The following is a 144,179-nucleotide window of genomic DNA, read 5'->3' as shown; positions in this document are numbered from 1 at the left end:
TCTGTCTGTCTGTCTGTCTGTCAGCGTCGATATCTAGTATAATAGTTAGTCCCTTTCAATTAATAGACACTCACTTCTAAATATGAACATACATACATGCATTCATAGTATATATAGTTCATTTTCTGAGTGTTCCGTTCAAAGATATCGGGTTCCAAATAAGAATTACAATTGCATGACAATTATTTTCAAGGATAGGAGGGTATGACGTCACGAATTTCGAGAATGACCACTCGAGGGCAGGTCAAAATGGGCAATATGTCGTTATACATGCGCTTTGTTATTTTCCTTTATAATGTTACTATAGCATAAGAACGTATACTCCTACTTCTGAAATTACAAAAAACTACAAACGCCCGGAGGGGGACCACTCCCCTCCTAGACCTACCCCCCCCCCTCCTCGGCTACTCCGCTCCCTTGTTGCAGTAGTTTCCATCTATTGTATTGTTTTACCTAATTTTAGAACTGACTATATAAAAATACCGAACACATTCAGTAAATGACTATTCAAACATTGTATAAATAATGCAGGGAGATGATGATTGTCTCACGGTAATCAGAGTTGTTCTTCAATTCTGATGTACTGTAGACGATTGCTAATTCCTGTATTATCCCGCCATCTATATGCTTGTCATGAGTACAGAGAATGGTAGGTGCAGATGCAATCGTATCAGTAAACGCTTCCTAGTTATAATTGTAAAGTGGAATCGTCGATTTGTTTACTTAGTAAATTGGTGGGGGTTTTCATCGTAAATGTAACATTTGAAACATTATCTTTGTAATTTTTTCATTTAATGCTTATTCTTTCGGTAAATTGTACTGGATGAACCTCCTTGCCCACCCTCATCATTTACTAGAACTAATCAATACCATTTTATATTAGACAGTTATCAATAGAAATACACAGTTGATAAACATCCAACACACAAACACATATTGAGTTCGCTAGGAAATAACCCTTGAGAGTGGGTAAGTAGTAAACTCAGTATTTGACCCCCCCCCCCCCCCCCCCCCCCCGTCAAGATTTTTCATTCAAATATTTACAGATTACAAAGGGGGCAATATATCGATAAAGTAGCAACGAATACGAGTGGATTAGCTTCTAGACGGCACATCTTGACAAGATCGTTGTTCAGTATCCTGATTTATTTACGGTATTAGCAATAAATCAGCTAACCCTGGTTAAAATGGCTTGATTCAATGGAAGGTAACACAAACCAGGAAAATTACTCTGATTAGAACACAATGACATGATTGAAGACTGTATTATTACCACAAATACACTAGGCAGTTTAATCTGTAACATTCTACACTGCTGGCAACTGTAGATGATGAGCGATCGTAAACATATTTTGTCTACAAAGGAAATTGGATCATGATTGATTATCCTTCTGAGTGCGCACACATATATAGAAAGTTGACTTTCTGCTCCTGGTTTTGACTCACGTCAAGAATGTCCGGCCTAGACATAGAAATATTGATGGCTTTATTACTACACACTTTCTCTAAACAGAAAGTTCAGTAATCTTATATCAGTGCTAGATAAATGCAACGTAACTGAATAGAGAAGCCTCAACATATAAGGGAGCCTTCAGTATTTTCAGGAGGGGGGACCGGAGATATCGGGGGGTGGGTCACATTTTACAAACCTGTTCTGGAGGGGGGTGGGTCATATTTTGCATTATAATGTTTGAGGGAGGGTCACCTTTTACAATCCAAATTGAAGATTCAATCATTGTCAATTAATTATGTGTGTTTTGAGATGTAACAGTGAGATGAACATGCAACATTTATTTTTACGAGTACTTTACATGCCAAAGTACAAAAACAAAATACATATATTGTAAGAAAATTGTTTAATAAAACGATGCAGTTTGGTGAATGTACCATCTCACCTTATCACTCACAGTGTCCGTGAATGTTGTTGTTAGAATATGATGGTGATGGTAGCAATGATGATGATGATGATGATGATGATGATGATGATGGTGGTGGTGGTGTTGGTGATGATGATGATGTTGATGATGGTGATGATGATGATGATGATGATGATGATGATGATGATGATGATGATGACGACGATATCAGGGAACTTTTATAAGTGACGAGATCATGCAGAGTATACACAACATAGAAATCACGTTTTAGATACTAAATAGATTGTGTATGATTATAAGAGAAAGGCAACTAGCCAGTCTTTTACTGTTTGTCACTTTATCTGTACAAATATTGCTTTCTAATACAGAGCCAAAAAATCATTTAATTTCTAAGTATACATATAATGGGAATATTGATTAAAGTTTAGTATGTTTAATTGTCGTGGGGAGGGGAGGGTCATGTTTTACAAAATGGGACAAAGGGGAGGGTCACTTTTTACGAATGGAGAATGGGGGAGGGTCATGTTTACTTAATAGACCGTGTGTGATTTCCTCCGGCCCTCCTCCTCCTGTAAATACTGAAGGCTCCCTAAATCCAGACTCGATCCAGTAATTTACAAATCAGGAGCGAGCATGTCCCTGTGGCTAGACAAAGTGACGGTCACAAGCAAGAACAACCCTAAAAGTAACTCTTGCTACAATTGCACAAGTTGGAAATACAACAAGTATTGCAAAAACGGTGACAAGGCCAACTTAGTGAGCTTTCAATCGCTGAAACTGCCACATGCTCAGTGGTTAAACTTACATTGCCTTTGCATTTAAAGACATTGGGGTTCCACAGAGCGTCATTGCACAACACATAGTGGATTCCAATGGTTGAAGAACAGAAACTTGGCTCAGACTGGTAGGTTTACTAGTATATAGTGACTGTTACATGAATCCTATCTTTGAACTATCCATGTTGATGTTGTGACAATGTCGTTAAAATTCTATTATACTTCCGGGTGTACTTGAATGACAGACAGTTTTACAGCAATGCTAAGGAAGCTTCAATGTGAACCCTTCGAAAATGGGCGAAAGTGCTCCTGGCTAACGATGGCGTATAAAGCACTAAATGGAAAAGTAGAATTACCAACAGAACAATGCTTTAAACGTACAACACAATCAACCAGGCGATCTAATTCACACACGTTCCATAGAACACCAGCAAAACAAATACATACAAATACTCATAATATCCCCGCACCGTAAATGACTGGAATAATCTCGCAAATGGCATTTTCTGCTCTGCATCTACTGAAGTATTCAAAGAACAAGTATCAGAACACATAAACTGTTTTCACCATTACTAGTGATTTCCACACACGTACATATTCGCAAACCGGTGTGATACTTATTAGTATTACCGAGTAAATAGAAACAACAGAAACAGAAACAGAAAGCCCATGCATTGAAAACCACTCACTTGGGCAAACACACTCTTGGTGTAAATGTAACTAAATTTAAAAGTCAAGGATAACAAGTCAGGTGAGACGTCCAACTGATATCTGACTGTAATGGTGTTACTTGTAAAGTAGTCATAAATACGATACCTGGGGAATTACCATTAAGTAGATTACCGCCAATTCAAATACATATACGTTAACATGGTCGAAATGCTTAAAGTAACTCTGGCATCAGCTCTTGAGACAAACTCAAATGCAATCGCCCTAGCTAGTACGTACGCTGCTTTTGCGATAATATCTCAATCAACATGCCCCACCAAAAGACAGCAAACATCACGTTCAGACCGTACACACAATGTACAACATCGTATTCCCATCAACATTGTGTCTTAGAACATAAAGAGGTCATAGTGAATTCAATATTAACTTGAATAGGTTGGCTTAAAGAGAAATGTAAGGAGTACCATCTTTTCATTACATGGGAAGATCTAAATCAAGTACACGATCAAGAATTTGTTTGTGGACCTGACTCTTAAGGAGGGCATTACACCACAAACCCTCCATATCACAATCCCTGATTCCTATTTTAATAAGTAAAATAAAAACATCAGTAACGTTTACTATAAGTATGGAACAATATTAATAATGCATTCGAAATTAAGACATAATCATAATCATAATCCAAATCCAAATCCAAATCCATACAATTCTAATTCTGATTATACTCCTTTACTTTTCGTTATCTAGGTCACTCCTTACGTTCAACTACGTATTTCCGAATCCACAGCAAGTCAGCCTGGTAAACGTTCTCTCTAAACAGCCTGCGACCTTAGTAATTTACATTTATTTCTGTAGTCATGCCTTATAATTACTCTCTGCAACCCATAACGATAATTCAGAAAATTATGAAAAAAAACCCACAACAATTGTTTCCGGTCAGGGCACGCATCACTTAAATATACCCTTGCGTCCGTCTTTTTTTCGTGTTTGTCCAGCCCATGCCGTCTGCAGATTTGGGGGAAACACAAAAATAACTTCTGTGTAAAATATATAAAATATTAATAAATATAAATGGAAATGCTTAAGTTTATAGAATGTTACTACTGTTCACTAAATGTGTTCATTCTTTTGTTCGGACCACTTTCTTTCTACATTTTCAATGCAACGATTTGGAGATATAGTACTTTATATGCAAATTGTGTCGCGCGATCAATAAACTAAAGCCCAGATGGTGCCTGTCTGGGGGAAATATGTGATAACAATCAGAGTTAATTATAGAAGACTTTTGTGACACGGCAATACCTGCACTCCTCCAGGGTCCAGTGGGATCGTCCATTCGGTAGAGTAATCATATAATTGAACGTTTAGCAGAGAATAGCGTTCCATATTCTCATTCAGGAAGGCAAACTATTACAAAAATGTAGCCAACATTTGGTCAAATTAAAGGTTGCCAGATCTGTGACGGACGCATGATGATTGTGGTATTTTTTGTGTGAAAAGATTGAATGCAAATTGTCAGGGCATGTCATAGATTTGGTTTATCACACGCATTCACTCAGAGGATGGACATAGGGATGGCAGTCATTCCTGTACATCAACCCCCCCCCCCCCAACCTTCTGACTTCGTCCATGTGAGGAGGTACTGAAATGGCACAACTTTTCCTCGACAAGCTGTTTGCATTTTGAAGTAATATATTTGTTTCGAAAGCATAAGTAAGTTTCGCATTCGGACAAGCTGCCTTGCACACGAAGCGATCGCCTCTTCCCATTTCTTGTTAGGTTCGTTGTTAGCATATCACTTAATTGTGTCTTCGAAGGCAAGTATGAGTATAACAAGTCAACTAAGTCATAACAGATTAATACAGACTGGTAGATAGATAGATAGATAGATAGATAGATAGATAGATAGATAGATAGATAGATAGATAGATAGATAGATAAAGTCAGAGAGAAAAATAGATTATCAACGAGACACCGCCCACTGTAGAGAGGATAAACCTGGCAAAAATAGACACTCTATACAAAAAAAAACGATTTGTCATGTTTTCGAGCGTGGTGTTTGCGTGCCACTTGATATCTTTACTTGTGGCAGAATTTCACTTAAAATGTTCACTTATTCAAAAATGTATCCAGGGATACGATTAAAAGCTGAATCAAAAGTGCAGTCACCCCATGCAACAGTACACATCGCTGAGCTAATACCAAATTCTGTGAAACTAAACCCTTTGTCAGGACTCGATACTCCATCACCTAGACTCCTGCCCACTTCATTCTGAGTACCGTTCAAGCAAGTTACAACATCGGTGATGCTCACACACGTTAGTATTTTATAAGTTGCAATCCATTCTTCCGTAATGTAAAACTTCCTCAAAATAACGGTTGTATTCCTGTAATATGATGTCCGTCAATCCTCCCTATTAAAATGCCAATTTAATTTCTATATAACAAACTAAATATACATAAATAACTGTTAGCAAGCCCATTTGTGGCGTACGAGCACAGGCTCATGGAAATTAAACCAATATATTGCCATGTAAACGTAATTATGTCAAGCTTGTCTTATCTGATCAGAGTTTGATAAATACAGTGAGCTGGATATGTGTTCCTAGTGTGATGCAGTTCGGACAGGTGCCTATACTATAGGTGTCAGACTATGTAGTTTGTGTATGTTGTCATTGCAAATAGTCATTACGGGGCATGGAATTACTTTTAATGTGACTTAATTGACTGCTTATTGAAAATGATATAGTCGTAATAATAATAACAAAACAATATTACTTTAGAGTACACAAGATACCAGAGCTTAGACATGTAGTACACATGGTGAGGTATATTCCATGGACAAAAGACAACGCAAAACTAGAACATTGACATTGACATTGCTTATGTTAGCAACTAAAATCTATACCATTATTAGCACAAGTGTATTATTGAACGTCCTTGGACGGAAACATCACTACACGTCTGCAAAAGATACTTCATGAAATTTTAGTTTAATTGAGATGCACTTCAAAAGTAGATGTAAGAGCGCTTGACTCTTTGATCCCGCAGCAATGTTTCATGTCTGACGTCACGATGAAATGATGTCCAAAAGAATGTATACTCTATTAACGACGGTACCTCAATACAACATTTCAGGATGTAGTTATGGTTTCGAAACGAAATATGAATAACCTTGCTTATTCTCCGATCTCAGTTATCAATAGCAAAACTATAATCTTCCTTATTATAAATCGAACATTTGCGTAGAAAGCATTTAATATGCAGTGTAATGGGCTCTCTAATTATTATGCCTTTCTTGATTGTCATACGGGACTGGACAGTTTCTTCCTCGGGGGTGGGGATGGCGTTGGATTGGTAAGGGAGTCGCCCTGTTTTTGAAATTAGAAGTAGGGGGTCATCTTATTGTCAATCTGTTGGATAGGGGGTTCATTAGATGGAATAATCCATTTCTACCTTGTCTGGACTGTGGTATTTCTTGTTGTCCCTGTTTCTTACAAATATTCTAAACTCATTTAAAACTTACATTAACTTTAGCTTTTCCAAGTAATGAAATATCACCTTAAAGGTTGTGAATAACCTAAAACATTGCCTTAATATAGCGTAAAAACTCCAGATTTGCTGGGGAGACTCCTCCTCACCCCAAGATGTGGCGCCTACATTCATTCATTCACCAATCAGATGCCCTTGAACCTTTATACTGTCATAATGATATTACACTTTTCTTAAATTGTTATATTTCAATCCTATACATGAGACGAATTGCTATTTTTCGATGATACGGTCTTTTAAAGATGTGAAATTATTGATAGGATAGTCTAAAAATTGCCTTAAAAGACTTCAGAGCTTCTAGGGGGAGAACCTAGAACCCCCTCCCCATCCACATACACACAAACGCATACAAGAGGTGGAAATATCACAGTCTTCTCAATATCACAGTCTTCACAAGCTTCTCCCCTTCCTTTTACTGTCAAGATGCTATTAAATTTACATTTCATTTAAAAAATTCAAAACTCTGTAGTTGCTAATTGCATGTTGATGCTGTCTTTTAAAGCTTGGAAATTATTGCCTGAAAGGGTCTGAATAGTCTAAAAATGAGCTATAAGAATAACAACTTTGAGCTTCTACTGCACCCCCCCCCCCTTCCCATGAAAGGTGCACATATTTACATCTCAAACTACCTTTTACTAATAAACTCCTTTTTGAATATCTGTACCCCGCGTAGTCTCTAATTTAGTTTATAACACATCTCATGCATTTGTTGCGTTGTGATTCGTCAATACGAGGTCACGTGGTATTACTCATTTTAATGCTGTTACACGCGGAATGACATCCCTGGGCAACAGTTTTTGAACTATTGCCCTACTCTTCCTCGAAGAGGCAATAGTTTGAAAGCTCTTGTCCTGTGACGTCGTTGCGCATGCGCTCAATTGTATCTCACGGCAGACGACATATGGCTTCCTCAGTAATGAGTTGCGGACCTTCTCCAGAAGAAAATTCAAGATTCTTTTAATTGTCTGAAGAAGAACTTGCCGCCCTTGTTTCAGAGAAGTACTCAGAACGTACAAAAACTATTTAGAGCACAATTGATATTTTTAGAGAAATATTTGGTTGCAGTTGGGACTATCCTTTTTATGTCTAGCAAAACCCAATGGAGTTGTGTAAGCTGCTATGTAATTTCTATGCAGGAGTACAATATACTGACAATAGCGAACTGTATGCAAAGAAGTCAATGATTTCTATCAGATACGGACTTCAAATATATACATATGATGTGTCATATGTCAATTTTTTAATGATGATGTTTTTAATGATATGGGTGATGATGTGTTATAAAACACAATCATGTTGACTGGCCTTATTCGGGCAATATATATATTAGCTATGTCTGTTGAGTGACCAACATATACTGACACCTGACCCAGCCAAGCTCTAAATAGCCAGATTCAACTTGGGCCAGCCAACCTGTTTTAGAGTTGCCCCATTTAATCACTGTGAGAAACCGTAGTATATGGAGCTTACAAGTTGTCTGACATTTTTTGTCCTATAACATAGAGAAAGGTCAATGACTGTGAGAGATTTTGAAGTAAACACCTTAGTGTTCATTCATTTGGCAGAATGTCGTATGTATTGAAATAATGTATTTTGAGGAAATGTGTTACAATTCTTCTGTAATCTCTAATTTGAAAATAATGGAAAAGTACATCAGTCGAAATCTTTCGCCATTATCATTTCCGCAAATGTGGTTAATACGTTTCCCCTGATGTGTGTCTCCTTACGCAATACATCATGTTTTCAGGCTTTCGTTACTGTCACTAGATGAATGGAAATTGGGCCTGCCGTCATGGCAACTTCCCGCACCCATTCAATACTTAATTTGCCATAATCTTAATACAACGTAATATAACATGAATTCGCACTTTTCTAGACAAATTTCCAATTTAGTCCATTAAGGCTTACTTTCTCCAACAAAAATAATTTGTAACGGTCTTATCTGGAAGTCCTTATTCCTGGCCTCTTTAAGTTAAGTGGGGTTGGTAAGCTATGAAGAACAGTTCTTTTATTTGGATAGTTGAAAAGAAAACGGAGAAATTTAGCTGAACTAATGCGTAGTCAAAGTAATTATAGTCTTTTAAATTTCTTCTGAAAGAGGTATAAAGAATTCTAACCGAAGGAAAAACGATACAGTGATTTCACACAATTGGGTGTCGGCGCATATAATGTCGCAGTAATTGGATCGATTGGGAACAGATAGATCGTCATTCAGAATCGTTCATATGAAAACGTATCGAAATTAACATCGTACATGAGTGGTGAAGTTTAGTAAAATTGAGTTTTCCGCGCTAGGCTACTCCTTAAGAGCTTTAAATCTTGATCTTATTCGAAATGTTTGACGGAAATGCTCAATGAAGAATGAAATATTTTTTTCAGTCTCGTATTTCTAAATAGTGTCCAAGGAAGCAATTTGTCATAAGCTCTGACGTAGCTGTTTGTGACAGCTCTGTTTTCAGCAAGGAGTAGAGGTCCAGTGGGAATAGAACTGATTGAAGTTTGACAGACATGGGAGGTATAACTCGAGAAATACATCATGACAGTATCGGTTGGGGGTCAGAGTGTCAATAGAGTGATTTTATCCAGTGTCAAAGAGTCACGATTGGCATCTCTGTAATTGACATGTTTCTTAGCCGGTGAATTAGCCAGTAATGACATCCTGCTTGATGTATCACTCGTCTGGGGGAAATGAAAATACCATTGTATCCGATTCGTTAGTTATCCACTGTAATTCGAACTGATATGCCTATATATATGTGGTTACTGGAAATTTCATATCTCTGCAATTATGTATATTGTTTTTCTTCCCTTCGTTGCTTTTTTGATTTACTTTGGCATATGTCACGTTCTCTCCCGAGTATTTAATTTGAGAAGCAGAGATGGCCATATAAGCCGTTGTAACTTGAGGGTTACAACAGATATAATCGCGATAATCTGACCGGATTGAAAGTTGGACAAGTAAACGAAGCTGAGCGTATATCGTATTATCTGTCAATAGTTGTAACATTACACCGGAATACTGTTTGGGTGGATTATTATAAAATATTCAGGATTTTGGGAATTTTTTTAATCCATAAGGAAAAAATATCTATAACGCAAAGCATCAAGACAACTCTACTTTGTTTCTGAAACGCCACCCCTTATACACATTTCAATCGATCCGTACTTGGGTTTAGGGTGGATGGAATTCGCACTTGAATGTTAATGATATATGAATGAACTCTCCCTACACAAGAATAAATAATTATACTTCATGCATCAAGTGGACCAACGTGTAAAATATAGCATCCATTCTTCATCAGATGCTCGAAGGAAAAATAACATAGCATTCTTCAAAGCTGGACATTAATTTATATCGGATATATCCGATCTATATAGTAAATGCAATTCTTTTTCAACCGTGTGTCTAAAATGTTTAAGTGTGGTTATTCCTATAAATACGATTCTCAAAGTCACCCACTCTTGCTATTGCTTTTTCGAGGAAAGCAAGTCATTGGAGTACTTTATAACTTGCTTTCTTTTTAAATTGTATATAAAACTTACGAATTCAATAGCAAATGGTTTCTAGCAACCAACTCCAAGTTACTGGCAGAATAAATATTAAAATTATAGTATTCGCGCAGTGTTTTCAAATCAATTGATAGACACGTGTTTGGCTTCGACGCTTTTTATTTATTTTTTTCCGGGAACAATAATAAACGATGTTTCCTAAGTTTGGCAACTTTATAAGTAAAAGATAAACACTACTTGCTAAATTGTCGATAATTGACAATTATTCAAGAGATGAAAGGTAATCCATAATAGCCTAGCAATAACGGTGTTAAATTAGAAACGTTGTACATCGCAAGGAAAAGTCAATATTGGTGAACATACCTCCATATAGAAAGGTTCAGAGATGTATTGATTTTACCTTTTTTTCTTACTTGCTTGTATTACCAATCCGATTTTTCAATGTCTCAAGGCTGTTAAGATATGAAATATGAATCGATTAAGACATTTCATTCTGATTATAAACATAGGAACAAAGGAACAAAATGAAAAGTCTGGTCTACTTTTTTGATTTTTATATTTCATCTGACTTGGTCCAATGGGGAATATTTTTCATCTTAAATTTTGAAAATGCACATTAATACTATGTATTGCATAATACGCTTTGTAGCGCCCATTTTCTTCACTCATCATTTCAGCCATAATCTTTAATATCTTGTCCATCAATAATAGAAATTGTCATGTACACTTCACAAATAGAATAGATGGCAGATGACCAAGACATTTTTTCAATATTTTGATGCGACTGGTCTTACTGCCTTTTTAACCGCCGTTTTACAAACCAGCAAACTTTAACAACCTGTGACGCCGGGGAATATTGCGTTGATGATGATGATGATGGTGATGATGGTGGTGGTGGTGGTCATGTTTATTTATAATGCACATTTTCTCCTTGGAGCTCAAAAGCGCTCACAATTATTACACCTGGCACAGATCAATGGCAGCACAATGGCTCTTTACGCTTCCTCGGGAACATACAACATTCAACATGGCGGGTTTGCAAGTTCCCTATTTGAGATCTGGTCAGATAGAGGTTGCAATGTGAATGCCTCTTTTAGCGCATCGGATTGAAGCATTCACATTGCAACCTCTATTTGACCAGATCTCCAATAGGGAACTTGCAAACCCGCCATGTTGAATGTTGCATCATGGGAAATGTGATGATAAATGCTAATGATTTGGTATTGTAAACAATACTGTTACATTGTTTGTAACCACAAATAATAAATTCATAGTTAACCTGACTATTGTGGGAGGTTTTTTATCAGTAGCTCCAGATTAGGTATTACAATAACCACAGATAATCCCATAGTCCTTTGTGTCTGAGCATGCTCAGTATGGATTGCAAGTTCCTTATTACACAGCTGGGTTGACCGAGGCACGATCGGGGTTCATATCTTGCCCAGACACTTTAACCATTCAGAAACAAACAGCAGTGACAGGGCTCGAACCTGCAACCTGCCCATTTGCCTATCATGACTCCACTTGATCATGGTTATATTCCGTTGTTTTATTTTGGGATTTCTAGATCTATCAAACAGTACATTGACTTTAGACTGAATTAAATTGGCAAGTATTATTTGTTCTTCTATGTAAATGCACTCTTCATTCAATAATGATTGCAGAACATGTAATATAATCCAAATTTTGACCATTTTCCCTCAGGAAGCTTTCTTTCAACTTCTCCATTTGTCTGCAGGGTATCAGAATATCATTTTCTTCTTTTCCGTTGGCGAAAATAGTAAATATAGCTTCTAGTAAACGACCCAATCAACCTTTAGGGATGAGGGTTCTCATTATGCTTAATCAAATGCAGACGAATTGCTCTGGGCAGCATTTTAAAAGTGATAGATTGAATAAACGTTGGTTGTTTTTCAATGAATTTTCTTCATATCATTACTCCGAAGTAGATACGTAGATTCTAAATTCACAACGTGAGCGTGGTTTTTGCTTTTTTACAACAAATATTGTGAATTTATCACTGTTCCTTCATACAGAATTGCTATTTCAAATTCGATATGAACTACAATTTAGTTAAAAATTTTAGGAAGGTTTATATTAGGGATGAAAGTCTGTGTGTGTCTGTTTCTGTCTCTGTCTGTAGCACTATTTTCCCCAAAACGGCTGGCTCAATTCAAACGAAATTTGGTGCACGTGTTCTGTAGGGTAATGGCAAGAACCTATTTGGTAAACATACCATGAATATTAATGAGCAGTTTATTTAATTAATGGTTTTCGGTAATTAGGCTATATCTTATGAATGCAAGCTTCAAATTTAATATAATTTGGTACATACATTTGCCATACCAAAGCCAATCTACCCTTAAAATATTATAGATGTAGTTTTTATTTTTAATAAGTTATTTGCATATTTTTCGTAATTAGATCTGTAAAACTCTAGCTACCGTGGGGCCTACACAAATCTCTATAAACGCTTCACATTACATACTGTGTTGGCTGTAAGATCTAGATCGCATCGGTGGGCAATGATGCTGAAGAATTTGCCCACATAAATTCATACGATCTCTTCACTATTTCATGCTAAATCAAAATTGAATTTCTTTTTGTACTTTGTTGATAGTGTTTATACTCCCACGTGTTTCTGTTTGCCATGAAAGCATGCATGGGAAGATCATCTGTCAAACCAGATCAGCTTCAACTTCCGGGTCAAATTACCATTCTTTTAACCGAGAAGTCTGGAACACAAAGTCTGCAATTTTTTTACTATGGTCATTTAAAGCACATAAGAACTGATCTCTTTTCTGAAATTTGAGATGTCAGTTGAGGTTTACGTTTTTACAGTATAATGGTGGATTATACTGAACATTTAATTTGGTGAGTTGAAAATACGCCAAACCTTTACAGATGAAGCGGATATGTACAATGTGTTAGCCTGAGTTCCGAAGCTAAGTTTTATTTATTGATGTAGTAACTAATGGATATACAATATCATGTCTGGTAGCGCAGAAGTTTTTCATTTCGGCAAGGCGTGAAGGAACAACTATCTAAAGGTTTGCCCTTATGGAAGGCTTTCAGTTTACATCAATTAATGTTTGCTATAAGCGCCAATTCTGGCATTAACGGAAAATGTTCGCGCAAACTTGTGTCTCCTTTTAGTATACTTGATTACTGCTATGAACCTTAATATGATTTTGGGCGATAAAATAGCTCCTTGGTAACTTATTCAAATCTGGACACTAGGAAGTGGACCCTAGAAGGACACCAGAAATGACTTGTCTTTGTCTTGACTGTAGAGTCATTCCTAAAGCCTCACTCTGAGTAGTATCACCTTAAAAAGTGGACACGAGGGGGGCAGTTTCATCAGACCAATATGGCAAAATACATTTCAAAAATGAATATTCTACAGAAATTACATAGTGATATCTTTTTTCTTACGAAAACGCTTAATAATGTAAGCAATTAACTATTAGAAGTTATAACAATGGCTGGCTGGCTGGCCCTCTTCTATAAACCTGCATGGGAAGTACAGATTGTTGTGTTGTTGTTGTTGGTAAAACTACTTTTCTAGCTATGAGCTAGGTACTAGCGTATTGGTTATATATACTCCAGCTCTATTGCGTCCCAGAGTACGGAAAATATGTCAACACATTGCTAGTACATGAGTAGATATCTGCTATCAACATACGAATAGTAACTATCAAATATGTGTTGTAAATAAGGAAATAACCTCATTGTGGGGATAAAACCGGGAATGTATGTGCTCGGCTTATACGTTCCTCCTGTGATCAGAGCCTGCAGTTGGTTTATGGGATTAATTTAATGTTGTATGTTACACAATACATTGTATATAAAAACATTCCTCCATCAATAGGTCAACACTATTATTGAGATCGCTAATAGTAGACAATGGCATTAAGCATTAGCAAACTGAGATATGCATTTGCTGGGCAGGATCAACTGCTGCTGTAAGTAAATGTTTTTATCTTAATGAGAAAACAATGATTGAGTCACTATTAACAGACGTTCTAATCACAAGTTACGATCTAGTTTGGTATATCGGATATTGATACTTTTAATCAATTCCTGTAATGATCCACTTTCTCAATTTCAAAGCCCTTGTTGGGGAACTACACATAATTCAGGACTGCAGACCCATTCCATCCTTCTAAAAACACCTCTTAACTTGAAGCGACTTATCCTTCTGTTCCGAGCAGCTCACGTACCACTTATTTTTCGCTGGTCAACAATAAAACATTGATAGAACATTGATATTCATGTTACAACTGAATATGCATATATTACAGATCATACAGGGTGGTTACTAAAGGTGATTATCCATTTATTCACAAACCTCAAGTTATTAAACACGTTTGTTTTTACTCATTTACAAAGTCAGTTTGGTGCTGGAGTGGTGAAGTGGTGATGTATATATGATTGATCCGATTGTTAGATTGACTACTAACATGCCATTAAAGTTGAATGGTACATGAAGCTTTGTTGGACTAATGCATGGACATCTAATAACAATGTCAAGTTTGCCATGTGACTGATTGAAAAGTAAGAATTGATGAATAAATGGCGATTACCATTGTTGCAATTATTGAGTTTAAAGGTATATTGTAATGATATTTTTGTCCACTCAGAAAAGTTACTAATTTATTAAATGTTTTGATGGGATGGGGATGTGCCTAAGTACTAGACTGCCATTAACACATTCTGCTCGATGAATCTTTATATTCGATATAAAGTGAGGATAACTGAAACTAGTATTAATTACAATCAATGAAAGCAATACACACATCATATGGCAAGTTCATGAATTTTAGATGATAAGTTCCCATCTCTTGTAAGACTGTCACAGAAAATTGGCACAGTGATTTAACGTGTGTGGTTCCTTTTTATTAAGTAAAACATTCATTTTCATGGACTATATATGGACTGTTTTTGCGTTTTAAATTAAAGCGATCGTTGTGGTTGAAAAAGGCATTCCCCAGAGAGAACCGTCATATAAGTGAATCGTATTGCGAGGACAACGTCACAATCAGCATGTAAATATATCAGCATAAGATTTTTGGTTCCACTTAATAACTTGGCTTTATTCCAATTAGTTGACTTATTGGGATGATAAGATTGATTTGGTTTTCAGAGAAGGTTTTCATGTTTACATTATAATACGCAATGTTTAAAAAAGATAGATAGAAACTAGTTTTCCATAATATTTTAATATGCAAAGCCTGTGGCTTTTGAGACCGATGTATGTTATGAGCACACATGGTCCACAGTTTTAACAAATAAAGCGCGACAGTTAGTCGCCAAAGCAGCAGGTAACTGGAAACAAGCAATTTATACTGTGAACAGGAAAATTGCAGAGTTGATTTTTCGAAATGTCACACTAAATTAAACGTTGTTTGCGTTTGTCATTCACGTGAAGACAATTTTTATCGATGTCTCACAATCCACACACGAATATAATCATGTTAAGAACATGGGACCATCTGAAAAATAATGCGCTTATATCTAGTACCATTATGAAACAAACGGCTGCCAACACAACACTCCTTTAACATATTCAACTTTGTGATGTGGCTGTTCTCTGGTTGACAATGCCACTACGGCATGCAAACCAGTAACCAGATCGTTGCTATATCTTTAAAATATCACTTGGGAAATCATAACACACGAAATGACATAACATACAAATGCTTATTTATGTAGTAATTCTTCATCTGCGTTTTAATCAAAATAGGTTTTTTGTGTGCTGTTTTGTTAATCCTTAATTGACTTTATTAGCCCAAAGCAGTTTTAAGTAAATTGCATCAGGACACTCATTCCAGTCGCACGACCCTTGTACAATGTAAAAATCAATTGGGCATACTATTCCAAGTCACTACTACACCACACTGTGTGGATATTAACTATGACACAATTCACAAAAACTTTACTTCGACACTTGCTTCGTTTTAGCTCCAACAGCATCAATGCCATCTTTGGATTGACTACTTCGTACCAATTATTCGTGCATATTATGCAAAGGAAAGCATCTACTTCAACAATTTGCACTATAACACCCTCCTATTTTCACAGACAGGATAATGCGGCGATATAATTATTGATCATATGCCTTACTGGGGAAGCTGACACGATTTTCTCATTTTCATTTGTCTCACAATACACATTAGCATGAGAAATGCGATATTTGAAGACACATGAAAGGATTTATGACTTCGTCTTACATAATTATGATATTTTCAAGTGCATTTAAACAGTTATTCAACGGAACATGATTTCATTTCTTGGATTTAAACTACATGAAACTTTACTTAATCTACATTTTCAAAAGGAATTGAATATTAAGATCGTCGTTGTAACTAAAATGGCTTCTGAACGGCAACAATATAAAACTCCTTAAATATTTCGCCGCGAAGGGTTGAAAACGTACTGTTCTGGTGGGTATACCATGCAATGAAGACGTTTACCGTTTAATTTCACTCTTGAATTCAAAGACACACACACACACACACACATATATATATATATATATATATATATATATATATATATATAATATATATATATAATATAACATACATATCCACATATATTATATATAACATACATATTGAGACAAAACGTTGTAATATCTGTTTTACTGAGAAACTATGAATAATCAATGCTGAAAAGAGTTGCTGCTGAACAAAAAATCTGAATTAGTTTCATGTCGCCATGAAGGTAAATATTCCCTCTCCAACTATAAAAGTACACCTTCGTGAGGAATACTTTAGTTCTACCATCTTGTTACGCAATATATACACAAACATTTATGTGTACATATTGACGTGTACATCGACCTTGACAGTCCCAATTTTATCAGTCGCCTGATGATCGCTGAGGAAGCGTGAAACTCTGAGTAACGACTTATAACATCCTTATTCTTTTGAATTAAGTATATGTATATATAATGAAAACGTACAATTGGCATTGCTTTGATTTTTTTTTATAATTAACACTATTTGCATTTATCCTTGTGTAGGTTAGTATGTATGCCTTCACTTTGGGTTTACTTTGATTGGGTATGAAGACAATGGAAAAGGTACACGTGTATCTGTGTTGCTCGGGATTGTACTAATAATGTGTAGTTACGTATACATTCCAATCAGTGGGAATTTTGTGATAGCTTTCATTTGGTCCATAGAAACTCTTGAGACTCATTGCCAGCGTATTCATAGAAAGCCTCGAGCAACTGAAATAACGAACCAAGTACATAGCATTTTGATCAACTGGTGGGTGTTACAGTTGGTTGCCTCGTCAATTAGAAGATAACAAGTGTGCATGGAAGTTTATTAACCCGATATGTGAAGGAGGATTGCCCTCGGCAAGGATGATTACTACACACTGAACTTGACATCTGTTGGTTCCGTGCCAGAGACGGCAAATGATGCTATGTCTTTTCGTCTAAATTTGAGAGAGAGAGAGAGAGAGAGAGAGAGAGAGAGAGAGAGAGAGAGAGAGAGAGAGAGAGAGAGAGAGAGAGAGAGAGAGAGAGAGAGAGAGAGAGAGAGAGAGAGAGAGTCCAAATGATGTTGCCTTGGTGCTTCACTCATGTGACATTACTCATTTCAGTACTTCAAATGCAAAAGAAACAATTATATAGGAGCTGTGCAGTATGGATATAGATGTATAGATGTAAACAAGTTATCATGTTTATTATCAGTTGGAAAGCAAACACTTTAAGCCATTAAAATCACCAAGTCCATGTACAATGTTTATAACAGGTAGGGAGTCAGTTTGTAAACGAACTATATATAAAATATCCTTTTTTAATGTGGTTGGGCAAGGGATTCTGCTGTGTGTGGTGTGTATGCTATTGTTAGTCTTGAGTAGAATTGTGTCTATATCTGTGTCGAAAACATCATGTCCCACGACTTAAACACCCAACCAACATCATTACTACTGTAATAGTACTAGAGTAAAACCTCGTCGTCTTAGGTGATTTAGCAAACAATCTGAGAGACAACTGGAAGATCTTACGATAATACAAGCTAAATCGACTACATATCATTCGCACCGGGTAGAGCAACACCCTCCCACCCCCCACCCCCACCCCCACACACACATATAACAACAACAACAACAACAACAACAACAACAACAACAACAACAACTGCTTCTGCAGATACTATCCCTCAGAACAATTAGGCCGAGCTACCCAACCGGCCACACCACAGTTGCTCCAAGACAGTCCTTAGGTAAATTCCCTTAGAAAATATCCATGAGCTAAACAAACAGTTTAGTTACCCCAAGACATTTCATTGTCATCTGTGTACACGATTTTCCCTGACTTACATTTTAAATAATTACATTTTATTTTTCAAAGGAGTCAACGTATACGTAACCAAATGACTATCTACCTTGCTTATGTAGATTCTGTCACCACTTTTCTCCGAATACAACATGTTGATTTCAGAATAAGTATGTGAATGGCATGTTACCATTATGCAGATGTTTGAAATTCTTTGGATTTGTTGTTTTATATGCCATGGCCATTGTTAACTTAGATGAAATAGACAAATATTTGATGTACGATCAGTTTACTTTGGTGTTAATTTGTGATCAGTATGGTTGACCGCAATGTGGAGGGGAGGGGACGTTTGAGAAATACTTCCTCTGTGGCCCTTATTCCTGTTATTTATATTTATTATTAACCCAAATTCTAAAAGTGAAAGGTTTCATTTAGTTCTCTCATTTTCCGACAACGTATACATTCCATGCTTGTTTTGAGCTTTAAAAGGCGATTTACCCTAACTGAGAAAATTGTTATTAATTTATTAATTTATTGACGTTGATAGCCAAGAGGTATACCGATTTTTTTTATTATGTGTACACCTACATCATTCTTGAAATAAAATCAAACATTTCTCAAGTTTTGATTGATCTTAAGTTTTCTCGTCCAGGGACTGCAATTTCTTGCCACTTTGTCGGTGTATTCTACTTGACATTTTACGCTGATTTCAATGCATATTTATGCCCCGATGTATACCTCTTTGATGTCATATCTATGTACATTATAACTGAAAGAATCGAAGAGGCTAAAAACATTCCTGGAAGGAGAAACGTGAACCTAAACCTAAACCTTTTCAGCACAACTTGACATTTAAGGTACAAGGTATTACCGCTGGGTGTTTTGTTCTCGTTTTTGGCGCCAAACGTTATAGTCCTTTTGACTCTCATATTCCTTATCTGTAACAAGTATATTTTTCATAGCAAATCGATATAACTTGCAGAATCAATACTGGTAATTGGTCTCATATATATTTCCCCTACTTTTATCAACCCTTTGATCTTCCGACTATCTTCTAACTTTGATAGCAAGGCAAATTGGGGGGGGGGGTCAATCGTTAAATGGAAAGAGAATACCTAAATGAACAAATTAATAAATCAATATTTGATGAGTGTATGGAAAAGAAATATACATGTAATGTAAGGATCAAAGGGGATGACATTACTGATGTATTTTAACCATATGAAAAATTCAAACTGAGATACATCCACGTACAAATTCGGTCAGCCACTAAATGTTTAATATTTCATGAAGATGCTGTGCTGTATGTCAAGGGCATATCCTTAACATGGTAAAATGTCAACGGTATGAAGGAAAGATGTAAAACTAGGCGATATTTGTTTCAGTTAGAAATACAATAATCGTAAATATGATTATAAAAAGACAATAAGGAATTCGTTCAGGATATCATAAATACTATTTTGATAAATTTCCTATTAAAAAATACATGACAGACAGACAGACAGGCAGACTGAGACAGACAGACTGATAGATAGACAGAATATATGTTGTTTGTTTTGTAAACAAGGATAAAAGATTGATATCTAGAATCTAGTATTACGTATCTTTTCATTTCCAATTTTAGAAGGGCCTAACCGGTTAGGTTGAAACTGATAAACTATACCAACAAGATCAGCCAACAGTGGACACCTTCAAATTCCGAAAGTACACCACAGTATTTGCTAACTGAAGTCTATATACGCTGCTGTGACACATTGGAACGCCTTCCCCAATTGCCTTAAAGAATACACATAAACGACATACCCTCAAGACAAAACTAAGATCATATTGTTTACACAATTGACTTGTGTTCTATTCTCTGTTTTTTTCTTTTCTGTTTTTGATGTGTGTACACTGTTAGTGTAATCCCTGGTTATTGTTTCATTTATTAGTCAGGATCATGGACTAGATTAGTCCCTAATGGACTATATCCATGGTCCTCATCAGAAACATACGAACAGTCACATATTGAAACATTTATTGTGGGTTCTGTATTAGTAGATATTGTATATATTTAATTGTTTTTTTGTTATGTTCTCATTTTCTAGTGAAAATAAAGTTCAATATCATTCTTAAGCTTTATCGAAAGTGACCTCAAGACATCGCATTGGCAAAGGTTTCACTTCTGGCATTGTAAACAAACGGCAACAAATCTTAGTCGTTGCCACCATTAACCAACTACATCTAACCCTACGTATATTAAATTATGCTTGCATAATTATTTTTAAAATCTATGTATTTACAAATTTTACATTTTTCTACACAATGAAAACATGATACCTGCAACTGCTTCTTCTGACCATTTTATTACAGGACTATATACATGATACTTTTGGCATGGCCTCAAATACGAACATCCGGATATTTGCTGGGCAATAGAAACATATTTTTGTAATTATGTTGTCCATGGATAAGATCCGATCGCGAATAAAGGTAGTATATCCTCTCAACCACGATTTATAAACGCTGTTCTCAAAATTTGGTAATCTCACTGCATGTACATCAAATGCAAATGTCAATATACACTTCAAATGATACAAATGTCTGGCATTTCATTAAAACTGTACAACAACAACAACCCCCCCCCCCCCAATATAGGCCATGATGCCCTTCGGATCGATGTGTTATTTGCCCTCCTTACATGGGAGAGATTACAATCTGATCCTCTGGCACAAAAACCCAAACTGGGGTAGTGATATAAGATGACTTCGAGAATGACCTTACATTATTCCTCAAAATAAAATGTATTCGTTTAGAAGATAAAGCAATCTCTTTAACGTTTTCCTTCTTCTGAGTATTAGTACTAGTACACGTTCTGATGAAAATCGATAAAAAATACAACTCTAAATTCATAGGTTTTCTATGCTTCCTGTTTTGGAAATTTATCAATATCCAACGACATCTGCTAAACGTTAACATCTTCAAATGACGTCAGAATCTCATTCGGACCGCCTAGGGAAAGCGAAATTGTACAAATACCTATGACAAGATAGACAAGGTCACGTCGACAGGCACTCATCTATTGGCTTGTTCGTTCTTTTTCTTGATGAAGTCCTTTGGGTTTTTAATCAACCTCCTTAACCCTCGTATTGCACGTTTGCTTGTGAAAAAAACACCCACGTTCAAACATGTCAGCAGTTGTGAAACGATCTCATGAGTTCAAGTTTTTACGCTACTTTCATACTTACGATGGGAACTAGTTGAATAGGAACAAAAGCGTTGTCTGGTTCAATTTCTCTTTACTAATATAATAATATTGCTACATTTTGTCGTCCGGTTCACTATCTGCCATGTCGCAAATCTTACCAGTATTGCTACACCTTCTTTATATCAGCTATCATTCTCGACGTATTGTCGCCAAATCTTACACAATGTAACCACATTATAACAACATATACTTTTTTTGAGGCACATCAAAGGATTACAAATGTAACACTTGCACTCAACTTTTATCGTGCAAGACGATAACATATACTATTTTGAATTAATGATAATTAGAGTTTTGTAGAGCCAGACGACTAGATTTGGTTACTTCTCAACATACAACATGTCCCTTTATGAATACACGTTGACAGTTTTCGAAGATGTTTTTTTCCACAGCAAACATTTTTTCTTAATGTTCGGAACACATTGGCCATATTGAACACTAAGCCAACTTGTAAGGAAAAAGATAAGGCGAAGGTGTAAACAAGTGCAACAATGTTTCATGCATGCCCACAAGTAAATAGGTAGATAGATATGTTACTTGCGTGTCTAAATTTCCCCATCTTCAAGAATAACATGTTTGTCAACCACTATAAATCATCTACCACACAAACTGAGTAAAGCATAGGTTCAGATATCACAAATCGTTCACCATTCTCATCAATCTTCGGCATATCTCGATGAAATACGAGACAACTATAATCCCGAAGACTTGAAAAAACAGAGGTGTCTCATTCATTTGAATTAGTTTGTTTTGGAACATTCTGCGCAGAGTACTTCATTTGTAGTGAGTGAAGAATTACTTTCCATATGCTCCCGACAAGAGATAAGAAGGTACTGTGACATATAAAAAAGAATCAGAAGATTACACTTCATAGACAATGTGCTAAATTACCAACAAAGGAAAATTGTGTCGGCAACTATCAAAAGACAGAACTCACAAAGGACGGCGCGATGATTGTTAAAACTTTACAGATTCTCAACGTAGAGAGCCTACTCATTTCATTACGTAAACTCATATCTCCAAGGGGCAAGGAGAAAAAATATTATTTATTTTGTTGAAACACATGTATGCATCCGGTATGAGTTAAACACCTTATTGTAGACGTGCCGACTTAATTTACCATGTCGCCAGGTTGTCTTCGAATGCGGCTTTTGTCTGACTTTACATGCATAGCACGATGATAAGAAATGGGAAGTAAATGCCTTCATTGTCGACTTTCTCCATTATGTTTCCAGTCTCAGCGATAATTTATATATATATATATATGGTGAGATTCACCCGCAGTCAGCTATTCTCTCTCACAATAATGTTATGTTTACTTATATGTGTAAAGAAATGTAACTTTTCATAACATTTTCACCCATTTTATTTGGCTTTGACCCATTTTGAACTTTCGGACACCATGTCGCGATTGATTGAATCCAGACTGAAACAAAATACTGTCAACTTGAATAGGCTTGGTTTATCCCTGGCGCCAACCCAACGACAACTGTCCTGTTTTCGCATACATTTATCTAGCACAAAAATGTAACCAGATAGTCCCAAGCATACAATGCGTTCTACAATACGTTTCAGACGATTTATCCGATGTTGACGCACGACAGTACTTTTTTTTACACGCTAATGCCCAGGAGTATAATCTTTACAATGATTTGATATACATTTACGACGAGTATCACGTATGTGTCATCGTGGCTTCAGGGTGTCCCTTCTTCGTCACTTCATTCTACACGCACGGTAAAATATATCATACAGCCACGTAACACATAACAAAACTAGATGAAATATAACAACGTAGTATGACTTTGGTCACTTGGAGCTCAATGTTCAAAATCTATTATATTCAGGGCTCGAAATAATGGCCTTTTACTTGCCCCAGGCAAGTGATTTGAAGGCTTGGGCAAGTTGTTTTGAAAAGTAGTACTTGTCCCAAGGGGCAAGGAGAATATGATTATTGATCAGGGATGTTTTTTGCCTGTGTTCATGCTGTACTTATCAGACTTTGGATACATTGTACAACCAAGGTGCCAACAAGTCTGTAGAATCATAACATTGTAACAATATTGAGAAGACGTCTTTCTTGACTGACCACTTTTCAAAACAATCTGGACCAGCTGTCCTTGACATACTTTGTTTACTCTAATCAAGAAAACATACCTGGAATGACCAGTGACTCATTGAATATTGTTCAACAATAGTAAATTACAGCATGATTTTTCAGGTTTTGGGTGTTTGAATCAACTGCAATGTTTGTGGGAGAAAAATAGTCGGTGTGGATGAGGAAGGAAAGAAAATATATTGACATGGTGCAAAAGGAAATACTTAGAAAGGGTTTTTATGTGTTGAAATAAATGTTCATTTTTTTTATATTGATAGCTTATGAAAGTGCTGAAAAACTTGTGATTATTTTAACAACTACTTTTTACAGGTGAACAAAAAATTTTCTTATGCTATATAGTATGAATATTAATTAGGCCATATTATCTCGGACTCCTGTTTTTAAAAAAAAAAACACTTTATTGTGGAGAGAACTTTTCAGTACCCACAGAAATTTTCAAAGAGACATTTTTTGATAATAAACAAAAGAAAGACCAATCTATCACAACAGTGCATTTGTAAGCCACAAAAAAATACCCCACTATTTGGAATGGGCAAGCACTTTTGATTTGGGCAAGTACTTTTTGTTTTCTACTTGCCCAGTGGACAAGCGAAATTTTTTCATTATTTCGACCCCTGATATTGCATGTCCCTTATTATTATATATATTGCTCAATAGCCAAATTGTCACGTCGTAACTATATGATACTGTTACATTTCATCTCAATGGAACTGTGTACAATATGGCCTTTGCTACATAAATAATGAAAGTACAAATATGAAAGTATTTTTTTTAGAATTGAAAACATTCTTGTATTGGTTGCTTGCAGTTGTAGTCGTGATTGAATGGTGGACTTTGTTGCAATATGACGCCATGAATACGGTCCTCTAGTGTCCCCTGTCTTCTTACATTCTCACATCACTGCTTCAACAACCCAGCAACAACAAAAACCAAACATGTATTCTGTGGCGTTCTTAATTGTTTGGGAAAGCAGACGACACTAAGGGAACGTTCCCACAATGCACCATATGCAAATTGTAAGAATGACGTGTTCGAATATTGCACTTCCGGTTTTAGGGTCATTTGTTCTGCAAGATTGAGTCTTGCGTTCCTGTCATGTTTCCTCTTGGCTGCCTTGAGGACTTAAAACCAGTTTTTAATGTAATAGATGGTTTATCTAACTACAAAGAAATCATTGCAAGTCATGGTAAGATAAAGGAAAATAACATAAAATGTAGCATTGTACTAATATACATGTATGAATGTATGACTACGTTTGTGTAAACTCCATTTGAGATAAAGTAACTCGTTTTATACATGATTGCTTATACCTATGATTTTAAGGAGAAGTAGAAAAATCATTTTTGGCGACAGGTATATTAATTGCACCGTTCATTATTACATAGACTGGTTTGCCTCTTTTAGATATGTCTATACATAATTTTTTTCATGTCATACGAATATTTCCTTCACTGCACGGTGACCAACCGTAGAAAAACATCCATGCGGTATCTTTATGTAATGGCTTTGAGCACTGAAAATGAAAAACCTCGTTTTCTCGACAACATGATTGTTTATCTGGGTTAATCCTATCAGACGCAGGGGAAACAGTTACTCTGGTCAATCGTATTGGCTTACTCGAGGGGAAATGTATTCAATATTGCAAAATGAAAGAAAAAAAACATCGCTCCTGCCTGATGGGAGATATTCTCTTTCATCACAAGGCACGGGAAGCTAGCATGTGATGTAGAATCATTTGTGATTTTTGGGAAGCATATAGAATGATGGCGTGGCGTCTTCTGATTATTCACCGTTTACTGAAACTCTTTACAGGAAACATTACAATTTCGTTTATTTTTAATGATCAAACATTTTAAATAAAGGCCACATTCAAACAATAAATATCAATACAAACTGAGGTAAGTAACCTTTGTCCAGTTGCAGTTAGTGTAATAAACTGTGATGGGTGATGAATGCAAACAGATCTATAAACTATCCCATCAACAGTGGTGTGCGAAGCTCAAACAACCCAGCACAAGTTAACGTATATAGTATATATCTGGTTGCGCCCAGCCAGTGTGGTTTATTATTTACACATATGAGTTATCTAAGTTTTTTATGTTACTTGAAATTTGATGTTTTCAAACATTATTGAACCTGAACGCGATTATAACTTCCACTGTACGCATATGACTGTCAGACAATGCGAAATATTTTTCACCGACAAAATGATCACGCTTTTAAAGAAATTGTGTCCTAATATGCAAGCCTCTGGTAATGTAACCAATTGGATTTGGCAACTAATATGCCTAGATATGCTATTATAAAAGTGGCTACACAAAGAGTTATGGACACTCTGTAATCAGGTAGATGCCCAGCCGACAACTGGTTTACAGTATGGCGCGCGCGTGGGAGATCTGCATGTGGAATTATCCAGAAACCCTGACCTCTCCGAAATTGCTTGCAAGCAGAATATCTAGACTTGAAATGTATGTATGTGAAAGAATGCATTTCTTAAATGTGAACATCGGCCACTTTCATCTGTATTTTCAAGTCCGCTCTTCATCAGCACATGACAAAGAAATGTTAATTAGTTAAGGTCGGACCTTGTGTTGTGAGTAGTATAATTTGTCAGTATTTTCAAAGTATGTACCCTATTGCTGTAGCGTTAGCATTCTCTTCCTAAAATGGCGTTTGGCTGTATTAAACAGGGTACTGAATTTGATTCTATCGGACCAGTTCAGAATTAAACCTGTGACAACTTTTGTGGGTGCTCTTTCTCATTCCTCCAGTGCTTGTTGTACCCGCTGTGACTCTATCTATCCAGTAATTCCTGAGGCTTAGACTTTCCTGTCAGGGAGAGAGATATGAATAATGCCTGTTTATAGTTTCTGCATCTTGTGATTTGTTCTTTTGTCGGAATCTACTTATTGAAACCTTGGAACTCTTCTTCGAGTCATTACAGTTCTTGCATTTCTATTAGGTTTAGTTTTTTGGAATTCCTCTCCGAATGAATCCATAAAGGTCATATCTAACGACATGACAAGTTCTATCAATTCGCGAAGCTGATTCATAAGCAGGAGCGGAACGAAACGTTGACCGTAATATCTGGTGTGCCCTTATCGTAATTGAGATACATTGGTTATTTAAACCCGTATTATACTGTGAACGTCATGTACAGCTTATAACCCATCAATGGTGTCTTTCTTATTTTATAGACGATTTGCATCAATATTGTCATGATCAGCTAACGCCGAGATAGTAGTGATGCTTATACTCCGATGTTTAAAGAAGGTGGTGGAAGCGAACAAGGAGGGGAGGGGGAGAGAGAGAGAGGTGGTGGTGGTGGTGGACGAGCGGGTGGGGAGGTGGTGGAGGAGAGGAAAAGAAAGATGAGGAGAAGGTGGAGGGGCGGAAAAGGAGGTGGATGAGATGAGGGATGATGAGGGTGAGGGTGCGGAAAGGAGGAAGAAAGGCATGCATAGTTTCTTCGTTAACTTCAATGGTGGTTGTGTCAGTAACATCGTGCCTGATAAAGTCTGTGTTTAGTATTCCAATATATTTGAAACTGAACAAACGAATAAGTTTAGATATATATGTCTACTTTTTGTCGTTTAATTTGTTGCTTTTTGCTTTACCAATTGCAAAATAAGCATACACAAAATGTATAGGTCGCAGATTTGTCTTTTACTGATAAGATGTGGCGCCTTTTGTCAGAAATATGTATAGATAAACAAAAATCACGACATGCTGAAGGATGCTCACCTTTAACATTTTCTTTCAACCGTGAGCTTTTCCGGCGCCATCGGATGGCAGCGGGGGATAAGCACACCAGTTTACCATGGAGCCCTTTGCGGTAAATTGCTACTGTTCAACTACTAAATTGAATTGTTAAAGTCGATATTATTCTCATCATTATAACAAATCCAATTGCATGCGCACCGTCAGCACAATACGTGTTTTATTGAAAATATATCTTCCAGTAAATAATATACCACAGGTATCAAGTCTGGTCTTATTCATGCTTTATTGTTTAATTAGCGGGGGGGGGGCGGTCAAGGTTCTGTTATCAGTGAATGGTATCATTTTTAAAGATCAAGTTGAAATAGACAATACAAGAGAATGGTTGAAACATCTTCATTCACTTCGTTGTAGGTTTTTTTCCCCAAAAGACACCATTTATTGATTCATATCCTCATATCCAAGTTATTGCATATATTTACTGATGAAAGAGTATAGTGTATATAGTATATATATATATATATATATATATATATATATATATACATATATATATATATATATATATACATATATATATATATATATATATATATATATATATATATATATATATATATATATATATATATATATATATATATATATATACGCAAATGTGATTGTGTGAATGAATGTGTGGTGTGGTGTGTATACTGTGTTCTATGTTATATATGTATACAAATATCACATAAAGTGCACGGTTTCTGTTTGTACTGTTAACAATATGCATTCATGTTTCGTTGACAATTTACAACAGGTTTTGTTCTCATGCGATGTGACATTTAAAGTAGTGAATAAAACTGACTTATCTGAAAGTACCCATTTTGTTCAATTTCCTCACAAGTTAACGCACGAACGAAAAACGAGCACTACATAAATGTAATCTTCCCTGGCAGATCTTGTTTTTTCCCATGTTCTATAGTATAATTCACTTCTTGTTACAGATTGACTGATCGAAAAACAATCCGCAACGAAAACCAATTTCAACAATCTAATGTGAGCAGGATTGTTTACAGAAGGCATCGAGTTCGTCATATTAACTACTATCTCTGTTCGTTAGAGGATATCACCGTAAAATAGTCTCTCAAGAAGTCATTCGAGTTGAAATGAATGTTCTGAGCACTTTAACTGGAAAACGCACTGCAGAATTAGATATTACTCGGAATCGGATCCGACTATCAACAGTTTCTTATCGTCATATCACAACGTTGCCAAGTAGCTTCGTTGATAAATACTATATTATAGATGGTATACGTATCAACGTAAAGACAAACGAGGGCGAGAATCGGAATTTGTCTCAGTCTCAAGGTTTGCCTTCTGTGGCACCACCAATAGTATCCTTGTTTGCCAATGAATCGTCTACATGTCAGTGCACTATTTGTCCCTTTTTTGTTAAAAATGCCCGGGGCACCCGAGATAGCATTTTTCTCTCTCATCGAAACCCATGCTCGTGTTCATGAACAAGCAATCGTGTGTCACCAGTGGCGTGGCGACAATTTTCGAAGGTAACTTAGGTGTCATGAAAATACAGCAACTGAGAGAGATAGAGAGAGAGAGAGAGAGAGAGAGAGAGAGAGAGAGAGAGAGAGAGAGAGAGAGAGAGAGAGAGAGAGAGAGAGAGAGAGAGAGAGAGAGAGAGAGAGAGAGAGAGAGAGAGAGAGAGAGAGAGAGAGAGAGAGAGGATATGCAAATACAGCGAGACTGGGACAGGTAGAGGCAAACTGATGACGACTATCAGAGATAGAGACGGAGACGGGAAAACAGACATGGAGAGAGTAATTAGGTACTGCGATGGAATCAGGCAAGTAGGCAGTGAATGACTTTTATTAAAACAGACTCGGACAGAAAAGGAGGAAACAAAGGAGACGTCTCTGGAGATTCCATTGTCAACTGATCCTATTTATCTGGCTGCTGATTTCAAATTTTTAAGACTGTACTTGGCTGCTTATTCGAAAGTCCTGCTATCTTTCAGCTACTCCATACGTCTGATATGAAGCATAAGATACTTCCAATAATACAAAATGGGAACATGATAATCTATAGTCTGCCCCCCCCTCCACCTTCCCCATTCGATGTCGCTATCTACTCTTACAAAATTACAATCATGCTAAATACTGTCGCAAAATCAAACATAACTATAACAAACACCTCTTTTAGTAGTGCTCTTTTTTTAAACAGTCTTCCTTCACAAATGAGGTCAGTTCCAGCTATCTTTCGTTATCTTTAGGTACAGCAACTTAGTATGCAAGGTTCTAGGCAAGTTTATTTCAAAGGTTAAAGCCTCAGCCCGTGACACATAATTACTCAAGGAAGCATGAGGTAGTACAAGACACGAGAAAAGATACAAGACAAGAAAACATTGATTGGCCGTATATAGTTTCCATAACAACATCAACACGTCTTTTAAAAGATTAAATAAAAATATTATAAACAATTTGTAAATCTATACGTTCGTTTTTAGTTGGTAATTAAGCAAAGCATGAACATTACATAGAATCTTTTGAGGACTTCATTCTGTTCTTTGACTTCGGCCAAATAAAAACGCTGTGTTTCCAATAACCCACCCGACCCTAGCTATAATAGTTTAAGCAGCATTTGTTTAAAAATTCTTTGTCTTCTTGACCTTCATACACGTCTGTTTTTCTTTCCCCAACGATGTCTGTTAATATTTCATCAAACTATCACAGAAGGGGTAATTCTGACCGACATTTTGTTTTGGGTTTTTTTGGGTCAATATTCTTCAAAAATAAAAAATAAATTAAAAAGATTAAATAAATAATTTCATCAACACACACACACACACAAAGTCGACCATTCTTCTGTCCAGGACCAACTTTTTATATATCTCTGCCGGACTAGACTGTAAGGCTGACATCAATTTTTAAATTTATTTTTGCCGTCCTTAATATTTTGCGGAACAGCGCCCTCTCTGGCAAGAATAAGCAAGTGTCTGGACTGTCGACGTCATCTACAGTCATGGCGGCGATGACGGCAATTGTTCACGAACAGAGAATTTCTTTCATGACGGACGTTTATTCAAGTAGGGGGGGGGGCGAGAACATGCCAATTGTATAGATAAGCCGGGAAGGGGCTTGTTACCAGGAATCCAATAAAAAGGAAGACAGAGAGGAGGGAAAGGAGAGGCCCGGTAAAGACAAGTCATTGAGAATGACATAGTCCCCGCTATAATTGGGTTTTAAGGAATTATCACTACTCTGATCACGCAACAACATTTGTGAACCTAAAACAAACAGACTTAGATATGTTGTGTGTGCTTGTTGGACATTGAATATGCCTCCAACAATAAAGGATTGGTTGGGTATGGGGGATCATATCACGATGAAAATGGAGTCTGAGTTATGGCTTTGGACATGGAAAATTCACAAACAAAATGGCTGCCAGGCAGCCATATTGGATCGTATCACGACGAAAATGGATATACACATGTATGTCATAGAACGCTGTCCTAATACCAACTTTGAATAAGATCTGTTCAAGCATGTCTTAGTTATGGCTTTGGACATGGAAAATTCACAAACAAAATGGCTGCCAGGCAGCCATATTGGATCGTATCACGACGAAAATGGATATGCACATGTATGTCATAGAACACTGTCCTAATACCAACTTTGAATGAGATCTATTTAAGCATGTCTGAGTTATGGCTTTGGACATGAAAATTCGCAAACAAAATGGCTGCCAGGCAGCCACATTGGATCGTATCACGACGAAAATGGATATGCACATGTATGTCATAGAACACTGTGCTAATACCAACTTTGAATGAGATCTGTTTAAGCATGTCTGCGTTATAGCTTTGGAAATGGAAAATTCACAAACAAAATGGCTGCCAGGCAGCCATATTGGATCGTATCATGACGAAAATGGATATGCACATGTATGTCATAGAACACTGTCCTAATACCAACTTTGAATGAGATCTGTTCAAGCATGTCTGAGTTATGACTTTGGACATGAAAATTCGCAAACAAAATGGCTATCAGGCAGCCATATTGGATCGTATCACAATGAAAATGGATATGCACATGTATGTCATAGAACACTGTCCTAATACCAACTTTGAATGAGAACTGTTACAGCATGTCTGAGTTATGGCTTTTGACAGGGAAAATTCGCAAACAAAATGGTTGCTAGGCGGCCATATTGGATCGTATCATAAAACAAATTGACGTGCATATGTATGCCATAGCATGTTGCCCCTGTACCAAGTTTGAAAAAAATCGGTCCAGGCATCTCCAAGAAACGGCTGTGGACGGACGGACGGACGCACGCACGCACGGACGGACGGACGGACGCACGGACAGACGGAACCCAATCCATAAGTCCCCGTTCCGGACTTCGTCCGCGGGGACTAAAAAATGAAGCAGATGATTTTTTTGTGTTTTCCATTTTTTGTTGATAGACCAACCGATCCATTGTTGCTATGTGAAAGTAATGAGAAATATTAAAAAAATAGGATCACCCTAAAATGCGTCGTGTGGTTCAGCCCTATTCAGTCTCCTCTTCTCGGTGTGATGGCTGATGGGCACGGCACTACACGTCGTATCTTACGGACTACGTACTGCTAGACAACTGTCTTTCAAAACCCCTATTATTAATTCTAAACCGACATTTAGAAGAACAAGCCACAACTTTGAAAAGATATTCTCTAACAGGAAAGAACATTATTAGTAAGTAAATGAAGACAGCGGGAAAAAAACAGACGGCGACTTAGCGACAACTGAATAGACAGCCAGTAGACATCAAAAGGAAATGTATTTGACTTTTCGTTCCGAAAAGCACGCATGCAGTGTCTCCACTATTGAACAAAAAAACCCACAACACATTGTAAATGGTACACTTCTTTCAATATTAACAACTTATAAATTACATGTGTTTCAGATAACGTTAGCTACATACAGTCTACATATACTTCTGTACGGAAAGGTGTTCCTTGATAACCTTGATATACAGCATTCTTTAAGTGCTACTAGGTGATAACATATAAATAAGACTGATATTGTAATATTCCCCCCAAAAAATGAAGATTTGACAAACTGTACAGTTCAATCTTATCTTAATGTTCCAGTCAAGTGATGTGACTGTCATTTGCACAGCTTCCTGGTGCATTAACAGTGGTTATCAGCGACAAAGAAAGGGGCGACTCGAGTGGTTTCCTGTGTTCGGCACTGTTTGAAAGTGAAACGATGCTTTACAAGAGACCGTAATCTGGGAATATCCCCCAATTAGCTATATAGGGACTTCACTCAATGATGGCAATCGTTTTGTATATAGTCACATTAACTTACAGACTTACATCGCTGAACACGAAGCCAAGGTAATACAGCTGACAAGTCTTTCCGTGTATCATTCATCCGGGACCTACTCAAAAGATTCAACTTAAAAATATTTCGTGGGGTTTTGTTATCTAGTCATTTTAGAATCACGTGTTGAATACATATTATCATTGAAACTTCCGGTCTAAAATTAAGATGAAACATGTCCAAATTGTACACAAATTCTAAAAAATTTGTCATCCTAACTCTCAGCTGTTAAGTGCGTCGGTAACAAATAAGTTGAAATCATTATTACAACTGGCGAGTAATTAAAGCGGCACAAGCTCAGGCTGAGTTTGTAAACTTTTCTCCCAATTTTATTATAATGTTCATGTCATTGCTTGTCTTCTATGACATTATAAGTGCATTCTGGCATTGTTAAAATAGTTAATTGCATACGTACTTATAATAAAATACATCTTTGGATCGTTAAATTTTTTTTATCTTAATACCATGTTTGAGTTCAGTCAATTGCAAGTGGTGGCTAAATGTGCTTCGTTAGTAGAATAAAATTACAGGAAACAAACATTATTTACGCACCAAAAAACTTATAAACTCTGTTTGTGTCCCTTTTAATGAGAATCGGTGGGTGTACACCCGCCTTCGTGTATACGGTGTAGCTACGATTAAGTAGCTGCTAAAGATAAGCTGCAGACATCAATGATTAAAATATATAATGAAGCCATGGTTGGTCGTAAAAGTTAAATGGAACGAGGGAGTGATATTAGGCCAAGGTCTGTATTTACGCAGTACTGCTCATCAAGGTGATCAAGGCTAGTATTTTTGATGGATATTTATCTTCTTTACCTGGGGTATTATTAGCTAAGATGCAACGTAAGTACAGACTACACAGGAGTTTTTACATCCATGGAATGCATTAGTTACAGTAGCAGATTTATTCACCAGAGGCATATATCTCAGTACTGCATGCGTACTAATACTACTATACATATTTAAACAGACGTGGTTGCATGTAGTTTGAAAGTATGCTGACGCTGGTCTGCGATGACATAGGGGATCATTTTGAATTGAACGATACAAGTCTGTCATTAATGAAACGGAAAGTAAGAAATTAAAGGATATGCCTCCTCCAGTGTTCAGCCTATAGCTACGCAGGCATAAGAATGGCTGAATGGGAACATACAGAGTTGTGTTGGAATGTATATCACATCGGCGACATTCAATCTAGTATGTGTCTAGACCCCTATTCATCTTTTTTTATACCATAAAGTACAGATTTCTATGATTAAGCCGAAAGGCTAAAAATGACATATGACGTAGGTTTTTTTCTCCCGGGTTTTAAGATCAAATTGTAACATCGAAAGCACGAATGTGTATCTAACTTTCAATCGGCAATTACACGAGTCTGTCTATCTCTCATGTATGCTAGTGCTACAACAACTGAAGTCTATTATCTTCTGTTCTGGTTTATAGTCAGGGTCGCAGGTGGTTCCTCAGCGCGTGAGGCATATATACTAGCTTAGGGGTAAACCGTTTTGATTTCGGAAGAGGACCTGGAGGATTGGAACTCAACAACAATTTCTTCTTTCTTTCAACCACCATGACAAGCAATTTGGGTTTTTTTGGGGGGTTTTTTGCCAAGTAAAAATGTATGCCTTAAATTTGACGTTCGAAACGTCGTGTCGGTCTTGTAACTTTTTTATTTTTAATATTGGATTTCCCCTCCCGTCCCTAAACATTTTTCAAAATTTAAGGACTAAAAGAGTGCTATCTTGTGTTATTTTAACATGTCAAGGTGATAAAAATACCTTTTCCTGATCACAATTGAAATTTGAATTCAGAAAACTAACATCTAGAAAAATCCTCAAAGTGTATTTCTGCATATGCCATACCTTTTAAAAAATGTTTATCATTATGAAATATTACAGAATTCATTCAAGGTACTAAGTCAGGTCAGTATTCTTAGCAATTTGCTGGTAGTGTTTCAGTTTGTTTCGGCATTTGCCAACAGTTTGTAGAAACCTTTGACAAGAATCTGTAAAAGCGTAGTCTAGTTCCTGACTACCGTGTCCTGATTTTACACTACGTTATCTTCAGACATTACGTAGAGTAAAATCGGAACACGGTCGTCAGGAACTAGACTATTGCCGCCGTGGCGGCGCCAGAAACACATACACCTGGGAATTTGAAATTTGTAGCTACTTTCTGCACTTGCAGTACAACAATTATTTTTTTAGCTCATACGCTGGAAACAATGTTTGTCTTGAGTTGGTCGGCAACAATCAAATGGTGTACCGTATACCCCTTTACCGTTCTAAACTTGCGTCATTTGAGCCATATACTTCCTATAGTGCATATCCGGTGTTTCAGCACCTTGCATATACATCATACCTAAATCATAACGAGTAGGGTTTATACTCCCGTATGCACTACTTATACCCCTCCGTCCTTGCCACATGAAAAGACAAAATAGCTGGGCATGTAGGTAACGGTAGTAAAAATTACACCGCGAGAAAATAATTATTTGGAAAATACGCAATGTCTTGAAGGTAGTAGAGTCGGCAACCTAGAGAGAAGCATGTTTTTTTTAAAGTAATTACGTCGCCACGGGTGGAAGCACACAGCCTATTGCCAAACCATCTTAACTCACAAAATTATACTTAATTGTATTGATTTTATCATGCCATAGGAAAACAGTGAGACCAGATTTCAATTGGGCAAAGTAAAATACAAATTGATTTGATTTATGTGTAGTAATTCAATAACGTTGTTCGCTATGACCTTTAGTCATAAACTATTACAACACAGAACTCCTATATCTGTTTAACTGAATAAAAACACTGTTCTATATAATATGTGTGTTTGTAAAGATTTAAAGAGATCGATGTTTCGATACACGTTAGAACGTGTACGCGCACGGGAGCATTATCTTACACGTAAGTATGGCCTTTACCATTACTTTTTCATCGTTTAGCAACTATGTGTCGGTTGGTCGATTTACAATGTAAAAGAAAAGTTTTAAAAAATCATCTTCTTCATGTTTCTCTGCCTCTCCTTTTCCTCCTCCTATCTTTTTTTATACAATTCCTCTTAACAGGCCCTTTCCCAGCTTCTCTACACAATTGGCATGAAAACCTCCCACTTGGATAACTTCCGTAAGCGTTGCCGCCGCCGCCATGACTGTATATGACGTCAATAGTCGATACTTGATCATTCTTGTCAGAGATGGCGCTGTTCCGCAAAAAGTTAGAGGAGGGCGAATTTTTTTTTTTTTTTTTTGATGTCGGTTGATGTCGGAGCTGAAAATTTTTGTCGACCGGGTATTGAGAAACAGAACAATAATAGGGTCACCCGAGTGGTGAGTACAAAGTTGTGTTTAGCTATATTACGTTCAGAACATAAACTTGAAAAACAATGGAATTTGCATGAGCGTTGGCATTTTGTGTCCAGAAGGCCACAATTGAGTTTGTTTTTCAAACTTGTCATTTTGCCTGCAAGTACCCAAATAAAAACCCAGCGATTAGTTTACTTCTTACTTAATCTCTAACAACAAACCCTTAAGTCTCAAATATATTACAACCGTTACAGGATGAGCATGCAGTTTTGATGAGATGAAGATGATCAAGTTGTTAACCGAGACTGGCTACAAGCTTTGATAGGTTTCGTGTTATGATGAACATAATAAACCTGACATCTCGTCTAATTCAAACTTCACGCTGATCCTGTGAAGGCTGTACAGTGAAACATTTATCAATTCTCGTGAACGGTGATAGCAACTAGTGGGGTGTACTTCGTGATGTATTCATGTGATTGTACATGGCGCTACGTTGGAAATGTATATATAATTAATATGGGTACATCAATACCTCAGTTAGCATATCTATCAGGTGAAAATTCCAAAATGTCAATAGTGTTCATGTACGTATTCTTCACTCTTTCTACAATATTGCCACAAACTAGTACATCTATTGTGGCAGAAAATTATGTCTTATACATGTACGCAATTGAAAGCATGTCGGCATATCCAGTATACGCCAGATTTAGTCATGGGTAATGGGTTTATGGCTATTTAAGAGACACACACAAACACACACACACACACACACACACATATATATATATATATATATATATATATATATATATATATATATATATATATATATATATATATATATATATATATATATATATTATGTGTGTGTATTTTATGTCTTCATATATTTGTTTTGTTTACAGTCGAGCTTTGTTGAGTTTACCTGTATATATATATATTCGATGGGATATATATTATGTGTGTGTATGTTATGTCTTCATATATTTGTTTACAGTCGAGCTTTGTTGAGTTTACCTGTATTTGTTTTATAACATATTTATTATAACTAAGCACCATACTGTTCATTACGCTAAAATTACGTGGCGATAAAATGGTAACGTTACTGTAGTGTGCAATAATGGCATAGAGCTAGCTGACGTTGATGGTCTAGTCTGGTCTTGTCTATATGTCAATGGAATAATATGCTCCTGATGAAAAATCATAAACGGAATAAACTCAGTTGAATGTTTCTTGGCACACGTCACAAGTATCAATTTACTTTATGAAACAGGAAAATTATGCGCAGAAGCAAAACTATGGATAGCATTCATATGCGTAATTGTGGTGAAGCAGCGAAGGTATACAACATGACTTCTTTGTCGGTGTCTGTATTTTCCAACCTATATTACAAGATACTTATCCTTAGGACATGTCTGCAAAAAAAGGTAATATTAGTTTCAGTGCAAAGCAATCAACATGTAGAAAATCCCACTGTTTAAGTGCAAATTGACTCTCTAATCTCTAGATTAGAAGCGAGATAAGATACGCAGAGTCACTATTCTCGTTGTACTTGCATCGAACTCTTGCCTGAGCAACGTCATCATCACGCACACCGTTGAGGGCGTCGTATACGCTGATGGGGTCATGTCATACGTAGCCGCTTCGAATGCATGTTGATCAGATTGAATGATTTTATCCACGGAAGTGTTCAATTTCAATCAGGATAAACTTAATGGGGATTCAAAGTCAACTTCGATGGGATAATATGTCATTCATTATTGGAACGATAGTTAAACCTGCAACATAAAAAGCTAATTCCTATAGGCTATATAGCAGCAACCAGAGTATGTCACGTTTATTTTTATGCCCAGTTAGTTTCCGGAACCATTAATTTCGAATGTTAGCCTAAAGAAGTCTATTTAGCGAGAAACACAGTACAGGGATATTTTACAGCGTTGGTTTGTCAAACTAGGAATACTAAAATGGTCGACTTGACAAATTCCTACTTTCAATAAAAGTTATGTGACCATTAGGGGGTCTTGGCAAATAAAAGATATCAATGTATTCTTTTCCAGCTGCTGGTTCATGTATTTGTCTGGAGGGGGATATGACGTATGCACTTGTATAGAGTAACCTTTATCATGATTTAGTTTTGGGTTGCCTACGAGTATGTGTATTACTCTTAAAAGAAAACAACAACTGATGTAAAAGGCATGTTTTAATACAGTAACTCCACCTCAGTACAGTTTCAAAAAAAATGTGACATTTTTTGACGAAACCAGCCCATGTCCATTTCCTTGCTAATGTAACATAGTTTTTGACGAAAACCTATTAAGACGAATTATCTTGAAAGATCTACTGTAACCATGGAAACGATGACGTATTAAATAATTGAACGTTGTCAATCGACTCAAATGTTGTATCTGAATCAATTACTCGCCATATTGCCTTGTCAGCCTGGAGGGGTGAATAGTGGTCCGATTCGAATTCAATTACCAGAAGTGTTGCATGGATGGGCTAGGCTTGTTGTTCAACCTTTGTTTTTTCTCCTATTTGAAAGGATTTTCCAACCGTCCAATATAAGCCTAATTGGACTTTGAATATCAAATCACGCCATTTATATAACTTTGTATGAAACAGCGGATTAGACTATAAAAAGACATGGTATGGAAATAGAATGAGTGCCAGTCTAAGACCGACGAAAGGAAATTACAATGAATACATCATCAGCCAAGCATCCATTACTATTTCGATACAATCTTTATTATCTCTATTAACGTTGTGTCTTTCATTTTGATGGAGATATGCCACGGGGTATTTAGTTCTTACAAGGTTCTGAGCCATAACTATATATCGATGGCAGCTCGCCCGCTGGCATTTTTTGCTTTATTCAAAAACAGAAGAAATTAGTTTAAATGTAATTTCGCTAGGAAGATTTTAAGAAGCTGATTGCGAGATGTCCGTTGCACTATCTCGTATGCTACACATACATACATACATACATACATACATACATACATACATACATACATACATACATACATACATACATTTATATATACATACATACATACATACATACATACATACATACATACATACATACATACATACATACATGCATGCATGCATGCATGCATACATACATACATACATACATACATACATACATACATACATTTATATATACATACATACATGTATACATACATACATACATACATACATACATACATACATACATACATACATGCATGCATGCATGCATGCATGCATGCATGCATACACACACACACACACACATATACATACATACATACATACATACATACATACATACGTACATACATACATACATACATACATACATACATACATACATACATACATACATACATACACCCATACATACATGTGATATGCATGCATAGGGGTGTGTTTATTCGAGAGGGAAATTGAGTCTCTGTATATATTGAATATGTCAGCAATATAACACAACTTACTTTGTTCACAAGTATTAAACCTGCAAAAGTTAAAAATGCGATACTATGTATCATCTTACTACAGTAACTGTAACTGAAAAAGATAAACCAAATCTGGGAACTGATGGCATTATAAGCAGGTGTCTCATCCCCTTGTAGATTCTAAAAGTAATTATTTAACTTTCACATATCTTCTAACAAATATTGACTAGTTCCCGTGGGAGACTAGCCAAAATGTTCTTTCATCATGAATTGTGCTCTAAATTGCAACAATCCCCCCACGTGAATTGTTCGAGTCTGAGAAAGGAGAGTGTTTATCTTCGGTCCAACAGTATTATCATCTCCGTAGTATAGTAACCATGTTTACTAAATACACCCCCTGTGAATAATTCAAGAGAATAGTTGAGGTCGCTACATCAAATCTTTTATATAAGTGATACGCATACACATTACATGTATATAATGTAACGTTTACGATTCACACTGGAGAAATTGTACTACGGGATGAACATAATTGAGGAAATTGCCATGTTTAGGCCATGAATAGTTTAGTAGCGTCCATTATATTATGACCGATCCCCAGTCTTCAAGGATTCATTAAAAAAAAGTGTTAAGATTTTTCGTGAATGGCGGCGTGTCACCCAATGATTATTGTTGCAGCGTTACATGTAAAATACAGTAATAGAACTGGGGCATATGTATGAATAAGGTATGGGGTATTAAAGAAAGACATCGTAAAATCGCCAACTTTAATCCTGGCCCAAGTGATATCCGACTAACCTAAATAAATAAATAAATAAATAAATAAATAAACAGGTTGCAACAAGTAAATGGCATTTCATTTTACTTTTATAAACCTGTTCGGTGACATCTTTACACCTTTTAAAAAATTTGCGCACGATAGTGAATATACTGAATCGAAGATGGCAGATGTCTTTCAAATAAGAATTCTGTGAGAAGTGCCAAGCGCTAATATCGTTTCATAAAAAGTAATCATTTGGATAATTTCCACATAACCAATAAATTACTTGAAATACATGAAGACATTGTATCGAACACTGCCCCTTCACTATACGAGACGAACTTAAAGAACGTCAACGTCGTCTTGGAAATATTTGAAGCCATTTCATCAAAATGCGGAAACAAAAATGAATAAAATATACAATGTATTTCAGATATCCAGCATATGTTTACAAAGATTATTATCAAGTTAAGGATCTGGGGTGTTTTTTTACTTACAACCACCCTCCCTCGAGTGTAGTAACAAGCTGTGAACGCATCGTCCCTGTATGAAATAGGCAATTTTATAGACCTCATGCCACACAGATCAATCCCACACTGAACTCTTTATTGAATGGCTTGTGTGCATCAACACTGGTTAAACTGACCACGTGACACACTATAGTCTAAAGGGAAATGTTTAATGGCCTGTGAATGACGTTTGAATGTACCATTAAAGAGATAAGGATAGGATCGTGAGGACTAGACACTGAAAATGTGGACAGTTAGGAGAGACTGATTTTTATCTTAGCTGTATTTCTGTATGCTTTAGGGACACATGAAAGTCACTTTCATCAATTCTACATCGCGCGAACAATCTTAAACAGAGCTCTGAAAAAATTAACATATCTGACTTATTAAGAGACATGATGTACGTAAACAGGGCGATGCATTCTGGGAAACAAACACAGTTAGTAGCTGAAGGCATCTTTAATACTAGGGCAGGCCTAAACAATGGTGAGGCTATTGTTGTGTGTGTGTGTGTGTGTGTGTGTGTGTGTGTGTTTAAAAAATATTTTACTATCAGAAAGTGTTATGTACAGATAGCAAAGGAAAATACTAGTAAAAGGGTTACATCAATCTCATCACTTTTTCAAAACTTTCCATAACATCGCGTTTACTTCCTAGTAGCTTCTTTTCAATGTTTATTCTTAATAAGAATTTATACCTAGGAACACTACTTCCTGATATCCAGTATTTGACATTTGTGGGTACTCTACTTACCCAGTAAAATTAAAAGCTGGACAGGCGGGCTTACAATCTATTTTGTCTGTGATACTTTCGAGAGAATCTGTAAAAATAAAGTTCTGAGCAAAAATTCCAACATCATCTTGGCAAATATAGCATTGCTAATCAAAGTCCCGACACCTTAAATCGATTCTCCAGGGTACAAATTTGTGTTCTAAGAGAGTTGACCATCAAGCAAACCGGACAAGTGAGGCTATTGTTTCTAGTGTACAGAAGGACTCTGCGATATATATGTGTGTGTGTGTGTGTGTGTGTGTGTGTCAACTCTCTAGTATATTCTAGTTCCTGTACGACGCGTTTTGGGATTACTACCATCATCTCCACTCATGTATAGCATGTATAGGGAAAGTCCTTATTCTAACACAGAAATCTGTGCTACCCCCGCTGGGCGAAGGGTAAACAACGCATGTCAGTAGTAGTCCATCACAAACTGGTTAATTCCATTAGGCAATTGCTCATTAAACCGAACGCTACCAGAGTTTCCAGTCCAGTGAAACTTAAATCATCTTGGGAACGCGATAACAACATCACATTTATATGAATACAGTCGGGGGGTAGCACAGATTTCTGTCTTAGAATAGGGACTTCGGAATTCTCTACTATGTGAGTGGATGTGATGGTAGTAATCGTTACGCGTTGTATAGGAACTAGACTACGTACTGTAGGTACCCATAGGTCGTTACCTTTGTCGCACGTCAGTGAGTGGTTTAGTAAATGTTCACCCTCAAAACCCAAAATTAGCCAGACTCTATTTTTGGTACTTGTTTCCCCAACTTTTGAACTGGTGAATCATTTTGTGGAGAATACGAGGTTATTTATATTTTATTCCCCAATATATTTCTTTGTTCAGCCGAGGAAAATACGATTGGCGTAAGGCGTCTTTGGGAGTCACTACCAGGGTTTTTATTTCAAAAATAAAGACAACTGAAAAGATAAAATGAAATAAAATAAAATCTCGACCTACCTACCCTTTTTTTCTTTGCAATTTGAGAATTTACAAAGCTGAGAGAAAACAGTTGATAGGTTAATCGACGAGAAGGTAGCTGCAGAGCTTATTTTAGTATTATTACTATGTATGAAAATTACAATGTACCATGTTAACCCACGTCGTACACGGTTCACTTAAGGTCAGCAAAAAAAAAACATGACTCGTGATGCGCGCGCAGGTGTCTATCGCCTCCCTTAGCAACGGTGAACCTTCGCGTCTTCGTGGACATACTCTGTACAGGTTAGCTAAAGATCGGTGTCGCGCAGCACCGGTGTACTTGATCCCCCTGGCACCGTGTCAGCTTTAACGGTGACGGTACATTAGGCGAAAGGTGATTACCACAAGAACAATTGAACGGTGAGTGTTAATTTCATTGACAGGCAGAGTAAAAAAAATGCTATAAAAACACAAATACAGCTACTACCCGGAAGGAAATGTTTACAGAACGACAGTGAAAGGGACACGAGTTGTTGAACAAATTATGTACTTTGAAATGAACAACTCTGAGTTGAAAATTATCCTACACAACCGTCATGTTCGTTTCGTGTACTTTGTTCTCACACACAGTCAACTCTTAACGTATTTCAAAACAAACACGTTCGGGTTCATGTAGCAATGCGCTCTAAATTGTTGTTCATTTCACACGTTAGATGTTCGCGCGGTCTTTCTCGAGTCGTTGATCCTCCTGCTGCATATGCCAGTGTAGTGACTTTGTATATTTACGCCCCTCCAGTAACTGGGATTACCGACTACCTACAATTAATGTCTGTCACAATCAAACTGAAAAGAACGATCGATCTAAAAGGCGTTTGTTTTCTTCGCCCTTCGAATGAATCTCGTAAAGCGTTTAACGAAGTATTGTACTAAGTACAAAAAACATTGCCGTAAGCAGAACACAAAGACACGCACACAATACTGGTAGTAATTTTTAAAAAAAAAAAGGGGGGGGTATTTTTCCACCACGAGATGACATCAGCAATCGGAATGCGTTCGGACGAAAATGCGATTAGTCGTATTGAAATGATCTACAGACTGTAGTGCAAATTAACAGAATGGGTCTACAAACATTCAAAGAGCTGAGATAGTCAGACGAATTCTAAATAGGCTTCGGAACGCTTCATTGAGTCTATCGACCAATGTATTCATTTGTTGTAATCAGCAAATAAGGATGCGTTTGCGTGTATCTCCACGCTGTTTTTACGTCACATATTAACATTCGCAAACACCTAATAAGCTCAGAGCGTTTCCAGCACATAAATAATTATGGTCATTTCTAGAGGCATTGAAAGCCACACAGATACTGATTTGCAAAGGCATAAAGACCTATCAATATATTTCACATTATACTGTTTATCAATGGAACTATAGTGGAGGTCACACCATTGGGACACAGTGACATTGAGATTAATGGCTACTGTGCACAATAGGATCCTACAGTGAATAGATTTCGAATCCAACCTAGTAACCCTAAACACACATTGATGGAATTAGAAATACAACGATCAAGCCACAACGCGTACGTAAACCTCACGGTTGCCAACATGACAGCCCAGTTAAACTGACTTCTAAATTACTATAAATGGTGGCAGTAGTGAATAAGGTTAGGTCGACAGCTAATAATTCAGTTCATACCAAATACAAATGTACGGTAAGGGCTGACGAATACTGACAGCGTTGCCGGGTTGCCCCGTGACAACGGTAAACACTGGAGGGGTTGACGTGCATGCCAAAGTTTGCATCCGCATTAAAATGAAACAAGCAAGTTAGCGAGTTCGTGAGAACATAGTTTTTTATCTTCTGATCATACATCATGCCCTAGATAACTAACTGAACACAATGCTCTAGTAAGAAAATAATTGTAACTGTACACCAAAATATCGAAGAGTTTGGTTACAGCATTTAATAAGGGAGGGCGTCTATCTGGTAGTAAAGCTATTAAACTTCTATCGCCGTGGGTATAGTACACAGGGGCACGTATTATTCCTCAGATTGCCGTTTTCTTAAGAAAATGTAGTATGAATCCTGCTGCTACAAGTGTATCAATCTCTATACTACTAGTAGAAAGAACTGGGGGTTTTTTCCTTACAGGTAGGAATATATAATCAAAAGGTTGTTATATTTAGCCTGTAGACCAGGAAAATAACAATCTATGAAATATTACACGCCCCTATGGTATAGTACTGGGTGGAGTAAAATGAAAATTTTGTAAACCAACTGTCTGAAGTATCTACTACAGCAGTCAGCCGGCCACCACTAGGAAATTGGCACTAAATGTTTTATGTTGAAATACAGAAGACATAGACATAATAAAGACACTTGAAGTTTTGAAGAAAATTAGACAATTATCTTCAAGTGTTAAAACAATTTGTGCCAACTTCGTGGACAGGCGGAAAAGGTACGGGGAGGTGGAAGAAACAAATATGCAGAAGCACACAGGATAACATTTTATAACAAAAACCCCACAAACAATGGTTCTTTAAACATGTAGATGACTAAACCTAGCACAGGTATCAGACAGTGTAAATCAAATTTGTGTCACACGTGTATACCAACGGAGTTCACTGTTGGCAAAGTTATGATAGCCAAGTACCCTTGAGATGTACCTGTCATATTATATGTTAATAAATGTTCCTGTATACGTCGATATGAAACACAAGTTAAGCATGCTTATCACTTTATCGAATTTTAAAATGTGTTGGCGTTCATCCCCGGGGGACAGTACGTGTTGACGTGTTTAAATTTGCTAAACAACTGAGGTAACAAATTAATCAAATCTCCTATCCCCATATGACTGCTTTTTGTTCTCTACGTCAGTCATGCGGGTCAGAGTTCATATTCTTGGCATAGCTTTATGACTTTTCACACGAGTATTTCAGCGAACGGAACTTTGACAAACTTTACGACGACCAATATTAAGGTTGTGACGGTCATGGTGAAAGTTTTCGAGTTCACAGCATCGATGGCGAGCCAAGCAAGTTTAGAGTTCAATCAGAGCAAAACATTTGAAATTAAATTTAAATCACCTCTACCGAAATACCTTGAAGCAAGTCACACTCATTTCTCTCTCTCTCCCTCTCTCTCCCCTCCCCCCCCCTCCCTCCCTCCCTCCCTCCCCCTCTCTCTCTCTCTCTCTCTCTCTCTCTCTCTCTCTCTCTCTCTCTCTCTCTCTCTCTCTCTCTCTCTCTCTCTCTCTCTCTCTCTCTCTCTCTGTTGTACAATTCAAAGAGCTTTTAACGAATGGCCCTAGTCCCCATGGCAACCACATCGCTTGGTGACGTATTCTGCCGGAAATTGGACATGCATCGTTTAATCTTCGACTATTTAGAATGAAAGGTACATTTGCAGCATTCAATTTTTGACAGTCCACAATGTAAATCGCTGTAATAATCATTTAAACGAATTGCTTCAGCACGGAAACTGTTAAACATCAATAGAAACATAGTTGTTGCAGATGTCAACCATCACAGATTAATATGTATATGTACGTGCAGGATCTATACGTGCATGTATTAAGTATGGCTTTATCTGCATTCTGCATACATTATCTTAATTAACATAATTGTGAAAATGTTTTCGAAGAAATTCGCCAGTTTTGCTGCTCAATCTCGTATCATCCATAAAAGTACAACGACGGCGTATTGTTCCAACAAATCAAACCCCAGATCACTATAGAAATGAGTTTTCCAGTCACGTGGTCTGATCATCAAGCCATGCAAACGCGCATGTCGTCCAGTAGCTTGTATTATTCATGCACACATTAAAATGTGTATTTTATGCATACTTTTTGAAATGCAGTCAGCGCTTACAAGCCTGAGACTTTCTGCCCACCAATTGTCCAGAGACAAATAAGGCTTACCATGTAAAAATTGAAGAATTCTAACAGGGTGACGTTCTGTTCAGTTTGTCCTAAAGTTTGTATAGCGCCCGTAAATTAAGTAGTCGTAAAACTTTACCTGGTCCATGCGTCACACACAAACATACACGTCTGTTCTATTCCGTCATACGGACACGCACGCCGAAAATTTATTCAGGAACTGACGATTGTTGAATACCTTTATTTACACACCTAGTTGTTACGAGTTACACCGTTGGTGCCTATTGTTATATGATATCTCATTTCTCACGAACCGATATATTTAGTCAACAAAAAGTTGATGACCCTAGCGACAATAATGAGTAAGTTATATGCTTGGCAACAAGTGTAACCTTGTTATAATTTGAAAACTGTATGTTTACAAGTCTTTCAGCCGACAGGAGAACACTTTTAATCGTTCAACCATTCTCCCTTTCACAGTCATTCAGGTGTTAATTTACTCGTACGATCACAATACTTTTGTCCATAATAGGTACAAGCGGAGTTTATGAGCAATTTCGAGTGAAATTACTTACATAATTACACTACATTCGTATAACGTTACAGTTTAATCTTCAAATGGTTAACATATTGGATAAAAGTGCTTCAATAAGCATAATATATAGCACTGTCTGGTACCTTTACTCTACAGCAGATATCACACCCTAAAACGTACACATACATATTACACTTCATTGTATATATCAAGTGATATGTACATATAGTCATATTACACACACACACACACACACACGCACACACACACACACACATACACACACACACACACACACAAAGAACACACCATTCCAACGACCAATGAAAACTTACTTGCATTCAGGTCTTGCGGGGTTTAGCATATAAATCAACGACCATGTTCTGTGGACTTTAGTCACTGTTTAGAACAGTATGATCGCTATACTTACAACTAATGACATAACTAATATTTTGTCATTAACTTCGCTTAATGCATTATATTTTCAAGGTTCGCCGTTCTAATGTGACGTTATGGCGGACGATGAACAACAGGCCGTTGTGGAAAGTAAAGAAGTAGAAGATGGTGACAAAGAACCACAAGAGGGAGAGGAAGAGGAGAAAGATGACCCGCCTTACAAGCAAGTCGCCGACTTCGGATGGAGCGACGACGGCCCCGAGGACGCTCGTCTGATAACACCTTGTGGAATAGCCTTGTCGAGTAAAGGTGACGTGTTTGTCGCCGATTTCGGTGCTGCGAATGTGAAAGTGTACAACAAAGATGGTGAATTTCAACAGGCCATCTCGTATACAAGTGAGCAGTTTGAAAATTTCTACCCGGGAGACGTTGCCGTTGGCCCGGACGACGAATTTATCTATGTAATCGGAGCAGGCAACTTTGATGACTGGGACAACAACGCCATCATCAAGTTCAACTACTCAGGTGAACCACAGAAAGAAATCGTCCATGACAAACTGAAAGGTGCAATCAGCATTGCGGTCAACAATCGCGGTTATATCAACGTTATCGACAGATCCAAGAGAAGATTGGTTGTATTCGACCACGATGGCAAATATGTCAAAGCCATCGGTGGCAGGGGTTGCGAGCTGGGCAAATTCAACACACCTATGTACGTGCGTTTCACGAAGCGAGATTTCTGCATCGTGAGTGACCTGGCCAGTCGTATCCAGGTTTTCGACCCTGATGGTTCAGTCACTCGCCTGTTCCAGACGGTCACCGGTCCGACAGGGATATGTGTCGATGACGACGACCACATCATTGCCGGAGGGGCCGGAATCCACGTGTTGTCCCTGAAGGGCGACGTTATCGGCTGCATTGGAGATCGCCACAACGGTCCCAACACCAGAGGTGTTGCTGCGGCCAAAATCGACGGTATCCCGCACGTATTTGCTGTATGTTGTAAATGCAGTCTACCCGAAGGCTCGAAGTCCTACGTGGCTGTCTACCAGTACGATGCCGATAAATTGAAAGAAATGCCGCGAAAATCAGAACTAATTAGCCGTGAATCGAGTTGGAACAAGCTAATGGACAACGAAAACTGAGGTACTGATATAGAGAAGTGCCTCCCAAAGATCCATGTGTGTGATTTGTAAGACGAAACATTCAGTAATTTGAGGTCAACAAGGGAGTACTGTTATATTTTAACCATCGATCGATATTTGGACCGAATGCTACAATGGCAATCCGTGATGAGAACACTTTACATGGACTGAACAACAGAACATTTCTCGAGTAGACTTGTACAAACTTTTGAAGGAGGTAAAGGTTTTGCCGGGGAAACAAACAGATATGGTAATTTGTAATGTAGGTAATGTGGTAGATGCTTGTCGCGACTTTATTAGATTCAATTGCAGGGGTGGGGACATGGCATGGCATGGGGTGATTTCAATACAACGATGCTGCGACGGGTTGCGGGGGGGGGGGGGGTCCAGGTCCAAACTTTTATTTTATGACCAATCCTACATTGAAGTTTATGTTGACTGCAATCTCAAAGTTTAATATGTTATTACAGGTAGTTTTTTCGAACTCTCATTACACATATCAAAATAACATCGATTCTCGTTTCCCACCGTTGGGTTAATTGAATTTAAATCAATACAGTTGAATTAAACACGGTTTTACCGTATCTGAACCATTTTACCATGAACACTAATCTGCTCTGATATGAGATAACGTGCACTACCGTGAACACAATTCATAATATGTGCACTCGTTGGGTACGGGTGGACAAAGAAACGAATAGGGCAGACGACTGGGTTAAATTGTAGGGGTTTTTTGTTTTTAATTTGTAAATCACACTTAAAGTGCATACGTTTGTTTTGTGTTTTTTTCCCACAAGATACACACCATTCAAAGAACATTTAGTATTTTTCTTACAAAGTAAAGTTTTAGAGAAAAAAAACTAAATTGAATTTATCCTATTTTGTTTTTGTCATTTTCTACAAATCTCTCCAAAAAGATAGCGTTGACGAAGTATAGTACAATCTTGTCATTTTGGTCAAGAATCAACACAGCAGCTTAGGGGCGAGATCACATAGTTTAATGTAGGATGGAAAGCTAAATTATTTTAGTTAGGCCTCAACAACTCCCCACCCCCCGCCAAATTGAACAAAATCGAAAATGTTTGAGACAGCAGTCAATCTCAAATCAGTATGTAGTAGTGTGTAGTGTTAATACAAGGCAAGAATGTAGTAGTATATAGTGCTATGAATACAAGGTCAGTATGTAGTAATGTGTAGTGCTATGAATACAAAGCCAGTATGTAGTAGTATGCAGTGATATGAATACAAGGCCAGTCTGAGTATGTAGTGAGGAAATTGTTCTTTTTGGTGACACTTTACTGTATTTTAGTGCCATGCATTTACTGTGGCAAAAATCCTTCCATTTCTCAATTTCACATTTTTTTTTAGAAATTGTTGTACTTTGGTATACAAAAGAGATCCATTGAAAGTAAAATCATTTTTTTTGTAGGATGAGAACTAAAATGGCTCAAAACCCCCACCCCAAAAGTAACAGAATTAAGTTTTTTTATCCAACATTGAACTAAGTTGATCTCGCCCCTTTTAACACATTTATACCAGTTCTATATAATTAAAATCGGGTTACTCTACGCACCTTTTGTAGCAAACCTTTAATGTATTTTTCACTTGGTCTGTAACCCTTTGACATTAACGACATAACAATTGCCACCAAGCATCTCATTTCCAACTGTGGCATAAAAGCAAATTTACACTATATAATGCAATGTACACTTTACAAATCATCACCAATGAGAAGGGAATGTGTTTTACGTGACTGCGACAATGCGAAAGTTAATTCATGTGTATTTTAACTCACTTCTCTATTTTATACTCTGGTAAATACAACATTTAATAAAAACAAGATTCTGGCTGACACGTCTTTATTTTCACATTCACTGGAGCGAGGTTACACTACACACTAGGGCTATTTACTAAAGTATGACCCTCATTGTACTTTGTTATAGATAGACAGACAACAAAACGTTCATTTTGTTCATCAGAGGCATTGTAAGACATCTGTAGTATAAAATGTATTGCAAATTGTATGGAAAAACCGTTGAGAACAAACAAAACCTCGTTTTGATTCACCAACATTCTTACTAATGATATTGCTACATTTTATTGTGGTGTTTGACAAACATATATATTCCAACATTGTCAAATCTCTAAAATATCACGCTCTCGATAAAAACCATTTTGATTTAATATATTGTACCATATCTTGCATACAGCTACAAAAAAAATACGGTCATCCACAGGTGATTCAATACTATTTAGGTTGTACGATATTACCAAGTAAGTTATTTTCATCTAACACTTGCTTTAATTCAAATGTTTTCTTCTACTTTGGAAACAGCCTTCTAAATCTCAAGAGTCAATTTGATTTCCCTCTTTTGTAATCATGTTTTGGAACAAAGTATACAATTCCACTTTGATAGATGATGAATTGAAATTGGCAAACTGAATGTGTAGTCCAGCTGCTAGACCCTCGGGCAATTCTCCTAACTTTATAAGTGTCCAGCGCAGATCCGAGCTACAAGACTAACGTATGTGCAGGTAGTGATTCAAATACAACCCGAACTGTATACCATTAAAACGTTTTCACGTTTTAATCAAACGTAGGCAATTTTCATAAAATGCACACGACTATCTGTTAATGGTTAGAGATAAACAAGCTACATGTAATATGGTAATATCTACAGTGACAGACTACAGTTAATTTTTTTTTTACCAAAGACAACCTGATCGGCAATCTTTTTTGTGGATGAAAGGTGATTCATTTTGTAATTAGTCATTTGATACATTAGAATCATGTATGTGTACTTTCCATATGACAAAATGTAATTGAATGTCATACCAATGTGTCTAAACTATCTTCCTTGCTTAATACAGAAGTATAATTTGACACTGAGGATTGTAAAAAACCAATTTCCATGTCTGCTCCCAAATCTGTTTATTATAACAAATCCTCCATAAGTTGTGGCTTAGTAAGTCACGATTCTGATTGAGCTAGGGGTAGCTTTGTGTCTCCCAGATTATTATAATGTTCTTGTCGGTTTTTTTTGTATTCAACTTTTGTACCATACAGGAAACGCTTAATGGCTATGTTGTATTTATCAGTTTTAGAATACAAATCAACAAAGGTTACCCCTTGTATTATAAAATATCTGGGTGAGTTTTGTGTAAATTTCTCGCTTCAACAGAGTGACATGAATAAGACCAGTAGGGGCTGTAAAATATCTTATTCATTAGCAAGTCAGTTATCAGCCAAATATGGCTTTACACATAAAATGAGATTCCACCATAAGACACATTTTCACGCAGTGACCCCTGACCTCTGACCTGACCCCCAGATGTAGCAAAGGTTAATTCAATGGTATATATACAACTGTATTCTGTATAATAAAAATTACATTTTTATTGTAAGCAGAACAAAATCAGCAAGTTGCCAAAAAGAAAAAATATGAAAATGCATTTCAAAATGCTCAGCGGTAGTGGCTTTTGTAGCTCCAAGCCATTACAAAACATAGTATACAGATACGCCTACTTTTTTGTTAACTTTACTGTGACACCATACAAAATTGAAATAGTATAACACATTTGAAAACGTGCAATGAGACCGTATGGTGTGATAGAAGAGAACGCCCTCAGCTTAGATTAAAATCATTGTGGCATCATATATTATTAATATCAAAAGATATCAATATTATATGCATGCTATCAGTTATGAAATATTAATTGATTACACAGACAATTTTCTGATCTAATAAACCTGGAGACATTGCAGAGGACAACTACAAACATCATAGATATTTCGCCATACAATTGCACTGATGATAACACAACTCACAAACAGTAGATCAGTGCACAAGCTGATATGGTGGTGCATTAATATTTTGTATATGAATATTCACCCGTAGTCATTCAATACAATGTATTACAAGACATACACATATATCATTTTGCAAACAATGTTTTGAGCTGCTAACTGTCTGATGTTGTTGCAACAGACATAGATACAGGCATCATAAAACATTGATGAACTACCCGGTGCGTGTACTAAATGTAACAGACACTACTGCACTTGGCCACTGAGTGATAAGATTTATGTTTACAAACAGCAGATTTATTAGAACTCTAACTAAATGATTGGTAAACCCTCAATATTACTACAGGTTTCTTGCCAAATATTGAACATATCATAAACTTGTGCTGGCAAAAATTAAGAATTTATAAGGTCTCATTATCACAGTAAATCACATATTTCTATGATAAATATAGAGTTCTCTCGTATTCATAAATAAAATACTCCCTGCATCCATATTTCAAAACAGTCTTCAATCTATACAAATAGAGAGATAGCTTCTCTCACTGACACATTCCAAAAGACGGATGCATGTCTTTTTTTTACCCTTGTATTGTTTACTGACCGACACCTTTGCTTGTGGCCATATTGACTTGCTGGTCATAGAAGTCATTGAAGTTGAGTCTCAGAAGGAAGTCATCTAAGTGGGGTTGGTATCCACGGCTGACCAGTTTGGTAACAACTAGAAAACAGAAGAAAATATACATTATTGACCTCATAATGCACATTTGATAAAAGTTTTGTGAGGCAGAAGCAACAGATGTACAGTATGATGATGGCAAATCAGTTATTGGGAAGATACCACAGACACAAAGTAAAACTATTGATGCATGACAATGATATAAACTATAATCAAACACACTCACAATAGAGTGAAGTCTCTGATAGCAAATTGCAGTCAACCTCACGATTCATTGTTTACACTAGCTTGATGATAGGATAACATTATGACTATAACCAAGACACCAACTTGTGTAAACTACCATGTTAAACAACAATATATTTAGTTTGTCTCTATCTTAATTAGTCGATAGCGTGCTTTCCATAGTAGTAATATAAATGGCCGATATGAACTTGCTATGGTAGAGTTTGGTAACAGGTGAAGGAATATAAAAGTGATACAACAACTCTCTAAATTCATATTAATTAAATGTATGAAAAGGAACAAACGATATAAACAAGCTACTATGGTCATAGTACATTTGGGTACCTATTTAACTAGGTTCACTGTACAGCGTGACATTGTCTGACAGGTTCTAAGGATGTTAAAGTGAACAGTTCAAGGGAGATTTCCATTAATGCTATTGTGAAATAATTTCTCCATGCTTAACTATCTTCAACCAATTTTGCTTCTCATTTCTGATGAAATAACTTTTACGACAAATCTTTTGTTTGTAATTCACAGTGTACATAAAACACAAAAATATTATTTTGCTAAGCAACAGAGACTTGAAAAGATTTGACTTCTACGGATACAAATATTGCAGTCCTGGCATGAAAAATTTCCCTGCGCAATGGAAATTTGCAAAAGAATGTGTTAGGGTAATGTCAGAATCTGGCACTGCAGTTTGAGGTTGAATACATGACACTCATTGACACACAAGTGTTATTCAGTCTCACACAACTTTCCAATGGTAAACATACATACAAGTCTGGGTTTTTTTTAGAAAAATCCATGGCAAAAATATGTCAACCTTTCGAACTATTTCTCTTTGCAAATACAGACTAATGGGGAATTTTAACATGTAAACAATTTCATTTGGCTGATATATCTTTTTATTCCCATCCGTGCGTGAAACAACTTTAAACTCAGCATGCCAAAGGGTGTATTGACACAAAGGATTTCATTTAGGACATTGTGAGCATTATATGATGAATGGATGTTTTACAAAAGGCGAAGAGATTACAACATATGTTCCTACTGCTTTGCAAATTCTGAGTTGCCAGAGTTACTATTGTAAATGATCACTGTTTATCTCTGTCAACTTTGTAACGGTAAGTGTACAAGAAAGACTAATCAAGTCCTGCCATTCTCCATATCAATCAAACACCTATACAGACTTTATGCACACACTGGAGTTATCTTTCATATGCTGATAGGGATGCTTTTAATGTCTATGTGTACTTCTGGATGTTGAAATTTGCTCCAATTTGATGTATGGATTCACTCTGAGGCATTTGCTGTGTTTGTTCTACACCGTCATATTTCTCCTATGGGGAATCTTCTTCCCCAGTCTCTCTTTGATCGCAATGATGGCAAATTATTCTACAATCTTCACCAGGAAAAACATTGATTATTAATGTAAAAAGAAGATAATATACAGACAATATTAATATAAAATGCATAAAATAAAGGAGAAAATTCCAGTACTATCACTAATCATGACATAGTACGTCCCTATAGATGATAAATAGGTAAAGGACCATCATTTCTACAGTTCAGATCTGTATTCCACGACTAAAGATCATATTATGTCTGATTTTATACTGTATTGTATTGTTTTGTTTTTATAAATGTATGTTTTGTCTTTGTTTTTTGATGTTTAACAACACCAAGACATATTCCTGCTCAACTTTACAGTTGTTTTGGTTGATAAAGTATTCTAATCTAATCTAATCTAATCTAATCTAAAATTATGCATAAAGGAAACCATATATGTTAATTTTCAGAGACATAATGTACTTTTCCTATGAACATTCTAAAAATACAATTACAATCAGTTGTAAATATTGATGCATTTTCAAAGTATTATATAATTTCATGAAGGAGACTGTGCCCAGCCTTCCATGTGGTAAGAATTTTCCATTGGAGAAAGCCTCTAACCATCAATATAACATATCGTCTTACATTCCTACCCCTATGTAACAGTGCCTCTAATATCTTGTCTTGGTTATAAAACTAGCTAGGGTATACATAACATGTACTTAGCATATTGAGCCTAGTGTTCCAATTTCATGACATGATTTTCATTTCAAACAAGCGACCTCGCGGTTGCAATAGCGCTGCTGTTTTTTATTTTTGTTACCAGGGTTTCTAAACCTTAGCAAAAACACAGACACATTTATTTCCTAAGTTAATTACAAAAATATTTTTTACAGAATTCCCTAATCAATATCATATTACAAGGTAATTATAATTCCATTGTGATTTATTAATTTTCATATCCTAGCTGTCATCTAGTTCAACAATAAATGAGGTCGGATTAATTTATTCCATTATTTTCATGCCATGAATGTGTCTGCATTTACAAAATGATACAGAAGATGAGCAAAGTGAACCTCAAATGTTGTATTAGTTAAGCATTTTCTAGACACGTTGAACTATTCTACAAGAATAACCATAGTACCAGTAGTTTGCCATTCCTGCTCAATGGCATCTGTAAACCTGGTCAAAAACTTCCCTACAAAAACATACATCCATCATAATTAGTTTATGCCTTCAAAAGATTATAAATTATACAAAATGACTGCTTGCAATTAAAAACTACATTCAGTAAACTATATCAAATTACCGAAAATCCCAAATGAATAACCTCAGTTTATAGGGCACAGCAATTTGTTATAATCAATCTGTGCATCAAATTTAATGAATTATACGGAATTTGAAGCTTGTATTTCCAAATAATTGATAACACAAATTGACAGATTGCAATCAAAAACTACTTTCAGTAAACTATATCAATGCATGTGTCAAATTGTATGAAATTTAAAGGATATAATCTAAAAATATGCCCAAATTACTGATATGTGCATTGTTATGGTTGATGTATGTAACAAATTACATCAATTTGAATTTGAAAAATGCATTCTTAAAATAAAACCTTATTACTGAAAATCATTAATCATGTCATTAAAATAAAAAGCTACAACAAGCTTTCCAGAATGTATGGGTGCATGAATGTATGTATATATGTATGAGTGCATATGAATGTATGTATGTATGTATGTATGTATGTATGTATGTACATGTATGTATGTATGTATGTATGTATGTATGTACATGTATGTATGTATGTATGTATGTGTGTGTATGTATGTATGTATGTATGTGTGTATGTATGTATGTATGTATGTATGTATGTACATGTATGTATATATGTAATATGAGTATATGTACATATCACTTGATATATACCATGAAGTGTAATATGAGATTTAGGTGTATTGTCAATTCAAGAAAATTGCAGTGAAAGATTACCTTTGTAAAGGAATGTAGAGAATTCTTTGAATGCTTTAAATGAATCTTTCATATGTTGGAAGGTTGGATGTACAGCCTGTCTGCTGATTGGGTCATAATGCCAATTGGCAGAGATCAGCTGGGTACGAAACTTCAAAATCAAACACAGGATATTGGTGATGATGTTCATCACTACTTCGGCTTTCTTGTTGAGCAGGGACCTGACAACAAAACATCACACAGAGAAAACAATATATGAATATTTGGGATTATACATCAAAACATAAAGCACATTTCTCCCCTCCTACTATACTCCCCCTCCCTGTGTGTCACACACACACACACACACACACAAATGTATATACCAATACACACATACATACTCCCATCCACCAACTTACATTTTTCACTGACACATGTACACATGATAGGTTTGCTTCTTTTCTTTTTAAAAAAAATCTATCTGTCAGTGAGCAGTTTAAATTATTCCAGTACGCTTTGTGCAAATTTGATGGACCTTTCAAGACAGCATCCATACAATTGCATAGTACAAATACATATTTAGACTTCTCAGACTGGGTTTGACTTTATTGTCTTATGGAGACAGGTATTTACTGGTTGATGATAGTTCTATTAGTCAGCTATATCTGTCTCAATATTGACTGCAACCCTTGCAACAGTTGTCTAGAAATGTTGCTGATCAGAACTTTTGTTTTATCAGTAGAAGACAATTAAACTTGGCTTTGAAGGTGCTGAAAAGTCTTCTTATCTCAATTTCTGACATACATTGAAACAAAATAACATAAAGTGCCTTATAAGTAGGTTCACGCCATGTTCTGGTCATTTTTTGTTTATATCTGTGAAAGCTAGTCATATTGCCATATACTATATGACTAACATTCACGGACACAAACAAACTGATAAAAGCATCACATGAATCTACATCTGAGGAACCTGTTATTGTATCTGCATCAATTTATGCCAGTTTGATATTGTGATAAGGAGAAGAGTTTTACAGCAACCTTCAAAGCCAGTTTTAATAGTCCACCCCTGCTAAAACACATTCTGATCAGCAGCATTTCTACACAAATGTTACAAAGGTTGTATTTACATTTATTTATACAAAACATGCAACCTGAGTGACTATCCAAATTACCAATCACATCCATTCACAGGAAATTCTGTTAAAAGTAGGGAAATTCTTTACAATGTTTTGTTTCACACTTCCGTGTACCGGTAGCAGACAGGCAATTTTTTCCAGTCTCTGATTCTGAGAATAAGGAAATTGTTCCGGAAATCTTTCCCCCTTTCCCATAATAATTTGCATGACTGGAAAAAAAAATATTCCTTGGAGGAGTAGTTCAATTTTGTATCATGTTCCTGTAGATGGAAAAGTGATGTATTTCTATCTCACCTAAAGATGGCCTTGTTAAGGTACTCTGCATGGCAGTAACGCAAGTCATCCAAATTGTTCACCTAATACAAGATACAGGCACAAAATAATTAAATGTAATTAAACAGCTATCAATTCTAATAGCTGACAAATGAACACTACATGTACTCCAGGACATCGAACATAGCATATTTGAACTGTGCTTTATTTGTATAGTCTTAAAGGGGAACAATTGGTTCTGGAGACATCACCTACAGTTACTTGCCATTCCAGAGAAACATCCAGTTAATATTGTGCCTTTATAGGGTATCTTTGCTATTGGCTATTGCATCATGGGAGTCTGTAGAAATAATAAATTCATGAGTGCACAATGAATATTCATGAGAAATGTTTTACACTGAAGGGAATAAGAACTCAAGAGGCATGAATATTCATTGTGCAACCATGAATATATCATTTCTGCTAACTCCCATGTGATGCAAAGGCCCATAGCAAAGATACCCTACAAAGGCACAGGATCAACTTGTTTCGATGAAATCATAACTTATAAGTAATTGTAGGTGATATAAAATCATGAAATGACACCCTAGAACCCATAGTTTACGAAAATGTGTCTATTTCCTGGAGTGACATTTCCATTTAAAATGTTTAAAGTTTCAAAGGTGAGTACAAGATATTAGCTAAATCACCAGTTACACAAGAATTTAATATTCAGTCAAATAAAAACACTTATCACACACGAATGTATGCAATCATTGGATAATGGCATAGGATGGGAGGTGTGTTTGAAAAGGAAAGAAAACCACTTTCCAAAAATTTCATTAGCAGTGATGTTAATTGTACCAGACACTATGGGTTGTCTGAAGTTTGGATTGCACTGTTTATAAAATAACAATAACAATTAGAAATTCTACAATGAATGATTCAGTTTTCTTTCATTCTTTGCTGTGATGCTTTCTGTTTTATTATTATTATTACATATGTACATGTGATTATTTGCATCAGTATGCATACACATACTGTACTATTGGTATTTGCAACTGCAGTGAAATAACAAAAATGTTATTGTACATCTGTATGTAAATGAGTATTCAAATGAGTGAGCGGTTTTTCATTGTACAATACATGAAAACGTGTATGGTAAATTCTTACAGAATTGTGCTCTGTGGATAACAAGCAACATAATCCCATTATCATGTGTGAGTGTGCACCAGTGTGACATACTTGAGTATTTGCACTCGTGCTTGCTGTGTGTTCAGCCTCATTTGTTAAAAGTTGAATTGGCCGCAGTGAACACTCAAGTGGTCCTAAATATATGTCAAGTATATCACACTGAGACTAACACATCATAGGGTTGTCATAATATGTGACTTACTTTTCCCTTTAGTTCTTGTTGGAATTCTTCCCAGCTGACATGAACAACTTGATTTGCCATGTAGCCATGGATAACATGTACAAAATGCTGCATTTCATGCCTGTAACCCAAACAAGGTATTCGTTATGGACAGTAGATGGGTAAAGTCTACCTAACTTCCAAAGGTGTTTTACTGAGCTCTACCACCAAATTTTATGATATGGAAATCTATGTAATACTTTCACCAGATATTTCCCCTTTGTTTATCCCAGATTCCCAGCCAAAATCATGGTACATACTATAGCATTGAAACCTATGCAAGTTTTACAAGATTTCATGCCTCTGTTACTAGTGTTCCCAAGCTTTAGCAAAAACAATACCAAAAAGTACTAAACTTGCTAGAAAAATTGCTAGGATAGTATATATTACAGGAGAACACCCCTCCAGGAAATGAAGACATTTTCATAAACAGGTTCTAGAGAGTCATTTTATGACTTCACGTCACCTACAAATTACATGCTATTTCAGAGAAATTGACTTGTGTCTTTATAGGGTATCTTTGCTGTGGGCCACTGCATCATGGGAGTCTGCAGAAATAATATATTCATGGTTGCAGATTGAACATCCATGAGAGACTTGTTACACTGAATGGTATAAAACTCAGGAGACATGAAAATTCATTGTGCAACCATGAACATATTATTTCTGCTGACTCCCACTTGCAGTGTCCCACAGAAAAGGTATGATACACTGAATGCACAAGATCAAATTGATGTTTCTCTGAAATTGCAAGTAACTGCAGGTGATGTAAAGTCATGAAATGACCCCCAAGAACCCATAGTTTATGAAAATCTCTCTATTTCCTGGAGTTGTGTTCCCCTTTGGGTTTACAAACCACAAATGTTTTGTAGAAATTTAAAACTTCTCTTTAATATTGATGTCTTGTTATATATCTATTTGGTGACCTAATGGTGTTCTCTCAGCCTATCTACTGACTTGATGTGTGCCTCAGTTTAAACTCAGGAATGGTCAGTGAGTATTAGAATGTCTAATAAATGAATACAAAATATGCTACAAACATCAAATCAGGTTTTATAGTAAAGTGTGCTTGATCAGAGACTTGAAGACACAATAAGCGCAATAATAATGACATTGCGACAAGGGTACACATACATACATGTAAGAGTTCTACAATGTAGATTTTATATTTGAGTACGATATCAAAAATCACAGCCCAGCCAGTACAAGGAAAAATCCTGATTGATATGCCACTTTGTGTTTTAAAAAATTTACATGGTTGTATAATTACGTGGTATTGAAACTGTCTGATTTTTCATACATCATTATACGTCATAACATCATACGATACAAGTAGGTGTCGTGGACTGACGTAACTTGCAACCACAAGTGAGAAGCTATACTGAGTGGTGACATAAGAGAAGGTAATGACTTAATCCTATAATACCATGGTGGTTATATATTAGTACTCACCTTTAAAAAGACTATTCATGTCATTTTATAACAAATTAAACACTGTCAGATAATGTAACACTTTACTGTCCCACATTCTCCTTAGACCCAAAGATACGTCACTGTGGAACAGCAACTTTGTTGCACAGACAATGGTGAATCCTTCAGTCTACATTCTCCTTTGTCATATGAATATAGTGTTGGAAGTCCTACATGTATGCATGTTCAGTTGTCTTGAGAAGGTCCAAAAATATTTACAAGACCAGTCTTCATTGAACACATACCCCACAACACTTGAAGTTATTAATTCATGATTTTTAGAGATATACATGTACACTTTTACAATTTTTCTATTCAACCTTGGTATTAAACATGGGTGTTTAATCATGTATGATTGAACATTTATGAGAGACTTGTTACACTGAATGGTATAAAACTCAGGAGACATGAAAATTCATTGTGCAACCATGAACATATTATTTCTGCTGACTCCCACTTGCAGTGTCCCACAGCAAAGATATGCTACAAATGCACAAAATCAAATTGATGTTTCTCTGAAATTGCAAGTAACTGCAGGTGATGTAAAGTCATGAAATGACCCTCAAGAACCCATAGTTTATGAAAATCTCTCTACTTCCTGGAGTAGTGTTCCCCTTTAAGTTTACAAACCACAAATGTTTTATAGAAATTTTAAACTTCTCTTTGATATTGATGTCTTGTTATATATCTACTTGGTGACCTAATGGTGTTCTCTCAGCCTATCTACTGACTTGATGTGTGTCTCAGTGTAAACCCAGGAATGGTCAGTGAGTATTAGAATCTCTAATAAATGAATACAAAATCTGCTACAAACATTAAATCAGGTTTTATAGTAAAGTGTGCTTGATCAGACACTTTAGGACAAAATATGCGCAATAATAATAACAAAACGTTGCGACAAGGGTATACATACATACATGTATAAGAGTTCTACAATGTAGACTTTATATTTGAGTACTATATCAAAAATCACAGCCCAGCCAGTACACGGAAAAATCCTGATTGATATGCCACTTTGTGTTTAAACAATTTACATGGTTGTATAATTACGTGGTATTGAAACTGTCTGATTTTTCATACGTCATTATACGTCATAACATCATACGATACAAGTAGGTGTCGTGGACTGACGTAACTTGCAACCACAAGTGAGAAGCTATACTGAGTGGTGACATAAGAGAAGGTAATGACTTAATCCTATAATACCATGGTGGTTATATTTTAGTACTCACCTTTAAAAAGACTATTCATGTCATTTTATAACAAATTAAACACTTGTCAGATAATGTAACACTTTACTGTCCCACATTCTCCTTAGACCCAAAGATACGTCACTGTGGAACAGCAACTTTGTTGCACAGACAATGGTGAATCCTTCAGTCTACATTCTCCTTTGTCATATGAATATAGTGTTGGAAGTCCTACATGTATGCATGTTAGGTTGGCTTGAGAAGGTCCAAAAATATTTACAAGACCAGTTTTCATTGAACACATACCCCACAACACTTGAAGTTATTAATTCATGATTTTTAGAGATATGCATATACACTTTTACAATTTATCTATTCAACCTTGGTAACATGGGTGTTTAATCGTGTATGATTGAACATTCATGAGAGACTTGTTACACTGAATGGTATAAAACTCAGGAGACATGAAAATTCACTGTGCAACCATGAACATATTATTTCTGCTGACTCCCACTTGCAGTGTCCCACACCAAAGATCTGATACAAATGCACAAGATCAAATTGATGTTTCTCTGAAATTGCAAGTAACTGCAGGTGATGTAAAGTCATGAAATAACCCTCGAGAACCCATAGTTTCTGAAAATCTCTCTACTTCCTGGAGTGGTGTTCCCCTTTAAGTTTACAAACCACAAATGTTTTGTAGAAATTTAAAACTTCTCTTTAATATTGATGTCTTGTTATATATCTATTTGGTGACCTAATGGTGTTCTCTTAGCCTATCTACTGACTTGATGCGTGTCTCAGTTTAAATTCGGGAATGGTCAGCGAATATTAGAATCTCTAATAAATGAATACAAAATCTGCTACAAACATTAAATCAGGTTTTATAGTAAAGTGTGCTTGATCAGACACTTTAGGACAAAATATGCGCAATAATAATAACAAAACGTTGCGACAAGGGTATACATACATACATGTAAAAGTTCTACAATGTAGATTTTATATTTGAGTACTATATCAAAAATCAAAACCCAGCCAGTAAACGGAAAAATCCTGATTGATATGCCACTTTGTGTTTTAACAATTTACATGGTTGTATAATTACGTGGTATTGAAACTGTCTGACTTTTCATAGGTCATTATACGTCATAACATCATACGATACAAGTAGGTGTCGTGGACTGACGTAACTTGCAACCACAAGTGAGAAGCTATACTGAGTGGTGACATAAGAGAAGGTAATGACTTAATCCTATAATACCATGGTGGTTATATATTAGTACTCACCTTTAAAAAGACTATTCATGTCATTTTATAACAAATTAAACACTGTCAGATAATGTAACACTTTACTGTCCCACATTCTCCTTAGACCCAAAGATACGTCACTGTGGAACAGCAACTTTGTTGCACAGACAATGGTGAATCCTTCAGTCTACATTCTCCTTTGTCATATGAATATAGTGTTGGAAGTCCTACATGTATGCATGTTAGGTTGGCTTGAGAAGGTCCAAAAATATTTACAAGACCAGTTTTCATTGAACACATACCCCACAACACTTGAAGTTATTAATTCATGATTTTTAGAGATATGCATATACACTTTTACAATTTATCTATTCAACCTTGGTAACATGGGTGTTTAATCGTGTATGATTGAACATTCATGAGAGACTTGTTACACTGAATGGTATAAAACTCAGGAGACATGAAAATTCACTGTGCAACCATGAACATATTATTTCTGCTGACTCCCACTTGCAGTGTCCCACACCAAAGATCTGATACAAATGCACAAGATCAAATTGATGTTTCTCTGAAATTGCAAGTAACTGCAGGTGATGTAAAGTCATGAAATAACCCTCGAGAACCCATAGTTTCTGAAAATCTCTCTACTTCCTGGAGTGGTGTTCCCCTTTAAGTTTACAAACCACAAATGTTTTGTAGAAATTTAAAACTTCTCTTTAATATTGATGTCTTGTTATATATCTATTTGGTGACCTAATGGTGTTCTCTTAGCCTATCTACTGACTTGATGCGTGTCTCAGTTTAAACTCAGGAATGGTCAGTGAGTATTAGAATCTCTAATAAATGAATACAAAATATGCTACAAACATCAAATCAGGTTTTATAGTAAAGTGTGCTTGATCAGACACTTTAGGACAAAATATGCGCAATAATAATAACAAAACGTTGCGACAAGGGTATACATACATACATGTAAAAGTTCTACAATGTAGATTTTATATTTGAGTACTATATCAAAAATCAAAACCCAGCCAGTAAACGGAAAAATCCTGATTGATATGCCACTTTGTGTTTTAACAATTTACATGGTTGTATAATTACGTGGTATTGAAACTGTCTGATTTTTCATAGGTCATTATACGTCATAACATCATACGATACAAGTAGGTGTCGTGGACTGACGTAACTTGCAACCACAAGTGAGAAGCTATACTGAGTGGTGACATAAGAGAAGGTAATGACTTAATCCTATAATACCATGGTGGTTATATATTAGTACTCACCTTTAAAAAGACTATTCATGTCATTTTATACCAAATTAAACACTGTCAGATAAAGTAACACTTTACTGTCCCACATTCTCCTAGACCCAAAGATACGTCACTGTGGAACAGCAACTTTGTTGCACAGACAATGGTGAATCCTTCAGTCTACATTCTCCTTTGTCATATGAATATGGTGGTGTTGGAAGTCCTACATGTATGCATGTTAAGTTGTCTTGAGAAGGTCCAAAAATATTTACAAGACCAGTCTTCATTGAACACATACCCCACAACACTTGAACTTATTAATTCATAAATTCCTTAATTTTTATGACAAATATGGCTGCCATTCAGCCATTACCATGAAAGTCACAAAAACTTCCGTCAGTCTTATCATTATGACTTTTTTTTATGTAATAACATAATAAGATGTGTTCCATACCTGAATAATTGAAGTTGTCTGAATTGGGTTGAATTTGCAGCATGGTTGAGGAGAGCTGAAACAAAAAGAGATTATGTCTCAATTTTCATTTAATAATAAACAAAGTTTAAATCAATCAGTCAAATATTGAATGGACAATTCCAAATAAATAAATAAATAAATAGATAAATCAATCAATCAATCAATTAAATAACAAAATAAAATTGACAAGTCTAAATCTATCAAGCTATGATCCAGTGATTTTTTTTAAGGGTGGTGGTAAGTAGGTAAAATCTACTGGGGTTCCCATGTCATCTTACCTGGGTTCCCAAACAAAATTACCATTGACTCTATGGGGAAACACTGCCATTTTTACTTCTTTCTCCTATTCTGTTACCGGTGTTACCAAACCTTAGCAAAAACGTTGCTATCAATCAATGGTATAACTGTATGGACAGTTCCACATTATTCATTCATCCATCCATCCATTCATTCATTCATTCATTCATTCATTTATTCATTCAATCAATCAATCAATCAATCAATTGATCGATCGATTGATCGAACAATCAATCAAGCCATCAATCACTAACAAAATACAATGGACAGCTATAAAACAATCCATCCATCAATCAATCAATCAATCAATGAAAAAACTGAATAGAAAACACCAAATAAAAAAATCAGTCAGTCAATGACATATATAGACAATTTCTAATCAGTCAATCAATCCATCATTCAATAAAACCAACTTTACTCAACACTATTTGAATTGCATAAATCGACAAACAAGTATAATTCATAAAATAGATTAAAGTGTAATTCAGAAAATAGCTCAAAATATAATTCAGAAAATGAGAACTAGTATAAGACCCAGAAAAAAAAAAGGTGTTTGGTTCCAGTTACACGACCCCACCTAGTTTTTCATTGCAGACCCTAGACTTTATATTACATTTTTGAGAAAAAAATAATAAAATCACGAAAATTGTTAAGTCTCACCAGAAATAGTGGACGCAGAAACTGACATCAACTAATAAAATGACAATAAAACACTGTTCTAATGGCTGTACGTACGTACGTACGTACGTACGTACGTACATACATACGTACATATGATGGGAAGAAACCAATAACACAGAGACCATTTGGAAAACATATAAATACCTGACCTAGACACTCACCTTTAAAAAAAAAATACAATAAAATACAATAAAAAATCTACCTACCCCACCTATTCTAAAATTGAGTGTAATTGGAACCACACAATTTTTTTTATTAGGCCTAAACAGAGAAGAACATATGACCATGCATGAAGCTTATACTTAATTTGAAGTATGCTGTCAGGGACAGTACTCATCACTACACTAATGATGCCCAAGCATCTATCTACCTGTCATGATATAGTGTACATTGTAATAGACATCAGAGTTTGCAGATCTTCACTGTGCATGAAGGCCAAACTCTGTACACTTCAGTGTCATTAATCTGCCGACTTCCTTTTACTAGATGATTTCCATAAAACTATATTTGAGGTAAGTTGATATCAGGTTTACAGAACGATATTTGATTCCTACCCTAGTGGGTACTGTCTCTGCATGTTATGATCTACAGTTTACATCCCCTGTGACAAGAGTTTGCTGGGACGTGGATCACATCACATAATATAGATAAAGCTTTAATGTCCTCCCTAAATTATTAACATGAAGTCCGTACACTCACCACTTCTTTTCAAATGAAAATAGACATCTCTAAGGACCCACGAAGCTCTCTTGATTTGCAGGATGAAGGTAAAGATCTTATTGTATTTCATCATACTGCTTTCTGTGATCACAATATTGACAGGCCAGTCAACCTAGAGCACAAAAGAAACTGAATACATGAAGGAGACATCTGTGTTCAGAAAATGCTGGTGTAGTGTGTACAGAACAGGAACTATTATCTATCTGTACTGAAAACATTTCCTATCATGACATACCATCAAGCAATACAAGAATTCCAACATTATATACTGTTTGCTAATACCCTGATTACTGATATGACATCCCAACCCCACAAATAAAAGTAAACACTGCCAATAACAGTTAGACACAGTGCTCCCCCCTCCCAACCCTTTTCCCCCTTACAAAAATGTAGTCAAAAATGGCACTGCCCAGTCCACTGCTGCCAAGCAAGAGGACAATACACCACATTTTACTCTAATGTATCATTCTATTCAGAGACTTCAAACTATTTGAAGCAGGTGTTTGATTAAAATTTCATGATCTATTGAGTTGTGAGTGTCAGAGATAGGGTTCTATACAGATAAACAAATTGGGTTATTCCTATAACCTCTCAGTGAGTCCTCCAGATGGGGCTCAAAATCAATGCAAGTTGAAACACTGATTGATTGCATTTGGCATAAAGTGGGTATTATTTTTTTTTTTAATTTTAATTTAACAATACAAAGACAAAACAAAAGATTGGAAACAATGCAGCAACTGAAAAGCTCAAAAACACACACTAACCACACAGAGTTGAAAAAAGAAAATGTAATGACTGTTACAGTCAAAATTATTATCTGAAATTCTCCAAAAGTGTTTATCTCCTTTGAAATTTAGCCTGTCAGCTATTAATTTTGTAATGGCAATTTGGTTTTCAATCTTATACAATTACTTGATTTGCTCAGTAAAATTTTGGAATGGTGGTAGCCTAGAGGTATTGAAATTAAAAAAATCTCTGTTGTGTTGTCCACCTTGTAATTTTACATATTCCATTTTAATAAGAACTATTGGAGTGTCACATTTTTTTTATGATGCATTTTACTTTCCTAGTTTTTATATCAAAATATTCAGAAACAGTCCTTGCTGTATCTGCAAGTCAAATTACATTACCTTATATCTTATCAAACATGAATAAGAAATTCTAGTCAATGCCTTTAGCATACAGTTAAGCTATTTCAACTTCAAGTTATCTGCATTTCACTTGAGGTAAAAATCTGATTTTCATTTTGGATTTAAGTTCCAACCAATTATAGTAAATGAAAGCAATTGTATTGCAGCTTTTTCTAGGAATTTACTTTAGTAGGGAAAAAAGAATATAACCATTCATTCTGAAAGTGGACACTTGATATTTTACTTCCACACTATTTAGACATTTTGGAGCCCAAATGATCTAAAAAAAATTCTGAAGTAATTCATTTTTGTAGGAATAAATATACAACTTGTAAATGATTCTCAACTGAAACCAAATGCTTGTTATTTTACAGATACAACCTTGAGACTTTCTGGAGTCTGTATGATCTCAATTAATTAAACTGACATGGAGATATATAAAAAATTTGGCAATAAAGAGGTACATTTGTAAGTCTTCAAAATCTGATGTAATTACATTATTATCAAAGTCATCAGGATTTATTTATCTATTTCCAAACATCATTTATGAAGTGACTGATTCTTGTATGAATGACTTAGAATAATCAGAAATAATGGTGATATATCTCAGTTCTAAAGTCTTTTCTTAACAATTCTGTGTGTGATTATCAAATTACTTACCTTATATCTTAGTTCTAAAGTTCTTTCTTAACAATTCTGTACGTGATTATCAAATTACTTACCTTACATCTTAGTTCTAAAGTCTTTTCTTAACAATTCTGTACGTGATTATCAATTACTTACCTTATATCTCAGTTCTAAAGTCTTTTCTTAACAATTCTGTACGTGATTATCAAATTACTTACCTTATATCTTAGTTCTAAAGTTCTTTCTTAACAATTCTGTACGTGATTATCAAATTACTTACCTTATATCTTAGTTCTAAAGTTCTTTCTTAACAATTCTGTACGTGATTATCAAATTACTTACCTTATATCTTAGTTCTAAAGTTCTTTCTTAACAATTCTGTATGTGATTATCAAATTACTTACCTTATATCTTAGTTCTAAAGTTCTTTCTTAACAATTCTGTACGTGATTATCAAATTACTTACCTTATATCTTAGTTCTAAAGTTCTTAACAATTCTGTACATGATTATCAAATTACTTACCTTATATCTTAGTTCTAAAGTTCTTAACAATTCTGTACGTGATTATCAAATTACTTACCTTATATCTTAGTTATAAAGTCTTTTCTTAACAATTCTGTACGTGATTATCAAATTACTTACCTTATATCTTAGTTCTAGTCTTTTCTTAACAATTCTGTATGTGATTATCAAATTACTTACCTTATATCTTAGTTCTAAGTCTTTTAACAATTCTGTATGTGATTATCAAATTACTTACCTTATATCTTAGTTCTAGTCTTTTCTTAACAATTCTGTACGTGATTATCAAATTACTTACCTTATATCTTAATTCTAAAGTTCTTTAACAATTCTGTACGTGATTATCAAATTACTTACCTTATATCTTAGTTCTAAGTCTTTTAACAATTCTGTATGTGATTATCAAATTACTTACCTTATATCTTAGTTCTAAAGTCCTTTCTTAACAATTCTGTATGTGATTATCAAATTACTTACCTTATATCAGTTATAAAGTCTTTTCTTAACAATTCTGTATGTGATTATCAAATTACTTACCTTATATCTTAGTTCTAAGTCTTTTAACAATTCTGTATGTGATTATCAAATTACTTACCTTATATCTTAGTTCTAAAGTCCTTTCTTAACAATTCTGTATGTGATTATCAAATTACTTACCTTATATCAGTTATAAAGTCTTTTCTTAACAATTCTGTATGTGATTATCAAATTACTTACCTTATATCTTAGTTCTAAGTCTTTTCTTAACAATTCTGTATGTGATTATCAAATTACTTACCTTATATCTTAGTTCTAAAGTCCTTTCTTAACAATTCTGTACGTGATTATCAAATTACTTACCTTACATCTTAGTTCTAAAGTTCTTAACAATTCTGTGCGTGATTATCAAATTACTTACCTTATATCTTGGTTCTAAAGTCTTTTACTAATAATTCTGTACGTGATTATCAAATTACTTACCTTACATCTTAGTTCTAAAGTTCTTAATAATTCTGTACGTGATTATCAAATTACTTACCTTATATCTTAGTTCTAAGTCTTTTCTTAACAATTCTGTATGTGATTATCAAATTACTTACCTTATATCTTGGTTCTAAAGTCTTTTACTAATAATTCTGTACGTGATTATCAAATTACTTACCTTATATCTCAGTTCTAAGTCTTTTCTTAACAATTCTGTATGTGATTATCAAATTACTTACCTTATATCTTAGTTCTAAGTCCTTTCTTAACAATTCTGTATGTGATTATCAAATTACTTACCTTATATCTCAGTTCTAAAGTCCTTTCTTAACAATTCTGTACGTGATTATCAAATTACTTACCTTATATCTCAGTTCTAAAGTTCTTAACAATTCTGTACGTGATTATCAAATTACTTACCTTATATCTTAGTTCTAGTCTTTTCTTAACAATTCTGTACGTGATTATCAAATTACTTACCTTATATCTCAGTTCTAAAGTCCTTTCTTAACAATTCTGTGCGTGATTATCAAATTACTTACCTTATATCTCAGTTCTAAAGTCCTTTCTTAACAATTCTGTGCGTGATTATCAAATTACTTACCTTATATCTTGGTTCTAAAGTCTTTTACTAATAATTCTGTATGTGATTATCAAATTACTTACCTTATATCTTAGTTCCAAACAGTCTAATGCATCAATTGCTGAAAAATGAGATGAAATGTATGTTACGTTGGTGTGTTGGCATTTTTATCAAAACTTAAAGTAAAATTACTTTAATAGATTGATTATATGATTACCATTCATGTACTCATTACATGACAAAAATTGAACAATTTTTTTGTGAATCACAGACACACTTGACTTCTCCCTTGTGTCTGTGTCAACCAATCAAATTGTGACAAACATACACTGCACCAGGATACCTGCCCTTTGAGCAAATAGCACTCAACCAATAAAATTGTGGCATCTACATACTCACACACATACAACCAATCATCATGATACATGCCCATTGTGTCATCGACAACTGGACCAATAAACGGGGCCACACTGACCTACACTCACACACCCTTCACACTGCAACATGACACCTGCCCCTTGTGCTATCTGCATATGGTCCAGTAACATGTTTGGACACACACACCACCGAACATATTGCACACAGACACTTGCCCCCCCCCCCCCCCCCCCCCTTGTGCTCTTTATATATGGACCAACAGAATTATGAAACACAGGCACACACACTACCAACACACAGCACCATATAACATGCCCTGACTTTGCTTCTGTCCACATGTACACTGTTAAAATTTCCTTTTGCTGTATGCATCTTGTATTATGTCAATGATAAATTCGAATCTACCTCTAGAGGGCGCTGTTTTCATTTTCCTATAAAATTTACAGAAGTTACCAGAATTGATACTGGCCAAGTATTGCTTTTGAAAGATTGGTTGGGTGATAGCTGACATTACAAAGGAACACTTCACTTACAGTTTCTTTTAAACATTGGTGGCATCCATTTGAGCGCAAAACTGAGGTTCTCTGCATATTTGGTCTCTCCGTAGACAGCTGCCTGTAAAGCCTTGGCCAGAATACTATTGAGTGATAGTGGTGAGAGTAGTTCACCTGGTCTAGCTCCTTGGGAGAGCTGAATCACACCAAAAAAAAAAAAAAGATTCAAGGTCAAAGGGTGAAATATTGTTTAAACAGAATAAAATTGTCAAAGATCTGTATGTAACTACTGTGTAAGTAGTAGTATACAGTTGTAGTAAGAGTTGTTTATTAATGTGACATGTGAATATACATTTACAAATAACCAATAAAAAGAACAGAAAATTAATACAGCACCCAGCCCATCAGGCTTATTTGTCGCTATGAAATGAAATAACTAATCTAAAGAAACGCAAAAATGGGAGCACAATTATAACAAGTAAAGAAAAGTAACAGTATTACGATGAAACACGCACATGATTACACCTTTTTGTGTATGCTTGTTGAATAAATTTATTGTGAATATATTTACGACCTTCAACAATTTTAGCAGAAAAACAACTTTTCACACTTTGGCTTCACCTTATTTAAGCAGATAAAGAGTGTACTTAAAGCTAGCTATGTACATCAGTTTATTGATGTATTGTTTCACATCAAATTGAATAGAATTTTTTTACTTTTCTACTAACAGTGAAGGTGATTCCATTTGTTTTAACAGAAACATTGTTTTAGTTAAATAAGCTACAATTACAATATGTAACATTAGGGCCACAGTACATCAATTATATTTCATCCATATGGCCACTTTAAAATGATGAAGTTTATTGGAAGTGCTTTTGAAAGTTGGTTGTCATGGTGAATTCTTATCAACGGAACTCTAACAAGTTTCACACGACCTCTGTCATCCTGTCACCAATAGACATTGGTAACACCGAGGAGTCATAATTATCATGTCATCAGAGAACTGAATGCTTATGACAAAAATTTCACTTTTATTTTTCTTTTACCCACATGCAACATTGTAAGTAATGTTGAACAAAATAAGTGTCCATTGACTATTATATTGTTGGCTATTAACCTGGGTTATACAATTGAAAGCTAATGTGAAGCCTTTGGAAAGGTTCCACTGATTGGAAAGCATTCGCAATGATACTTTCTCATTATACTGATTAACAATACAGGTAATAGCAAGGCTTCATGTCAAAAGACTGAATTCCAAAGTTGCAGAGATACATGTAACATATAATATATGGGAAAAAGGCTGTCTCCATATTTTGTGGAGATCAGCTGACTATTGTTTGGAGTATAAAGAACATGACCAGGTTTTGTATGCTTAAAGCAACACTGGCTGCAAGTGAAACATTGTTGTTGTTTTTTTTAAATGTTTGTTAGGTACAATATCTTACATGTGCTTGTAATATCATACACCATGAACAATATCGCATCACCTGTGGGTATACATATTTTATGTAGCTGTATTCACGATAAATCAAATCAAACTCAAATTGATTTTTTGGGTCCGCACCCAAAAATCAGTACCCTCAATGGCGATTACGATTTTAACCTCTTCTGTACTGCTTATGGATAATATCAACAACTGATTAACATGTACAAGGTCTAATTATTGGTATTTTAACATTGTCATTGAATATAATTATTGTAGATGTCTGAGCAAAATATTATACTCCAGTTACCACTTGTACAGTTTAAACAGCGACAGATTCAAAACCAAGCTTTCACTCAAGATCTAAACTTGTCACTACACCACTTACAGATAATATTGACCACTAATTATGAGATGCAATGTCTTTTTATGACTACTTGACCAATTTTAGTACATATATCTTATCTTATTTGATGAAAAAAATCTATCTCCAGGGGTGAACAAATCCACTGGTCCTGGGTCCAGGACTAGCAATTTTTTGGGGCGGACCACTCAAATTTTACCTTGTCTGGTCTGTTGGTCCAGTACCCTACTGTTAATAACTATGTTAAAAAGTCATCTGAATATACAGATTCATAGGCAAGATTTAATGTTTCACATTAGCGGGACCTGGGACCACTAATTCTTTCAGCAGGACCACTGGGTATTTTAAGGCACTGGTCCGGTGACCACCAGTTCACAAAATGATTGGTTCACCCCTGATCTCCCAGTTGTAGCTAGTGCAGCTTTAAAATAGATTAAATAGTCAGAGATAAAATAGGCTGGAATGAATCAGGTAAGTTTCAGGATTTGAATGTTACTACCAAGATCACAGTTTTATGCAAAGTACAATCTACGTAACATCATCATAATTAAACTAGTCTTCAATTATTTTTCTTTTGACTTTGCAACTTAATGAAAGTATCATTGAAAATGTATGTAACCTATATCAATGATAGTTATATTAGGTACAGACAGAGAGTTACAATGTAACACTTACAAATATGATTTATTTGGTGAAGACATGATTGTTTTATTAAAATAATGCCCCAGATATTGTTTTGGTTGTCACAGATAATGACAAGTGTTTTTGGTATTGAGGCATTGTGTTTGACTGATTGATTAATTGATTGATTGATTGATTGATTGATTGATTGATTGTCACTTTTGTGGAACAATGTTGCAGTTATGCTTATGTAAATACCACAGATTCATAAATAGGCACCCAGGCGTTCATTTAGTGGCATTTTCAAAGGAAATTGACAGTTGATTCATGCAATTACAATGACACTGCATAGACTGTACTTTGCACAACACTATCATCTCGGTTGAAATACTCTCCAGACCATAATCTTTCATCTATTAAACACATAGCATGTAAACCTATGAGCACAGTTTAGACCAATGTCAACACAGTAAGTTACATTACAAGTAGTTTTAATGACATCAGATATCAAGTTGAATGACAGGCCCACAAGGTTTCATGTAAGATATACGTATACACACAAAACAAGACAGCAGAGATTGGCCCTCATGATGAAAATCATTATTGTGTGGTCTGTGAAGTCACTGTTAAATTAGATATTTGAACTGGCAATCATGTTCAATGTACCAACGCTATCATGTGTCTATTTAATTCTAATAGAAGTGATATGTATTATATGATCAAAAACCCAGAGCAAACACACTGGAAAAAATTATTGTGTGCTACCTATAAAACCTTGTAGCCAGTCTCAATGAACTTGATATGATATGATATGATGTGTTTCATTGTCATATATATACTGGTAAATATATATTATAATAATGAAATGTGCATTGATTTTGCATGTAATGAAAAATTTACAAAAACAGTATTCTGTAGATGACTCCTAATACGAGATTGATGCGTTAACAGAGAACTTAAATTAATTCATTAAGAGTACGGACTGCAGTTGGGTAAAAGCTAAACAATGTGCTATAATATTAGAACCTGATTTGATCGAACAGTACCGCTTGCCTGAGTGCACAAGTTGGAATAAATTATGTATTGGATGGAAATCATCTTTTACAATTGACTGAGCTCATGTAATCCAGACTGCATGCTTATCCTGTAAGAGCTGCATAGCAAAGTGACTGAAAAAAAAAGGTTACCAATGTCCATGTCGAAGTCTTGCCATTTACCCTTTCAATTACAAGGTGATTTAAGTCTTATCAATGTCCATTTTAAAGTCTTGCCACTTACCCTTTCAAACAGCTGATGACATAGTCTGTGACCAAACTCTCCATCTTCAAGGAACAAGAAATGTCGCAGTGCCCCAAAGTGTTTATCTATATTCAAATCCACCATGTAATAATCTAGTATACTCTTGTTAACCAAAGATATCCTGGAAACGTGACAGAAATGCAAAGGATGATGTAAAATCTAACAACATTCTTGTACTCTGTAAATCAACTTTGCATTCAGTCTGTATACATAACATGTACATGTACACTGGGAATGTGTGCAATTCTGCAACGTTAACAAGTTTCAACTTACTGAGCTGAGAGCGATGCAGTGATAGATCTTTTTAATATCACTGGTAGGCAATACAACCTGGATGCCTTGATGTCAGAGTCTTGAGCTAAAGCCAGGCCATAATCACCCAACTCAGTTGATATTGGTGCAATCCCAGCACTTGCTAATAAATCCATAGATGGAAACTCTCCTGAAATGCAAATGAAAATAAACAATACTTTATCCAAAATACCACTACTAGATCATTACTGTTTTCAAACTTTCTATCTAAGACTATACAGTCATGTACTTCCAAAGTCTGTGACCTTCTGTGCTTGGCAGTGGCAAACACACATTGAGTTTTTATTATTATAAACAATTTTTCACTCAAGTGAAAATACTTGCATATAAAAGCGAAAGTACTTTCAGAAGATTGAGTTGATCATATGACCATCGTCGCAATGTTGCTCAAGATTATTTCGCTTTAAAACACTAAATACTACTAAAAAATAAAATATATCTATTATAAGCTATTTATTTTTTAAGACAGGAACTGATAAAATTGATATGGACAGCATTTCTCATAGACACTTGTATTATAGTCAAATACATACAAATAAAGTGCCGGCATGGGTTTACATTTTGGATTTTTAATAATTTAAAATAAAAACTTAAAATAATGTTTTTCTACTTCTCAAAAAAAAATGTGAAACAGGTGTAAATCTAGTAAATATCTTAAACTTTACACTAATACTATTTAAAGTATTCCAAAAGGATTGAATCAATGGTTTTTTTACTTACTGAGGACATCAAAGTTGTCTTGTAATGGTTCCACTTCATCACCAACCCAGACTTCAATAGGTTTGTTAGTACTAAGTGTGAGAGTATCCTCATCTATTTAAAAATAAGCAGTCCACAATATATCGAAATTCATCACATATAATATTGCAGTAGGGAACAAAACGAGAAGGTTACATGTACCAGTATACTCTGTTTTGGAACAACATTACTCTTTTCTATCATATCCTCCTTTGATAGCTTTGAAAGACCCAATTATGGACATGCCACTCACTTTTACTCTATTCATCACACTACCTGACCTCCCTCCCTCCCCTCCTTTCCCCTGCCCAAGATATACATACAATTTGAGTTTATTTATGACACTGCCTTCCTCCTTACATGTTCACTTTCAGTTTATCCATCAAACTACCTCCCTCCCTCGGCCTCTCCCCTGGCAGATTCACTTTGAGTATATCAATCACACTCCATCTCCCTTTCCCCTGACACATCCATTTTCAATCTATCACAGTCCCTCCCCTACTCCTCCAGATCAGATTCACACTTCCTTTCCCAAGATCAGGTCGATTCCATCAGAATACGAATGTCTACATACACCCATATTTTTTTCTGATAACTAATGACATCTTTGACAGGTGAAGGAAGACTGTCTCACAAATGATTTAACACTACTTATCATATCCACCATGTTCCCTCACATTTTGAAAGAAATGTCACAGTGCTAATTTACTTCTGAATCAATAAGAAAGGACTTCAGCAACCTCACGACCAATCACTGCATGAAAGGGTGGCGTTCCGGTTCTGTATACATGGCAGTCACACAATGGAATTGCAGTGAATTCAGAATCATTTCATTTCCATTGTGTCACCGTCAATGTATATGGAACAAGAAATGCCACCCTTTCATGCAGTGAATACCACAATCATCATTACCATCACTCTCCAATGTAAAAATTGTCTTAAAAATACCTTCAACATCATCTTCTTCCACTCCATAGTAAATAAGCGACTTTGCCCGGTATCCTAAATCAAGTACTTTACTCGTGACATCTTCCTCAGATCTTAAAGATGGTTTCTTAGACCCACCATACCTCTTTGAGTGAGAGGGTCGGCCAGCTGCCTTGCGCAGATTATGTTCAGAAACACTGCTTGGCATCTTCTTGGTAGCTAATAGATTATCATCAGGTTCTGGATACATCATCTTCTGAATGGAAGAATCGGTGGGATGACCCGTTAGCTGTCTATGTTCTTTCACAAACACTACAGGACTCAGCGTATCCTCTGCATCTACACCACGCTTTAATTTTTTACCAGGTGCATGCCCATCACTGAACACTACATCTGGAAATTCAGGACTTGCTACTTGAGCAATGTTTGTCTCACTGTAAGATGTCTTCAACTTGTCTTTAGGTATTTTTGCATACTTGTCAGGAGACTTCAGTGGTAACCCAGGTAACCCTTCAAGATCATTATCTTCGTCACTCTCAAAGCCCTTCTCTCCTTTATTCAGATATCTCAGCAACTGTTTTGTCTTTTTATACTCTGCAATTTGATCTTTCTTGTCAGGATACAGGACAGAACTCATCACAGAGTCACTGGCATGACCATGCATATTTGCTGATGGTCTCCGGTGCTCCCCCGATCCTTGTACAGAGTAAATGACACCTCCAGCAGAAGAGTCACTAGCATGACCATGAACATTTGAGGCAGGTTGCTTCTCTTTTGCTCCTTCTTCAGAGTAGATGACATTTCCAGCAGAAGAATCACTAGTGTGGCCATGAACATTTGAGGCAGGCTGCTTCTCTTTCGCTCCTTCTTCAGAGTAGATGACATTTCCAGCAGAAGAATCACTAGCGTGGCCATGTGCACTATACCTCGGTTTAGGCAAGCTTTCTACTCCCACTATTCCATCACTAATACTTGATGCAGAAGGGTGACCATGTATATTTGATGCAGGCCTAGCTTCTGCTTTACCCTTTGTGGAGTAGATAACACGTCCTGCCACAGAGTCGCTTGTATGCCCATGTACATTAGGTTCTGGTCTTCTTTCGTCTTTCTGATCTGTGGAGTATATGACGCTGCCAGCCACATCATCACTTGTGTGTCCATGAATATTTGCCTTGGGTAGTCTTAGGCTAGCACTGTCTGTATGGGTTACTCCTACATTTAAGGAAGAATCTGAAGGATGACCGTGTACATTAGATGTTGGTACAGAATCACTCCCCACTGTAGCACCATCTTTTCCAGGGTACAGAATATTCCCAGCAACAGAATCAGATGGATGACTGGCAAGTACATCAAGTCCTGCACTATCTGTCACCTTCTCCAGGGCTTGGGTAGGCAAGGAGGATCCTATCTCTATTAATATCTCATCAAGATTAGAATCTCTTGGTGTCTTAGTTTGACTTTCATCAGAGTCAGGAACAGATTCTTTGGGTAGGAAGTCGCTGATTGAGAGATCAATCAAATTGAGTGGTGACTTTCTATCAGATTTTACATTGGCAGGAAGAATATGTCTAGCTGATGGCATCTCCTTAACTAATGCCAAAGCATCTTCTATATTCTCATTTACATTTCCATCTTCAACAAGAGTAATGTCTTCCATAGCTATAAGATTATCAGCAGATTTTTTATCTAACTCTGTTTGACCACTAGTGTTTGCTGAATGTTTTCTTGTAGATTCAGAGAAATGCTTCTGCTGAGAATCAGGATATTGACTGTTCTGAGTATCTGCATTTATAGCAGAGCTAGGTCCCACATCCTTCATGATTGGTCCTGTAACCCTATCAGGTGCATCTATTTCCACCTTTTCATTTTTATTTCTGTCACCAAACTTCTTTGGACTGTCACTTTCTTCCTCAAATCGTTTCCTGTCTTCAACACTCTGCTTGCTAGGACTGGGTATGTACAGATCTTTACTTGACATATCTGGTAGACCAGGCAAAATGGCACTTTTTGGTCTATCGTTATCATCCGTTCCACCCGTTCCACTCATTCCACTCTTTCCTGGTCCATCAGGTTTTTCTGATTGAGAACCCAACTCTTCTTCACCTCCAGATGGTTCTCTATATTTGGAAAGTCCAAGGGCCTTTTCAAGGAAGTGTTTTTTCTCTTCCAATGCTACTCTTAGAGCAATTTCATCTTGTTGGAGGAACTGATATCTGGCATCATCCAATCGTCTCCTTTTAATCTTCCAGAGGGCACGCCGTTCCCGCAAAGTGGCTTCAGCTGAGAGTTGATCATAGTAATCTATGAGCTCCTCTCTGAAAAGAAAACATCGTATGTAAATCACACTTGGGTGGAAGAAAAATTTCAAGACTATGGCTGATTTGGATTAGAATTTTGGTATGAAAACAGTTGTCTGGCAGAGATTCAGAAAACATTGGTCCAGAACAAAAAAAAATTATTCTATTTATACTTATGGCTCCACTAAGCACTTGTGTAATAGTATCTCTGACCTCAGACTGTAAGATACGGCTTGTTGTTCAGCCCTATCAGGTTTCTCAACCGCATACATGTAACTGTTAGCCTGGTACAACATATCATATCTTACAGCCTACCCTAGAAATTAAAAACAGTAAATTGCTATATAGAATATAAAGTGGTAGTTTCAGCAATGGATTCAAGTGTTGTAGAACTTAGTCAGGGAGACTATTAGTCTTACTTTGCTTGTTTTTCAAGCTCTTCCATTTGATCTCTCTCATCTTGTTCTTTCTTGAGATTATCTTCAACTCTCTTTTTATCTTCCTCCTTTTCTTGCTCTTCTTCCATTCCTCTCCTCTGCAGGTATTTTTCCATTTCTTCTTTCAACTCCTTGAAATGCCTTCTCTTCTTTGCATCAGCTGCAACCCTTTCCTGTTTCATTTCCTCTAAAAAATGATAAGAAAAAGTATCCTAATTATTTTTTGGTAATGTATAATTTTGAAATCACATGGCATAGAAATAGAATATATGGCATAGAAAGTCTGCTCTCATAAATTATTTGAAAATTTAATCAAATAGTACTGTTTTCATCTGTGGCTTTCTACAGTATAGGTAAATAGTAATGTACTTTATTGATCCCAAATCAAATTCAGAAATTGAGATAGTCTCTACTTCTGCAGTGACCTGGTGTCATACTGTTAAAGAAGACGGCATTCAGAATACCAGGGAACACCTACATGCATTGTTTGGTAAGCTCAAACTTAGCATCAACCATCTTATATGTTAGAAATCCGAACAGGAATTTGTAGCTACATGATGCGTATTTATTAACTCAATTGTTCTGGGTCAACATTTATGTAAATGTGCCAATATCTTGAATAATGTTCACACAAACTTCTTCATGTACGCTACATCTACACTTACTAGTATGAATATCTAGTGTACACTCTCACTTGATTTTACTATCTGTGCAAAATACAGAACTTTAAATGTTGAAATTGTATATGGCAACCACCTCTCAAAATAAGGGCCTCAACTTACTAAATAAAATGATGAAAGAGGTATAATTTTTTCAGATCCATAATCATAATTTCTTCAGTGCACTTTTCTAAGATGGAAATGTACTAATACAAACAATAATTTCTTACCTTTGATTCTATTCAATTCCTTTGCAGCTGTTCGTTTAGCTCTGACCAACAGCTGTTGTTTTGCTAGCTCAGCACGGATAGCCTAGAATAGGTTAAAGAAATACATTACGTGTACAACAAACAGACCAAACCAGTAATCTTCTTTAGTTCATCCTTTCATAAACTCACAGTTACCAGCCTAATATATATATATGTCAGTCTCTCATTTCATTTTATTTCAGTTTTGAGTGTTACCCAGACTTGGGATTTGATGACACTCACACTCACGAGGGGGTTGGTATGTTGGTATACTAAGAGAGTGAAATTTGCATATATGATATTATATGCCGTGAAAATACAGACTGAATAGGAATTCAATGTGTATATCTACACACCCAAAGACCTAAATAGCATTGACACATTGAGACTTACCTCTTTACAGAGTAAATTACAATTATGTAATTTTTAAGATTTTGGCACATTATGCCTATCATAAAGGGATATATGGTAAAGTATATCACAGCTTGTTAACCAATCAAATGACCCCTCTCCCATTTCATTTCTGTCTTCAGTGTTCAAGTAACAGACATTTTTAAACCTGACATCTTTGTTAACCTCACTATGTTGAAATGACATACACATTAAGATTGTCCTTACCTTTTCTTCCCTGGACATGGACTTTAACCTTGATACCTGATTCATTACAGTTAAATATATCCTGGTTCTGCTCTGAACACGTTGGAGTTCTTCAAGTGAAAATGTGATTGACAGTCTTGGGATTTGGACTTGTGAATTGCACAGATGATGCTGCCAATAGAAATGGTTATTGTATTACAACAAAAATCAAAGAACAAAATGTCATCTGGTCGACAACAATTTGGCCAACATTGCTACATTTTATTGTCTAGCCAAGCATACATCGCAGAGACTTTGCTAAATCTTATTGTCTGGCATGACAAAAAATACAATTAACATTTCCACACATTGTCGTGTGGCATGACAAGAATTGAAGTGCAATTGTTATGTTTTAGTCAATTGACTTATCTCAAAAATTTCAGAATGAATGTGCTAACGTTAGGTTTACCTTCACATATTGTCCTTGTACATTTAACTAATAATGGTAGCTCAACTTCTGTGCAAAGAAAGTATAGCTTTGGCTAAGATGTGCGTCGTGCCAGATGATTAGAGAAGCAAAATGTAAAATGCTGCAATGTTTTATAGTAAGGTTTTTTATCCAGTTAGGTAACGTTTTAATTTAGGTTTTATGAACTCTATACATATGTATTTTGTGTTTATGAACATTGACAGATTTGCCATTTGACTTGGTCTTTCACCATCTTACTTGTCGCACACTATCCATGAAAAGCCTAATCTCCGCACACTTCAGTCATTGGACAAATATTTACTGTATGAACCCAATTATTGACTCAAATCCTTCATGGTCATACTTTCTCACGTGCCACATCACATCTTTGGAAGAAATTGCCATGGAGCTTCAACATACACCCACAGACAGTTAATGCTTTTAGGAAGAGCCTTAAAACCTACATGTTTGTGAACGTGTACGCTTTTAAGTTATAACAGTTACTGTACATTGTCTCTGAACTTTACCTCGAATAGGATACAGGCACTGTATAAATTTTCTGATTAATTACTTGATGGATTGATTTATTAATTGATTAATTGATTAATTAAGAAGTTACTGAAATTCTCATTCAAAATTTGTTCAAATGTCATTTTTCAATTCCTTGTTCAGATAAGGTTTCGTTAGGCCATGAACTAAACTGTAAAAAGTAATAACACTTATATCACACTACTCAATGACAGAAAGCCTACCTCTGGGAAACAAAGTTTAAGGACGTTAATGGATTTGCCGCATACAAAGATATCCTTAGCCAGATCTTTCAGGAACATAGGTACACTTTCCTCGGCATCTTTTGTTGTTAGAATAAAGCCTTTGGTCCAGTAGTGTTTATCTGTAACATTACACAGATATGTATGATTAAAGTTCATGTTGGTGATCAAATTTTAAAGTGGATTGCCACTCCGGGAAACAGAGGCATTTTCACAAACTATGGGTTCTGGAGAGTCATGTCATGGTTTTACATCACCTACATTAAACGCAATTTCAGAGAAACATTAAATTGAGGTTGTCCCTCAATTCGGAATCTTTACTGTGAATCATATTGCATCATGGGAATCAGCTGATATGGTGATGGAATGGTTGAACAATGAATATTCAGGACCCCCTATAAGCCTATTACCTTTATTGAAAATGTAACTTGCAAATATTCATTGTTCAAAGAATACATAAACATTTCTGTTTACTCTCATGAGGCAATGTGAATTAATATTGATACATTTTGTTTGTCATATCTTACCTCTAAAGTGTAGATAATCGTCATCTACATGAATCATAAACTCTCTGTATATATCTCTACAGATACCATTGAAAGTCCAGTCTTGTATAAACCTTGGGGAAATGGGATATCATAAACAGACTTAAACATTTTGATTGATTTTAGCACAATTATTCCATTTTAACTTGACATTTGCATGCAACTGATTAGTAGAGATGTGAGTCATTGCAATTCATTGGGGTATATTACTCTTACTTTGAAGTACAGCTAAACACTAAACATTTGAAATTTATTTGTTTCAACAGTTTCTTTATATTAATTTGTACACTGTAGAGCCAGGAATGAAATAAATAGGTTCACAACTGACCTTCATCAGTACAATGTAGATTGGCAGTTACAGCAGAAATTATTATTGTATTCAGTTTTAATGATCAAATATATTTCCTAAAACCCTCCTTTTTTTAATGAAGGGATGTAAAAAAAATGTTAGTGACAGAAGGAAAAAATGTTACAATAGGCAGAATTTGGCATGTGAAACACATGGCGCCCACTCTGTGGTCATGGAGGTGGGTGTGGGAGAGGAGGTTTCCTCCGTCCCACAGTTTGAACTTTTTTTACATAAAAAACGTCCAAGTTGGAGCTGGTGCAGCCTTGATATGCACTGTACATTGTGCATACTTACATGAGATATGGTCCACAGCTAACTCTGAGCAAAGACAGTAACAACAGGTAGTTGTCAGAGTTGATACAATCTAAGGCTTGTTCGTAGATGTAAGACAACAAATTGATCCCTGTTGGAAATGGATCACCTCGATCTCCGGGTTTGCTTCCTTTTCTTTTGTCACACATACACAGTTCAAATAAATACCTGTGAAGAGAGAACAAAACAATACAGACAGATACAGACAGACAGACAGAGACAGAGACAGACAGAGACAGACAGACAGGCAGACAGACAGACAGACAGACAGACAGACAGACAAACAGGCAGATAGATAGACAGACAGACAGACAGACAGACAGACAGACACAGACACAGACACAGACACAGACACAGACAGATAAAATTATGATGAATTTTACTACTTTATATCTAAGAATTCTGATACATCAATAAAGTTTTTACATAATATACATGATACCAAATCTTAGTGATAGGTTTGAGCACCATTGAACTTTCTTTCAAAACACAAGACAACTCTCCTCCACATCCAATATCACAAAACACCACTATGTTCCAATTACCTCAGTTGTGATGCCCATCTTTGGTACAAGTTGTGTAGAAGTAGAATTGTAACTTCTTTTCCCCTTGGTGCAGACAAGACAGCTGAATTATAGATGCAAAGATATTTCTGCAGATCACCAGCAAAAGCTTGAAAGATTAGTCCACCCATATAGAATGAAGACAGCGTGTTAGGTCTTGAGAAACTATTCAGAGTCCAGTAATGCGTTCCCATGGTTGCAAACCGATGCAGCACCTGTTGGAAACTCTCTGGAGATGTTCCCGATATGTGTATTCCTGGCCGGGAGATAAAACATTGCTGTGTCTATACAGAGACACAAAAAATATATTTAGTAAGAATTCTAGTTTATAGGTAGAAATACCATAATATCAAGTGTTTTGGTTAAGGGTGGTAAGGAGCAAAATCTACCTGAGTTCCCCTGTCATTTTACCGGGATTCCCAAAGAAATCTATGGTATATAGTATTGGAAACTATGCCACTATTGTCAGAGTGTCTCTTTGTATTACCAGGGTTCCCACACCTTAACAAAAACCTTGATATCACATACAAAAAAATATAACTGAAATCTAGTTTACTCTTTTATCAATAACTCAAAATCAGGAAATAATTTCAGTGATCATTTTATATTGCACTTGAACAGAGAACAAAATTGTCTAACATGATACAAATTCATTTAACCTGCTCAGAAAACATCAAATAGTCTAAGTTTCCTTGACAATGAGATGATGATTGGGTAAACCTGTCTTTTACTTTTCTTCAAAAAGAAGACTAGTGAAACATTCAACAAATCAGCCCTCACCACCACCACCACCCACATGATTCCTTTAGCCAGGAGGTCAATGTCAAAGTTTGCAAAGAAAGATTAGATTTGATACTCAAATTATTAAACGGGCATGAGCTGAGTTTATACATCTTTGGGGTGTACTTTTCACTACGGATTACAACCTATTGTTTTCTAATTACTGTATATTTAACAGTTATTAGAAAGAGTTAACAGATATTTTGGAAAATACATATTAAACAAATCAACGATGTAATTCATTATGTATACTAAATGTCACAGAAAAGGCTATCACCATCTGCTATCAAATGTGGTAACGATCGTAGAAATAGAATATGATTTCAGTATCATCAAAGGCATGCACTGACATTCACATGTACTCATACAGTTTAACTATGGTTTTATGCAAGTATTTTCACTGCAATCAAATAGTTTATAAACTCAGCTTGCTTGTATCACTTAAAAAGTTAGATAAAACTTACTTCATCATAGAAGAATGTTTGGGACGGAACACCAATCATTACATTCAAAGAGTCATTCACCAACTGTTCCTCACTAATCACGTTCAGTGGTTGACTGGTAAGTTCCGGCTCAATATTGGAAAATTCTTTGAGTCTCACTTTGTAGATTTCATCAAATACTTTTGATCCGGCTTCAGTTAGGTATGGACGCTCTATTGGCTGTGGTTCCCTGCAGACAAATTATCTTACTGTCATATTGTTGAAGTCACTGTTTAAAACTCTTAACTGACACTAAGGAAAACAAGCATTAGGTTGACTATGAAACTTAAAGATAGACACCAAATGAATTGTTGTTGCGTGTGGTAGATTACACAAGTGGGTGGAAGCAGTGCCTCGATCATGTGGATATAATCGCTCTGTAATCAAGACAGCGTAAACACTTAATGAGGCTGAATGTGCAGCCACTTGAGGAAAACTCAAGATTAGAGACTGTTGTATTTGTGAGGGTATTAACTGCAATAACATCAGCTTAAATGTATACCAACATATTGGCTTGCAACAATCTGAAAGTTTCAGTTCATGTCTGTTAATTTCCTGATAGCTAACTTGCCAGCATCATGTATGACGTGCCTACACTGTTCATGATTTATTCGGTATTTTATTATCAAATCATAAATTAACATTTACTTCATATAGATTATAATACAGAACAAATTAGATGTTAGAAAGATGTCAGCAATCACTTAATCTCTTCTTTTGTGCTAGTACATCAAGTCTTTCCACCTATATTTTCAATAAATAGTACATGGTTTGTGTTACATGTACATGACGGCTAACATTTAGTGATAGGTTGGGTATTGTTACGTAATATGAAGGGGCAAATTGTACAATGTTACGATTTCAGTTTGGTTAGATGTGGCATATTACATGTATGTAAGTTACGAGGAAACTATACAGCAACTAAAGAAGAACTGATGACAGAAACTGTACATACTTTCCTATAGTTTCCCAAGTATAGTTTCTGTTGGGTTTGTAGTGTAGAGCAGCTTTCCAGACATCAACAGACTGTGTGACTTCTATTGTTGATATACTACTCCCTGACTCATGGAATCCTTCATCATCCTCTGAACACTGCAAGTCAATGAAACATATTGTAATGTCACATCTGTACAGTTAACCATTTGAACTTTATTACTTACTACTTTACTCTATCAGCCCTCAAATGGAAAATTTTTCTTGCAATGACACACAGATGACGAAAAGTGCAAATTTGCACACAAAGTGCCACAATTATACAGGAACATAGAAAACTCAGTAAGTACATGCAACATATTCTTAAAGCAGTGTCTGATTATTTAAGTATTAGAGTAGAAGAAACATTATTTCAGATGATTATTATTCTAATCTTATATCAGTGCACATGCATACTATTGATGTCTGCACTGCAGTACAATATCAAAATATTATTGCATACTAATATGCAAATGAGCATGTGATCTGTTCACGTACACAAAACCATGTGAATGTACAGGTCATGTACATGTAGTATTTTTTGCCAAATTTGCTGTTTTGGATAAACATAACAGAGCACATATGAGTGTCAGTGTGGGTACTCCTATGGTGTTTGAACTCATGCCTGAGGTGTGTTCTGCTGTACTTTTAATCACTACACTCATGAGAGTATGGCCACAGAGAACATCACAAGCACTTGTGCAGGTACCCTGAGTATATCACACTTGCACTCACACACAGGTATCATGGGAGTTGTAATATGCAGCTGAGTCAAGCATGGTATGTCCTTAGGTAAGAATCTACCACAGTATTTTATAATTCAGGAAATCCCACATTAGATACTCTAGGGTAAACTGTAATCTTCACTGACCAGTGTTTTAGACAAGATCAGTGAGTTGGTAAAATCTTCCCCAATTGTCAAATAACTACAAGGGTTCTTCAAGACCTATGGTACAATGTATGGAAATCAAGTTTACCACATTTCCCTCATATGTTACTGAGGTTCCCCATACTTTAGCAACAATACTGCAAAAACAAAATGGAAATTTGGCAATCATAAGAAGAACAAAAGATTTTTCAAGGAACACTTTTTCCTAAGAAGAGATATCAAAATAATGTCCCCTTAGAACAGGAGTGTAGCTACATGTACATATACATGCATTGCAACACTGTGCTATTGGAAATAACTTTCGCTCCTGATAAATATGCTGAGTGAAAAATTCCCTGGCCCAAAAGATTCTCAAAACTCTTCAAACAAATTTTTACTTTAAAGTATTCTCAAGAAAGTGACTGCAGCAGATGTGGGAAACATTGCACTTCATGTGAACACCACAACAGGAATTTTTTTTAATTTCATGAAAACAATACCTTACCTCAGAGCGTACAGGTTTTGGAATCTGAAATTCTAGACAGCGGGTGTCATAATGGGATGGTAATTCTGGCAAGCCTAGCTGTTCATCCAGACTTGATACTTTACTGTGTGTTAAACCATGAAATAAACTACTGTGGCCAGAGTCATGTGAGCTTCTTGTTAAACTCTATGAAAAAAAGAAAGAATTAAAATATGAAACATGAATTACCACAATATTGTACATTATTACATATGTATCAGAAGACAGTGATAACTTGCATCAGAGCGCACACATACATGTATTAGTGGTAATTGCATTGCAATGCAATACCAAACACTATTGCAAACATATTGATAGTATTCAAATTATATGCAAATAAACATGATTGTTCCTTATACAAGAAATTACATAATTGCACAGTATGATTTTCACAGAAATTTGGTGTTTCAGGTAAACATATGCACTAATTATTAAATAATTAACTGAGTGCCCATGTGGGCATGCGGGGGGGGGGGGGGGGGGGGGGGGGTATTTGCACTTGTGCTTGCAGTGTTTTCTGCTGCACTTTCATGAGTGTGCGGCTACAGAGAACATTGCAAGCACTCATGAAAATATCCCAAGTAAAACACACTTGCACTCACACATAATGAGATTCTGTTATACCGCCGTCCTCAGATGGAAGTTTGTGTGTTATGATCAGATGATAATGTATATAACTTGATAGACAAATGACACAATGATTTGAAGGTGCAAATGACCATATTTGGCCAGTAATATTATTTTAATGCAGGAAATATATAGATGTGATGATGTTTGTAATTATGGTTTCCATTTAGTATAGCTTGTCAAAATATTAGAGTAGTAAGTTGAGAAACTTTTGATGAGGTACTAATTTTTATATAGACAATATGAGCTTCCAGCTGGCGTGTCAAGTATCTTAAATGTTCCGACTAGTAAAAGTACCAAGATTGCATGTGTATTTTAAGGCATGTAATAGGAACCACATGACAAATTCAGACCCCAAACCATTGGTTATGTAATCTTATGATTAAAAGTGATCATATCATATCATTTGATTTGATTTGACATATTGCTATGATATGGCATCTATAAATGAATTTCAGACATCATTTTTTTATATACAGTGATGGTTTTCATCCAACACTTGCATCAAAATGATTGGAAAGTGGTCAACAGGAATATGCCATTTTCTGAATATGCATAGTATTTTAATAAATTCATCATTAAAAACCAAATTCAATTGTTGTGATTGAAAAACTTCCGACAGTAAAACTAGACTTTTAAATGGAAACAATAAACACAGGGTTATACTTGCATAGGTATTCATTTCTCAGATGAAAATTTTATTTTTGTAACAACTGCAAACATCAGACTATGGACGAATGGAACCTGTGACAAACAGGGAAAGTAAACAACTGAACTGGATTAATAACACTTGGCTCAGCATGTTGGAAGTACTGAGCCTTGTATTACATTCCATTATTTGATAAGAACAGTTTTATGGCCACTTTACATAATACAAATGTACTTCATGTCACAAAAGTTCCCCTGGCATTTCATGTACATATAAAGAGGCCATAAAACTATTCTTACCAAACTGCGGTGAGTAACACAAGTCTCTGCTGTTCCAACATGCTGTGCCAAGTGTAATTAATCCAAATTCATTTGTTTACTTTCCCTGTTTGTAACACATTCCATTTGTCCAAGGTCTGGTGTCAGCAGTTGTACTATATTGGAACAAAATGTGACTTACTGTAACACTGAATAATTCATTTCCTAAGAGATCCTGACCTGGCAGCACATCACATATCTGAAGATTAAAGAACGAGAACAGGATATTGAGGATTAAATAACTGTGTATATGTATTTCAAAAATACTTCCTTATTGTACAAGCAGATTTTCAAGGTCCCAAGGTCCCCTGAGTATTCAGGTTTCACTCAACATGAAATGAAAGTAGAGGCGTCGAAGATATTATTTCATTGCATATCCAGCTGACGGAAGTTTACTCAAGATATTTGATTAAGTACAGATGTAGCAGTGAGCTGAACAACCTTTCACTGAACTAGAGAAAGAATGTTTGGCTAGTTGCTATAGTTGGGCTCATTTTCCTATGACCTCTCTCTCCACTTTATACTCAAATGCCTTTATCTAGCACAACATTCCATTCTTACCTCTGACAGCATTAGTTTAAAGGAGTGTTGCTATGAACATGCTGATGTTATCACGTCCTCATGTGACTTACTATACTTTCATACTGTAGGTTGACTTTGTAGTAAACTGAGTAAAATAACCAATTACATGTACAACCACCTGTCAGTGTGTGATAGATTACTACTGAAATGTACTGTTCACCCTTTCCCCCTGACAGGAGATTTAGCAAGTTTTCTGTAGGACTATCTTCATTTGACTATATGTGGAGAAAGAGATTGTAGAAAATCAAGCCCAAGTATACCATCTAGACTAGAAAGTAGACACATTAAATGTACCTGGGATAATTCTGCAATATGTTCTCTTGATTTTGAAGGATGATTCAAATCAGCACCAGTAAATAATTCTCTGTACAAAAAAAAGCAAGTAAAAGGCATTGACAAAGAGTGTATCATGTAAACGAAAACAAAAAGTGGCCACATTAGTCTGCTAAACATATTACTAAAACTGCAAAATACTGGTCAAAGTATTCATGACTTCTATTAAATTGTATATATTTTTCTTTTGTTACTTTCTCAATCAGTTCAAATCCTACATTCATTTAAATAAATCTCTTGTAAGCTGCATAGTTTACATAATGAATGGAGTTAGTTGACTGGATAGCCTATAGGCCACTGTACCAGAAATTGCAATTACCTTTTTTCTGCCATAGAGGGCGCTATCACAGTCGGAAATGAAAACTCTTAACAGGTATTTTTTTGAGACAATATACCTGTTGTATACTACAACTCAGTAAGGATTTAACCATTTAGCAAAAAAACACTGAAAATTTGTGTCTGCTAATCGATAAACAGGTTATTTTATTCAAAAAGCTGTGTAACATTCTAAATTCAAAGGATGATCGATGGAGAGATGAGCAAACAACTTACGTTGGAAAATATCTATATTCAGGAATGTTTGGATTGAAAACAGCTTTCCCATCACCGAAGTACAGTGGTCCTTGAGGAATAACTTCAAAAGTATCCTGAAAATTGTTACAAAATGTTCTATATGAGCAGGTTGGGAAATTTTGGTACATTTCTGATCGTCAGTTTACAGCAGAGCATCATATCATAAGATACCGAGATGAAAATGTTGAAATCGGACAATTTCCTCAGTTGATACTGCTTTGATATATTGCACAACAATACTAATACACATTTCAAATATATTTTAATCTAAAAAGTATAAATACACACAAATTAAAAGAACACTATTGGAACCAGGCACCTTTAGTTTGCATTATGCCTAAATACTAGGTTTGACATGGTGAGTTCCACCAAAGCAAAGTGACAGTTAAAGTGGGCCATTGAGATGACAAAGGGGTATTTATGTTACATTTTTTATCCATAAAACAACTTAAATGTGTTTTTCCAACTTGAAAAAAGAATGTGAAACAACATGTACCAAGTCCTTGTTTGTAACTCAATCAATTGCCAAAAAAATGTATGAAAAGTTTGTTGTTGTACATACAATAACAAACTTTTTCAGACAGTTTCTAGCTTTTTGCAATTTACTGAGTTACAAACAAGGACTTGGTATATGTTGTTTCACATTCTTTTTTCAAGTCGGAAAACATAGTAAATATGTTTTATTAACAAATCCAAAACAAATGCCCATTTGTCATCAATATGGCAACTTTAAGAATGCTTTAGTGAGTAATACTGCAAGCATCTTTTGAGCTGCAACAAACCCCCCCCCCTCCCATCCACCACCATCCACCATCACCCTCATAACTACCACTTATAAAAGTATAACCTTTAAGTATACCCTGAAGGAATGTGGACATACAAACTGGGTGAAAAGAAAAATGTTCTGTGGAGTAAAAAATAAACAGTCATACAATTTTGTAGGTAAGGATAATAATGCAACATGCCTACCTTTGAAGGTTTAGTTTTTATTGGTAGCATCAAATCATTATGTCCAACAGGTGGGGATGTCTTGGTGGCATCAATGTTGGCTAGTGCTAGTAGAAATCTGAGAGTTGGACATAGCTCAGTTGTGTCATCTGAACAGAGATATTTACAACAGATATCATGTGAGTACATATGAAATGTTAGAAAGTGTTGCATAATTAGATATATTCTCCAATATTATTCTTTGTTCAGCCAAGGAATACACGAGTGACACATGGGGGGGGGGGGGGCTTGCAACTCATACTCGTAATGACAAACCTTTAGGTCAGATACAAGTATTTTCCAGCAGAATGAAGAAAAAATATGGAAGAATAAATATAATTGTTACTCCTCAACCATAATTCATGATAAAATGGGAAAAATAATGGAGATTTGGAATGTTTTGACTCATATTTTTGAGCACTGCAGAACGTACTGACATAAATGTAGACGTGGGTTTTCGTGACATAACAACTGGAGGATACATGATTCATATTTTGCTGTTCTAAGACAATATCTTGGCTAATGCATGATATAAGTATTATTAACAAGTTGATGATTCTTACACTGTAACCTAACTGCAGTGTTCACACAGTGTCTTTTGATTGTTAGTGAGTACAATGTAGGCTTAGTTCTACCATACAGTAGCTTCCCAAACATTATCACACAGTTTCCATACCACAGTTACGACACAAAGTAGATGTAAAATGTGTATGACCATAGACCCTGACAGTGATATTATCTGTACTCCTGATGCATGTAGTTGTACATAAATCTATAAATTGGACGACTACTCACTGTTCTCATCTACTGGTAGGGAATCTATAGATTCCTCTAGTTTGTCAGCATCATCAAACCGTCTCTTTCCTCTCAGTTCATATGAAAGTACATAGAATTTCTCTTTCAGATTCAAGGTACTCAGTTCCTTATCTGTATTCAATGTAGTAGTGGGTGAATGCAATCCCTTCTGTTGCTTGAATAGTGTGTCATACAGTCCTCTCTTCAGTTTGCTGCGGACATCACGTTTACTCAACTCTGGTTGGATAAGGTGTGGTTTATTGATACTAGGATCTATGTGAATCTCACATAATCTATTGAATAATGCTGTTATTCCATCATCCATTGTTGTGTCACTGTAATAAAGATATGAATAATATATATATCCTCTACAAGTGGCTGTAATGTCCTTTTTGAGTGATTTACACACAAAAATGCTTACCGTAAAAAGATGTTATGCTTCGTATTGCTGCTACAAGCAACACAGCACAGCACAGCACAGCACAGCACAGCACAGCACAGCACAGCACAACACAACACAACACAACACAACACAACACAACACAACTGATTGTCTGATTGATGGCTGGGTGAATAGTGTCAAAAATTCTACTATTCACCCACCTGCTGAGCAAACAGCCTATACAATTTAGAAATCACTACTGTGCATGTGTGGCAAACAGGAGCTGAAAATCTTGTCAAGTAGTGGCTGGCACACCTTTCAATATACAGGAATCTATATTATTTTTTTATTTGTTATTTCGCTCTGATCTCCTTTAACCAAGTGTCCATGAACACTACCAATGGTACTACTAGTACTAGACTACTAGTACTAGTCAAAAGAAGTACATGATTATTATGCTCTACTGTTGCTGGATCTGACTGCACAAACGTAACTCGTGGAAGTACAGACAGATTTCTATATGTATGTATACCTTTATGCATAAATCAAGTTGTCATCAATGCTTCCGATACAAATAACGTACTGCATGCACATGATATGCTAATAATTACTACGGATAAATTTGAAATTTCTTTAGTTAAAATTAATAGTCCACAGACCTGTCTTCATGTATGTATCTCAAGAAGCTTTCTACATGTACCACAGCTTTTTGATGCATTAACACCAAGATAAGCCTCTGTGCTATATGTACATGAAAATATGCAGCCCTGAAGTACACAGTACACCTTATAGTACTGAACTGAGGTGATCGATGGTGAACAAGAATGAAAACAACCTGGGTTACCTGCAGGCGGACGCTGACGGTCAAAGACCACAAAACTCGTCACACTTACTAGGGAGTTACGGTTAAGGTTGAGTTGGGGATAGAAATAGGGTGGACTCCCTTGCATAACACTGTATCGACTGCAGTGGTGGGCCCGTGAGGGGGGGGGGGCACTGTTCTCCATGTGTCTGATATCACCTGTCGTCTGCCGGGGAAGTGACATGATCAAAACAAACGTCGTGCATGCACTCGCATGTTCCGATCCTCGAACTTATCCGACAACGACGTCTGTGAGGAAATTTCCACTCTACTTCACCTTGGCACGTTAAAGACGCCTTTACTTCAAACGCATTACGTTGAAAGCTTACCTAAGTTTTCAAACTGCATACGCCAACTTTGGGCTACCTTTTGACGGATTGACCTGAAGTTTCGTGACTACTGACTGCAACCATCTTGGATTTGAGCGGGCCTATCCCACAATGCTACTGACTCCCCAAAAACGAAAGCATTTCAAGCTGATTCGCAGAGGCGCTGTACTAGCCAGAAGCATTTAGTGTGTGTACAGTTGTGTGTATGTGTTTACTCATCACACAAATTTGAGAGATGGTCGGAAAATAAGCATGACATATTTTCTTCCTAGTTTAATCACGGGCTATGTTCTTATCGTCGCTTCTTTAAAATGTTTGCCCGAGTACTGCCGTCGGTCGGGACATGACATTGGGTTTTCAGAAACTACAACAATCACTTCCCCTAAAATCTAAAAGAACAGGATACCAAATGTATATATTATTCTCACTTAAATACAATAAAAAATGAGAACAATCCACTCTAATGAGAATCTCGAAGTACCATGACTATGGACGACTGGTAGGGGCCACTTTTACACGGAGGTAAACTGTTGGGGTTTTTTCATTGAAATATTTGAACGGGGGGGGGGCAACTTTTAGAGAAAGGACTCAAAATAGTTTTATTTTGAAGAGTAGTAAAAGTATATATCTATTATAAAGAAGTTAGTGGATGAGTGTAGTTTCTGGTGTTTTAAAATAAAATAAGTTACTATTCAATTTAAGATCATGAAAAATGATATACATAATATCCGTTTCGCGAATAACTTACATAAATGTATAATATATCCTTGCTTCGAAACTATACTTCCTCATCGACATGTACGTGATGTAAAGTTCTTCCTCTTCCTGGTGATTTTCCAAATAAAAGACCCCACTTGTCTTTGATAATAGAAAACAGCTGTGTTTTTCGACGAAATCCGGGTAATCTTTCCGTCGGTATTCAATGACACTGGTCTATAATAGTGTTACGTTGTATGTGAAGAGACTCAGTTCAAGGATGGATGCCGTAGAGAAGAGAACTCCTAGAAAGATGTCCACTACCAATAGCTATCATGCCAAGCTTGTTTGCGCAGCTGTTTTCATTGCAGCTGTTTCGTTGGCATTCAACGTATTCACTGCGATCTGGTTGTACCAAACCAGACAAGAAGTCGGCATTTTAACAGAAAAACTGCATAGTTTGGTAAGTATTTATTTTTTGGTGAGCATCGCACAATAGAAAAAGACTAGACTGAGAACTCAGACACGAACGTTGACTGCTCCTTCAATTTCGTACTCGTCCCAATAACTATATGTCTCTGGAGGGGCGGAGGAATGGGTATGGCAAGACGTGAACTAGAGTTCTTGGAGTGCATATACACATATTTCTAGTGCTAACAATGTACGCGTTCTAGACACCGATATCTTTAATCGATATCGTTCCACATCTTTTTCAAACATCTATAGGTAGGGATATACCACCAAACCAGAGTGAATATAAAGTTACACTGTCGTTTTGTGTTACAATTACATATGAAAGTACAGATACTGATAGCGCACAAACATATAAAATGATACATTGTATCTCACTGTGAACCCAATTCCAAATCAACATCACTGTTGGATGTAAGTAATAGATAGTCAACGAGGGTTTCGGGAGGGTATGTGCCAAAAAAACTCGGGGGCTACGCCCCATCGTTTATTGGCACATAACCCTACCGAACGAGCTGTCTGTTTTACTTATATTACGGCGTGATTGGCTCAAACACCGGGATATATAGGTCACACCCCTAAAAAAAGAGTGGGTTATGGCTCCATATAACCAACCGAAATCAAGGCCTCTGATTGGCCAAGTCGGTCTAGCCGTAGTATAACAATCACAAAACTATATTTGTATAACCTTTCATGTGAGTGGAGTGCGCTCTATCAGTGCCTGTATTTTGTTTGTATAATTCATAACAAAAACTTTGTGAGATTATAAAAAAAACTTCATGCCGGCAAATTGAAACTCTATAGTCTTACTGGTTTGGTAGTAACGATGGAAGGACATACCATTCCCGGGACACCATTACCAAATACATGTAAGATAAGTCTTAGACTGGCCATGGGCTGAAAACAAACTTAACAAGGACTCATCAATTAGTATTCCTTTCGCCAGTAGTCGTCACTGGCAGATGATGACGTTTACCCAATTATAAGATGAAGAAGTTGGTAGTCTATGTTATCTGTGGCTTCGAATGTCACATTTAGTTCATTATGAGGTGCTTTAGATGAATTTGAAATTTCACATTTACAAGTAAACGAAGCTACCCACGCAGCCATTAACCATTAACACCATGTCTCAGAATTCTGCCCACTAATAAGTAAGTTTAGTGTTTTGGGAGCAGTCACAAATATAGTACATTCGATATCAGGATGCTACTTACAGATCTGGACACGGTTGTGACCCCATTCTAACACTGAGTTGGGTGTTTACTCATTTGCATGAACAACTATTGGTTCAAGATTCTCGTTGAAGTAGACGGGATGAAGAGAGAGACTAAGAAGCTGATGGCTCGAATGGCAATGAAATACTTACCCATTAAGTTTGCATGCATACTATTTCATGTACATTGTCATCGAATTTCAGATCTACTATGGTTATATATTACAGGAAACTGTCCAGGAGGTTGAAACCAGAATATCCAAACGCCACGTCACTTCTTCAGATGAGGAAGATGGGAGAGGTAAGATGTCGACTTTAGATATATATGGGCGGTGGTGGTGGTGGTGGTGGTGGGGGGGGGGGGCGAGGAGGAGGAGGAGGACGGCGACGACCAGAGTGACGACGACGATGGTGACAACGGTGGTTGCGGTGATGCTCATGGTGTTTACTTTTGAGATCGCAGTTGTCTGAATCAAATAACGTTTTAGCCTGAAAGATCCAGGCGTTGCCTCCGCTCCCTCACATTGAACCGACGACTTGACCTTTTAATCTTAGACTTATAACGTTTTATCTGATTCTCATCCATGAAACATGTCAGTATCTTCTTTCCCCATCAAATTTTAAACTAACCCATGAAGGATTGTGTTAATGAACGAAGAACAAAGGAATAGAGAAGAAAATGATGCTTTCTCTACAATTTGCACATTTTGTAGTAGTATTAGGGAGCCTTCAGTAATTACAGGGGGGATTACGGGGGTCAAATTTTACAAATCGGTCAACAAACACAAACTCACTGTGGTGGTGGTGGTGGTGGTGGTGGTGGTGGTGGTGGTGGTGGTGGTGGTAATAGGGGAAACAACAAACTATCAATGTGTTGCGATCTCACTACAGAAAAATTCCCTGTTTGTCTCTCTAGTGCACGTATTCGAACCAAGAACCTCCTCCTGATAACTAATCTTGAGCTCTAACAACTACGCCACAGGGAGGCAGTGTTGAAAATGTTTTTCACTGAAATATTTGAACAGGAGAGGTTCATATTTTAGAGAAAATTAAAATTAAGGGAGGGTCACTTTTTAGCACCGGGGAAGGTCACATTTTATGCCACAGACCGTGCTTAACCCAGCCTCAGGAAGCCACAGCGGAATGGAACATCAATATAGCTATACAGCAGTATATTTGTTTTTGCCTTTACAGAACACAGTCACTGTAGTCACGGTGTCGTCTCCTTATCTGGACCACCTGGTGCACCTGGTCCCGTTGGGCCACGTGGAATGCCAGGAGTGATAGGACCTTCAGGGGTCGCAGGCGCCGCTGGAAGGGATGGGCAGCCAGGTGAAAGGGGACTACGTGGATCACCCGGAGAGACAGGTCCAATAGGAATACGTGGAATGAAGGGGGATCCGGGAGAACCAGGAGCTAGTGGAAAGGCTGGACCAAGTAAGTGTTCTATGAATCACTATATACAACATTTACTACTATAAGCTTTTGATCATAAACAACTTTATAACTAACTTTGTTTTATCAAGGTGAGGTTGGGTACGGGTGATCTTCCTGGCTGGCATGACGTGAAATAACACACACAAACACGCACGAACGCACGCACACACACGCGCGCGCACACACACACACACACACACACACACACACACACACACACACACACACACACACACACACACATATATATATATATATATATATATATATATATATATATATATATATATATATATATATATATATATATATATATATATATATATTTATTTATTTATTTATTCCAGTCCCAAAATTTCACCTTCCACGAGTGTAACACTACAAAATGCATATGTCTACATCTCCTGTGAGAACGTTTGGAACATGCGAACAATAAAGCTACAAAGCACATGCACAAAAAGAGTGTAAAGAAATCCATCATATAGTCTAGTTTTGAATTCCTGATGGTTCATAGTCATTAAATAAAAATCCATATATATATATATATATAATGAAATGAACTTGTATCCTCTTGTCGCCATCGAAATAAAACATTGTTGTGTAACACCTGACCCATCGCACACATAATTGACACCTTTTGTACAAACAAAAGCACCACTCAACACCCTAGGTAAATCCCGCCTTACACGAAATGAACTTGTATCCTCTTGTCGCCATCGAAATAAAACATTGTTGTGTAACACCTGACCCATCGCACACATAAATGACACCTTTGTACAAACAAAAGCACCACTCAACACCCTAGTCCCGCCTTACACCACACGATTTACTAGTATACAAGGTATATTCAGTACATCAACATCTCCTGACGAGTGATTTACTCACGAAACAGGCTTGTAGAGACGAAAAACCCGACTTGATTTTCTTCTACCCTCAACATATACTCCGCTCTGCGTGCAGACGTATCGAGCACTGTACTACGGACAAATCTTACCACTGACTTCCTATATATATATATATATATATATATATATATATATATATATATATATATATATATATATATATATATATATATATATATATTAGTATATATATCAACTGTCACGTCATTGATTTTATCTTTATTGTGCAGATGGTTTACCGGGACATAAGGGGGATAAGGGTGAAGAAGGACCGGTTGGCCCATCGCTTGAACTTGCAGACATCGTTGAGAGTGTACGACAAGAGATTGGAGGTGATAGTGGAACGGTATACGTTAGATGGGGAAGGAAGACTTGTCCCGATACAGCGGAACTAGTCTATGAGGGTAAGTGTCTGTGTTTGTTTTGAACCCAGCACATCGCGGCTCATCATTGCGGGAACACATTGACTCAGAGACATTACATGCAGCTCCCTCGATATGTTTAAAGGTAGTTATATTAGTAACAATTTTATTTATGCTTACGGTTGAAGGGGGGCAACGTACAGTGAAACTAATTTGTTCTAGGTGCACTTCTGTTCATCAAATCTACATCATGCACTAAACCTATCTGAAAGTGAGTTATGAAACTTGGCAAATCTGGCTTAGAAATGGTCTGCTGTAGACTGGGGCGAGGCATTCTGAGAAGCAACCAAAGCTAGGCCTAGGCCTGGTCCTAATTTATGTAATGTGTCTTTTTATCTCCTTATTTTTTCACTATTATAATTATGACCTGATACGTAATTCTCTTATCCTTGCATCGTTTCCTATTTGTACAATTTCAGGAGTCGCAGGTGGCAGCCATTATTCACATCAAGGTAGTGGAGCCAACTACCAATGTTTGCCCTTGAATCCTATATATGACAACCCAGTACCTGGATACCAAAGTGAAGGCATGATGTACGGAAGTGAATACCAAACAAGTAGCTTTGCTCCATTCGCTGCTCTACACGACGGTGATGTTGTCTGTGCAGTATGTCGTGCACAATCTCGTACCACTCTCCTCATGGTGCCAGCCCGTAACGAATGTCCGTCCGAGGAATGGACGAGGGAGTACTATGGCTATCTTATGACTGCACACCATTCACATAAACGTTCAGAGTATGTTTGTATGGATCGACAAGCAGAGGCCACACCTGGTACCAGCAGTAATAGGGACGGAGCTCTATTTTATGCAGTTGAAGGTAGATGTGATGCCGGGGCTTTACCATGTGGTCCATACACTACTGGTTTCGAATTAACATGTGCAGTTTGTACAAAATAGAAAGGGAAGATCACAATACCAACAGTGGCGTTATTTTTCGGACCGTAACCAAACTAGCTAGCCTGCAACAACGTTAACTCACATTGCCAGTAATGGTCTGCAGTAATCCGCACACTATACTAGCTATACTCGGTGGCATCTCGTCTGGCAATGGTCTTCAGCTAGTTGGACTCATTCTGCTATTGTCACCCCACCCCCCCCTGTGAATTCTCTATTATGAAACTTAGCAAACAAAACCAGAGAGAGAGAGAGAGAGAGAGAGAGAGAGAGAGAGAGAGAGAGAGAGAGAGAGAGAGAGAGAGAGAGAGAGAGAGAGAGAGAGAGAGAGAGAGAGAGAGAGGGGTGAAACACAAACTTTACCATCATGCACTCACTATCATGAGAATTGTTACTACGCTACATTCTATGCAGTTCTCGATTTCTTTTTTATGTAATAGAAACATTGAGAAATGTCTATCTTATTGCGTGTAGAACTATTCGCTAATAGTACGCTGTAGTTACTTCTGAAATAAACGAACTTATAAAGGAATACATTAATTTTGTCTGTCAGATTTTTTCACCCATAATTTGTTAAAACGTTGATTATTAAATTGCAATGTGTGGAATGGTAGTAATTGTAAAAGTGCTATGCTCCATATTATACCGAGGTAGGTAGCATTCTAACACACGTACACGTACACGTACACGTACACGTACACGTACACGTACACGTATCATTTGATCAGTACGTTGCGTCAGTTTTGCGATCTATAGCACAGGGGACTCAGGCCCAGTTACTCCTGTTTACGAAAACAAACAACAAGCAAACAAAAAATCAAACAAACAAACAAACAAACAATAAAAAACAGTAGTCACTGATAGTTAAATGACGGCACCACAAGTGTGTATCTGGGCCAAACTATCATTTCTCGCGCGCTGGAATTAGTAATAGTAAAATAAACTAAGATTATGCAAGGCTCTTTTGGTTCAATTGTTTAACAACATTTACTTATTCGTAAACCATTTAATAGTTGTCTGGTCCCTCGATAAATCCATGGATCAATTAAGCAATCGAACACCAAGTCTATCAAGCAATCAGTCAGTCAGTCAGTCAGTCAGTCAGTCAGTCAGGCAGTCAGTCAGTCAGTCAGTAAGTCAGTCAGTCAGTCAGTCAATGAATGAATGAATGAATAAATAAATGAATGAATGAATGAATGAATGAATGAATGAATGAATGAATGAATGAATGAATAAATCAGTCAGGTCATATAAAAGATCGATCACCACCACCCATTCACCTAACTTGCCAGTACTTGATGACCCTCGACTGATAACCCTAATTTGCAATTCTCAGTGTTTTTTGCTTGTTATGTCACCCCACACAAATTTCAAAAGAAGGAAAAGGGAGGAACAAAGAACTTTTACAAAATGACAATAGTGAGTTTTCACAGTCAGATTCCATTTGACTAATACCGTCCAAATACAGTACGTCGCTATACTTGACCGTGTGTTCCCATTCCCAGCTCGAGTACTGTCTCACTTCCCGGCAAGGGGAAGCGTTTACATCAGCTGCTGCACTATGGATTTTACCAAGGACAAAGAACAGGTTGTGTCGTCCTCGACTTTATTCCCATTATCTTCTCGGCAATGGAACTACCTTGCTACTATACAACCTCTCGTTGGAAACCTCTCGTCGGCAGAGGTCAACTTCCTGTGGGCTGTTGAAAAAGGAAATGTTAAGCAAGCGAAAACGATATTGGAGGTATATGTTATTTTATTATGAATTAGAGGGTTTATTATAAGTTTACTGTAATTGACAGAAATCGGAAGGGTTGGGAAATATGCAAATATATTCATACAAAAATGTTTTATTATCGACCAGGACTTCTCGATCTACCTTACTCAGTTACATAGAATAAAGACAGACAATGTAGAAAACTAGCCCATATTTTTCTGACGTTATTTTCAATGTACATGTAGTGTGGTATAGCAATATACAGTCGTTACAATATAGATACCAGAATATGAAGTCTGCGGAGCAACTTAATACTTAGCCTACGACCACAGAGCGAGAAATCTAAAAAGCAAAATGTCAGTCAGGATAACAGAATATAGTGTAGTAGCGATAGTTATTCAAGTCTATCTGTCAGGTAGGCTACTAAATATTAGTCTCTTAGCCTATAACTGTCTAGTCCATTCACTGTCATCACAGAAAGCTGATCAACAGTCCGGATAAGCCTCCAAACTATAGTAATGATTATACCAGATATTCGCATTGAACATATGTATTATATATACCCTGGTCGTTCTACGTCACGACAGCCTGTGTCTACATCACTGGTTCTGTGGTGCTCGAAATATGAGTCAAAACATTCCAAATCGCCATTATTTTTCACCAATTTTCATGAAATATGCTTGAAGGAGTATAATTATATCATTCTCCAATATGTTTCTTCATTCAACCGGAAAATACTCTGATGGCCTAGCGGTTCGTAACTACTCATTTAGCGACTCGTAGTGACAAGGCCCCTTAGGTCACTCATATTTTCCTTAGCTGAATGAAGAAAAATATTGGAAATAACATCAAAATCTGTGCCTTTTATTGCATGTCTTATTATCAGCACGGCGCTGTCAATGTCAACTGTGTTGGCGTACGACATCAACATCCAGTCTGTGCATTAGAGTTGGCTGCGAAGAACAATGACTTCCACATGATCGAGCTCTTGGTACAAAGTGGTGTCACAGCTTTAAAGAAACCAAGTTTTCCGAATGGTAAGACCTTCGACTCTAGTTCAGTGTGTTAATATACACCATTTATCAATAAAGGAAACACATCACAATGTATCGAAATGTGATGTGTCTAGGACCATGCCCATTTCAAGACGTTTGGCTGTTTCATCAAGTTCCATAGAGGAAGTATACATTTAGATTTACTACTGGGTTCTTTTTTTTCAAATTCTCGTGTATGTGAAAGTTAGTTGTGGCCTGATGTGTTTAACCTCAGTCTACACAATCTACGACTACATAGCCAAATTCATTCTCTGTGTGTGTGTGTCTCTCTCTCTCTGTCTCTCTGTCTCTCTGTCTCTGTCTCTCTCTCTAGATCTCTCCCCTCTCTCTCTAGATCTCTCCCTCCCTCCCCCTCCCCCCCCTCTCTCTCTCTCTCTCGCTCTCTCTCGCTCGCTCGCTCTCTCTCTCGCTCTCTCTCTCTCTCTCTCTCTCTCTCTCTCTCTCTCTCTCTCTCTCTCTCTCTCTCTCTCTCTCTCTCTCTCTCTCTCTCTCTCAAATGTTATTGACATTTTTGTAGTAGTTCGTAATGTGTAAAGTTAACTCTTACAATGTCTACTTTGAGAGTATTTTTTTGCATTCTTTGCCACTTTAGTTGACTACATTTGTACCTGTGTACCTTTATTTGATATTGACAGGGATAGACGAAGATGTCAAAGACGAAGCTAAAAGGTTGGATGTATATAGCGCCCTCTCTAGTCCAGCCTACCTTTGCACGATACACAACGATCCACTTGCTGCTGCCTTTGATTTAGCTATGGAGTTACACAAAGTGTCGACATCTAGGGAGATATCTGACATATCTAAGGTAAATATCCCTTTATACCATTATAATATAGACTGACACTATTTATCAATGGTCATGACAAAAACTATACTCGGGGGTGACAGAACAGTAGACAGAACGGAAAAAACTAGTCATCGCTACTGGCAGACAACAACAACAACAACAACAACAACAACAACAACAACAACAACAACAACAACAACAGCAGCAGCAGCAGCAGCAGCAGCAGCAGCAGCAGCAGCAACGACTGAAACAATAACAACGTGCTTAATACAGATTTTTTTTTTAAATCACGATTGGCTGGTAGATCTATAAGCACAGAGAAATGGTACTTCACTTTTATTTCATTTTAACCAGGATATGACTTCTCAAGGATGGCGATCGATGGTGTGATTATAATAGTCCTGAAGATATTCCATAACTTCTGATGGATATCATAGATACAGCCCGTTTCAAGTTACCGTTCAGTGGCTCTGTTTGACACAGCCATGCAGAACCAGATGAGAAATTCAACAGTACATGCTACACTTTAAGATAGCTAGATTGAATGAATACAGTTTCTTGCAACATTTTGTCTGAATGAAATGACCATGAACTAACTTGCCACTATGCAGACATCAAATGCAGACGTCAACGCATTTGCAGCGTCTAGTTGCAGCAGACAACTAAATTTAAATAGTTTACTTCATAGTAGACACAATGTAGCAAATTTTGCAATCTTGCCATCTTAAGCGTAGAATGTGCTGTTTCTTATTGGTTTCTGCATTCAGCTGTATCAAATGTGAACGGTAACTTGGAACGTGCTGTAGATAACACATGAACTATATACTGGCAACACCAGCCAAATGCCCTGGGCCATATATTTAATAACGTTTTCTTTGTCTTCACCTTTACACCTCACAAGAAAATGTATGTTGGATTGATGCGACAAGTAAATACATTTGGTGTTGATGTTATATCATGCTGTAACACATCCAGTGAGGTTCTGACCATACTAAATGGTAAAATCATGAATGACGATGGGTGTCAACAATGTGGTTGTGTCTGTCAGAAAACACCAAGTCTCCAAATGTTGAAAATGGCCATAGATGCAAACTCGAAAGAGGTAAGTTCAAATTTACCAAGGAAAAAATGATGAAAACGCATGCAATTACAGTTAAAACTATTTCGACTGAACAAGAGTGTTGCCTGTGTTGAAAACGAACTTATCTTTCATCGTCTGGCTTGATAAACATTCTTACATTAGATACAAATTTGTTTACAGTAGTTGTTTCCCCACGGATTGTTGCCAAATGACTTGCTAAGTTAATGGTAGTTTCACACGCAGAGAAATAGTACAGCTCATTTAATGTTACCGTTCACTGACGCTAAGGGACCAATAAGGAAAATAGATTATGCTACAAGTTTCTAATCTTACAACATTGTTAAGTGTCGCCATGCAGACATCAAATACAGTCAAAACATTGACGCCCATGTGTCTGCATCTGGCTGTTGTACGTTTACATGGTTTACAGTTACTTGAAAATATCTTTCAATGTCGGTGCACTAAGGTTTCTTTTTGTTGGTTTCTATGTGGTTGTATCAAACAGAGTCGGTGAACGATAACTTGAAACGGGCTGTAGTAATGTTAAGATTTTTTGTATAGCCATACGATGACATGTTGCAATGTTTAATAGTACGATTGTTGTCCAGCCTGACGACGCTTTGTCCAAATTGTTACATTCATTTGAATGTGCTCCACTTCATCGAGGCGTGCGAGAACGAGGTTGGTCCCATTTCGCCACTAGCACTATATCTATAGTGGGCTGTGGCCTCTCATGTAACTCATGAGGGCACACCATAATAGGCAATTTGACATGGAAAACTGCATTTCTCATCTCAGTTCGATTACAGTGTATATATAGCTGTAAATCAACTCGACTGAAAGCGGATATAAGTGATGTCATCGAATCGAAAGCTACATGAAGTACATGTATTTCTTGGACAGAAAATAATTGTTTTCTCTCAATCTTTCCGAATACATCATGTGAATTTTACAATATCTTCTGAACAGATCCTTAAATAATTATTGAGGTAAAAGGGTGAAAATGTGACTAGTCCCTCTCTTTTCGTCGGCATACATACAAAGATTAGGGACGATAGTCACGAGTCTGGCAGCGGAGACTATAGGGTCGGTCGTGATATCGTAAATACTCTTTAGTTTGCCTAATGCGATCCTAGAAGAGTTTCAGCATTTTAACATTAATCGTTACATTTACAACGCAATAACTTGGCATTTCGTTTTTTTAGTTTGTAGCCCACAATAAATGCCAAAAGATTGTCAAAAAGGAATGGCTCCGTGGCCAACCAGATTGGAGCACCAGGGATGGATTCGGATGGACCATGTTATACGCAGTCTACTGTTTCATCATCTATATGTGTATGATGCCAATCTTGGCCTTGTTCTACGTCATAGCACCATGTTCACCAGTCAGCAACCTTCTGGACACCCCTAAAGCCAAATACATCACCCATATGTTTGCTTCTTTCCAATTTGTTGTTTTCGCTATCTGTCTATATATAACATTACCTGAAGATCTTACTCAGCGTCTTGACGTAACTTACAAGGTGTTTGTTGTGTTGATGATCTTGTATGATCTTGCACTACTTTGGACGGAAATTGGGCAACTCTACATCAAAGGTGGACAGAAGTATTTCACTAACCTTTGGAACTGGACGTACATTTCCGTTTTATGTATATTCCTCTTGAAATATTCACTGAAGATTGTGAACGAAATGATTTATATTAACCTCACCGTAATCGCCATACTCAATGTTGTTTGCGGTGTAAGCCTGGTATTGGCATGCCTGGGGTTGATGCAGTATTGGTACACCAGTACGTTCATTGGCCCACTCTTGTTCATTTTCACAGCCATGCGAAATGACGTCATAAAGTTCTTTTGTATCTTTGCGTGCGTCGTTTCTGCCTTCACCATAGGATTTTATTACGTTTTCGAAGGGTCGAACAGCACTTTATACAGCAAGTGAGTATACAGATTACTTGCAATATATATATGATTATGGTCATTCGACGAAAATATACCGGGGTCAAGTAGTAAACTTCAGAAAGAATTAATGTTATGTACTGGTGACCGCCAAAGTATGTACATGTCATCATGCACCAGGCACCCTATGCCTTCAACCACCGAGCACAAGCGTCAAGGTTCATTGACTCCACGACACGATACATGTAGAATCATTAGAGCTGATTAATCTTTGCTTGACAAACTCATTTCTGGAAAAGCAAGGAAGTCGTAAAACACACAGTAAGATGCCATCGGGTATAACACGTTGGTAGAAGTTTGATTACATGTATTTTGATTATTTATAAATATCACACAATATAAATACATTCATAAGCCATAAACATATGATTAAATATTTTAGAATTGAATTTTACGACTTTAGTGTTGATGGTAATTTCTTTGTTTTGTTTTGTTTAGATTCGGTAGTACAATAGCGGCACTAATCACCGCCATCTTTAGTTTCGATGGAACACCTGGACTTTCAGTCAATGTTGTTCTCAACGACACGACAGAGATTGTTGATGCATCCAGGTTCTATGAAGGCGTTGGGTATATTCTGTATTCTGCATTTGGTTTGGCGGTGATCATTGTGTTGGTTAACATCTGTATTGCAATGATGTCAGACACGTATTCCAGACTAAACGTGAGTGAGCAATATACTTCGTGCGTGTGCGTGTGCGAGTGCGTGTGCGTGTGACAGAGACAGAGTGAAAGAGACAGAGAGACAGAGAGTCAGAGAGACAGCGATAGATGCAGAGGCAGATCTGTGTGTGTACAGACAAGCAGGCAGAATATATAGATAGACAGATAGATATAGAGTGTATACCTTTAAAAATTTAACAAGATGAAGTATTCACGGTCGACTTTCTTTCAGGAAAACATTGACGTGGAATGGAAATTTACACGAACGCAAATCTGGTTGGACTATTTTGACTGTCCTGTTCTACCAGCGCCGTACAACATAATCCCGTCCATCTCTTGTATCATTTTTCCGTTCTCAAGGATGTGGCGAAGTAAGTCCACAGGACGAACATCTAATGACGTTGAGGTAGGCATTTGACATTTATATTGACAAGACACTCGATATCGTTATGGTTAATAAACTAGTTATTCCTCTGGAGTTACCCATGCTTCCCTTACCAACCAACCAACCAACCAGTAAGGAGGGAGGGGTGGGTGGGTGGCGATTGTGACTGTTCTTCTCTGTTTTATTATGAAACGACGTAATTTGCAAAATGGTGTAGTTGTGTGATAGTATGTATATATGGTCTGATCACCTTGGTTGTCAAGATGATATAAATAAAGCTTGTGTGATAGTCGTAGAATTGTAATTCATGGATAAATGTGTATTTACAGCTACCTAGCTAGTGTGTGTATGTCTTTATGTGTGTACGTATACCATCATAAAGTTGTACATGTCTACAATGTAATATGTTGATTTGCAGATAAATCAATATAATCATATAATGTAGGTGGATACTAATATTGATTAATAATCCTGGAGTTGCATTTCAGGCCTTGAATATTTATATCTTATAAAATTTACGAATTTAACCATAACCTGTATCCTATATCTGGGCCACCAAATGAAGATATCGTTACACGTCACATTTTGTGTGTACAGAATTCAAGGTTATGTCTATATTTAAGTATTTTGCTACAAAGAATGTCACTTGATTTAAACGATAAATTACTCCTACAGATGGTTGATTCAAGGAACTTTGGCAAACGTAACAAATACTCCAACGATGTCACCTTGCCGTACGATGAGGTAAAGTGTTGCGTCATACGAAAATTCCTGATTTACAGTATGTATATATGTATGTATGTATGTATGTATGTATGTATGTGTGTGTGTGTGTGTGTGTGTGTGTGTGTGTGTGTGTGTGTGTGTGTGTGTGTGTGTGTGTGTGTGTGTGTGTGTGTGTTTGACTACTTCGAAATGCCATCAAGGTAACTGGTTTATTTAACTGTTGAACTAAATTGGTCATATGTCACGGGCATTTTACTTCCAATTTGCGTAGGATTTTCAGTGAAAACATGGACTTTGTAATGAAAACAATCATGCAAGTACTGACTCATACGAAATGAGATTCAAGTAAACTGAGACGTTACCTTGTATTCACAGCTCCTGCCCATTATATTAAATCGCTACGCTGTTGTCAAAAACATTGCCATTGAAGAAGAATTCTTGGTCGTTCCAAATCCCGATTACTCACACGAGAATGAAGAACTTGGGAGGAAGATTGCCTTGAAGAACATGAGTCTGGAGACCAACGTACCCCCGGTGTGGAGTATATGGAACCCTGGTAATTCTCAAGATATTTGAGATGTACATATTTGATGTCAAATGTTTAGATATGGTTTATGCTTTGAAATTGCCCAAAGTCCTGCATGCAATTGAACAAATTTAAATAATTATAATCGGTGAATGCCACATCAAAATGGGATTTTATTAATGTGAATACATTCCTTGTAAAGGAAGATATTTAACAATTTTGTGTAAAATATTTGTATTTAATATAGGTTACAATTGAATGCTATTGTTTGTATGGTGGAACTTTACAAGTATATGACGATTAAGAAACGAATACCTAATTGGAAATATATATGTAAATACCAACCATTGAGTGTTCGTCGTAATAAAGTGAATGAGTATACCTTTCTCTAAGTTGGTTTCAAATTTCGATAATTATGATAACTGATCACGTATGATTCTCGACAATTAATCAGGAGTGAGACAGGGAAAATTGAGTAAAGTTTATGAATACGACCAAAGCATATGAAGTGAGCACGGAGACGCACTTCTAAAGGCGTACTTTTATTGCCACTAGTACTGTTTGCCTGATCAACGAGAGTTTTGCCTTGTGCATTCTGAATGGATGGCTACAGAAATTTTGACAAATGTTATACGTATTGCATATATCCATTATTGGTAACAATTTCAAAAAGCATAAAACATCTTGGGAATATTTTGAAATGTTCATAGTTGATATTATGCATTGCGACGTACTATTTTCTCCAATCCCTGCCATTAGTGAGAAAGCTATGTCATTGTACTGATCCGAACACCTTCCTACATTAGATCACCATTCTTGTTGTAATTTCAAGTCTTGAATACATTTAAATCTGACATGCATTATGCTGGCCATAGTGCTATACGTCAAACCGACAATTAACATGCATTTGGTAATGTGAAAGTCAAAAATATCAAAACAATGATTAAAAATGCTCAATAATGAATTTCTAAACCAAGCATGCTACGGTTTTTAGCTCCGCTGTCAGCGAAAGCTGAAAGCGTAGCTTTAGGTATAGGTGGGTATTGAGGTATAGAGAGTAGAGTGAATCATAGGTGTCCGTCAAACTTTTATATTTTTACTATCTACTCCGGAAGTGACAGTCGGAATTCTTCGATATTTGGTGTGCATGTTCCCTGGGGGGAGGCTATTCAGATTTGTTCATGCCAAGTTGATCTGTGCCATTTTCAATTTTTTATGATTTTTTTTCATAAAATGTCATTTTCATCAACTCCTTGAAAACCTCTTATTAGATTGCTTTGATATCTGGCGTGTTGATGCGCAGGGGGTAGCTTACTCAGATTTGTTAATTTCAAGTCAGCACATCCTCATTTTTATTTTTTATGATTTTTTTTTTGTAATTTGAAAAAAAAATGAATATGTTAATGAGCATAATGACCGACGCCATATTGGAAATCAGTCGACGAGACTTTAAGTAAACTGCCACTTTTCAAAAGACACTATTGACTCAAACAAGCAATGTAATATGTGCTATAGTCATAATTCTACGCATTGGGCGCCCAAATGACAAGCGTTTGTTCGAAACAGGGTTGTAAACTTCAAATCCAATTCTGCACCCTTCTACATAATCAGCCAGTCCGCAACATCCTCATTTGCATACTCTATCCTGATTCGACCAGAAGCTGTAGGTGACCTCATTTGACCGAACGATTTTCCACAGCAAGTATCTTGAGTATCAACACAGGACGTTCTTGGTACTCACTAAAATCACACTTCAGACCCACTATAAAAGTGTGATGTTTTCAGATAACATGTAACTTGTGGTTAATTCTATATTGTCGTGCAATTTGGAATGACAGTGAACCAGAATTCAGACAACTTGCGTAAGGAAGGGCATGCCAGGCATGCGGTTGAAGTTATGGCCGACAGTTCACATGTAAAGTTAAACGACATGAACGTGTCTTGCCTTTCCAAAATGCAAATATTTGGCAAGTAAAAATAATTAAAATAATTACAACTTTAATTTGGCTTCAGACTTTGCATTATGTTTTGCGTATCTTTCCCCGTTTTACATGTAAATCCGAAAAGGTTCTCTCTCATCATGTCATCAGTGTCAGTGATCATACCGCGCGGGGCTGCTTTGAGTACGAGCGAAGTGAGGCATGTTGAGGTATTTTGTTGAGAATTATAAATATTGCGAAATGTCAAGTACAAGGTTTAAATACAATGGAATGATGAAAAAAATGGCAGAGTCTGCTGACAGGCGCCGGTCACAAGAAACACTGTGAATTAAAATATCAGACGATGTATGTATTAATCGCCGACAATCCACCCGTATGCACGAGGGACTAACCCGGAAGCAAGTCGTTGTCAGCCATACGTTACAGTGGTAACATCGTCCGAGAAATCGCTGCGTTCAGAGTGTCATTATTCACAGAATTGTTGTTTTCGAGTGAAAACCCGTCTTGAATTGTATAACTCTAACAAATGAAGACATGTCAAGTTATATTTTGAAAGTTGTATCGCTAGTTTGAGACGATTTTCTCACGTACTATAGTACTATCGAGGCTTACTTGGAAGTAGTAGGACCTTACTCCAGTTCATCGGGAAGTTTAGCCAGTCCGATAATTCTTTCTGGTTTAGTTTACAACACTTTTGATCACGCAGATTTTGTTATTGTGATGAAAAGAAATAAAAAAAAGATCATTTCAACCATTTCGTTGTGTTTTCTTTGTGAAAGGTAACCGAACATGAACGAGTGTTACCACTGTAACGTATGGCTGAGAATGACTCTCTTCCGGGTACTTGAGATTGTCGCCGTACGGAAACTAAGATGGCGATTAATACATTTCTACCCTATATATATCTACCACAACTAGTACAAGTTGAATGTTGTTGACTTTGTAAATTTGTTAGAAAATTGAAATTTAAATTGCCTCAAAATTATTTTAGATCCCTAGTTTATTTCATTCATCATTAAAATTTTCCAGGGTTACAGCTGTAAGACACTGGAATTATTTATAGCCAACCTCAAAATCCTCTTTTTTTCTTTTTCTTGTGTGCATTTCCCAGTCATTTTTTTCTGAGATTTTGTGCAATTTTTCATAACAGTAGATTTTTGTCATAAAATGGTGACTATGGTATAAAAGTACAATACATTACCAACTTCTGTGTAAAATGTGTTTTGTAGTGAGACATCATATGAAACCACTAACCAATTTATTGCATCGCTAAAACAAAACTGCATAGTGAAGAGCTGAAGACCTGAACCACTTCTACATGTCACCAAAATAAAAAATTAAATTAAAAAAAAAAACAGCGGAGCTATTCTGACCGATAGGTCGCTTGTTATATATTTTACTAATCTACGTGTGATACGACCAACTTGAATTCCATGACTACCCAAGTTTTGATCACTTATTCTTTGCATGAACGGTGGACCTGAATTCTTTATGCGAAATGTGGCCATCATAGTGCTGTTTACCCTTTTAAAACATGTTCTGGGTTCCGCCAAGTGATTTAAGTTATTTGAACTCTTGTGAAAGACTCTGCTTGTGCTCAAAAATATCCTACCAAATTGTATTGAAAAACTTACAATACGAGTTAATTTGAATTGGGGTAAGAACTATCAGGACGAGTTATGTTCTTACAGCTAATTATTCAGTGAATGCAATGATGTATGTCGTCACTTATACTGAGGCAACTCAAGTCACACTCTTTTGTTCAACCCATACAAAATAAAGTTTTCTCAGTCAACAAAAGTCACTACAAGGGAGTCATCCACTTGCGTCATGTTGAAGTGACGCGGGACGGTTGTCCATAGTATTTCATCCCAGACAGGACGCGACGCGGACATCGAAATACAGCGATCGCCACAGAAAGATCATGAGTTTTACCACTGGTAGAAGAAGGTAAAGTTAAACAAATGAAATTAATACTACATGTAATAAGAAATTTAAAAAAAAATATTGTTGAACCCTCTTGCTTGGTTGAAACCAGAACAATATTGTACATTAGAAGTTTGATCACCGTACAGTGGCCACATGAACTCAGATTATGACTTTTTCGGGTTCTCCTGTCTCATTGTACCAAATTTTATAAGGTGTTTTACATGCAAGCTACTTAATTTGTTGCATTTGGTATATTTGAGAGAGAGAGAGAGAGAGAGAGAGAGAGAGAGAGAGAGAGAGAGAGAGAGAGAGAGAGAGAGAGAGAGAGAGAGAGCACGCCATCAACGTCTAGTCGTAGAAACCTACAATTTGAGGTCAAGGGTCATGTTGCAAGAGAGGTTCTTACATCACCATCCGAATTATTTTCACCTGAAAGTTGAATGTTTCGAACTGCTTTCTTCCAAAGCAAACCCCTTGATAGCTTTTTAGGGTTTCGAAACCATCCCCTCGCCGTGCATCGATTAATTCGAACAGTTCAGGCGAAGTTCTCGTCCAGAGGCAGAGGCGACAGTACACGAAACTTAACCTCCCATGGTCATGGTAGAAAAGTCAACGTGAAAATGGAGAAATTGAAGTTTGATAATTTAGTCCTTCGTGCACTCCCAGTCGATGACAGTGAAGAAGAGGGGGCAAGACAAGTTCCAGGAGCATGCTTTTCTCGAGTGAAGCCCACTCCGGTGGCGAATCCTCGGACCGTTGCGTTTTCTACCTCAGCTATGACTTTGCTGGATTTGCCCGAGTCTGAACTCAATCGATCGGAGTTTGCTGAATACTTCTCGGGGAATAGATTACTACCAGGTTCAAAGACCGCTGCACATTGTTACTGTGGACATCAGTTTGGTCATTTTTCAGGACAACTAGGAGATGGGGCAGCCATGTGAGTAAATAATTTTGCACAATTTCACAGTGTGACCACAGCGAGCAATGAATGTGTTTACTTATTTTTTTATTATTTAAATGTATAAATTAAATACCTACAACTTACAAAGGTGTCATATATCTATACATGAGTTTTAATTTGGTTAAACATGAACACCAACATAATAGTAATAAAAAGTGTTTTAGAAAATAACCCAAATAAAACCAGCTTTTTGTTTTCAAATGTTTCATTTTTTTGAAGTTATCTATAACACCTTGTAGATATATGGAAAATATAGTATTAGTGCAAACCCCCACCCACACAATGCACACACACACACACACACACACACACACACACACACACACACACACACACACACACACACACACACACACCAACTTATATTGTACTAGCACATGCCAACATATATTTATGGCATGGCATATAGTCTGGGTACTTTGCAACCACGGACTTCCTGCAAGGGTTTATGGGAAAACAACTGATGATCAGCATATGACATCACATTTAGCCTATCCTGTTTGTCTTGTCATGTTTATTGTTTATGTGCCCACTCATACAACTAATTTCACACCTTGAACAATACAGTGATGCACAGTCTGGTATCGGAGTGAGCTTTTGAACAGTTTGTACTTTTACTGCACTACATTGTACACACTCTAGGTATCTTGGTGAAGTTTTGAACAAGGAAGGAGATAGATGGGAAATCCAGCTCAAAGGAAGTGGACTGACTCCATTTTCTAGGACAGCAGATGGACGGAAAGTGTTGAGGTCTAGCATCAGAGAATTTCTGTGCAGTGAAGCAATGCATCACCTAGGTATTCCTACAAGTAGAGGTAAATACCTAATATTGGCACTGGCAAGAAAATGATATCCAAGTGAACATTTTTTGTGAATGTGTACTACATTTGTATACATCTCTTTCTATGTAGCAATTAAGGTAATGTTCAATCCATCACATTACAGTGACTAACAAAAGAAAATTTATTCATTGAAAATATTACAATCATCCAGTACTGTAGAATTGCATATATGTGTATATGAGAGAGAGAGAGAGAGAGAGAGAGAGAGAGAGAGAGAGAGAGAGAGAGAGAGAGAGAGAGAGAGACAGAGAGACAGAGAGAGAGAGAGAGAGAGAGAGAGAGAGAGAGAGAGAGAGAGAGAGAGAGAGAGAGAGAGAGAGAGAGAGAGAGAGAGAGAGAGAGAGAGAGAGAGAGAGAGAGAGAGAGAGAGAGAGAGGATGTGCAAATGCAGAGAGATTGGGACAGGTAGAGGCAAACTGATGACGACTGTCAGAGATAGTGACGGAGACAGGAAAGCAGAATATTCTCAGCTGTGTATACTTATAATACATGGTTCACTCATTTTCCATCAGAGAAATTCTATAGAAATGTAGCCAAGTATTCATGCATGTCAAAAACCAAAGTACTGGTAAGTAGGCTGAGGAAGAAAAACAGAATAATGGTGCTATCTCCATACAATTACTACATAAAGTGCAGCACAGACAAGGAAGTACTTTCTTGTCTGTGAGTGCTGTCATGCCGTAAGATGATGGCAATTGAATTCTAGCCTGGATAGCTAACACATACAAAAAATATTGCAACATGTTGATATAATAGTATCCATAGATATTGATGTGTTGAGATGTGAATGTATCATAACTTGAGGGAAAGTGTGGTGATTTTGAATGTTTTGGCTTGTATTTGAAGCACTGCAAAAGCATGACATAAATATGCATATATCATGATGTACATGTAGTTTAAAAGAGCCTGTCTGTAACCACTCACTACTCCACTGATGTCATCCAGGCGGGTTTGAGCTTATTACATAAGTGGAAACAGTAATGAATCATTTAGGCTATATCATGCATAAAAAGAAAGTAAACCCCTTTATGTTTGATTTTAGTGCATACAACTCGGCTTGCATATGTTAAACGATGAACACTTTCTCAACTTCAAGACCAAATTAGACTCAGGCCATCACATGACAATTTCCTTTAAAAAAAACAAAACCTTGTAGGTAATCCCCAACATAGATAAACACATGTTGAGTGTAGTAGGACTCCTGTGCAAGATTTCAAAGGTCGATAATTCAATAGCAAAAATCAATTAAAGTAATGTATACTCAAGGCTGAAATAAGTCTGACTGGACTTTTCCTTTAATTTGATAGCAGTATTGAGTAATCAGTACAAGTGTTATTCGAGGCAGAAATAAGTCTGAGTCTGACTGGACTTTTCCTTTAACTCTTGACATTTTCAAAGTATTTGAAAAGACATACTTATCCTACTTGGTATTCTGATTCTACAGCAGGGAGTTGTGTTACCTCGGATACCAGGGTCGTCAGAGATATTTACTACAATGGCAATGCCAAGATGGAGCAGGCTACGGTAATTTTACGTATTGCACCAACATTTCTCAGGTATGACTTTAAATTATTATGTCAAATGATGACCAAGAAGTAAATGCAGACAGTAGGGTTGGGGCCTTAGATAGCAAGTTTTCTGAGAGTGACTTCACATTCAATATCAACCAGTGTTTATACTTTATGACAGGGATTAACTCCACATACTACCTTTGGGTATACCATAGCAGGGTACCCTCCAAGATCTATGGGGTAACATGTCACCATGTCCCATCAACAGGCTTTGTCAGTTTGTTTGTTTGCTTGTAGTCCCATTTTGGTCTGAATCCAAACAAAATGTTCTTCACAGATAACATTACTGTATAACACACAACCCAAAAAAAACTTTCCTTGTTCTGGAATAATATTCTACTTAGTAGTTTCAATCTCGTCGCATTAATTCTTTACCTCGTATCTCTCGGTCAAATTACAGCTTGAATTCCAAACTAGGCAAGAATGATATGAGCACACATCTACTCACAAAATTCCAAAGTCTGTCATTTCATATGATTGTGTAATGTTTTTTGTAAAGTTATAATACAGTATCAAATAAAATTAAATGATAGATTTTATTAAAATATGTAAATTTGTGTTGTAATGTACAACATTTTTCTTGTATCATCTGACAGATTTGGATCCTTTGAAATCTTCAAACCTACGGATGGTTTGACAGGTAGGAAGGGACCAAGTGTTGGCAGGAAAGATATCCTCAAACAGATGCTGGAGTATTCGATTAAAACTTTCTTCCCACAGGTAATTAGATCACACACTCCCAAAAGGAGTGTTTCTCAACTGTACCGTCACATAATTTGTATAATAATGATGTCATCCCTGTTCATTCACCTGTACCTTCACGTCATTTGCATATTAAATGATGTCACACATATTTACGCAGATATACATTGTCATGAAGTTTTGTTATCTTATGGGAATCATGTTTCTATTGTGTTTGGAAACATTGGCATGAAGTTTTGTCATTTTATGGGAATCATGTTTCTATTGTGTTTGGAAACATTGGCATGAAGTTTTGTCATCTTATGGGAATCATGTTTCTATTGTGTTTGGAAACATTGGCATGAAGTTTTGTCATTTTATGGGAATCATGTTTCTATTGTGTTTGGAAACATTGGCATGAAGTTTTGTCATCTTATGGGAATCATGTTTCTATTGTGTTTGGAAACATTGGCATGAAGTTTTGTCATCTTATGGGAATCATGTTTCTATTGTGTTTGGAAACATTGGCATTCAGATCGCAAACTTGGAAAAGGAGAACATTTTCACAGAGATTTAACATTGAATTGATAGTAGAGACATGTTGTAAGTATAAGTGATGGGAGGTCTGTAGTGATGAGGGGGTGATGGGGGTCTGTAATGATAGTAGGGGGATGATGGGGGTCTGTAAAGACAAGTCTCGCATTCTTCCGCTATACCAGTATGATTGGTGTTAGTTACTTATCTGATGTGAAACTCAAGATAGGAACTGATTCTCACTTATAGATCTCTGAAAGCCTTGAAGACGACCAGCATAAATACCTGGCATTTTATCGAGAAGTCGTTCTGAAGACGGCAAGATTGGTTGCTGAATGGCAGTGTGTTGGCTTCTGTCATGGGTAAGACAAGTCATACAACCTTGTAGGTTTAAGATTTCTTTCAGAATGTACTACTTTCTTTTGAATATCTTGTCAACTATGATTCTCTGTTATATAAATTTATTAGAAAGATAGATAGATAGATAGATAGATAGATAGATAGATAGATAGATAGATAGATAGATAGATAGATAGATAGATAGATAGATAGATAGATAGATTCACTTTTATTAAATTGTGTACATAAAGTGTTTTATTGGAACTTATTTCCTTGGAAAAAAATTAAAAACTTTTGTACATATTCAGCTAAAATAAACCCAACACTAAAATACATAACGACATATAAAATACATGGTATCCATTTTATTTTGGCCATAAGTAGATAGAGTTCTGTCCCGTGTCCATCTAAACTATCTTCTGATTCTTAGTATATGACTTAATCTTTTCAATTTTCAGAGTGTTAAACACAGATAATATGAGTATTCTAGGTGTGACTATTGACTATGGACCGTTTGGATTTATGGATAGATATGACCCTGACTACATCTGTAATGGATCTGGTAAGAATAAAACAATATTTGTCAGCCCAGTAGTACTTATACATGTATCTACTTGATGTGAAATTCTAACAAAATTCACACTATAATGAGGCACCACAGCTAGCTAGACACTGTGTCATGTCTTTTTCAAACAATCAATTCCAAGCATTGATAGACAAATCATTGAACTGTTCTCGTTATGGCAACACTATCTTATCTATTTCCTTAAGTACATGTTATATACTGAGTGTTCAGATATCAAAGTCTGCTTTCAGCTCGCTTGTCAGTTTGGACCATATACAATTTCAGTTCTATATTTAGATATTATTCTCCAGTATTTTTTTTCCATTCAGCCAAGGAAAATATGATTGAACTAAGGGGCCTTGTCATGATGTGTTGATAAACAAGTATTGCCAAAACTCGTAGGTCATGAGAATTTTCTGGGTGAATGAAGAAAAATCTGGGGGAAATTGTATGATTATACCTGCGTAAGCATAATTTATGAAAAATTTGAACAAAATAATGTTAAATTTGGATTGCTTTGGCATACATTCCAAGCGCTGCAGATCTAGTGACTTAGATGTGAGTTGTTGTGACATAGAGCAACTAGAGTATGAAAACCCAATATGTTTTGTTAGAATGCGTTAAACATGGCTTGCATGTGTGGTATAGTAATGTTTGTGTTTCAGTCAGGTATCCACCGGGAACTTGACAGTCATAAAGTTAAAGAGGAGAGTTTAATGTTAATATTTTCTGTAACAGATGATGGAGGGCGATATGCCTTCAACAAGCAGCCATCGATTTGTAGGTGGAACTTGGAGAAGTTTGCAGAGGCACTGTCTGGGTATACTGCACAGGAACAAGTGTTACCACTGGAGTTATCCTTACCAGTATTAGAGGAATATGACAGGGAATATGACAAATGCTACCTGGAGAAGATGAGGAAGAAACTTGGATTGATAAAGAAACAGTTGGATACTGACAAGTTAGTGATCAATATTATTGGCATCATTAGGTTAAGAGGGATGAAAGAATAAATGTATAACTTTTGTTAGAAAAACTCGATGAATACAAGGTAGCTCTAAGGTTGGTGAATTTGTGTGTGTGTGTGTGTGTGTCTGTCTGTCTGTCTGTCTGTCTGTCTGTCTGTCTGTGTATGTATGTGCCTGCCTGAATGTCTGTGTGTGTCTGCATGCATGCTTGCAATATGTGTGATAAAGTACAGTAAATGACAGGCAAAGTTGCAGGAAAGATATGTTTGCTGTCTCATTTGGAATATTTCAGGGCAAATGAATAGATCCTTTGTGTGTGAATTGAATTTACAAAATGTCACTTTTTGTCAAACAACCAAAGAAGATCAAGACCTGCTACATTTTATAATATCTAATATTCTCAGGGATATAGATGAATCATAGTTATCACAGTATTTTTGCTAAGGGCAGTGAGTAGGTAAAATCTACCAGTAAGTTCCCATGTCATTTTACCTGGGTTCCCAAACAGAATTACCATAGACTGATTCTATGGGGAAACACCATTTTTAGCCCTTTCCACCTTTCTGTTACCGGGGTTCTGCAATCTTAGCAAAAACACTGTTATGAAGTGTCACTTCAGAACTCATTTGATGTCATTGATTTTGTTTTTTCACACAGAGAGTTGGTAGATTCATTGATGCAGACACTACAAGATACAGGTGCTGATTACACAAACAGTTTACGATGTCTGAGTACATTATCACTACCTAGCAGTCCTGACTATGAGCTCAAGCTAGAAGAAACCAAGACTTTGCTACTGTCTCAGTGCTGTACTCTAGAAGAACTCAAGAAAATATATCAACCTAGGATGGATCCAAGGTTTGTTTAACCTGTCACTCCCCGCAAACCATTTTAGTTTGGAAAAGTCCCATTGTCTACCAGTGTTAGGCTAATCTAATATGTAGGGATAGGTAAAACCAGTGCTTTTTTTTTTTTATATTTAATCAGTCTTTATTGCTTTTCAAACAAAATGTATACATATACAAGTGTACAGAAGTGGAACAATAGGAAATAAAGAAAGAGTACAAGTAAAACCATCTGACAAATGCTACCCAGAAAAGATGAGGAAGAATGCCAACATCAACATAGTCTATACAATTTTCTTTCTAGTGACTATCCTGCATCAGTACACTTTAATACTCACGATCACAGTACTTCAAACCATACATCTATCATTATTCTAAGTGATCAGCAATGAAGATGCAAATATGTATTGACAAAAGCATACTACCATCTATGGAGAAGAGATATAAACATAATTAATGAGTGATTCCAAATCTAAAGAAATCTTGCTTTACTGAAATGTATGAATTTTAGTCCCACATTATTTAATATCCTGAATATGTGACTCATTTCTGAAATCATTTCATTTCATATGAAATCAAAAGTCGGCAAAAAGTTCAATGGTTCTTTTTTCACCGAGATTTTTGGTTGAAGAGCAGAAGTCCAGCTCTTAAAATGTTTTTCTTTATCATATTCGTGAAGCTGCATGGGATATAATATTACAATGTTGATGAGTGCTGACAAAGATATATTTACAATATAACCTTACAAAATGAAATTGGAATAAAGAAGAGAATTGTGAAATTGTTCTCTTTAGCAGTAAGATGTTGTAGTTTACTGTTACAGTATCAATGAGGTTCGAACTATCGAACATTACATTGCACTCTGTTAGAATTTTGTTGAAAGCAAAACTGAAGGTTTTGTCCACAACTGTGGACTCGTTCACCCATGTGGTGTTCTGGATTGGTCACATGACTCATCAGTTGGATCAACAGACAAAAGAATGGGGGTCTTAAAACTTCCACACATGTGGACTTTCATTATGTTGTCACCTGATCCAAATGATGAGTCATGTGACCAATCCACAACATCAGTCTTGTGAATAAGTTCACAGGTGTGGACCAAAGCTTCAGTTTTTGACTTCATAAAATTTCAACTGTGTGTAGCATGCAGTAGTTTAAAAATTAATTGTTGTTAGTAAGTAATTACCTTGAGTATTTACAAAAAATATGTCTTTTGTACACAGAGAAATGATGATGATAATGATGCTGATGCAGTCCAACCCATCTTTGTTGGCCAACCTGGGGAGAGGTCAAAGTGTACTGGTCAAGGAGATGGAACGGACTGAGAAGATGAAGGAGATTGAGGTGGGTGTCTTTCTTGATCCTTTTTAGACGACTCATTTTGTCAGGAAGAATAATAATATTGTCAATTTTCCAGTGCCAAGGTGCATTGCTTGTGAAAATGTCATTTATGTAGTTATACTTATTGGTTTGTTTTGTCTTTATTACATCTTCAATATTTGCTCTTAGGACTAATTATTGATAACAGCATATTCACCTTAGGTATAGATATTGTTGGATAGGTACAGCTGTTTTGTTAGATAAAAGTTTCACATTGAAATATTGCCAAAAGAAACCCAAGAAAGTCATAACAAATGCTGTGAACTTAAGATTTTCCAACATTTTCAACACATGTAATGCCACAGTGATAGTGGGGGTAACCAAGTAGTACTTCACCAGTATGTAATATTTATAAGACCTTTACCACTTTAGGTGTTGTGTATGTATGTATGTATGTGTATGTGTGTGTGTGTGTGTGTGTGTGTGTGTGTGTGTGTGTGTGTGTGTGTGTGTCTGTGTGTCTGAACATCTGTCTGTCTGTCTGTCTGTCTGTCTGTCTCCGTGTGTCTGTCTCCGTGTGTCTGTCTCTGTCTGTCTGTCTGTCTGTCTTTCTGTCTTTGAGTGTGTGTGTGTCTGTCTGATAGTCTGTACCTGTCTCTCTTTCCAAAATAGTCAACATTCCTTCCAGATATAAACCCTTCAAAAGCCAGGGTAGGAACTAGTGCTATGTACAAAATGAAGCCAGTCCAGGACACATACACCTTACTTTTGAATACAAAAAGCAGCTTTCCTAATCTCATTAAAACTGCCTGCACATTTCCCAATACAGAATTTAACTGAGGAGAAAAAGAAACAAAGTGACAGTGAGAAGTGGATGAAGTGGCTACAAAAATACTCTGACAGATTAAAACTGGAAAGCGAAGGTTTAGAAGACGTAGATGAATTCATTCAACACAGGGTAGATGTCATGAACTCCAATAATCCTAAATACATACTGAGGAATTACATAGCTCAGAATGCTATAGAGGCTGCTGAAAATGGAGATTTTTCTGAGGTGGGTCATTACTTTCTTTTGATTTTTTTTAGCTCTGCTGTCAATGACAGCTAAGCAGAGCTTGAGGGTTAGGTTGACTTTTTCTATTTTCTTCTTCTTCTCTGAAATTGGCCGTCGGATTGTTATGATATTTGGTGTGCAAGTCCCTTTAGGAGAGACTATTCAGGTTTGTTATATTAATGCCAAGTTGATATGAGTCATTTTCTATTTTTATTACGTTTTTGGGAGTATATTTTGTGACAAAAATGATATTTTCAACTTCTCCATAATGTCCAGTTGTGAATGGTAAATAGTCACTCTGAATATGATAGATAGACCAGAAGATGCACTTTGAACAGTTTCAACCCACTGATACAAATCTGTTTATGCTAGGGAGTGTAACTGTATTCTGCCCATATCCTAACCCTAAGCCTTACTCCCTAGTTCGAATACAAATGGTCATCTATTGCACAGTTGGTCTACTCTTCTTGATTTTTTACCCAGTCTCGAACAGATCAAAACCTCAGTAGTTCAATTTTAAATACGGTTGAACCACTTTTTTAAATCAAAGCGTTCGTTAAAAGCTGGACAGTCAGACATATTTTTATACCTCAGTGGGTTTTAGGTGACTATATGCTTATAAAGCTAGCATCAACTTTGTTATGATACATGTATCATCCTGTCTCATCTTGTCAGATCTTGTTTGATCAAAGTTCGGCACTGCAGAGAAGTGATGTTGCATTTACACATTACATGATTGTATTTGTTTTTCGTAATCCTGTTTCGGTAGGTTAGAAGGGTGCTGACATTATTGGAGACGCCTTACAGTGAGAATGTTGAACTTGATGGTGTGGCAGCGAAAGTAGAGGAACAGGCTAGTGCTTCAAGTGCAAGTTCAGCTGTCCAAGGTAAAACGTTCATATCAATATCGTGTGTACAGTCAAATAGTTCAAATTTGCTCCCCCCCCCCCAACCTGCTGTTGATAGCGTACTAGTATTGGTTTCGAAGTATTTTTCCAAGTTTAGTATACTTGCAGAAGCGTACAGAAAATGATACCAACTTAGATTTTATAATCTCTCTCACAAGGATACTGATATGCCAACTGTAACAATCCATGCATTTGCCTGATGAATAGACAATGACTTTTTTTCCTTGACTTAGTATGTTGCTTTTCAATGGTACATACACTGTAATATAGTTGAAGAATGAAAAAAGTAATACATAAGTTTGAAATGTGTATTCCATTACTTGAATTTCAAATGTATTATAGCAGAATTTATACTTGCTACTTCAAGGGACACAGTTTGAGTTTACACATGTTTGGGCGTAGTTTATGCTGCATATTTATAAGGTACTCACAGTATTGTACTTACTGGAGCACACATAGACATTACTTGTTGTCACTGAATCAAACCTGGTTTCAAGATATACTTTATAAACAATCCGATGACCTAATTTATAATACATATAAAAATGTTCAAGAAAATCCCCAACATGCCAGAAGAAAATTGTAATGTTATAGAAAGCGTGCATCAATATTAACATGATTTTGAAATAGTTCAATAGAGGGTATTATGTAAGTATTTTCACTTGAATAAAAAGCTTTTTAAAGACAGCTGTATCACTTTAATTCTACATATACATGTATTTTTTGAGAACCACGAGCATAGTAGTTTAGAAACTAAAGAAGATTTTACATACTCACTGAAAAAGTACTTAATGTAGGTATTTCTCCATTTCTCAAATGTGTTCTCTATTATCAGAATAAATTGATATGTTTTTGTTTTGTATGAATTATCAATTTTGGCATCATAATCAGTGCCATTATTTTTTCTCTCTGCATATTTTACAGGCGCATGTGGTCTTGCACCAATACTTTACTTAACTTCTTCCTGTGTATATGTGCATGTGGTCTTTTGCCAATGTCATAATAAATTTTTCTTCTCTGTATATCCCACAGGTGCATGTGGTCTTACACCAACATTGAAGAGTCATGCTGGTGTAGCCTATGATAGCAAGGCTCCACAGTGGTCCCTGGATCTAGTAGTTACCTGATCATCGTAAAACTGCCTTGTTAAAAGTGGTAAAAACAACTGTTTTCAAATAACTTCCTCGTCCATTCTGCGATAGTACATAATTTAAGGGTCAAACAACATTAAAACTGAATTTTGTCATTTGTCTAAAAATGAAAAGAAATTTGTACTTTTACTACCTGTTTGTCATAATCCAGAAGACATCAGTAGGCTGTATGCCAGTTCTTGGAAAAACAAAAGAAGTGCATATATGTACATTGGCCTCTAGGAGTGCTGTTCACAGCAGAACATTGGCCAAGAAATCGAAGTCGTGTTGTGAAATTTTTGTGTATGCATTGGCCACTCGGAGTGCTGTTCACAGCAAAATTTTGACATGTAGTTGAGGCCAGTGAAATTGCCAGCTCGCTGCTAGCTGCTAGCTGATAATTGACAAATTCACAATATCGAGAAGACAGTCCAGTTATCACTAATAAGTAACAAAATATAGCAAGTTCCAACATCAAGTTTCACCACAGAACTGTTGTCATAAACATTATCAACAATGACAGTTTGACTGATTTCTTCTGAAGAATAAACGTGTAATGACATAAACTTGAGAGAGAAAAAAGAGAAAAAATTATTTGAAAGAATGGAATTATGAAACTATTTCCAAAGTTTGAAAGCAGTTGTTAAACCACGTAAATAAGGCAGTATGTATGGAGGTGTACAACTAACAGTTTATAGTCATTTATTAACAACATCCTTGTATTAACCTTATCACAGCTATAATGAACAACCATAGTATTGCCACTTAGGTGGTCATGTGAATGAAAAAAACGATGTTTATGAAAAAAGGGTATTTATTTTCGATATTTAAATTAATAAAACAACTTCACTATCTTCTACTACTTGATAAAACAATGTGAAACAGTATAGACCAAGTTAGGATTTGTAACTCAATAATTGCGAAACACTAAAAATGTGTAAAACGTTTATTATTGTACACAGGGAAATGAACTGGGTGAACACAAGTATTCACTATGTGTCAGGTACAATCTGTGCATACATCTGTTGCTTTCCCATGATGTAGTGAAACATCTCAATGCATAAATAGTCTGATTAGTTGTGTTTATTTGTGTTTACAAGTGATTACTTTTGTTTACCCAGTTTGTTTACAAACAATACGCTGAAGGTACAATAACAATTTTTAGAAAAATACATTTGTTAATAGTTTGTGATTATAGAGTTACAAATGTGGACTTTGGTCTTCTTGTTTTAAATTGTTTTCTGAAATAGAAAAACATTATTGAAAATAAATATCCATTTCTCATACATATGGCTATTTTAACGTCAAATAAATGATGTATAGCTAGGTATTTTATGAAATGGTGAATGCAAGGATAGATTACTTGCTAAAGGTTAGCTGTTAGTTGTACCCATTTCCTCCCCTTTTCTTGTGCCTGGCAATGAGTGGTGACAGTTTTGTCACAGAATGACGATGTTATCATAAACCCAGAGGGAGTGATGATGTCTGATGGAACTCAGCTTAGGCCAAGTAATCAAACATCACACACAAACAGTTTGTTTTTCAAAGTATCTACAGGGTAATTGAATTTTTTAGTTTTTATAATTAATGTTAGAAAATTATGCAGCAGGTAGTAGTGATTACTTGCATCAGTTTGCATTCATAATATTTTTATTACACTATACCGAAAACACTTTTGCATACCTGTATGCAAATGAGTGTACAATTGTACCTTGTACACGAAATCAAGTAAATGCAAAGTTACCTTTTTTAAAGTGAAATTTATTGTTTTGTGTAAACATATGTAGTAACAGTAGAACTTGGAGTCACGATGGTCGAATGAGTAGTGACTGCCTTGTAATTGTCCTAGTGGTAGGTTCAATCCTCACCACCGCCGTTTGTTTCTGAATGGCTGAACTCCTTCGGCAAGATTGAACCATGATTGTGCCCCAGTCAACTACAGAAATAATGTATGGTACAATATTTGGATAAAAGATGTTTTTATGTACTTGATGGACAAAGTTCAAGATATTTACATTTCTACTGTAAAATATAACATGTTCTTTCACTTTCCATGTAAATTGTAATAATTAATACTGAATAGAGATATGTAATGACATTAAAACTAGTCATGAACTTTTGCAATGAAGCCACATATACCTTAATGAATTGAATTGAATTGAAGTGATCAATTGTGATCAGTTTCATAAACAATTGCCGTTTCAAATTGCTGGTAGAAAACATAGGAATTGTGATTCAATACACCCTTGAGGTTGAGATTCTTGAATTCTGTATTTTGAGTAACGCTCTAAGATCACATGATCATAAACATGTAACGCTCTAAGATCACATGATCATAAACATGTAATTTGCATATATCGACCATGTTTGTTATATACTCGCTCTATTTCAATGTGTTAGGGTGGGGGTGGGGGTGTTTTTACTTAATTACTTTCACACTGTAAAAATTGATTGTAACGTTTAAAAAGGTAGTTATTTTTGTCAGATGTTAGGAATATAAATGTACAATTTGAGACCAGGAAAACAAGTACATGGGCATTCTTAATTCACAACGTATATCTAGGTATCATCTAGTCCATTGAGGTACGCCGTGATTGGGTGTGCTCACACATCGGTCAACCCCAATGAGGAGGCTGGTGCAAGCAGAACGACATACATATCTTACAGTCTGTGTATAACTGTGCCCAGTCAATCCAGATGTATGGATGTATGAATGGGTACCTGTAGGATATAGATCATTATGTGAAGGATGTAATTCTGTGTGCTAACACTTATTCTATACTTCACAGGTAACTAAGCAATGTAGTATCATAAGTCTGTGCCCCTAAGGAGTAATAATGATTGCACAGCATTTTGAGTAATATTGGGAGAGTGGTATACAAAGATGAATATGAAGAGTTTTTGGTTTTTTATTTGTGTATGTTTACCAATGTATATATAAGAATGGGATAAGGTTTATTTGAACAATTGTCAATAATAATGTTAGCTAATATAGATTTTATAAAGTCATATTTCTGGTAGAGTAATGTTGTGAATTGACATTTCAATGTGCTGGGAGTAAGGGTTATAGATGGGTGTATGATGAAAAAGTAGTGTAAAGTTAGCTATACTAGGTTGAATCACCGAGCACATATTTACATTCATTTACAACAATGTGTTATTATATAAAGTTCATCAGTGCTACTTTTTTAAGTTGAAATGAAAATAAATACACTGAAAATAAACTTATTATAATAAATACTTTAAAAAAAAGATCTTGCAATATTATGATGTCTTCATTTTTCGTATTTCTCTAACTAAGATATTGTTTATATGTACGACGTTTTAAAAAAAAAAATCCGAACCATACACCCTTTCTGCGTCTTGACCACTCTCAGTCATCCAAAGTCATCACTGGGGGCGCTCTCCACCAGCTGTATGACCTAGCTGGCAAGTACAGTCATCTAACAATGTGTAATAATCATTTGTGGCGCGTTTTTTCAATTAAATTCATACTTATGCATGTATTACTCTTTATCTCGCCATCTATAGTTCCAGCCATGCTTCTTTGTTTTCGTTACTAAAACACGTTTTTCAGAATTCAAATTAACACGACTCTTTAAACCTCAGACCACAAAAATATTTAATGGTCTTCTTTTAAACACACAAAGTGACAGTAAAGTTGCCAGCCATCACTGTAAGTGTCACTTGTTAATCATCAAATGAATCATTCCAACTCGTTCGTTATCCGTATATTAGACACAATATTTTAATCAGAAGGCCTAATATGAGCTTTGTGCAATACTACTGGTTTAATAGGTGATAACAGTCAGCGAATTAAATATGCGAAAGTGTTACTTAGCTGAACTTGGTAATTGTTGGCATTGACCAGGATTCAGTAGTAACGTCCCCACTAAGCTGTAGTGTCAAACCAGTCTGCACCAGGATGTTATCTAGGACTCGATCTAAGGGGGAAAAGGACTCAAACAGACACAGGAATTACTTTTGGGTCGGATAACTCATACGGTTCTCTGCAGTAGGATCGTGATTCAATCGAACTCCTTAATTTAGTTGCAGCCGGGAATTAAAGTTCCTTGAGACGTGTTTGTTTTAGTGAACTTGTACTCATGGAGCGCATTCAAAAGAGTGTCCTTCCAACAAGGCCCCTTTGCAATCTGACAAGTATTTTTGAAACAAATTCCATTGTGCTTCAACCGTATACGTCACCAACATTTTATTAAACTAATGTTCATTCCGTAATGCAAATATGGTTAACAAACAAATTGTTTACAGCAAAATTCACTCTCTTTTCCTTATTTAGAAAATGTTCATTATTATAGTTAATGCAATTCAATTCAGAATTCGAAATAAACAGTCGAATAATCATTCTAGAAAGTTCAGCTGTTGAAAGTCATTTGAGGTACAAATTATCACTTGTTGTGACACCTATGACCTGTACTTATTAAGATAAAATAACACGACCTGACCCTTTGGTCTGTCTCATTAATAATCAATTTAACCTTACATGCGTCTTCTTGTTATGGCAAGATAATGTTTATTTACTTGAAACAAAACGTTTACAATTTGTGACTCGTAATAAAAGTCTCCAAAACTTTCTTAGAATAGTCTCCTCACCAGTTTCATGGATTTAGAAGTATATATTTTTGTCAAACGCCAGTTATATTGTCCCAGTCGAATGTTTTCCCTAAAATTATCCTATAAAATCCATGAATCGGGTTAGGAGGCCACACTTTAACAATCAGTAAAATCAGGTTTTCAAAGTTTTCACTTGAATTACGTTGATGTCCATTATCGTATATACGGTGTCCCACAGGTGACATAAGAACAATACATTTGGCCGTATATGGTTATAACGGTTTTTTAAATCATTGATGGATGACAACAGCATGATTATTATTTGTTTACATTACAAAACACAGCGTCAATGTATTTAATACTGTTGTAAAATGTAAGGTGCAACAATTCTGGAATATCATGGACTAGACTGTCGTAGACAGACGTTGGTAGCGCTCTAGGTTTTGCTAGCTGAAACTAAGTAGTCCAGTCCTGTGATATATACCAATATACAACCATATCACATGGAATACTCATATGTCACCAATATCTAAATAATTGCCGTTGTCAATATATGAAGAGAAGAATTATTTATATCATTCAAAATGCAATATGCTAAACGTAAATGCGCTTGATACTGACTCATTTTAAAATTTGTATAAATACGAGGTAAAACTTTCATAAGAGTACGAAATGCAGACAAATAACTTCACACATCATTAAAACAAATTATCTCAAATTACATATTCTAAGTAAGATTGCTCTTCTTAATCTTAGACTAACGTTATTATTGTAACCTAAATAATTCCTCGTGTTAGTAATCAAAAACTGTCCACTGTAAAAAGTTCTCCAAAATTAACGATCATGAATAAAACTCGCCCTTTAAATTCGAACATCACCATCTGGCTTCTGAACACAGAAGCCGTCATTCTCGAAATGAAACTGTTACTCTAGTTACATTAATATACAAAATAATGATGTGCAATGCTTGGTGAACACTGACACTGTACCGTTTAAGCAAAATATGGATCATGTACGTTGCTAGGACAATTATGACATGAAGTGATTTAGAAGTGAAATAAATGGAAAAGGCTTGAGTATTGTCTTTTTTTTCTTTTTTTTTCCACACATATTGAAAATATATTACTCCAAATCGTTTTGTCCAACTATTATCAAACCATGACTTTTGTTTGAATATGTCGTTATTATAAGTGAACTTTCATCTGTCTATTTTTTCGAAATTCGGTGATCAGGCAAAATAAAATAAAATTGTGTGTTTCTGATAACCCGACCGACCCTAGTTTAAACAACATTTTAAACATTGAAAACAGAAAGATAAGAATTTATTTGTCTTCTTTTCTTTCCCCAGTGATGTCTGTACATATTTCAACTATCACAGAAGGGGTATTCGGACGATATTTTATTTGGTGTTGGGTCGAAGCAATATAACTTTACAAAAATAAAAACAATTAAAAAAGATAAGATAAAATAAAAATAAAATAAAATCGCGACCTATACCTACTGCTACTCTTTTCTCTGAGGTCATGTTTTCGGAAGCATACAATTATTTAGTAAGCATATTGCTTGAAATTGCTGTCTGTGAGTACATTACATTGATGAAAAAACCTATATTCAATTTACAAAGTTGTGTAAAACTACAATATATATAATCCATCATCTACACCACTTTACTATAATTTAATATTGAATAAAGATAAAGTTTATTATGAAACCAAACATGGGATTAATTCATCAGAACCAAAAGCTTACAAAATATATTTTATGTTTATAGTTGTTTTAGGCTACGGCCTGTCTCAACTCACGCCTACAATTGTACTTTTCAATATTTCAAGAAACAATTGACCAGAAAGTAAAACGGTAGCAAATTCTGAGGATGAGAATGTTGTCGATGACGTACAAACAGGTTTACTAAATGCATTGGCAACACCAACATTTATACTCCTGGTTTGAAGTTAAACGCTAAAATACTCAAATAAGATCATTCACGTATAATAAGAGTCCCATCCTAGGGTAACACAACTAATTACAAAAAAAAAACAATAAATTGGTCATCATGACAAACGACTACTGTTTTTCCCTTCCACAAAGGTTTTGTCCCAAAAACAAATGTGGCGAATTTCTTGATTGTTATGGTTTTAATGAGTACCAGTATGATGTATTTATTCTGAGGAATATTTAAACTAATTAACTGAAAAGAAAATATGTTGATCACACATAAATGTTTGAATGTTGGACTCACAACCCTAAGTACAATGTAGGATTGAAAAAAATCTGGGGAAAAAGTGAAGGATTCATAATCTTATATAATCCTGACTTGCCATGGAAAAGTTGTTATTTCCATCTATCGTGCCTTCCTTCCGTATGGTCGAACGATTTGAACATCATCATAGATATTGCTGACAATATTACGAAGTGTCGTATAAGAGTTGAAGGAGTATATTAAGACATACAGTTCTATTTCACGTCAGCACACAGTAGACAAGTGTCGTCATGGTACGTCTTGAAGTTTGTTCTGCTGCACAGCCAACTGCTATTCTTGAAAAAGAATACAAGATTGTATCAGTACATATGGTAGCCTATTTTTTTAATTTTATTCTATTCTGTAATGTAATGTAATGTAATGTAATGTAATGTAATGTAATGTAATGTAATGTAATGTAATGTAATGTATTGTAGTGTAGTGTAGTGTAGTGTTGTGTTGTGTTGTGTTGTGTTGTGTTGTGTTGTGCTATTTTATTTTATTTTATGTTATGTTATGTCGTTATATCATATCATGTCATGTCATGTTATGTGTTATGGCCAAAGGCCATATTGTTTTGTTCCTGCAAATATACATAACTCTTGTAATAAATATCTATTGTCCAGTCTCCTGCGAACACCTGTTACATTTGAATCGACACTTTTCCATAGTAGCCATTATGGCTGTCTGTAGATGGTCACTAAGTCTTGTCCTTTACTTTTTTGAGGTTTGTGAAGTTTCAACAGTATCGTAGCAAACGAATGGCATGACTTACCATAAATGACTCTCTCCAAAGTTGAATCATTCATAACTGGGTTCACCGTTTAAAGATAGTTTGTGTTGGGTATGCAGCATAATTGGCTCCACTCATTCTTGTCTCCTGTAAACGAGTATTTCGTCCTCCTGTTGTAGTTATACATTTTGGACACTCTCCTTTCTTTGCCACACTGCCATCACCAACTGCATATATATGTCCCCTTGGACACTTAAACCAATCACCTTGAGAATATTGTATTATCTTGACTTCAGTTCTCACATCGTCTTCTGAAAGTGTGCATCTGATCGCCAGATGAAGTTTTTGAACTACTTTGAGAAGTTCGATGACCTCATTCTCCTTGGACGCAGTCAGTGCCACACCCTTCATTAATATACTGTCTATTTTCTCCAGGTACTCATCGGCTAAATCTGGCAGACGTAATTTGTCTTTGATTATCTCACTTTGCAACCTGAAGAGACAACACAGCAGATTTATCCTTTTAATTTCCATGGTGAAATCCATTGCTTCTTGTTCACTCAGTCGAAGAATAGGATCCATCAACCAACTTTGAAGATGTTTCAATTCATCGACAACATTGGAATGGAAGGTCTTCATCTTCATGTGATAAAATAGTGCCTGGGTGGTATATCGTCCTTTTAAATAAATGTCCGCAGTACGACGGATCCCTGCTATCAATTTCAGAAGATTTATTTTATTTTCAGTGATGCACAGTTGCTCCATGGTTAGATCTTTAGCCAATTCAGTCTCCAGTTCGGCGAATTCACCAAGACCATGAATAGCTAACTCACGATATATACGTTGCTTTGATTTTTGCCTCAGGTCACCATCTCCAATAATCGTAGCCTTGACATGCTGAATGTCTTCAAAGGTCTGCTTAATTACATTTTTATACCTCTGACTATTGCGAATGGGTGTTTTGCATATTGGGCAAGATTTCAGCTGGATTGTGTGAATGTTGCTGCGATAATCTTGATCCATTTCCATCCATTTATCAAGGCCCTCAACTTCTATAAAATGTTCACAGTCTAAAAGTTGGATGAATCTTGCATCATCGTCGTCTTCTGTGCCGAAAACATTCTGCGTGACTTCATCATAGTTGCAAAAACGACACTTCGTTGGACACAGCTCGCCACACAGACCAATACATGGATGATCACACTTCAACAGTTCATCACATGGTTCATTGCATGCTGGTCTTTCACAGAGCTGACCACATCTTTGTTCGCACCTGTAGTGTTTACACCTCCACTCGCAATCTTCTTTACATGGTTGGCATACTTCACCACAAGGTTTTGGACACTTGCTGTGTTTGCAACGATTTTCACATCTCTGCTGACAAGGTGGACAATTTTTCGAGCATAAATCCTCGCAAATATGACCACATACCAATATTCTGTCACATTTACTTGTGCACGGAACGTGCAGACGACTATTTCTGCAGTCCCCACATGTTCCTTTACACATGTGTCCACATTTGAGTAATGCTTTACATGGAAAGGGACATTGCTGTGGGCCATATGAACACCTCACTTTCACTTTGTGACCACAACTCCAGTCATCACGAACAACCTCTTCGTTGCATTGGTCTGCTGACATGCATGGTTCACCACACGTCTTCTTGCAATTGTGTCCACAGGATAGGATCTCGGCACAGTTTGTTTGGCAGTTGGCATCCTGTGGATTTAGATAACAAGGTATTTGCTGCTCGTGGCCACATATTGGAATTTCTTTCTTCACTAGAGTGGTGCAGTTGTCACCACAGTCCATGTGACAATACTTTGGGCATTTATGTTGAAGCTGACACATTATTTTCTCACAGGGTTTTCGACATTTGTAGAGGATGTGCTTAGGATCGCGAGGGTGACAAACCATTTCACATTTATGGCCACAATCTAAGCGGTAATCGCATGGACGAGTGCAACCTCCTTCTGGAGCTTTACTGAAATCTTTGTCTGTAGTTACTTCGATGATATTCTGTGGGTGATTCTGACAAGTAAGACGTAGTTTTTCCCCGACACTCCCTATCTGTCTCATATCATGAATGATCTTACTCCAAAGGTCTTCTTCTTTGGTGAGTTGACTAAAGTTACCAATGCAGAAGAAACCTTTTTTGGCACGAGACAAAGCAACACAGATACGATTGGAAATCTTCAGAAATCCAATCTTCCCTTCGATATTGCTTCTTACAAGGGATAACAGAATGATATCATTTTCTTCACCTTGGTAGTTATCTACAACAGATACTCGAACACCTTCAAACAATTGCTTTGGCATGCATTTTCTCAAGGTAAACAGCTGACCTGTATATGTTGTAAGGATTGTGATTTGTGATGGTGAATATTCTTGCTGTAGGAAGTATTTACACAAGGCAGTTATGAACCTTGCCTCGTGGGTATTAGATTTACTCATAGTGTCTCCAAAGTTTTCTTCTTCATATCCATGTTCCACGAAGAATATATTAGATGAAACACCTTTGATATTCTCTAAATGCTGTACCGACTCATGATTGTGTAGATCTTTATAGAAGTGTTTCATCAGTTCTGCAATTTCTGGCCTCATTCGATGTTGCTGAGACAACCTCTGGCACTGCATGCCATTGTTAACCATTCTCTCAAATAACGATATATCCAGATGGAATTTCTTAGCCAATTTGTACACAGCTGGGTTTGGTCGCAATTGTTGATGATCGCCGATCAATATCAAGTGTTCGCACCCTTTTGTCAATGTTGTGATTATGTGGGCTTCCAGTACCTCAGCCGCTTCTTCAACAATCACTATTTTTGGCTGTAGTTGCTGGATCAGGCTTCTATTTTTAGCCGCTCCAGTAGTAGTCATGCCAATGACAGCTGCTTTCTTTAAGATGACCATCTGTTCTTCATCCTGTACTTCTTTTAGTCGTTTACTAACTGTTTCATATTGTTCATGAAATTGTTCAAATACGCGTTTCTGGCGTTCACAGTATTTTGCAACCCAAAGCCGATATAGTCGCCATCTTTCCTTTAAATCCAAGGACCAGACATTCATGATATGGGCTGCTTCATTATCAGTCATCGCATCTCTGCTGGTTAATCTTTGTACCATTTCACGTTTCCATTTTCTTATAGGCTTTCGTTGGATTTTCCAACATTCATCTCTTGCAGCAATTGTGCCAGCTCGAGAGGCCATAGTTTCAATATTCACTGCAAGGGTCTTCATTGCAGCTCGCTCATTTTCCTTCCTTTTGTGTTCAGAAAATGAGTCACCTTCGTCATCATCTAACTGTCTATTTGCATTTTCTATCTCAGCCTCTTCTGCAATATCAACAACATCATCAGTATAATTTGGGTATTGCGATTCTTGTCCTTGGTCATAATCAGGTTTTGGATTCCCAATCTGGTCTCCCCTAACCTTTAGAGCGAATGCATCCTCAGTCAAGCCAAGCCAAAGAGGAATGATTGGACATGTCCTTCTCTCATAGGCCTCATCAGGCAATATCGGCATCTCTGTTAAACTTTTCAGAAGATTTCGAGAGATGAAAGGCTGAAGACAGTCTTCATTGAGGATTCCCCTTCTTGTTACATCTATCAGTGCAGAAGCCTTCTCCATGGGTTCCTGTAGCATTTTCATCTCATCCTTAACTGTTAATAGGCTTGTGTGGATATGCTTTGGGACACCATGTCTTGAATGCATTTCAGATTTTAAGGAATTCAAATTGTATTTCTTCAGTGCAACACTTGTGCTTCGCCCTCCCACTCGGACAAGGTCCGTTGGTTCAAATTTCTGAATACCCTCCAAGAACTGGTCAAGAGCGTGATTGGTATAGCAGACAACAAAAATTGGTCTTCTATCCATTTCAGCTGTTGTTTTATTTTTTGACCATTGATCTCTATTGTGAAGCAGCGCTCTGACAACCTTTAGTCCAATATAAGTTTTTCCTGTACCTGGGGGGCCTTGAATCACAGCAAATTCCTTAGTCAATGCTGTTTGCACGGCTTCTAATTGGGACTTGTCCAACTTCAGTGTTGCGTCTTTAGGCCAACGATCCAGATGTAAAATTGGGACTGCTTTGGCTTTGGCCAGTAATGGGTCGTAATTAGTATACTCATATTGGTCTTCATCAGATTCTGAATCAGATACACCATCTTCATCCTTAATCTTTTTGACTGGTTCTTGAACCAGGGGTCGTAAGTCATATACTGCTTGGGCTTGTCGCAGATATTTTGGTGGGTCCACTTTGGTTGCAACATCGATGATGTAACGTTTGAATGGTAAACTTTCTTCTTCGATTTCCTGCAAGCCCTTCAAAATGTGTCTGTATGCTTCAAAGTATGCAGACGTCTCAGCCATAATGAATTCGTCTTTTGATGAAATGGTCGCAATCTCTGCTATATCTTCAAATCTCACATCAAGATATCCATGTTCCAGATCTGCTGGAGACCTATTTACTACTATAGCAAACAGCAGCGTTTTGAAGTCATCTTTAGACAGACATAGAAGGGATCCATAGATTAGCCTTTTCGTTGACTGCCATCGTATATGGTTGAAATGAGTCTCATCAAATTTTATCCGGTGGGCAACACCAGTCCATGTGCAAATTGGATACTCGATGTGAACGCCATAGTAGAGTCGAATTTCTTGTGGTTTTGTCGCTTTGGCCTGGGGTTGCCGCAGCATGGCTAGATATGCACTGATACCTTCACGCAATGGAGCCATGAAATCTTCACGCAAGAGCCTAAACTGGACATCCAAGTACTGATTAACTTCTTTGTACCCTCCTTTCACGATGTTTGGCCGAATAAAAGGTTCAACATCGGTATTGATATCTTTGATGTCAGGGAATATGGATAACTCTCTGAAATCATCAGGGGGATCTTCTTCAGCAAATGAATGTTTCTTTTGCCTTCGCTTGGTGTTTTCACGTTCTGTCTCCACCACATCATTTCTGATATCTTTCAAATCTTCAACTATCTTCACAATATCTTCGTCGATGACACTGGTCGAGAGTTTAAGTTGCATAACGGTGCTCTCTAGCGTACATAGTGCAGTAATTGCATTCACAAATGATGATGGTGACCTTTGTAGCACTGTTTTGAGAATCTTTGCAGCATGTTTGATCTGTGGCGGGAATTCAGACTGAGTTTGACATGAACTTTCAGTTGGCATCAGCACCAAAAAACGAGTTAGATGAACCATTAGAAACTGCGAGTTTTGCAAGGTACCAATCAACCCATTCAATAACTGTGGCGACGACGTACAATCGCAGGCTTTGGATAAAGAAGCCAAGAGTAAAACGAAAAGATCCTTCCGAATTGTTTCCTCATCGAGCAATTCCTTAAAACCACTCCTACTAGAATTTAAGGTCAGAACTATCTCGACAGGATCTTTATGTGTTAGTTCTTCTAATCTTCTGTATCCGATAGCTCTTTGTTCTCGTTGTGGTGTCTGATCACGTTCCCTCTGTTCTTTGAAATCCATACCTGGTCCATGATATCTCCTTTCAATTTCACCGAAACCTCGTCGCTCTTGACCGACATCTTCTCTATCTCTCCAACTACTATTATCAAAATCAAAAGTAAGACACTAAAGGATTAGCGAGAACCTCAAAGGAACCTAGTGATTGATGGCATTGATGATATAGATTGGGTTTGTGTTGGGGTGACACACACCGTGATCCCCTACTTTGATTAGAAACGTGTGTGTGTGTGTGTGTGTGTGTGTGTGTGTGTGTGTGTGTGTGTGTGTGTGTGTGTGTGTGTGTTACTCGTGTCTTAAAATTTAAGTTTAATAATTAAATCATTTAAATTGAACCAAGGGCAGAGGAGGCCGTAATGCAAGAGCCCATTCTTTCAAGGAATCAATTTGATGAATCAAATTAGTATTCACTGAATGACGTAGGTCTACTTGTCAGTCAGAGTTGTAAGAAGAACAAATCTAACAGAACAAAATATTGATAAATGTAAGCGTAAGATTCATGAATACAACAACAAAATATGCACAGTATAGTTACAGTGGTGTTTGACTTTGTTCTTGATATCCACGCTCCTGACGAGAATAACGTTCCACCCGTCTTCCTCCTCGTCCACGGTCAATATATCTGTAACGACCTCGTTCCCTGCCTCTGCTTCGATAAGGTTTTTCCATGACACTACGTGGATTTCTCCTTCAGTTGCTAGGAGCATGACAAAGAAGAATGGTATAGAATAATGCTTCCATATACAATAAGCCGTTCCCATTGCATTTATTTATCTATGTGTTTATGTATTCATTCATTTATTTTATTTATTTATTTATTTATTTATTTATTTATTTATTTATTTATTTATTTATTTATTTATTTATTTATTTATTTATCTATCCATCCATCTGCTTCTCTATACATCAATATATTACTGTCTGTCTGTCTGTCTGTTTGCCAGTCTGTCTGTCTGTCTGTCTGTCTATCTACGTATCTATAATTCTATTTATTTATTTATTTATTTATTTATTTATTCATGTGTGGGTGTGTATGTATGCTTGTGTGAATATGTATGTATGTATGTATGTATGTATGTATGTATGTATGTATGTATGTATGTATGTATGTATGTATGTGTGTGTGTGTGTATGTATGTGTGTGTGTGTGTATGTGTGTGTGTGTGTGTGTGTGTGTGTGTGTGTATTTATTTAACAGAATGACCGAAATACTGTAGGCCTATATACTAAAAAACACAAGGTGTAAACAGACAAGTCTTCGAAGGACATGTACACTGATGAAAGTTTAGCATTTATGTCTTCGAGGTTTACGCCTGGGTTGTTCAGAATGTTTTGACATCAACAATCGAAAAACGACGAACATTTGTGATAAGAATTATGCAGAAATACCACTATCAATTGTATTAAACGAAGGAAAAGTGGGTGACTGTTTGCATGAATGCATAAATGTCCAACACTGAATGCAGAAACGATTTTAAGGGGAACGTGCCTAACTTTCTAAGAATTGTCTTCTTGTTGAATTCGGAGAAAACGTACGCGTTCGCAAAGCGAAAGCACATCACACCTGTCTTTTGACATATTTCCAATTACATTTAGTACTTCTTGGCTTCGAAATATTCTTAAAACGAACTAATTCTGTTTCAGCTAGTGTCACCGTTTAGTCTGTTAATTATTACTTTGAAAAATCAGGAGGTAAAATTACAATATTGGTAGCGGGGGAAAGATAATTTGTCACATTGAACAACATTTCTTGTATTTTGTCGTTGAATTGCCTACTCATCGATATCGTTCACACGAAACACAGACTGCTAAAGTTCAAGGCTATCACAGTAGCTGTCTCCATTTCCTTGTAATAAAGTGTTCAACTAACTTGATAACTTGCTGTCACGTGATCTTGGCTAAATTGATCGTGTACATTGTTCACATACATGTATGTTAGGGGTGAGATCAATAGTCCAATGTAGGATAAAAAATAACTAAATTCTTTCACTTTTGGGTTGGGGTTAGGGGATTTTAACCAGTCCTCATCCTACAAAATCGATTTTACTTTTAATGGATGTTTTGTACCCCTAAATACAAATATTTCTTGAAAATATCAAATTAAAATGCATGGGACTAAAATAATGTAAAGTGTCAACAGAAGAACTATGTTTTTACTAACTATATACTAGCTCTATATTCATAGCACTACATATTGATTTGAAATTGATTGTGCGGTTTGAAGAATTTTCAAATTTTGGCCAATAAATAGTTAAAAGGGGGAGGGGGTCTGAGGCCTAAGTATAAGGTTTGTCCTACATTGAACTATTAGTCTCGCCCATTACATTGACAAGAAGTCGATATCATTGCAAAAGTTGTTGGGGGTTTTTTGTTGTAGAAATAAATTTACGTCTAAATATGAATGTTTGAACGTTGTACTTATAAGAGACAGTGATTATTTAAATCTGGAAAAATACATAATCATAATTCATTTCCTGCCTATTTTCGCAAATGGGCTAGGAAGAATTTAAAAAGTTAAACATATACCTTCACTGATTGAATAACACGGCATTACAAATGGGTTCAACAGTTTTCAGGGAAAAATGTTGATTGACATTGGGTAACAAAATGACATTATGTATTGGCCTTACATATAAAATAGTTCAAAATTTTTCAGCTTTCGTTTTGTCTCGCCAGCCATATACATGTACCACAACATTTTGATCGAAAGGTGAACTGAAACACTGAATAAGAACCGTAAAATATCGGAGGTCCTTCTTCACAAACATCAAACCTGTGGAAAAACCGAGCATTTGGAAAGATATAAGAATACAATGGGACACGACAAAAACAATGCTGTAATGATATGAAATAGCGCCATAACTTACCAGTCTGAACGTAACTCGGACATTTTGTTTAGTGCGATAACAACAATAGGTGTCAGCGGTCAGCGGTAAACTGTGCAAGGTAGTTCGTAGAAACACTGCCATATATGGTAAGACGAATGAATATAATGAACTCTGCATGAATGATAAAGCCTTTACACCGTGTGACAAACAATTCTCCACTGTATCTATAAAGCAGTCATTCTACAGTTGATACATACAAACAGACAAACAAGCTTAAGTGTTTCAATCATATTCACCCTATAGCTTATCTTCCATTGATACACGCTTTAATAGACCAAACAGTTTAGAATTTTAAATACTTGAGGCATTCTAGTAGTTTCACTTCGTTTGATTACACGTATAAAATAATGACAATGTAGTGTAGTGATAATATATGGTGTACAAACTTGGCCACGTACTTTTCGAGATGATGATGATGATGATGATGATGATGATGATGATGATGATGATGATGATGATGGTGGTGGTGGTGGTGATGCGTACTAATTTCACATGCATTCATGCAACCATCACTTACATACATACTTACATACATACATGTGGGACATACATACATACATACATACATACATGCATACATACATACATACATACACACACGCACATGCTTATTGATTACAGTTGCACGCCATCTACATTGTATATAGGTATTTACATTGGCAATTTGATGGCGGTGTGGTGTACAAATTGTGTTTATGCAATGGTTGAAGAATGAATAAAAGAGACATTACATTCAGTGAAAATGTCATGAATATTCAACCAGAGCATAAACATTTCTGCCGATTCCATGAGGCAATGTGGCTCACAGCAAAGATTCCCAAATGGGTATCAACTTCAGCTTGATGATTCTCTGAATTGTGTGTAATGTAGGTGATGGAAAAGCATGACGTGACTCTCCAGAACTCAGAGTTCATGGAAATGTCTATTTCCTGGAGTGGTATTCGCCATAAGCCATTTTTTGTCATATTTGAACAGGGGGAAGATCATATCTTAGAGAAAGGAAATTTAGGGAGGACCACTTTTAGAAAACAGTCAGTGGAGGGCAACACTTTACATAACAGATCGGCTGGGCTTGAACCCACAATGCCACCCACCCCTTTGTATTACTGAAGGCTCCCTAACCTTCCGATAAGAATGGGTAGTCTAATCCTGGTATAAAATAATCTGAATAGCACTGAATGAGAATCGTAATGTCAGTCCTATGTATTCGTTTCAGTTATGTGTGTGTGTGTGTCTGTCTGTCTGTCTGTCTGTCTGTCTGTCTGTGTGTGTGTGTGTGTGTGGGGGGGGGTACAATGTTTTGTCTCCCCGCGAGCTACTTGCCGGTAAATAGGCAACCAACTTGACATACTAATCACATTGTATATTCTACAGACCTCCTAACATCCCTACTAGACTAATAACACATGCATATAAATATCATATTATAGAAGATAGGGTTACAAGAGAATACTAGTAAGTCTGGTCATCAAATAAAATTGCATAACAACATAATATGTAGACTATAATCTATCAATGCATTGTATGTATAGCACTTTATAAAAGAAGTGTCAGCTACTTCGAATTATCATCACTGATATTAATTGGCATTTGTTTGTTTTCTAAACAGTAACTATCTTTGTTTAACCACCATCACAAGTTACTATAATGATATTAAAGACGCCCTCCCGCTATTTTGGCTATCATTTCAGTCATGGTATCAGGTGACCTCGACCAGAGAACTTCTAACGATAAAGTTACAATATTTAACCAGTCACATTCAGTTACATTTTACGTTAAGTCAAGGAGAAGTAATGCGCAGTTGCTTCATCCCCAGCGGGGTGGCAAAACCCAGCCAGGCGTCTAGGAAATTTGAGAAGCATAGACGTAGTATTTCTGTTCAGCACTGACCATTAAATTGTGGGTAAGGCCGAGTACATCTTTGATGTCATTTAGGTTGGTCGTATTAAAGTTGATATGTCGATAAAAGTTGTTGTTTTGCTGTTGCATTCTGTTGCCAATGACATCTAGAATGACGGAATCAAGATCTCGTCATACATCATTGATTGTAAATGTAAAATTATGTGTTTTATTTAGAAAGGTTATTAGTCACCTGGCACAATTAGCTAGTCGATAGTAAAGTTGATCTACGTATCGTGGTGAGTTTGTTGCTTTTTGTCATTTCATCTCCTCATCAGGCGGCAAATTGGACTTGAACCGAGGGTCGACTACTGAAAATTAGAATGTCACTTTACTCCCGCGTTTTACTCTTGCGTGATTAACACCGCCAACGGAAACTCGCTCAACCAGAAACGCAGCAGTCGAGCCCGTTTGCGGCTATGTTATTTCCGTAAACGAGAGCGCATCTTGACCAATAATTACTTCTTGGGTGGAAACAAAGAGTTCTCCGTCTTGTCATTTATGCAACAGTGCTATTACAACCATCTCGTGATATCGCAATTTGTGTTCATTGCTTGTTACTTACTTAAACAGAGCAGGATGAATTATCAACGTGGTTTTCGTAGTTATTCCGTATCGTCACTAATGATGGAACAAATTCCACAGACTTGTTTCTCCCAATGCAGCGTCAACGAAGCTTCCAGCAAAACATCACTGAAGCTACCTGGCAGAAGACGCAGAAAACAGAAAGTTCCTCGGCGAAAGGACATGAATTCACCAGACTCGCTGATTCGACGCTTGAAAGCTAACTCTCAGGAACGTTTACGCATGCATCGTTTGAATGATGCACTAGACGAACTCCGAAAAGTGATTCCTAGGCGTCTCTGCGATCGGAGACTCTCCAAGATCAAAACTCTGAGACTGGCCATTAACTACATATCAGCCCTCGGAAAACTAGTCAACAGAGACAGTGCACGAGACACGGCGTGTGATGGCGATGATTACCGGGATAACGATGATTGTGGACCGAGGGATTACGAGCAAATGTGCGACGAAATGATACGAGAAGCTGAAAGCGATTCGTACACGGATACAACATCGGTGGAGATCGACTCTGAAGATTCGTGACGGAGATCTACCATGTGTGTATGGATGTATAATATTACAAATCTGACCTTCCTCGAGAAGAGAGGAATTTTTAAGTTGCTAAATAGCTGGGAGTGTA

General features: G+C 36.4%; 4 protein-coding genes and 1 pseudogene across 4 annotated transcripts; 3 read left to right on the top strand and 2 right to left on the bottom strand.

Moving 5' to 3' along the window:
- The first annotated feature begins 43,109 nt into the window (after window positions 1-43,109).
- Window positions 43,110-50,645, top strand: LOC144438562 (uncharacterized). Its single transcript, XM_078127648.1, has 2 exons — window positions 43,110-43,279; window positions 47,761-50,645. Exon 2 carries the CDS (start codon window positions 47,784-47,786, stop codon window positions 48,810-48,812), a length of 1,029 nt encoding a protein of 342 aa, XP_077983774.1. The 5' UTR covers window positions 43,110-43,279; window positions 47,761-47,783; the 3' UTR covers window positions 48,813-50,645.
- Window positions 50,646-52,184: 1,539 nt separating this feature from the next.
- LOC144432613 (gamma-tubulin complex component 6-like) lies at window positions 52,185-94,694 on the bottom strand. The gene is made up of 28 exons (XM_078120873.1): window positions 94,620-94,694; window positions 93,047-93,381; window positions 92,234-92,361; window positions 91,244-91,338; window positions 90,653-90,722; window positions 89,919-89,975; window positions 88,166-88,330; window positions 86,776-86,912; window positions 85,803-86,010; window positions 84,541-84,842; window positions 83,978-84,163; window positions 83,317-83,408; window positions 82,772-82,911; window positions 81,593-81,742; window positions 80,957-81,038; window positions 80,050-80,254; window positions 77,355-79,648; window positions 76,389-76,481; window positions 75,630-75,798; window positions 75,336-75,477; window positions 71,689-71,845; window positions 70,861-70,898; window positions 66,930-67,062; window positions 65,232-65,286; window positions 59,602-59,701; window positions 58,248-58,309; window positions 56,855-57,054; window positions 52,185-53,338 (listed from the first exon to the last, which is right to left on the bottom strand). Exons 2-28 carry the CDS (start codon window positions 93,369-93,371, stop codon window positions 53,214-53,216), a joined length of 5,910 nt encoding a protein of 1,969 aa, XP_077976999.1. The 5' UTR covers window positions 93,372-93,381; window positions 94,620-94,694; the 3' UTR covers window positions 52,185-53,213.
- Window positions 94,695-95,493: 799 nt separating this feature from the next.
- Window positions 95,494-100,921, top strand: LOC144437298 (uncharacterized). The gene is made up of 5 exons (XM_078126225.1): window positions 95,494-95,778; window positions 97,228-97,300; window positions 98,194-98,436; window positions 99,572-99,745; window positions 100,183-100,921. The coding sequence occupies exons 1-5, from the start codon at window positions 95,542-95,544 to the stop codon at window positions 100,659-100,661; spliced, it is 1,206 nt and encodes a 401-aa protein (XP_077982351.1). The 5' UTR covers window positions 95,494-95,541; the 3' UTR covers window positions 100,662-100,921.
- Window positions 100,922-114,047: 13,126 nt separating this feature from the next.
- On the top strand, window positions 114,048-125,224 carry LOC144441832 (protein adenylyltransferase SelO, mitochondrial-like). The gene is made up of 12 exons (XM_078131125.1): window positions 114,048-114,364; window positions 115,031-115,203; window positions 116,675-116,786; window positions 117,398-117,521; window positions 118,266-118,378; window positions 118,814-118,917; window positions 119,659-119,881; window positions 120,546-120,746; window positions 121,957-122,077; window positions 122,883-123,107; window positions 123,877-123,994; window positions 125,048-125,224. Exons 1-12 carry the CDS (start codon window positions 114,048-114,050, stop codon window positions 125,140-125,142), a joined length of 1,926 nt encoding a protein of 641 aa, XP_077987251.1. The 3' UTR covers window positions 125,143-125,224.
- A 7,591-nt stretch (window positions 125,225-132,815) lies between these two features.
- LOC144434085 (NFX1-type zinc finger-containing protein 1 pseudogene) lies at window positions 132,816-138,857 on the bottom strand (annotated as a pseudogene).
- Window positions 138,858-144,179: the final 5,322 nt, after the last annotated feature.

The sequence above is a fragment of the Glandiceps talaboti genome, chromosome 1 (assembly GCF_964340395.1).
Source record: "Glandiceps talaboti chromosome 1, keGlaTala1.1, whole genome shotgun sequence".
Classification (NCBI taxonomy): Eukaryota; Metazoa; Hemichordata; class Enteropneusta; family Spengelidae; genus Glandiceps; species Glandiceps talaboti.
This window is presented reverse-complemented; position numbering and strand designations above follow the sequence as displayed.

What these genes read in the sequence shown, in the direction of transcription:
- LOC144438562 (XM_078127648.1), top strand. Translation starts at nt 47,784, where the DNA reads ATGGCGGACGATGAACAACAGGCCGTTGTGGAAAGTAAAGAAGTAGAA.
- LOC144432613 (XM_078120873.1), bottom strand. Translation starts at nt 93,371, where the DNA reads ATGGATGATGGAATAACAGCATTATTCAATAGATTATGTGAGATTCAC. An exon ending in GTCATCAGCTGTTTGAAAGG is followed by an intron (nt 71,846 to 75,335) that starts GTAAGTGGCAAG and finishes GGTGTGATTCAG; the next exon opens with CTCTCCCAAGGAGCTAGACC. An exon ending in TTTTCATTTGAAAAGAAGTG is followed by an intron (nt 65,287 to 66,929) that starts GTGAGTGTACGG and finishes TTTTTGTTTCAG; the next exon opens with CTCTCCTCAACCATGCTGCA.
- LOC144437298 (XM_078126225.1), top strand. Translation starts at nt 95,542, where the DNA reads ATGACACTGGTCTATAATAGTGTTACGTTGTATGTGAAGAGACTCAGT. An exon ending in CAGAAAAACTGCATAGTTTG is followed by an intron (nt 95,779 to 97,227) that starts GTAAGTATTTAT and finishes TATATATTACAG; the next exon opens with GAAACTGTCCAGGAGGTTGA. An exon ending in AGATGAGGAAGATGGGAGAG is followed by an intron (nt 97,301 to 98,193) that starts GTAAGATGTCGA and finishes TTGCCTTTACAG; the next exon opens with AACACAGTCACTGTAGTCAC.
- LOC144441832 (XM_078131125.1), top strand. Translation starts at nt 114,048, where the DNA reads ATGGAGAAATTGAAGTTTGATAATTTAGTCCTTCGTGCACTCCCAGTC. An exon ending in TTAAAACTTTCTTCCCACAG is followed by an intron (nt 117,522 to 118,265) that starts GTAATTAGATCA and finishes TCTCACTTATAG; the next exon opens with ATCTCTGAAAGCCTTGAAGA. An exon ending in TGTGTTGGCTTCTGTCATGG is followed by an intron (nt 118,379 to 118,813) that starts GTAAGACAAGTC and finishes TTCAATTTTCAG; the next exon opens with AGTGTTAAACACAGATAATA.